The following is a 127,417-nucleotide window of genomic DNA, read 5'->3' as shown; positions in this document are numbered from 1 at the left end:
TTCTCATCTTGTTTCCTTGTGTCGGGTGACGACTGCAGACTGAGCCTTTCCTCTTCCCAGAATTCTGTTCTGGTCACTCCACCTATACTTCCTGCCTGGCTACTAGCCAATCAGCATTTTATTAAATCAATACAACTGATAAATCTTTAGAGGGTACAAGACCATTGTCCCACAACACAATATAGCTGGGTGGTGGTGGTGCATGCCTTTAATCCCAGCACACAGGAGGCAGAGGCAGCTGGATCTCTGTGAATTCGAGGCCAGCCTGATCTACGGATCAAATTTCAGGACAGTCAGGGCTACATAGAGAAACCCTATCTTGAAAAAACAAAAATGAAACAAAAAACAAAAGAATTCATTACAGGTCTGTGCAGGGAAGCAGTGTGGTCCTTCACACCAGTTATTTTACCATTCAGTTGACTGGCTCAAATTCTAGGATCCTTTGAGCTCATAAGGACCATAAGACCAGACCAGCCCAGTAAGACCTTACCAGCCCAGTAAGACATAATAAGCAAAAGGGGAGCAGGATGTGGTGCATCTCTGTGATTGCAATGCTCAGGAGGCAGAGACAGGAGTACCAGCTGGAATTCAGAGCCAGCCCAGAATATCACGTACACACATGGGAAGCAGGCCTGCATCTGTTGTGTTTGCTACACAGTGAGTGCGAGGCCATGTTAGGCCCTGCCTCAAAAGCAAAAACAAAACAAGCAAAAACTTAAGGCCTGGCGATATAACTAAGTAGGCAGAGTCCTTGTCTAGTATGCCCCAAACTCCTGTGTTTGATCCCCAGTGCTGGGCCTGTAAGCCAACACTTTAGAGGTGGATGCAGGCAGATCTGAAGTTCAAGGTAATCAGTCTGGGAGAGCCTGACTGAAGAACGAAAACCATCAGTTCTGGGAAACAGTGTGCCCTGTAATTATGTAGGCATAGGCCTGTGCCAGGCATACAGGTATAGCACAGCCTATAACCCAGCTACTCATTTGCCTGGGCAACGTGGCAGGCTCAAGGCCAGTCTGGACAGCTATTAACACCCCGTCTGAACAGTAAGAAAGGGCTGAGAGATTTAATGCGATGGTAGAGCACATGCCTTATGCAAACAAGGACCTGGATTCAGTCTCGAGTACTTTGCTATAGCAACATAAGAAGCTCATGGAACCATACAAAGCAATATTTTTGTCTTTTAAATTTTTTTTTGGATTTTTGAGACAGGGTTTATTTTATTGTTTTATTTATATAAAATTATTATTATTTGAGGGGCATTGAGACAGTTTCACTATGCACCTCGGCTGACTTGGAGCTCACCACGTAGACCAGTTTGGCCTTAAACTAACGGAGGCAGACTTTACCTCTGCCCCTGGAGTGCTGGAGTTAAAGGTGTGTGACACCATGCCCAGCCCGGTCCTTTAAATTTTTTACTAATTAATTAGACTGTATTTTATGTGTGTGGGTGTTGTACCATCCTACATGTCTGCGTCCCGTGCGTGCCTGGTGCTGTCGGAGGCCAGGAAAGGGCATTCTACTCCCTGGGACTAGAGTAACATACAGTTGTGATCTGCCACATGGGTGCTGGGACTAGAGTAACATACAGTTGTGATCTGCCACATGGGTGCTGGGACTAGAGTAACATACAGTTGTGATCTGATCTGCCACATGGGTGCTGGAACTAGAACCCTGGTCCTCTAAGCAAGTGCTCTTAAGCATTGAGCCGTATCTTCAGCCTCTCCAAAGTATTTTTTAAATGATTTACTTATTAAGTGTCTGCCTGAATATACGTCTGTGTGATGATGTTGGAACCTCTGGAACTGGAGTTATAGACAGTTGTGAGCTGTTATGTGGGGGCTGGGAATTGAACCCAGGTCCTCTGGAAGAGCAGCCAGTGCTCTAAACTACTGACCCATCCCCAAACTCCCTCCAAAGTATTTTTAGAAAACAAGGCAGTGGTGGCGCACACCTTTAATCCCAGCACTTGGGAGGCAGAGACAGGTGAATCTCTGAGTTCAAGGCCAGCCTGGTCTACAGAGCAAATTCTAGGACAGCCAGGGCTGCTAGAAAAACCCTGTCTTGAAAAACCAAAAAAGAAAAAAAGAAAACAAAAATCTGGGACAGTTAAAAATGGCTCAGTGGTTAAAACATTTGCCATGCAAACCTGATGACCTGAGTTTGATCCCTGGAACTCAAGAAAATGTGGGAGACTAACCCCACAAAGTTCTCCTCTTGCATTTGCATGCATGCTGTGGTTTATATGCCCATACACATCATATATCTATATATTTATATCTAGCTGTATCTATATTATATACATATATAGATGCAGACACAGTAATAATAAATAAGCAAAAATTTAAGGCAACATATGGTGGTGCTTGCCTTTAATCCCAGCACTTGGGAGGTAGACACAGGCAGATTTCCGAGTTCCATGCTAGCCTGGTCTACATAGCAAATTCCAGGCCAGCCAAGGGTACACAGTAAAACCCTGGAAAAAAAAATTAAATTCTGCAGCAAATTGTTTTTGTAAAGAACCCTAGAGTAAGGAAACTCACTTCTGAGTGTGAGCACAAAAGATATTCTCAGGCATGTGAGCATCGGAACGTTTACAACTGTGTGTGAAAAGTTAGGGCGGCTACTCCACAGCAGGGGGATCAGGGCAAGAGGACTGCCATGCCTGAGCAGCAGCAGTGCTGAGTGCAACCCTAAAATCATCAGATAGAAGACGTGTTTGAAATGGATGCTCAAAGACAGGCGTGGTGGCGCACACCTTGAATCCCAGCACTGGGAGGTGGAGACAGGTGGACGTCTGAGTTTGAGGCCAGTCTCATCTACCAAAGCAGGTTCCAGGAAGACCAGGGTTACACAGAGAAACCTTGTCTCAAAAAACTTAAGAGAAAGAAATGAATGCTTGAAACAGACAATTAAAATTCTGGCTTTTAATTTTTAGAATGAGACTTCATTGTATTAACGAAACAGAAAGTGCTATAAACGCCAACAACGTGAAATCAGTGGAGGAAAAGGTAGTGGGGGGGAGGGGCAAACAGGCACACTGGCTTTCTTATTTTCCCTGAGGGTAATCAATAGGGACCATCCACAGGTGATAAATCAGCAAACAGAGGCTTAAACAGCACGTTTAAAGCCATGCAGGGAACGCAAGACGAATTAAAAATAGTAATATATCTTACAGAATCAGAAGGTAGAAGGAAGATAGAGGCAAAGGGTCAAGTAAATTTGCTAAACCTGTCACATTTATAGCCAAGGAGTCAGCAGACATTCATCTGCTAAAGACATACCAAGTCCACCATCAGGAGAGGTGAGCGCAAAGAGGACACTTACCTTCGATTTGGACCCTTCGAGACGGAGCTGGCGCAGCAGCTTAACGGGAGAACTCTTGCCTAGCAGGTGCAGAGCACACGCACACACGCGTGCACGCACCCAAGTTTGTTTCTCTGGCTGGGTAGTTGGAGAAGACAATAATGAGAGTTTTACCATGTTACATACCTGTACATTCAGGCAGGCCTTTAACTTAAATCCTCCTGCCGTAGTCTCCCGCGTAACTGAGACTCCAGGCCTAGGAACTTTCTGATTATTAATGACAACTGTATTTGTGCCTCTTTTCCATCTGACCTCCTCTCCTGCTACTCTGTGGTCCTTGCTCAGGATGGTAAAGCCACGCCAGTCTCAACACCCCAAGCACATTTCTACCCCTTTGCTCCAGTGACTCAGCTCTGCCTGGGTGCCCACCCTTTTATATGTGGAGGAGGACCTTGCCCGCTTGTGTTACTGCACGCCTGTTATCCTCGAAAGTCAAAAGAAGGCGTCAGATCTGAAACTGAAGTTACTGAAAGTGAAGTTGTAAGTCACCATGTGGGCATGGGAACTGAACCTGGGTCCTCTGGACGAGCAGCAAGTGCTCTCAACGGCTGAGCCATTTCTCTAGACACTGGGTACTCAACTCGAAGACGGCAGACAAACTCGTCCATAGTGTCCAAGTGTCCCCTCCCATCCCATCTCTAAAGAGTAATCTGCACGGTCTACTTGGCTGGTTTGAGAGGCACATTTCTGGGTGCAATTGTGAGCATTTCCAGACAAGATTAATTGAAAGGGAAGACACACCCTAAATGTGGAGATCTGGACTGAACTAAGGGGAGGAAGGCCAGAGCTGGCAGTACCCCCCTCTTCTTTGTAGCCCATCATAACAAACTATGCTGCGCTAACATGATAGATGGAAACCATAAGCCAAGAAGAAACCTTTCCTTCCTCGGTTCATTCTTTCTTCCGTTTTAAAGTTTGTGTGTGGTGTAATGTGTGTATATGTAGTGCAGATATGTTGGATGTGTAGGTGGGTGGGTTCATGTGTGTACATGTAGAGGTCATCAAATAAAATCTTCTAACACTCCACCATATTACTTGGTGACAGGGTCTCTCACTAAACTGAAAGCTATTTTGGCTAGGCTGGCTGGCCAGAGATCTCTGGAGCTCTATGTCTGCCCTCTGGGGCTGGAGTGACAGACACTCACACCCATGCCTGGCTTTTTTTTTTTTTAAGTGGATGCTGGAAATTTGAACTCAGGTCCTCGTGATTGGATACACTCTTACCCACTGAGTCATTGTCACCCGCCCATGAGTTGAGGCATTTAGGTAACAAAATAGGAAAGTAGTTAATATGCCATCTTCCAGTGAAGGCTGCCTGGCCCCTCCTACTGCACCGCTGTGGCACTTCCCACCTGACACATTGCAAATACATCTGTTCACTAATTTCTGTATGCATCCTCTGTCTCCTCAAGAGCACATGCCTCTAGGCAGCAATCTCTGGGGTTCGCTGATGTGTTTGTTCTGAACCCTCGGATGACTGCCACGTGGCAAGTTCTCATTAGGTACTGGAGCAGTGGATGACACATAATATTCTAAGAGATAAAATGGCATAATAGCAACCTTTTAGCTTGTTGTCGGGATTACATGAAATAATAGACTTCAGATATCTGGCATAGTGGAACTGTCTCGCCTCATTTAGGAAATTTACTGCTGACTTTTGAAGGAAATATTTTCAGCTGAGACCTAAACAATGAAAAGAGCATGAGGTTGGGTGGGTGGAGAGGTGGGGAGGAGCTGGGGAAGGGGGGAGCGTGATCAGAATATATTGTGTGACAAAAATGTTTTTCAATTAAAATCAAATAAGAGTTATCCAGGTAGACAGTGGGGGAGAATGTTTGTAGAAAGGAGCTGAGAGGATGGTACGTACAGAACTCAAAGAACTGGTTTGGGGCTAGAATAGTTTGCCTCGTATAGACAAGGCCCCAGGTTCCATCTTCAGCATTGCAAACACAAACAAACAAAAAAACTGATTTTGTCATGATTGGGGAACAGGGAGAAGATTAGGCCACAGAGACCAGATCCTCCAAGCCTGGAAAACCAGAAAGTTAAGGCTGACCCTGAGGTGGGTCTGGTTAGTCAGATCTACCCAGCGTGAAGGACCAGTCTGGATGCTGTATTGAGAATGGGTTGGCTGGGGTCGGATGGAGAACAAGCAGACCATGGAGAAGGCTTGCAATAGTCCAGGCGGGAAAGGTTGGCTTAGAGTTGGACGTGGTGGCTCTTAGCTGTTATCCTGGTGCTCAGGAGGCAGAGGCAGGAGTAAGCATGAATGTGGAGCTAACCGGAGCTGTAGGGTGAGACTCTTATCTCAAGCTGGAGGACCTAGTGTATGGCTTGGGTCAGAAGCAGTGGGAATGGGAAAACATAGGTGTGAGAGGCCACATGGGCAGTGCGTGGTGGAATGAGGGGGTATAGGAAGGAGAGATGCCTGGTTAGAAAACTTAGTGTCGGGGTGCTAAACTCTGCACAGGGAGATCTTAAAGGAGCAGGCCTGAGAAGGTGGGGGGAAGGACTAGCTCTGTTGGGAGAGTGCTTGCCTAGAATCCCCCCAAACCAGAGACAGTTATCTTCCTAAAATCTCAGCACTTGGGAGGTGGAGGCAGAAGGGTCAGAACTATGAATTTGAGGTCAGTCTGGACTATGAGATCACGAGATCACTAAAAAAAAGAAAGGAAAAGAAAAATATCTCTGTGTGTTTGAGGCCAGACTGGTCTACAAGAGCTAGTTCCAGGATAGGCTTCCAAGCTACAGAGAAACCGTCTCAAAAAAGAAAAGAATGGGCTGGAGAGATGGCTCAGTGGTTAAGAGCACTGACTGCTCTTCCAGAGGACCTGAGTTTAATTCCCAGCAACCACATGGTGGCTCACCACCATCTATAATGAGATCTGGTGCCCTCTTCTGGCCTGAAGCCATACATGTAGGCAGAACACTATATATAATAAAGAAATAAAATCTTTAAAAAAGAAAAAAAAAATGATGGCTGGGCACACGGCCACCACACTCAGCTTGATACACACATCTTTAATTCCAGCACTCGGGAGGCAGGGGCAGGTAGATCTCAGAGTTTGAGGCCCACCTGATTTACAAAGTGAGTTCCAGCAGTCCAGTCAAAGCTATATAGTAAGATCCCCCTCTCAAAAACCAAACAAACAAAAAGAGCAGGGAGGAGCTGGTACTGTTGGGGATGGAGACTTTGGGGAGAGCCATCTCATGGCTTGGCCTGCCATGTGGTCTCTTAGGTGGAAGCCCTTAAAGAGTGAAGGATTCCGTGATCTTTGGGGAGCCCTGAGGTTCAGGTCTGGAAAGCACTTAGTGCTGAGATGGCCTGGGGCAGGTCTAAATGCTGGCATTTCTCAAGAGTAGGCCTGGTATTTACTCTCCCCTTGGCAGTGTTTCATGGTTCAATCTTTGATTTAGCAAGTAGTCATTCAAGTTTCATCTCATCAGCCATCATGGTGGGACGGCTGTCCTTCTCTGAATAAATACAAATAGGGCATTAAATTGGGTGTGTGGGAGGCCAAGGAGGGACCCATTTCAGGCCTAGGTCACTCACAGCCCCGAGACCAGACAGCTGCTAATCATGGAATAGGCCTCCGGCTTCCACCCTGCTGACCTAGGACAATGCACAGCAAGTCATCTCCCCGTGCCACCTACCTTGTCACACTGCACTTCTCAGAACATCATACTTTCTCTGACTTAGGCTTCTGAGCTGTGGCACAGGTCATTCCCTCCCCTAGACACCCACTTCCCACCTCTTACAACTAACCTCTACTCACCCCTAAAGCCACCAAACCCAGTTGTCACCTCCTCCAGGCCTTCCTGGGGGCCAGGTGCCACCTCAGGACACCCCCAGTAAGTCTGTGACAACTCTCTCCCAAGTGTGACTTAGGTATTTTTTTTTTTCCCTGTTTGGCTTCCCGGGTCTGAGATCAAGGCTGCAGGGCTCAGTGAATCTGCATTGCTAAATTCCCTGAGCCCCCCAGGGTCTTGCTGTTTGTGAGTCCCATACCCACATACAAGAATTACACTGTGTCTTACCAATCGATTTCCATATGGTCATTTTCTAAGTCCACAGGTTATCTCATCCTTAGAACATGGGAGTGAAGGACCCCAACTCGTTTTAGCCACAGTTATACCGTTTTGCAAAGGTTCACAAATAACAAGCTCAGGGCCTCCGGAAAGCTGAACAAATAACAAACTCAGGGCCTCCGGAATGCTGAGCAAAGATACCTGAGGTTAGAGCAAGGACAGCCTTATCTGGCTGCAGGACAGGGGATTTATGGACTGAGTAGGAACAAAGACTTCAAGGGATGAAGAGAGGATTGCGAGGCCTGAGTCACGTATAAAGCGGGACTCGTCAGGAGTCAGGGGCTGTGCAATCAGACATCTGGTCGCCAGCCAGGAAAGGGGGACAGGATAAGAGGAGCAGTAAACCGCTGAGTAGTCCCCTCATTGTTATTTAGGTTAAGAATTTACCACCCCGCATCTTGCTTCTGTAAACCTCGCTTTTTGCTCTCCTATAAAAACCCCTCACCCCCAACCTGCGGCGCGCAAGTCCTCCGAGAGACTTTGTCGCCCCAGGTACCTGCGTATCCAATAAACCTCTTGCTGTTTGCATCCGGCTGCGTGTTTTCGACTGATCTTTGGGCATGGGGTCTCTCCCGAAGGAAGACGCCCTCGGGAGTCTTTCAGGAGAAGATGAAGGTGGTATTGAGGGCCGGGCGTTACACCCTCCATTTGGCAGTTCACAGCACTGGGAGCTCTCAGCAGCTCAGGCCTAGAGGATTAGCCCTCAGTGGCTGTCTTCCAGTCACATAGTCATGGCAGAGGCCTCTGTCACAAGCACTCAGGTTGGCCACGTTGTCCTCTTAGAAAGGATTCTACAGAACCCGCCTAAGCCACCAAGTCAGACACCACACTCTTAGATCAGAAGGAGCTGAGGCAGAGGCCCGGTGTGTAAGAAATCGGATTATTCAAATTTATTACCATCAAGAAGTATGCAATGACGCTGTAGTTTTTCTCAACAAGTAGAAAACAGACTGTGTACAACGGTGAACTCTACAGCACTAGCATCCACAAGGTAGAAATGAATGTTTCTCCAACACCACCAACCCTGGATTGTTGATCTCGAATTAGCCTAGCTAGATCTGGGGACGTAGGCATCAAGTCCCTAGGCTAAAAAACAGCTATGCACCCTTCCCCGCCCCCATTACCTATCTAGATAGTGCTGCCCAGAGGAAGAGGCCCTCTCCCTGCCCCTCAGCAAGCTGAGATAAGACTGAGTATAGTACCATGGATACAAGTCCAGTAGTCTTGCCACATTGGTTTACGAGGGCAACTTGGGTTGAAGAAGAGCAAGTCTTGGGGGGATCTGAAGACAGCTGCAAACCAGGAGCAGAATCATCCGGCCCTGGTTGAGGACAGACGTGTGCTACCAGGCCCACTGGCCTAGACCTGAAGGGCCAGCCACACCCCCGCTTGGCCCTGAGGTGTGTGGGGCGTGGCATAAGCCCTCACCTGTGCCATTCATGTATTGAGGTGGCCAGAACCCACAGCCTACAAACACCTGCCACACTGCAATGCTGGGGATGATAGCGAGACGCTGTGGGCCCATGGCGAGCCCCAGGCACATTGAGTTGCCTCCCACTTCAGGATGTGAAGTAGAGGCCAGGGGATGAATCTTTTTTTCTTTTATTTTTTTTTTAAAAAAAATTTACTTTTGTGTTTTTTTTTTTTTTAAATTTTTGATTTTTTGAACCTTTGCAAACACGATGGTGAGGAGGAAGGCCTTGCCAGGCTCCCCCAGACGCGTCTGTGGTTGTGGGCTATGAATGTTAAATGCACACTGGGGATGTGTTTCCTATCGCCTCCCCGCCCACCACTGTCTGTAGGGCCTAAAAAAAGGCTCTCAAGGAAAAACAAAACCTAAAACAAAACAAAACAAAAAAAGAAAATGTGTTTCCCTGCATTTGACTGGAATAGGATCTCTGAAAGGCTGGAGAACAGCAGGCATGGTGCTGCCTCCTGGGCCACAGCTGCCGGGCTCAGGCAGGGCCCTCGCTCTGCACAAGGAAGGCATGTGCTGTCCTTCAGCGTAAGTTGTACCAAGAAAGGATCCAACATGAACTCAAAGAGGAAAACAAAATAGGCCCCAACTCCCACAGCAGCCCGATCTGCAGTGAAAGATTCGCAAAAGGAAAGTCGGAGGGAAGAGGCTAGGATCCCTCAGTCTACCCCGCCTAATGTATAAAACGTGGAGGCTTCGCCCCCTTTCCCACCCCATGAGAAGCATGAGAAATGCGGAGCTGAACAGAGAGCTTGAAGCGGGGCTCCACTTGGGCCTGGTGGACAAGGGCCCAGAGCCAGGCTGCCAGTCCGCCTACTCGCCCAGGTGTTCTGGGCTCTCTGACTGGTGTGGCAATGTTCCCGAAATGCTGTGATCCCAGTGGGCTGTGCTCTGCCAGCAACAGCATCCGTGCAGGAGGGCTGGACGATGGTCGGTATGGCTCAGAGGAGCTGGGTCTCCCCCCGGAGCCCCTCAGGGGAGCAGCGGAGGAGAGGGGAGCAGTAGTTACGTTGCATAGTGGTCAAAGCTGCCGAGGTATTCCAGGGCCGCGCGGTAGCACAACTGGTATTGGTCCTGAGAGGAAAAGGGGTTGGCTGATTAGTGTGGATGAGGGAAAGGCATTCATGCTGCAGTCAGTGGCCACAGAACTGGCCAAGAGCAGATGCTGGACTCCACAGACAGCTGCCCAAGTACTGTCCAGATGGAAGTGGGGGGGAAGGCCTCTGCAGGCCCATCTCCCCGCTTTCCCTTTCCCAGGCCTGTATTCCCCTCTGCTACTGCAACTGCATTTGTTTCTGCCCAGATTTAAGAATCTTACACAGACCACTGTGTTCAACCCTGACCCAGAAGAAGGCAGCATGACACCAGAGCTACTGAATGAACACAGTTCACTCTCCTCTCCCCCGCAAGTTAGGCAGGACAAGCAAGGCCATGTGGCTGTAGCATGAACAAACACGCGTGGGCCAGCTACAGGTGCAGCTGAGGGCTGGAGGGCTGATGGAGGGAGACACTTGGGTCCCCGCACACTGGCCTGCTTACCTCTGTCTGCACCATTGCAGGGCGCTGTGTGCGGAGGGTCTTCACGGTCTGGAACATGTCAACCACACCCTCATACCGCATGCGTTCCAGGGCAATGCTCAGAGTGATAAACACCCCGGTGCGGCCCACACCAGCACTGCTCAGAGAATGGCTGTGTCAGGAGTCCTGTCCCCTCCGGTGGGGGTTCCCAGGCCTTCAGAAGCACCCTCCACCCCAGCCCTACATGGGGACAGCCTCACCCCACCTGCAGTGCACTGTGATGGGCCCATCCTGCCCAAATTGCTCCTTTGTCTTGTGCACCTGCCCGATGAAGTCGATGAAACCTTCACCCGTTTTGGGCACTCCTTGCTCTGGCCAGTCTGTAAACTGGAACTGTCGGATTGTCCTTGACTGCCCATCCTGGGAGAGATGGTCAGGAGCCAGAGTTAAGGTTTGTACTTCAGGCATTAGGCCCTCTAGACACAGGGACGCACTCACAAGGACTCTAAGAGGTAGCACACACAGCTTGTATTCCTGCAGTTTGAGCTCAAGGGGCTTAGGGGCAGACCCAGACTCACACGAGGTCAGGTAGTGTTAGGGTCATGCTTGTGTGCATATACTTTGACCAACACTCACCCGGGCATCTGTGACCTTGAATTCCCGAAGGATATACTGGGGCATGTTGTATTCAGCCATCGGATCAACAACAAAGTATTGATAGCGAGCAGAGCGCTCTGCGGGCCAGTACTGGTGACACTTCTCCTGTGGAGAGAACACCGGGAACCCCCAGGGTTACGTGGGAAGGGAGTGCCACGTTCCAGAGGACTTTGGGACAGGATGGGTGTTGGTAAAAGAGCCCAAGGCTATGCTGATGGGAAGCTGGGGTACAGAGTAGAGCGTCACAAAAGGAGCATCCTTCCCAAGGGTGCCTGGTGTCCTCCCTGGAATGAGAGGGGCCCTGGGGGAGGGGGTGGGCTCACCCTGCCCATCTCCCGAAGCTTGGTCAGCATGACGATGATGGTGGAATTGTGCTCCCAGAGCATGCGCCAGAAGTCCTCGGTGCTCTCTGCCAGAGGCCCCTGCGTAGCTATGTAGGCCTTCTGCTGTCTGGATGACAGAAGACTTGACATGCTGGAGGTGCTGCTGCCCCCATCTATCCCGACACTGCCTAGATCCTGAGGAACCTGCTCACGGAGCAGCCTTCCTCTAGGAAGCCCTCGCTTCTGTACCCAGCTCACTCTGATTTTTTGGGCTAGCTCCTACTCCCCCAACTAGGAGCAGACCAAGGTACCAAAAGGCACCGTGGGGCAGGGAGAAGCATTCCGACCTGTAGCCATCTAGAAAGCTGGCATTGATGTAGTCCGAGCCTTCCACACCACGGATGGGTTGCAGACACACTCGGGTCAGCTCATAGGGCATGATATTCACCAGGCGGTTTTTGAACTTGTTGCAGGGCAGGTTGGCACTAATGAAGCGAGATGTGTGGGCCTTGGAGTTGGCCAGTAACTGTGAAGAGAAAGGGGTTTATCAGGCTCGGTTCTCTGCAATGAGGCCTTCCAAGACCCAGTCCCTCCCACGACCCAGTCCAGGACCCTGGAGTCCCACCTTGAATTCAAGCTCCATGGCGGTCACGCTCTCCCCGGGAGGCACTTGGCCTAGCTTCTGGATGTGGGCATAAAGGTTGCGAGCAGGCACCTCGGTGTGTCCGCACATGGCGGCCTCCAGCAGTGCCTCATGAATGAACACATACTGGTCCTCTGTCTGCACCATGTAGTTCCTTTGTGAGCGCATGCATGTCACGTGGCCATAGATGTCAACTGTCTTCTCATGCTTCATCCGCTCCAACATCGCATCGATGACAATAAAGCAGCCCGTGCGGCCCACACCAGCACTGAGGACAAGGGCACAGCTTGGGGCGGTGGTCTCTTTTTCCCACCCCACCCCTCTGCGCGGCTCTGTATGCTCTCACCTGCAGTGTACCACCATGGGTCCTGCATCCAGTGGGTTGCAGGCCTTGACCCGTCTCAGGAAGGCCAGGATGGGAGTCGGGTACTCAGGAACTCCATGGTCTGGCCAAGCCATGAACTGGAACTGACGCAGCTCACGCTTCTCACTGGAGCCACTCTGGGGAAAGTCAATAGAGGTGAGGATGCTTGGGGTCTCCTTGCTACAGACCCAGGGAAGGGGCCAGATCCACCACCCTTAGGTGATAATCTCAGTAACGGACGAGTGTTAGCGTGTTTGGCCATACCTTATGGAGTGCGAAGGTGCGCATGGTATATGTAGCCAACTCCACAGTGTCCACCAAGGTCACCTGAATGAGGCCATAGGTCTCAGTGCCGCGGACTGGCCAATACTGATCACACTTCACCTGGAGGGGGACGGGCAGGACAGGGAGCAGGGTACAGGCGACAGTGTTACAGGATGCCCAAAGGCTTAGGCAGAAGCAGAGTGAGAAGCCCAGTTCACCTGACTACAGAGAGCCCCAGCCTGAGCTCTCAGCTTCTTCTTCCTCACCAAACCACACCACATTGAGCCACCACCCTTCCCTCACTGGCTGAAGGACCATAATTGAAAATTATCTATTCAACACCAGAGAGCACCAGGCACATTTTCTGCCAAATTTACCCATAACGTTTATGCCCCATTTTCAAGCTCTGTAAATTTTATGTTCCAGTCAATGCTTCGCAGTGCAAAAGCAGACATCAGCAGCTCCTTCCACTAATTAACTTAGATGTGTGGATGCCCCAGGAACACTCGAGCATCTGGGGAACATGTGAACACCCCAGGAACAGACCAGAAACTGGGGAACACATTAGCATTCCAGAAAATGACAGTATTTGGTGAAACATACTAACACCTGGGGAACATGTTACATTAGATTGCAGCAGCTCCCCAGTACTTAGGGAATGAGAAAATACTCCAGGAAAACCATAGTCCTTGGGGAATCCCTTGAAAAACCTCAGAGAAGGTGGTATCCGGCACCACTGAGCCATTTCCCATCCACCCCCTCACCCGGGATTTCTCCTCTAGCCTGGTCATCATGACCACTGTGGCTGTTCGCTGTTCCCACACCATCCGCCAGAAATCGCCCATGGTCTCGGGCAGTGGGCCCTGTGTGGCGATGTAGGCATTCTGCTTTCGGTAACCATCGATGTAGTTGGCATTGATGTAATCACTCCCGGGAACACCTACAGATGGAAAGGGATTCGAGAGCATTAACCTGGGAGCCCCAGGCCAGGCCACCATGCCTCAGTGTGTTCTGGAGAGCAGAGCAGGAGGGGAAAGAGAGCAAGCTGCCCTGCGCTCACCATCGATGGACGTGAGGAGGACTCGAGAATGGTCATAGGCGATGACATTTGCATAGCGGTTCTTGGGCTTGTTCACCTCCGAGTTGGAATTCTCCCAAGTGAACTGCTGTCCAGGGTCAATGGACTGTCAGAAATAGAAGAAACAGACAGAGTGAGGGTCAAGTCAAAGGAGGCCTACCTATGGAACCCCCATTCAGGCCCCAGCCACAGAGCGGATACATCCCAAGTCCAGAAAGTGGCAAACTGAGGACTTGAACTTCTATACCGGATTCCTTTGTTGGGTAGAGTGGTTGAGGATGGGGTGGGGCGTGAAACAGGCCCCTGCACCCAACTAGTGAAAATGGCACAGACGGTGAAAGCCACCGCGATCACCTGGGGCACACTGGAAATTGTCCACGGTTCCAGATCAATGCAACACGTTGCCCAGCTCTGCCACGTCTCTGGCTTTTCCTATTTCACCTGTCCCCTTGCTCTGCCCTCCCTGCAGGCAGGACCGAGGCTCCTCCACAGCTCCTACCAAGCCCTTACTCTACAACCCTTCCTGGTTCACCCTCACTGTTCACAAAATGCTTTTTTCTTTTTTGTTTTTTTCAGACAGGGTTTTGTTTTTGTTTTTTTGTTTTTTTTTTTGTTTTGTTTTTTTTTTTGTAGCTTTGGAGCCTGTCCTGGAAGTAGCTCTTGTAGACCAAGCTGGCCTCGAACTCACAGAGATCTGCCTGACTCTGCCTCCTGAGTGCTGGGATTAAAGGCATGCGCCACCACCACCTGACTCCCCTTTTTTGGACAGGGTCTCATGTACACCTGGCTAGTCTAGAATTAGCTATATAGCTAAGGATGACTCTGAACTTCTCGTCTTCCTGCTTCCGTGTTCTGAGTATGGGGTATGCAGCATGTGTGCGGCCCCATTTATGTGGTGCCGGGGCTCAAAGCCAGGGCTATGCAAATGCTGGGCAAGCACTCTAACGCATTAGTTACATCCAAAGCCCATTCACAAGATTTCTTCCCCCCCCCCTCAAAATGCACGTGTGTACATGCACATGTCTGTGCACCTGTGTGGTGGACGGGAGGACAACCTTAGTGACACCCTCCACCTTCCTTGAGCTAAGACCTCTCTCAGTGGCCTACAGCTCACCAACTAGGCCAGGCAGGCTAGCCAGGAAGTACCACACAGGGATTACACATGCACATTTTACACGTTCATACCTGCCATGTTTACACGGGTTCTGGGGCGTGAATTCAGGACCTTGGTAAGTGCTTCCCAGACTGGGCCACTCCCACCAGCCTCCCTCCCGCCCCACTCACAGGATTTTAGGTTTAGATGCCAGTTCTGTCCACTACTCAGCAGCCTCCCCCGACATCTCCATGCACAAGTCTCACTTCAACCTCAGTTCTCTCAAGGGGCAACTCATCCGTTTCCCTTCAAAGTAGGCTCTGCCGTGAGACTCCCTTCTGGCGGACAGCAGCGTCACCCACTGACCCAGGAAGCCCGGTCAGCATCTGAAGTCCACCTCAGAAATTCTGCAAGGCCCCTCCCATGGCTCACCACACCCCCATCCTCCCTCTGCTGCCGCTCTTCTCAGCTAGACACGCAGCTCTGCCTGGCACCTCCACGCCTTCTCTCTTGCTCCACTCCAATTCACTCTGTCCTTCAGCAAGAACAGTCTTTCAAAAAACGCAGACCCGAGTATCAATTTCCTGCTTAAAAGCCCCCTCGTGCTCTTAACTGGCTCAGGGCACAAAGATGCTTACAGCTACATCTCTGGGGGAACTCAGGGCGTGTCCAGCACTGTTCGAAGCAGCCATGTGCATTTCCACATCTCTTTTCTCAAGGCAGGTTTGGTTATTATCCTTATTTTGCAGATGGATAGAACAGACACCCATAGCACAAAGTCTCCTCCATTTTGGCCTCAGCCTCATTATTCTCCAAGGAGACTGGTTCTTCACTTCTGCGAGCCCTCACCCCGGGACACACCCGCCGTCATGTGTATTGTCAGAACCACACGTTCAGCATTGATTACCTGTCGGCCTGTGTCTCTCAGTAACTATGTCCCAAGGCATTTGTCTCTATATGCCCAGCATCCAGCACAGGGGTGGGCACACAGTTAGAAGACAAATGACTAACAGAGAAGACAAATGACTAACAGACCGTGAAAGAGAGTTACAGGAGAGTCCAGGGCAGTCAGGGAAGGCTTCTAGGACAAAGACGGTCCTTTAGAGAAAGCTCAGATGAGAGGAACGGCAGCAGGTAGGAAGGTGACTGATGTGAGCAGGGGCCCTGGGACCCGAAATGGGCAGAGCTTTACTAGAAGGATGGGTAGGTGCGGGATAGGACAAGAATGAATACTGGTGAAAATCAAGGAAGGCCTTCTTGGCCAGAAGCCAAGCTGAATGCAGAATGCCTGGCTGACATGCTGTCACTGCAGTGCAGCTGCAGCAGGTCAGAGTCAGTGGGCACTCTACAGCGGAGACGTAGCTGCTATGACGAAAGAGACGCACTCATCCATCTGCCTGCCAGGCTCTAGTTTCTTCTTTGGAAACCTGACCTGTTGCCCTTGGGATCTACTTGGCCCATGGCCTTCAGAAGGGCAATTCCGGTACCCGGAGGTATGTCCCTGAGATATAACTCAGAGTAGACATCTGACTCAAAGAGCAAACTCCTGGGTCCGGCTGAACCAACCCATCCATCATCTCTCCATTCATCATCTTCTGAGACCTATGCCAAGTGCTGGAGAAAGAGTGACAGACACAGAAGAAAGACATCTCCACCATGCTTCACCAAGAGAGTGGGCATCTCCTCATCACTACCTTTTTCGTAAGGCTCTTGCCTAGATGCCTGGGGACACTTAGTTATCCCTGACAAAGAGCCGGGGGGTGGCAGGAAGCTCATTGACCCTGAAATCTAAGCTCCTAGCAAAGAGAAGTCATGGTCAGAGTGAGGCAAACACTTGGAGGGCTTCCTGACTTGCACCCAGAAGCTGTGCATTTCTGAGTGCACACACAATCACAGGCGGGTTGGCAGCTTAGCAGCGAGGCTGAAGAAAGACTTCCTATCCTTTACTGGCAATGGTCACCATGGGGAAGCTCAGTAAGACTCATCTGAGCCTGAGGTGTGGATGGTATGGTCAAGAGGGCAGGTCCAAGTGAGAATCTTGGCTCCACTACTTCTCAGCTGTTTTGACTGTGGGCATCTCACTCCCCTGTCAGTCCTGTTTCTTGTTGTGTAAGACAGCACAGGACCATTTCACCAGGCCAGGAGGGACCAAGTAAGAGGATGATGCCCAGTAACTGGTCAGTGCTGACCTATTCTTGTTAGAGACCAGATATTGTGGCCATTGTTACTAAGATCAGTGTCTATTTCTGCTGGTATGGAGACATTTGAGTGGGGACCTAGCAGAGCCTTCTAAAGCATTTCCAGAGGTGACCACCAGAGGGCTGTAGTGAGCCTGAGGGCTGGGCCTAGCACCTAAGGAGGCAAGAGTTCCCCAGCTGAACTTTGCTGTTGACCTCCCTGGCTATTCCAGGGAAGCCTACATTCTTCCTAGTCCTAGCTGGGACCCACAACAAGACAAAAACTGATAGGAAGACTGAGGCCACACAGGGGGAGGGGCGTTGTCTCACCTCATACTCCTGGGAGAACTTGAGCCCATCGTTGGCTTTGAGGCGCTCAATATTGTCCGCCAGGTCAGTGATGGGAATGGGCGGGTGGTCTCTCATACCTGGGAGAGGTGGAGCACACACACAGGTGGCATTAGTGAGAGTTCTGAACAGGGTGGCAGAGACAGCCCAAGGCATGTACTGTGAACACGTGTGGTCATGGAGTGAGTACTTGGCACTGGTGGCATGGAGAGACATCAGCACATGCGGCGACACGAATGGCAGAACACAGAGTGGCTGGAGAGGCCAGAGGGGAAGTGTGTGTACTGTGAGCACATGGAAGGAAGCATGTCCAGGTGATCTGGTGCTGCACAGGGACAACAGGGCCCGCTCTGCCTGGCAGGTCTCTCCCAAGACTGGGCTGAAAGCTCAGGGAAGTGGCAGCGATACACAGGGTGGGGCTGGGCTCTCACCGCACCTGTGACAGACCCCCCACCCCTCATCCATGCCAGTCATCCTGGGAGATTGGTGACCCTGTCATCCCAGGCACCAAGTGTGCGGACAGAACGGTCATGGAGTACAAAGACAATGGCAGAGTGACACAGAAGGGGGGAGCAGCAGGGACCAGGAGGGAGATGTGCAGCCAGAGAGAGGGACCAGACGTGGCAGGGACAGGGAAACAGGGTGGAGAGAAGGGGCTAGAGGAAACAAGGTGGGCAGGGAGGAGAGGGAGAGAAGTGAGATAGGGGAGAAGGGAGAAGAGGAAACAGAGGAAACGAGAAAGAACAGGGAGGAAGGGAGGGAGGAAAGGAGGGGAGGGGAGAGAGCGGAAGAGTGGAGACAGACACTGAAGCCAACGTGTCCCCAAACACGGGAACTTTGAAAACTAACTTGAGATATTCGGGCAACTGGGGGCACTGGAACCTGCAGAGAAAACAAACCAAGATCACAGTGGGGAGGGAGCAGAGCATAGTAACCCTTTGCTGGTCACCTGGTTCTGCAGTAAGACACTGCAGGGGCTGTAGGTGAAGGGCAAGAGGAAGGGACACAGATGGGGCAGTAAGAGGCCAGGAAATAGGGTAGGTCTCACTATAAGCGCCCTTGACTTCCAGTAACAGATGTCCCATCTCCAGGGGTGAGCGCTTCCAAACACCATAGGTCCAACCTGCGGGGCCTCCTGAGGCTCTATGACCAGATACTCAGCCCAACTCAGCCCCAAGCCCCTCAAAACCTGACCTTGGCAATTTTGAGCCGGCCTCCATTCTGGAAATGAAAGGCCCTCTTCACTCTCACATTCCTCTTCTCATGGACCCACGGCATTCTTCACACACCGACACCCGAATGGGCTCTGAACGCCATGGTTGCTGCTCTACAACCCATGGAAATACTTCTGCTGGGTCCTCAATATGGCACTACACTAGCAGTCAAGATGGCTTCTTCCTGCCTGGACTCTCTGCATACACTCTCTCCTACAACTACAGCATCCTGCATCCACGGGTTCCCTCTTCCCTTTCTGCTCACCCAGGGAGAGTGTCCATTCTGGGCTGTGACCACTGCATAATCCTGGGCACTGCTCACACTGGCGGCTCCAGTGCTGAGGTCAGCACAAAGGTCCAGACTCACACTTGGACATCCCCCTGTGGCAGCAGCCACACATCCATCTTTGCATCTCTGTGTGGGCTCAAGCTGAAACCCTTGTGCCTCAGCCCCCTTCAGCTTGAGCCTCTGTCCCCACTGTCACTCGCCTACTGCTTAAGTGTTCTGCTCCGATTTCTTCCTCATCAGCCCAGTCTCCACAGAACCAGTCGGAGGTTTTCTACAGCAGCCCTGCTGCTCCCCCGCTGAAGACCTTCAGCGACTCCCAGGTCCCTCAGGATGAAGTCTGAGCTGCTCAGTCCCAGTTACCTTGGTATACTACTCCAAGGCTTCAGAGATGCTCAGGTTTTAACTAGATGGACACACACTGCTTCCACTGAGAGCCCACTCCAGGAGCAGGCTCCTCCGCTCTCCAGCCACACCACTCTGGTAGTTGCGTTCCTCACTGATTCTGTCACCGGTTACAACAGCTTGTTAGTTCTAATGCTGTGAGGAAGCCCAGGCTACACGAAGAGGCTAGCTCATCAACGACTCACTTGAGCAACCCACCCAGGGGCTGGTAAACATTAACTACCAAGGGCAGGAAGTAAGTACTTTAGGTTTTCTGACACCCAGAATCTCTTCTACCTTCTATCTGTAAATTGACCTCTATAGTCTGGAAGTGGTGGTGCACAACTTTAATTCCAGCACTCAGGAGGTAGAGGCAAGTGGATCTTTGTGAGTTCAAGGCCAGCCTGGTCTACGGAGTGAGTTCTAGGACAGGCTCCAAAGCTATAGAGAAAAACCTTGTCTCAAAAAGAGACCTCTATAGTGCAGACATTCCCAGAAATGAACAGGGTAGTGGTGTTCTGGGAAAACTTTATTCACAAAAGCAGGTGGTGGACAGGTCTGGCTCCAGGCTATAATCTGCAAGCTCAACTTTAAATGATTCTATGTCCCAGCTTTCAAGTCTTCCGGCTGAGGGCCTGGACATTCTGGAATAGGCGCTGATCCTGCCGGGCCCTGTCTGAATTCCTGACTCATAAAAGCTGTGAGAGAGGATCCATAATTACTGCTGTCTTAAGCCTCTGAGTTTAGGGGTAATTTGATGTGTAGTGCTAACTAGCTCACACACACACACAAACCCTGTGTGTACACAGGCATCCCATGAGAATCTACTGCACAATAAATATAAGGATGGGGATGGACGAGACAGATCCTGGGGCTACAACTACAGAGACATCTTGACGGGAGGAGTGATATTCCAGGTGAATGGAACAGAGAGCCGCCGGGGTGAAGAGGCAGCACTCAGTCTGGAGCTGGGTCACCACAGCGAACCCCAAACAGCCTTTCATCTGCTTTCTGTTACAGCTTCTCACTTCTAACGTGTGTGTGTGTGTGTGTGTGTGTGTGTGTGTAAGGGTCGGTGTGAGCCCTTCATCTGCCATGCTTTCTGCTACAGCCTCTCACTCTTTTTTTCCCCTCCAGGACAGGGTTTCTCTGTGTATCTTTGGTTGTTCTGGAACTCACTTTGTAGACCAGGCTGGCCTCGAACTCACAGAGATTGGCCTGCCTCTGCCTCTTGAGTGCTGGGATTAAAGGATGCACCACCATGCCCAGCCCAGCTTCTCACTTCTAGCCTGTGTGTGTGAGCATGCATGTGTGTATGCCTGTGTAGGGCCAGAGAGCAGATAGAGACTGGCCACTTGGGCCAGAGATGTGGGTTCCAAAGGCTCCTTAGAATTCTTCAGAGACTGGAGACACAAGCGACCTTGGTTGTCAAGAAGTCTGCTCACCCTAGAGAGGCTGTCCACCCATTGAATACGGAAGCCTCAGTAATGTTAATCCAAAGGGAACAAATAATAAGAGAGAGAGAGAGAGAGAGAGAGAGAGAGAGAAGCAGCAAGAAATAAGCATGCACTAGGTCATTCTGTAGAGAGCCCTATGGCCTGCAGGACAGGGCTGGAGGGCAAGAGGCCAAGGGATCAGCCCTACCTGGGGTCTGGTAGTTGAGCCTTCGCATCTCCACAGGGTCAGAAGAGTGGGCCAACAGGGAGTCCTTCAGCCCAATTGACTGCTCATCCTTTGACGATGGGGAGTGTGTTCTCTTCCTAAAAAAGCAAGGGCGGGCTAGTGAAGACCTGGATCACAGGCAGTCCCCATGGCCACAGCTGTCTTCTTACCACCCCGCCTTATCCTGGGATCTCTGGGCATGAGCCAGGGGCAGAGCAGTCAATGAGAAAACACAGGGTGGGAAGGGATGGGGCAGGGAGACAGCAGGTGTGAGCAGAGAGCAGTGCAGCGAGGAAGGTCACAGAGGCTGGTGCTTCCTCTGGATGGGAGGCAGGTCACCACTGGCCAGCGGCCGCTGTCCTTAAGACTACCACAGCTGAGGCAGCAGAAGCCACCAGGAAAAAACATGCAACGACACATAAAATACACAAACGTTACAAGGTACTGAGTCCCAGCTGCCTGGCTCTCAGGCTATCATGGTGAATGCCCAGAGCAGCAGGGGAAGGGCAGGAAAGGCATTGCCCTAGCCAGACAGAGTCCTCTCTCACTGGCCTCAACTTGTCCATCTAAAATGACAGGGTCAGACAGACTACCCAGGGACTGGCTGCAGTCCCTGCATAGGAGTGTCTGGGGAGAACTTGAAACACGCCCACGCCTGCGTGCATCGGGACACCTTTCCCTGCTGCTCGGCAGAGCATAGAGAGACGGTCTCTTGTAGGAATTAGGTTGGAGAAATGGGAGCCTAGGGAGGTTTCTGGAGAGCTCTGTGGACTCAGGGAAGCAGTGAGGGCTGCAGCGTGCACATACCCCAGGGAGGAGCATCTTCTGTGGAAGCCACAGAGTTGGACTTACAGGAGCGTGACAGAGCCTGCCCCTCATGCCAGTGAGGACTCATCCCGACCCAGGGCACCTTACTGATTAAAGCTACAGGCTAAAGGGTACCAGTCAGAAGTTCACCCCTCCCTGCAGGCCCAAGATGTGCACAGAGATAGTAGAGGGGGAGGCGTGTAAGGAGAGAAGGAACAACGACTCCTACCTTTCTTGTTTACTAGGTCCCGAGAGACAGGCAAGGACAGAAGAAAGGAATGGTCATTGTTTCTGCTGAGCACTCAGCCCTCACATGACAAGGGGAACGTGGTACCCTGATGCGGTACCTGTATGACACCCTCAGGAAGGGAGTTCACCTCTATGTATGGGCATCAGAACCCAGGTGGGGACAGGGAGGATATGTGGGTGGGGAGAATACTCCTGAACGCCACCTACGAGCCTGTCCACTGTGGGAGGAAGGAGTGAACGTGTCAGGAAAGAGCATGGGATCCAGACAAGGGCAGGGTAACGACAGGGCACAGGAGGTAGGCACGTTCACGTGGTGACGTCACACACGGAACAGCACATGTTCAAGAACCAGTCATGTGCTGGTTGCTGGGGGCCCAGCATAAGCAGCTGCAGGCCCAGCACATATCCAGTGGGGCATTCTGGCGTAGATGAAGGGCTGTAGGAAGTTGGAGCCAGGAGCCAGAGAAGTTCCTAAAACACCAGAGACTAGACATGAGCGTGAAGGGTGAAGGGACAGCTGCCCGATGAGGAGGGACAGGGCAATGAGGGTGGGGCTGCTGCAAAGCAGGAGCCCAGGGGCCAAGGAACCACATTTGTTTACTGTAATGATGTCAAGGGCAATGTTAAAGATACAATTAACCAGGCATTTCAACTGTCAGGCTCAAAGGTTAGGCTTAAAAAAAAGTTTTTGTGGCTTTGTGCATGTGAAAGCAGGCACTCCACATTGAGCTATAGCTCCAGACCTTTAAAAAAACACACAAAATTTTTGTTTTTTGAGGTAAGATCTAGCTAAGTTACCCAGATTAGCCCTGAATCCTTCTACCTCAGTCCCCAGTGTAGCTGGGATCCCAGGTCTAAACCACAGGTCCAGTTCACCCAAAGGCTTACATTAGCCAGCCAGGCAGTGGTGGCACATGCCTTCAATGCCTTGAGAGAGAGGCAGGTGGATCTCTGTGAGTTTGCAGCCAGTCTAATCTATACATTGAGTTCTAGGGAAGCCATGACTACTTTTGAAATAGTCAAGCCAAATACCTGGGAGCAGCGTGGGAGCTGGGAGGACAGCAGACCTCCAGGGACAGGTGCTACAGCTACCTAAGAGTGTGTTAAGAGACAGCTATGGGTATAATCGCTCTTTAATGAACAGCTGCTATGTAAATACTCATGGGGACCTCTGTGGACCTAAGCAGGAGAGGTGGCCAGGGAACCACCTAGGAATTAGAGGAAGGAAAGTGCTCACGGTAGGAGACCAGGAACCAGTGGCTACTGAAAGGAGACAGACATGTACACATGCACAGAAACAGATGGACAAACATGCCTAGGGACATACACGGTTCACCTCGGCCCTTCCTTATAAAGGTGGGCTGCTCAGAAGAGCACACACACAGAACCACTGTTTCTGTCGCTCCTGGCTTGTTATGGCACCCAGGGGCCATGAGGAGAAGGCCGACTTAATACTACACCAGAGTACCGGAGAGGCAAGCAGCAGGCGCTGTCCCCTGGAGCCAGGCCCAGCACTCACCTCTTGAACAGGAGGATAGCGATGACAATGAGTATGATGAGAATGACCGCCAGGACAGGGCCTGTCACCCACAGCATCTCGGGCTCCTCCTGCTGCTGGGCTGGCGTCACCTGGACTACAATCTCATCCGAGTAAGGGCTGGAGGCGTAGCGCTTCTGCGGTCCAGTGAAGCAACAGCACAGACTGTGAGCACAGCACGAACCCCCGCCCCCTCACCCAGCACACCCAGAAAGGACACTGAGATCAGGAGACATTGGGCTGACCCAGGCTCTAAACCTGTAAGACTGACTTGGAGCAGGCCAGCGGGACTGTGCTACTGAAGCCAAGTTAGGTCTGGTCTTCTAGGTCCTGAGGCCGCGTATCATGGAATACTAGGTTAGATACTAGTCCTCAGGGTTGTCCTAGTCCTAGGGTGTTGGCGTCTCAGGGAGAATGCAGACCTGGAGTCTCCTAAGGTCTGAGACTGGCCTGGGGTCTTAGGGTTCTGAGAGTCATGCCAGCTCAGGCCAACCTGATCCATCGGTTCCTTGAGGGACGCGAGCACAAAGCACTGGTAACTCAGGTCCGGAGACAGGGGCCGGTTGTAGAAGCCCCGGTAGCTCTTCTTGTCCCCCAGGGTGAAGGTGTCGGGGAGCTCATCCACTTGAGCTGCTACGTATGGCTTTAGCCGCTCTGCTTGGCGCCGGCGCCTCCGCTGTTCCTCCCCACCCTGCTCGATGGCTTCTAGAAGCTGGTAGAGCAGAGCACAGAGTCACACAAGGCTGAGGAGCAGCATGCTGACCCTGGGGCCACAACCTGGGATACAGAGGTTCCCTCTTCCTAAGGGACCCTTGCGGGTACTGCTACTCCTGGTAGCCTATGAGGAAGGGCCTCATGAATAACCTCATCTTAACCAGAGATGCAGCTTCCACATGGGCTGCTGTGGTTCACGGGCTCAGGACGCTCTTAGAGCTACAGAAGTGCCTCCACTGATTCCTATACCACGGGATCCTTACCAAACACCTCTGGGGAAGCCTCTGTAAGCCCTCCTGGAGTTCTCAAAAAAAACTCCCCTCAGAGTCCCTCTCCCTAGAGAGGGAGTGGCTGACAGCCACTGCCAACCCATGGGGCTGCCCTCAGTGCTGACTCTTCCCTAGGCACCTCATCCAGCTCCAGCTCCTCTGGGGTGTTCCATCTCGGTGCCAGCAAGTTCCCGCCCACACGGTCAATGGGCACAACCACAATGTAGAACCACCTGTGGGAACAGAACAACAATCAGAACCTTCGTCGCCAGCAGCTATGATCCTGCTCCACACCAGCCTCTGGCCTCTTCTGCGCACCTGACAAGTGAGGGGTCCTGGACTTGAGGCATGGAGAGGGAGAAGCGGCCATCCTCTATGAAGGCAGAGGCAGGCAGCGGCTTGTGTGGCAGGAGGTCTGGAGCGGTGCGGATGGACACCAGGTGCTGCAGGCCCCCAGCACTACTGCCACGGTTCATCAGCACAAAGGAGTATTCTGTGTTGGGCTGCAAGTCTGCAATCAGCTTCCTCATCGAGTGCCCATCCACCTCCACACTCTGCCCATTGTACAGAATCTGTGGGGGAAGAGAAGGAGCAGCTAGTGCCTCTGGGTGATGACCCCACCACAGGTCTATAGGGCACAGTGACTACATAAGGATCCTATGGCAGTGCGGAACAGATGGGGGTGTCCTAGCCTAGGTCAGCAGTGGTCCTTACCCACCTTGAAGGGTACAGCTGACTTATAAGAGTCGGGGACCTCCCAACTGAGCAGCACAGATGTCTTCATTGCAGCCGCCACACGGAAATTCTTGGCAAACACTGTGGAGGCATGAGGAGGGAGTCAGCCCTGTGGTTAGTGGGGTTGGGTGAACGGGCCAGAGATTGTGACAACAGCTAGAGCACAGCGGAGTAGGGGAGCCCGGGGAGAGAGCAGGAGACTAAGGGTGACAACCAAGTACCCCGAGTCAGCTTCACAGCACACGGTCCAACACCTAACCCCGGTTCTTCCACAGTGAACACCGGACTGGCTCGGGGGTGCCACAGCACTTGTGGCCAGATCTCCAGGGGAGCATGGGTGAAAGCCTGAGCTCGGACACCAGATCAGAGCAGCCGGGGATCAGTGGGCTGTGGTCATGAGAAGCATGTGGCCACACAGCAGAGCACGGTCTGGCTGTCAGTAGGTTAGGCCCCAAAAGATTAGTGTTACAAACCAAAGTACAGTGAGCTGCACAGCCTAGAATGGTGACACAGCGCAAAGAGGTCAGAGGCTCAAGGTCACAAGAGACTGGAAGGTCACGCAGCATAGGTCAGTAGGTCAAGGGCAGCAGAGGTCAGGGTCACACACCCAAGAATGTGGTGCCTGTTCATTAGAGGTTAGCAATCATGAGAGACTGAAGTGTCACACAGCAGAAGCTGGTGGATCAGTGGCGAGAGGTCAGTGGGTCAAGAACAGCAAAGGTCCCTAGGAGCAGTCACGCTTGGGCGGGCATTGTCATGACCGCAGCACACACCTTGCTCCATGGGCATCGTCCGGGACTGGATGCTGGGGCTGAGCGGGCCGGCGCCTTTGCTGGTATGTGCACGGACCTTGATGTCATAGGTGGTGTCCGGTTTGAGGCCAAACAGTGTAAGGTGTATATCGTCAGTAACATTCTGCAGTTCATGCTGGCTGTTGATGTCACGGTAGACCACAGTATAGTTGGTGATGCGTCCATTCCTCTCTGCCAGCACAGGTGGGTCCCAGGCCAGTTCCGTAGTCGATGTGGTCAGCCCTGTCACTCGAAGGTTTTGAGGAAAGCCACTGGGCACATCCTCCGGGGTTGTGATCTCTTTCTCAAACTCTTCACCTGGGCCAGCCCGGTTCTTGGCAGCAAGCCGGAAGATGTAGGTAGCCCCTTTGTGCAGACCGGTGACTGTAAAATGCTGGTCATCCTTGCCAAAGTCTATGGTGTTGGGCCGTGCCTCGTCAGCCCGACGGTATTGTAGACGGTAGCCCAGCAGCTCTCCGGGCAGCTCCTTGGGCGGGTGCCACTGCAGTAGCGCGGTGTGCATGGCCGTGGTGCTGACCATCATGGTGGGCCGGCCTGGGACTGAACAGCACGCACTGGGCTCTGGTGCCGCCCTCCCTCTGCTGCCCACCCAGCTTTGTCCCTGACCCCCAACTCACCTGCCCCTGCTGTAGTAACCACTTTGGGCTTGCTTCGGGCACCATCCCCCTTGGTGGTGTAGGCAGCAACAGTAATGGAGTAGGTGGTCTCTGGGGTGAGGCCACTGATGGTGGTTTCCTGAAAGAGAAGGGGGAAGGGCAGGTCCCATCACACCCTGTGAGAAGAGGCTAGACTATCAGTCCCCTGAAGACTGTAGCCAAGGGTGCCCCCAGGTACACAGGACCAAGGCCTTGGGAGGTGGAACTGTGTATAAATCCTTTCTCCACTGGAGGCGGGACAGCCAGGTAGGATGTGGACTAGGAGCATGCTACCCACCCCAGACGCCCCATGCCTGGGGCAGACAGCTCATTCTTCCTTTCAGAGAAGAACAAAGGGCCACACTGTTTCTTTCACTCCATTGTGCTGTGAGTGACACCTCATGAGGTCCCCACACACACACCAGGACAGAGCCTTGCACGCACCCAGCACCTTGCACGCCTCTTGGCACGCACATGCACACTACAGACTATAGTCCCTCCTGAAGTAGCAGATGCAAGGCCACTTACAGACACTAATACAAACACAAAAAGAAAGAGAGAGAGAGAGACAGAGACAGAGACAGAGAGAGGGAGAGCGCACACTCGCAGGGTACAAGAGAGGGCCAAGGCACAACACTGTAAGGTAGAAGGCTCCCATCTAATTCAGTGACTGTGCTATCCAATCCCCCGAGAGCACTTAAGAGTTGGAGAAAGGCAGAATAGAAAACTCCCCATACCCGGGAACACATTCCCGATTCCACTGATGCCCAAGAAGTCAGCCACTCCATTTCCTTCTGCCTTGGCGGATCCTACCCACACCCCATCCAGCAAAGGCATCATTTCCGGACATGGGGAGAAACACCACTGAAGACCAAGCCACACCACAAAGAAGAGTAGGAAGAAGGGAGGGAGGGTACCACCGTGGAGTAGGAATAGGGCTGTCAGCACCAGCCCTGGTAGCCCTCCAGCTCTAAGCCTCAGGTGGAGCCAACTGCAGATGCCAACAAACCTTTGCAGGGCCCTGACTGCCCAAGCTGGAGGGTCTTCCAGGGCTTGGGCTCCCCGGCATTTCTCCCAGCCTGGGCCTGAGCAGGTGATTTTTCACTTCAGGGATCAATAAGGCTTAATGATCAGGATTGGATTTAACTCCATCCCTGTCTGGCCAGAGCAGGGGCCAGGTCCTGGTCGATTGTGAACATTGGCCTCAAATTGCTGCTCGACAGGCGAGGCGTACGGATTAGAGGAAACGCCAATCACTGCTCAGCCTGGTGCTCACGTCTACATGCCAATTTTCTCTGGATGTGGCTGGTGCCCTGTGGATCTTGGCGACACAGGCTGGGAGAGGGGGAGTGTCCCGTGAGCCCAGCCTGACCCAGTCTTGCCCGTGCTTGCACACCTCTTACTTACATAGTCCTCGGACTCCTCTGGTCTCCACTGACCCACGGGAGAGGGAAAGAAAGGGAGACAAGATGGTGAAGGATTTTGACTTGGAGGAGACCTGGTCCATGGAGGACTGATAGACAGTTCTAAAGTGCCCACTGAGATGACAGCCCAGGACCGCTCCCCAGTCAGACACAAGTCCCTGCATCACTGAGCACCATCTGAGTGTACCAGGCCTAACAAGGGCAGGGTGACACGGACGATGTCAGATAAGGAGAGAGGCTTGACAGCTCAGACGGAAGGAAGACACTAAAGGGTGACTCCATCCCCTGTTGTGCCCAGACTCCTATCTATGCCCATCTTGCTATGGCTGTCCAGGCTTATTTATTTCCCCCACTCTCAATATCTCAGCTGAAACAATAAATTAGAGTCAGATCATAGTGCTAGAATTATGGATAGAGTGAGCTAAGAGTCAGGATTGCCAGCAAGATTATAAGGGCTGCTGGGTAGCCAGCTCAGAGCCAGTCACAGGGAGACCTCACACCCCTCAATCCCATTCGACAGGTGCCTGGGGTCAAAGTAGGAAGACTAGTTTCATGGTAGTGGTAAATTCTAGCATCAGTGTGCTAGGTATTTCTAGGCGAGTATGTAAACGGACTGACCACCCTCAGGTAGCTGGCCTGGCCTCTGTCCACCGGCCTGAGCACCTGCTATGCTGGCAACTGGCAAACTCTGTCACAAAGTCTTTAGGCAAAATATGGGAAAGGCTATAAAGATTCCCCTAAAGATCGTGTTTACTTTGCAGAATGGGCTGGGACTAACTAGATTTTGGTTTCCTTACTTGAGACAGACCTGGGCTTTCCAAGTCAGGCCTTGGTGTGGAGTTAACACATGTAGCTTCTCCTATGGCAGGCAGTGAGAAGGGAAAAGACAGGGGTGGGACAGAATGGAGAGGGGTGGGTAGGACAAGGAAGAGGCTGGAGGAGGGCGGGAGGGGAAGGAAAGAAACGGGGGGGGGGGCACAAGAAGGGACAAAAGGAAGTGGAGAGGGGCAAGCCTCATATAGCGGGAGCACAGGAGAGGCAGGCTGGGCTGTACACTGTAAGTGGGGATACCCATCACATCTTTCCTTCTGATCCTATGGAGCCCTGGGCTGCACAGATGGCTCTATTAGGTGGAGAAAGGCAGGCTAGGATGTCCTTGACAAGAGTCAAACAGGAGACAGCTAGGCCCTGGGGCCAGGCTGGATAAGTGCTCCATCTGGTCTCCCACTGGCCTAAAGCAGGGAGACCCAGTCTCGGGGGGCATAAGGCTGTAAGGGTAGGTCTTGTCTTCCAGGACGTCCCTGGAGTCTGGTTGGGTATATTATACATAAAGGACACAAATATGAGGGAAATGTCCCTGGTTTTATTGCCCAACCCCCTTCAAAGTGCCAGGGACCAGCACACAAAAGCATATGACTTTCCTGGAACCCCAGAGGCTGCAGCTGTGGTGCCAGACTCCTAGGATGGGAGGGGCCAGAGCAAGTCATTCTCTGGATGTTTCTGGGAGGGCGTGTCTGCTGAGACTCTGTGAGGAGCCCTCAACCTGCCCCAGGAATGCAGGCTGGTGAACACACCCACTGCCCCCACCCCTGGGTCCCTCAGGATAGGCAGGTTAGGAGAAGAAAGAAGTCACCCTTTAGGCAAAGAAGAATTTTGGCTCTGAGGGTGGAACCCAGCCAAAGGCATGAAGGCTGTTTGTCTTTGAGGGAACCCACTCCTCAGCACAGCCTACAGAATCTGGGGTTCACACTGGGTAGAAAGGGAATCTAAGTTCTTCCTGATGGGACTTAGTGCTGGCGCAAGACTCCTCAGGACCTGGCTCTGGATAGGGTGAGCCAGAGGGCAAACATGGCAGGCTTTCTGATTCTTGATTAGTCCTTGCCTAGGGTAGAGAGACTTGGCCTCCCAGCCAAGACCCGCCATCCTCTTGCTGGCTCATTTTGGTCATGCAGATGTATAATCTTATAATGCTTCATGTTCCTAGATGGAACAGCAAGCCAGGGGTCAGAATACTCGAGGGACCTCACTGTAAGCTCTGGGGTGGAATCCCCCAGGAAGACAGAAGCTTCCAACAGGAAAGGGCTGGCTGGCAGGCTCAGGCTTCGAGATAAACATCAGGGGTCAATCACTCAGGTGATTATTTGCACAGCTTTGCCTCGGTCACTGGCTTGGGGCCAAAGAGGATAGAGAACTCAAGTCCCTGTCTGCCTCTGGCACAGGGATACTCAGAACATCACTGCTCGGACAACAGCACAGCTCAGATCTTCCTGCAAACCACAGGCTGGGGCAGAGCAGTGTGCAAGGAGCCTGGGTGCGTGGGGTCTTTGGAGATTGCCCTTTGAGCACTGGCTGCTAAAACCAGGGTGGAGGGGGTAGCAGGGCCTAGGCTGGCACAACTTGAGCAATCCTGACACAAAAAAGAAGTGTCCCTGGAATCTGGGCCTCACTTCCTAATCTCCGAACCCAAGGCAGTTCCAATACGACCATAAATTGCATAAACACCTCTGAGGGCAGGCAGGAGAAGGAACAAGTCTGGTCTCTGAGGAGTAAATGTGACACACTGGTCACTGCTCACCCAGCCACCCAGTACCATTAATGACATACCTGAGCCTCGGCCAGCATGACATCCTGGATGATGGGTTGGCCTCGGGGTTCACCATTCTCCAGCCGCACATAGGTGACCTGGTAGCCGCGAATCTGTCCGTGCTGCTTGTTGGGGACAGGCAGCTTCCAGGAGACATGCACAGCAGTGGAGTTCAGAGGCTCAACCTCCACCTTCCGTGGTGGCCCGCTGGGCACTGGAGGCCAGGTAGAGAGGGAAGTCAGACACGGGGAACTGAGCCTTGCTCAGGGTATATATAGTTAACTTTAGGGCTGTGACTCTGCACCCACTCACTCCCCTGGGGAAGGCACCAATGTTTCTTTGGCTGGCGGATCTGATGAGCAACCCTTTGCCTAAACTGGATCATCCCCATCAGCCCCTCTGGCAGGGCTACTTATTAGTGGGGAAATTAGATGTGGACAACAGCCAGAGGTGAGGTACCGTGCCTTCAACTACCCAGGCTCCCACTATCTGTCAGAAATTTCGTCACTATTCAGTCAAAGTCCGCTGGCTCTACTGAGTCTTCTGCCCTCATCTTCCCAAGCCTGACTCTCATATTGGGTGGGGCTGCTTCTCCTGCCATAGCCCTTTAAGGTTTTTAAGGCTATCTTGGAGATGGCCCAGAAGCCAGGACCTAGACATGGCTACCCCACCAACTACATCTCCCCAGAGTTTAGACCATTAAGACTAAGTTTAGGAAATGAGTATGTCAGGTCCTGTGGAGGAAGGTCCTGGGGTGCTTGGCAGGCAGCCCCAGGCAGCGTGCCTCCCTTCCCACCCCTCCTCATGACAATGCTACCCAACATAGCCTACCGTCCTCGTCGGTGCGCACCAGCACCGGGCTGCTCTCAGGGCCGGGGCCCACATCCGTGTGTGCCCGCACCCATACCCGGTACTCCGTCCACTTCTCCAGGCCCAACAGGTCCCAGCTGGAATGCTCACGGCTGATGCCATCCACCACATGGCGCTTACGGTCCTCGCCGTCCACTGCCTCATAGGCCACGGAGTATTGGGTGATAATGCCGTTGCGGCTGTCAGCTGGCGGTGGAACCCAACTTACCCGGACCGTGGTGGAGCCCGTGCTCACACATGTCACCTTCTGGGGAGGGGCTGATGGGGCTGGGGAAGACAAATGGGAGGAAAGCAGGCAAATGGAGGGTGGGGAATCACAGGCACAGTGACCAAGTCACAAGGGACTAGAGACTCACAGTCATTCTCAGGCCTTCTAGGCACAATGCTGCTGAGACGGCCTGACTCCCTCTGAACTAGGTTCCTACTCTCAAACTCACAAGCACGCACGCATAGCATGTGCAGTCTTTCACACACATATGGAGTTCTAACAGCGTCTCTCCCATGCATGTGCCTGTCTCACACAAACACAACACCAAATATATATATATATACACACATACACCAGAGCTTGGAGAATATAATCCTCTCCTGGGGATAAGTGATTCAAAGACTGCTTTTGGTTTAAGATTACCTTAACCTGTGCCTGTGTGGTCAGGGTCTCTGAAGCGAGATCAGGGGCAGCTAGTGGCTCTGAGGTATGGATTCCTTAGGAGTCGGAAGGTAAGTGTGGGCTCCCTTTCTAGACCCCACTACCATTACAGGAGCTTCCTTTCACCTTAGACTTGCCACTCCCTGCCCAGGTAACTTCAACAGCCCTCCATTCACTGGGAACAAAGCACCAACTCTCCAGGGGTTTGGGATTCACTTTCCTTGCCCAGTTCCGCCTATGCGAGCATACTACTAGTGCTGTAATGGCCCCGTCTCCCAATCTGTAGTCCCAGGCCCCAGCATCCCCAGGGAACACCATCCTTACGACCCTGCAGCATCCCCAGGGAACACCATCCTTACGGCCCTGGAGATGCAGCTTTGGCGTGAGGTGCAGCAGCGTATCATTCTCATGGTATCCTAACTTCACTTCCTCGTCTTTCTGTGTGCGTGTAGTGTACGTATATGTGAACACATGGGTACGTGTACTCGCACACGCATATGTGAAAGCCACAGGATGATGTCAGGTAGCCTACTCTATCAGACACCACCTAATGCCCTTGAAACAAGGTCTCTCACTGAACCTGAAGCTAGACTGGCAGCAGCTGGAAAGGCCTAGAAATTCCTGTCTCAACCTGCCAACAGGGTTAGTGCTACAGGTGTGTATGTGGCCATGCCCAGCTTGTTGTATGGGTGCTGAGGATTTGATCCGGTCCTCCTGATTACGCAGCTCTGTAACCCGATGAGTCCCCAGGCCCTCATTTTCTCCACCATTGCTTGACCCATATTAGCTAATAAACAAGGCAGCACCGGCAAGTAGACAAGTTATATTTCCAGGGAGCCCCCACCCCGCCGAGCTACCTGCTGAGGTCTACTCTATCTTGCTCGCTCTGCCACTTTACAAATGACGCAGTCGATCCGCACAGTTCCCAGACCTCCAGCTCCCTCTGCCTATAGGCACATAAGCTCTCTGCCTGCCTTCCGACAGCAGCTACCAGCCCTGCCCTTCCTACACCCTCTCAAGAGTGGAGTCCAAGGCCAAGTTTTCCCCACCCACACTCTGCCCCTCTCTCCCTCCAGAGACTTTACCAGCTGACCCTCTCCTTCCCTGCTTCCTGCTTTGTCCTAACCCTCACAACAGCAGCTAGATGCACTTCAGGAGTTCCTGCCTTACAAGAAAACTCCATCCTCAAGGCCAAAGGCCCTCCAATTACCACAGGCCCCTACAACTAGCTTCTTGGCGACATCCAAGCATGCTGGCTTACTTCCTTATCTCCCACTGCCCCTCCAGCCACCACACATCTCCTCCAAGTCCACTTTCCCACTACATCATTCCCTTCGGCCACCCAGCGGCAGGCTCAGGTCACCTTCTGTGGACTTCCTCTTTGCCTTCCTCCCCATCCCTAGATTTCACTTCCAGTCTTCTCAGGTCTGCTTCCTCCAGCTTAGGCCATGCCATGCCGCACGCTTCTACACTTGACTGACCGACACAGTCCAGATCTGGGTGTCTGAAGCCAGGTGTACTGGTCACACCTGCTTCCATCCACTTCCTGTCCTGGGGCCAATGTGCTCTTTCAGAGCTTCCTATCAGAAACAAGATAAACCTCCATATCCCTACCCCACTGCTCCCCATTTTCAATCCCTCACCGACTCCTGGCCAGTCAGTGTCCTAGACAAGGAAGAAAACCATTATTAGCACTTGAGTCAACCCTCTGGACTCTACCTAGTCTGCTGACAAGGTTCCTAAGTGATCTCACAGGCCACCTGTCCATTTTCACAGAGCAGGCAGTGCTGTCCCTGCGCTTCAGCCCTGACTACTGCAGTTGAGAACAGTGGCCTGCAGAATCACTGCCTAGGACCACTACAGTCAGCTTCTACCTAGTTAGCGTCTATCCTTGCTTCTTTGATCTTCTCACCCATGGTGTTTCCTGTACTACCATGCCTCTACCCTCCCATCTTACTTAATACAAATATAATTAAAAGCTCATTTGGGTAATTACAGGCATACTGTTTGTCTCAGTCTACTGTAGGGGCCCCATGGATTGAGAGGGCGTGTCTTCTGGCCATGCTGCCAGACTGACAGCGTGTCGGGTCTGACCCCCATCAAGAACATAGCAGATGCCTCAAGAATGAACTTATGAATACAGAGTCAGGGACCTCTGCACACAGAGTTCCATAAGAACTTTACTGACACGGTCACGCTTATGGTTCTGCTGCACAATGTCACTCCACCGGTCACACCATGACCATCTTATCAAGCAGGCAACCTTGCAGATGGTGGCATACTGATCACAGATGGGCCATCTAGTATCACACCAAGTCACACGCACACTTCCACAATCCGTCATCTTCCTCTGGAGAGCTAGAGAGCTACGGGGTCAGACAGGCATAGTCATGGGGCCACACCCAAGACACACTGACACACTCAGGTGCTATAGGCCAGGTGTTCACACAGTCTCACAGTGGCTCTATATACAGCCATGTTGTCACCTAACACGTGTGGTCCCACAGGCAGATGTAGGGACGCACACATACTAACACAGTCACATTCTCATGGACCTGTCCCTGAGTGCAGAGGCCTCAGACAGATCACACAGCTCCCAAGGAAGTGTCGTGGTCGGGTATGAGGAAGGGGATGTGATGATGAGATGGAGGGCTACGTGGAGGGAAGTGAGGCCCCTAGGCAGGGCTGCACCATGGCAGGCCCACCACGTCGGTGGCGTGTATGATCTAGGTATGGGGGGGGAGGCAGAGGACAAAGATGAATCACAGACACAGAACTTACCTGTGTGGGGTACAGGGGTCACAAGGGTAAGAAAGGGTCAGAAGGCTGGGCAGGGAGCAGAGAAGGCGACCACTGCCTGGACAGAGACTAGCAGGACACTTACCTGTCCCTTTCTCGGGGTCCAGACTCAAGAGCCCAGACTGGAGTCCAATACTGGACTCAGCAGACCTGACCACCCACCTGCTCGAAGGGGAAGGGTGTATGTCTGTGACAGGTGTGTCCCAGCCCAGCTGTGACAGGTATGGCCTAGGGAGGCACTTACTAGACTGTGCTGTACGGGCCTCTATGGTGGGCGTGAAGACGCCCACCCCCAGATCTGAGCGGGCAGCCAGCTGAAAGTGGTACAGCGTGTCAGGCTTCAGGTCCTCGAGAGTGTAGGAGGAGGTGGGGTCGAAGGTCACCTTGTGCTGGAAGAGCAGAGAGCACTTACTGACTGCTCGGATCTCAGGATGAGGCCACTCAGAGGTTAGTCCCCACATGGGCTGCAAGCAGTTGGCAGAGGACCCACCATGGTCCTATGAGAGGACCCACCCACCCACCCCCACACAGTCACACAAGTTGAACAAGAAATGCATGGCCTGACTCATACCACAGCCACTTCAAAGATCACCAGGACCAGCAGAGATCTGTGGCCCTAGGGGAAAAGTCAGGCTAGGACCACAGCACCCGGGCCAAGAACTCAAAGGATCAAAGGCAGACCCTAGAAACTTTGCCTCTGGCTTGGGAGTGGTGCAGACTCCAAACCCACACAGGCTATAGGAGCCACAGTGCTGCAGGGAGAAACCCAGGAGCTGGAACCTGTCCAGGTGTGCCCAACGCAGACCAAGGGGAACCAGAGGATACGTTCCTTCCATCCTTCCTAACCTCGGGGCTCACCTGCTGGCCTTCATCCTCTGCTGCCCAGTACACCAGTTCATATTTGGTGATCCGCTCCTGCGGGGGCAGCAGCCATGAGAGCTGGATCCTGGTGTCCGACTCGGCTTCGGCCTGGAAGTCTGCAGGCTGTGCAGGCACTGCAATGCCCACCCCAGGCACTGTCAGCTTCACGACACCTCCAAGGGCCCAGTGAGAGCATGCCAACCTCTCACTCCCTTGTCCTGCATCCCCTGTGAGTACGGCACCCTCGCCCTCCCCAAGCTCCGAATTTCACAGTCCGAGGAAACAGGAATGACCTTCCCAAGCCTTTGCTGTCAGCTGCCTAGCCAGGACACAGACCCCTACCTACCTCCCTGTTGTGTCTTGACCTGGATGGTAGGGCTGGGCGGGCCATCGCCCACGGCAGTGAAGGCAAGGACGCGAAGGCTGTAGGTGATGCCAGGTAGCAGGCTGCCCACAGTGGTAAGGAGTCCCGCGTCAGTGTTGTGCTTGTGCCAGGCGCTCAGGGGGCGTCGGGAGTCTGGAGTGTAGTAGACACGGTATCCCCGTACCAGGCCATTGGGCTCTTCAGGTGGCTCCCACTGCACCAGCATGGTGCTGGCACTCAGCATTCGGGCCTGCACGCGGCGTGGAGGGCTGGAGGGTGCCTGCTCACCCGTCCGTGCACGCACCGCCTCACTGGGTGGTCCTCGTCCAATGCTGTTAACAGCCAACACACGGAAGGCATATTCTGAGAAAGGGCTGAGGCCACCAATGCTGTACCGGGTGGTGGCCACGCCATCCACTTCCTGGAAGGGACCCTCTGTGCCAGCCGCACGGTACTGGATGCCATAGTAGGATACAGGCTCTGCATTTCCAGAGTCCCATGTCAGGGTAACACTGGTGGCGGTTGTCTCTGTCACCACAAGATCAATCGGAGGCTTTGGCAGAGCTGAGGAGAAAGAAGTGTTGGAGGTCATGACTCTGAGAACAGATCCAAAACATCATCCAAATGCAGTGTACGGTCACCTATGTGGGTTGACACCCACAACCCACCTTGAAAAAAGGCTTGAAAAACTTATGGTGACTGTTAGGGGCAGCTACGTGAGACATGGCAGCCAGCTCTGTCGGTGGCCCCAGGAGCCTTGAGCCCTTTAATATGCAACACACTGCTTTTGGGACCCCACTGTATCATTACATAGCAAATGGGATCACCTAGCAGACTTGGTCCTATGAAGTCCCACACAGTTCACACACCTGGACTAGGAAGAGATCTGCTTGCTGCTACACCAAGTGTGTGTGTGTGTGTGTGTGTGTGTGTGTGTGTGTGTGTGTGTGTGTGTAGTATCTTCCAAGGAACTGACCTTAAGAGTTCAGGAAAAGCCACAGAGCTGTTAGCCCTAGTAGACCCCATGACGTGGCTCAAAGTGAAGGTGGCAAAATCATAGGCCACGATCGCCCCATGAAGAAAGATCACTATGTTGGTGTCAAAGTGGCTGGCGGTCATATCCCTGCCCTCTGGAATTTATATTCTGGGGAAATAATCAACAAATGTGTTGATGGTAACTGTGTACAAGGACAGCAGTAAAAAAACACAGTCTCTCCTCGGACAGGGTGAACAGGGAAAGTCTCATAGTGCTGAGGCCTGAAGGGAGGTGAGCCAATGGCTATTATAGTGGACAGGGAGCAGGAGAGGGGACTGGAAGAGTGTGGATCTGTGTGGCTAGTAGGTACTGAGGGTGGGAGGCCAGCTGGTGTTCCTGGGGACTACCAGAGCAACTGAACCCCTGAAAGCTACCTTTTGTTTTCTTATAAGGAAATAGCCTAAGGCTAGCAGTAGTTCTCAGTAGGGTGCTTAATTTAGCATGTGTGAGGTCCTGGGTTTCATCCCAAGTAGGATCAGGTTGAGTGATATGAACCTGGTTTACACACTGCTTTTTGCAGAATTAGGGATTTAATCCAGGGCATAATGCATAGTAAAGCTATGTCCCCAGCTCTTAGTTTGTATCTTGAAAAGATCACCCAAGTTGAGGGCATTAGTATATGTATACTTTTAATTCCAGCATTTGGGAGAAAGTTTTCCAAAGCAAGAGAATTGTTTCCAACCCTATCACCCATTCCCAGAAAAAAGGAAAAAAAAAATAACTATTCAAGTTGCAGAACGAAGGGTGGGTCTAAGTCAGGCAAGAACATAAGCAGAGAGATCATGGTAGAGCCTGTTACATAAATACTAAACATCCAGCTGGACACGGTGGGGCAAGGCAGAGGTCTGAGGATCAGCGGTCTACATAGTGAATTCCAGGACAGCCAGAGTGACATACTGACACACTGTCACAGACAGACAGATAGATAGGTAGATAAAAACTCTAGATTTGTGTTGGGCTGAAGAGATGGTTCAGCAGTTAAGAGCACTTGTTGCTTTTTGTTTGTTTTTCGGGACAGGGTCCTTCTGTGTAGCTTTGGAGCCTGTCCCAGAACTCGCTCTGTAGACCAGGCTGGCCTCAAACTCACAGAGATCCGCCTGCCTCTGCCTCCCAAGTGCTGGAATTAAAGGTGTGCCCCACCACTGCCTGGCTCACCTGTTGCTCTCGTAGAGGGCCAGGATTCAATTCCTAGGACCCACGTGTTAATTCACAACCATCCATAAACCCCACTTCCAGATGATCTGATGTTCTCTTCTGGCCTCCCAGCACACACATACACATATGTAGGCAAAACACTCACAATAAATTTTTAAGAATTATAAATATTAATGCTACGTGTGCCTGTCTCCAGAGGCGGGGGCAGAGAAAACCTCCCCCCACCTTGGCTATCAGTAGTACACCCGTCTCCCTGGGACGCTGCTCAACCCAAGGCTTTGCGGCTCAATAGTGGCTGCAGGCTGTGACTTCAGACCACCAAGGCTAAGCCTCTGCTTCATCATTTACATCAGCGTGACCCTGAGCAAAAGATGTATTTGAATTGCTCTCTTGTAAAACAGGAGTAACAGCAGCATCTGTCCTCCCTAAAAAGCAAAATCAACCTTTACTGGCACAATGCCTGGCAAGCGGGAATACCAGCTAGCTATTCCCAGTACCCATTTCCTTTCTAAGGACCTGCCCAGAGCTGGGCACCTTAAAAGAAGGCAATGCTCTCTCAGCCCTCCCGACTCAAATGCCACTAAAGCCCCCAGAGACAGAGGAGGACATCAGCTGGCTGAGTCATCCAGTACACTTACCTTTTACTGTGACCTGGGCCGTGGCCTCTATCATGCCTAATGAGGAGATGGCCACACAGGTATAGTTGGCAGACCGCATGACATTGCTTAGCTCCAGAACGTTGCGGCCAACTGGCATCTCGTCCTCTTTGGTAAGTTCTTCGGCACCCATCATCCACTTCACATACGGCATGGGTGCACCCACTGCCACACAAGTCAGATTCACGCTGCCACCCGGCATCACCTCCTGGCTGCTGGGAGGGATGGAGAAACGAGGAGCCACACGACGCACTGCGGGAGGAGGGAGAGAGGCACTCACAGGCTGGGCAGGGCACAAGGGTGGACAGAAGGGCAGGGGCCCCTCATCAAGGAAGCCTCTCTGGTCAGAGCCAGGCCCATGCTCAGAGATAGGAGGACTGGCTCACCACTTCCCACCTCACTTTGGGACTAGAAGTGGTCCCTGTACTCAGGAACCATGTGGAATACCTCTTGCAACCAAGTTTCCATCTTGCGGCCTGGGACACTCGGCCAAGGTCACACAGGACTTAGTGCAAGCGTCAGGCCTGGTTAGAGCCACAGTCTGGGTGGTCCTCCAGTGACTACCCTTGCTTTCTCCTGCCTCCCCCACTCCAGTGTCTCCAGAGTGACCAGATGGGGAACCAATGAAAGAAATCCAGGTCCTCAGAGTATGGCTGGGGCAGGTAAAGGATCAGTCCTCTGGAGTCAAGGTCTCCACCTCCAGGCCACAGTGCCAGGAGAGAAGAGGAAATGGCACAATCACCTGCTGGGCCTTGGCTGTGCTTAAGGTCAGCCTGGGACCCACAATGTGGATTGCCTCTTAGGAGGGCTAGCACAGGCACAAGGGGTGGGGCGGGCCGGGGACGTGGTCCGCGGGCAGGATGGGCATGAGGATGGCAGTAACATGATGAGGGCGCCGAACAGACGGCTTTCTGCGCCAGTGAGCGAGGGTCTCAAGGAGGTGGGTGGCTGTGCCTGGCCACGACCTCCAGCCTTGGACTCCCCTGGCCAGAAGCTGCCCTGAGTTTCTCAGTCCAGGGTACAGCCTGGAACCAACCCCTCAAGTAGCAAGCTTGGCACAGACATTCAGAGCATGCAGAGGGGTAAGGTGGACAAGACCTAGCCACACAGAGGCATGCTTGGCATGCAGACAGGCCATGCAGCTGCTGGCAGAGGCTCCTATGGCTCCTATACGGTCTCCCTTACACAGAGGGTCAGAGAGGGCAGGCGGCAAGCCTAAGTGACCGAAGGGCACGCTACGAGACCACTGGTCTCTGGGGACTCTTGCCGGGGAGCCCAGACATGCAGAGGACCCGTGGTACCACATACGAAGCATCTCACACAGCCCCAGATGACAGAAGCAGAGCTAGAAGCACTGGAAAAGACCACCAGGTCCAACCTCACCTCCCCTCACAGCGGTCAAACGGAAGCTCAGAGCTGAGACTTTTAGCAGGAGTCACCAGGTTGTATGATGGCTCTGTCTAAGACAGCTTTCAAAACCAGTTTCCCTCCAAACACGCAGGTAACCCCACTACTAACGCCTAACTACCAGCACTCCTTCTGGGCTCGCCCGAGCAGCTCTACGCTGGCCCCTCATCCCGTGGCCCTCGACCTCTCCACGTCCGCGCTTCCTACAGACAACGGGCATTCCCCTGATCAACAAATTCCCACGTGGCTCCTCACGGCAGCCTCTAAGACCTTGCACAGAACCCGCTTCCACACCTTCTCAGGCTGTTTCACTAAGCTCCTCAGGTGGAATCACAACACTGGCAGCCCCAGGTGAGTCACAGTGAATGGCTCGCAGGCCGGGCCTGTTCTCCAGACTCACGTCAGATATGCATCAGGAGTATATTATAGCCGCACAGAGTTCTGCCTTTGTCCAGAAGCAGCGCCTCCACTCCTTCCTTTCCTCCTCACCTTTTCTGTCAAGAGTGCTAGAGACTGAACGCAGGGGCTCGTACATGCTAGGCTTTGTACTCTACCACTGAGCAACACTTCCCATCCCATCTTCGTTTTCTCTACGGGAGCCATGCCCCTCTTTCCATTCTTGGCACACGGAGTGTGTGATCCAGACCTGACTAACGAGAAACAACCTTTGGACTAGAAACAACCTTTGAATGTTTACACAACTGGTGGGAGCAGAAACACAGTCTACAGGGGCAGCTGAGCTCAGGCTGGAACCTTTCCCAGCGCATGGGAGGGCCTGCCCCAGTACAAAGATAAGAACGGTGGAGCGACGTAAGAAATGACAAACAATGGCCTGATCATACCCTTTAAAGACCTGGCCTCAGCCCTGCCCGACATCCAACCTACTTCTACACGTCCAAGTTCTGTAACCTAAGGGACTCTTTGTTTCGATTAGATTTGGTCGTAAGTGGGGTTCTATCCTCACTCTCCTCAAAAAAAAAAAAATTTTATTTATTTATTTTTGAGACAGGGTTTCTCTGTGTAGCCCTGGCTGTCCTGGAACTTGCCTTGTAGACCAGGTTGGTCTTGGACTCAGAAATCCATCTGCCTCTGCCTGAGTGCTGTAACTAAGGGCACGTGCCAGCACTGCCTGACAAAATTTTTTCTATTTACTTAGATTTATTTTATTATTTTGTGTATGTGAATGTTTTGCACCACATCCGTGCCTGATGCCCAAGGAGGTGGTGAGCTTCCATGTGGATACTGGGACTCGAGTCTAGGCCCTCTGCAAAAGCAAGTGCTCTAAGCCACTGAGCCAACTCTCCGGCCCTAAACATTTATATTTTATTATTAAAATATTATTATAATAATATTATTATCATATATATTATTATAATGAACCCATTATACTTATGGGTTCAGTCCCTAGCACAGTACTGCATAATTATTTGTGTACCACATGTGATGTGTGCTGGAGCCCATGGAGGCCAGAACAGAGTGTTGGAGCCTCTAGAACGGGAGTTACAGATGGTTGCAAGCTGCCTTGTGCCTGCTGGGAACTGAACCAGGTCCTCTTCAAGAGCAAATGCCACGTCTCCAGTTCCCTTTATCATGGGTCTTAATGCCAGGAGGCCACATGGCTGATGACAAGGTATCACAGACACAGCAGTCCTTACGGCAAGGAACAGGTGTGTCCAGGGGCATGGCTGACAAGTGTCCCATGGCCAGACTCCCCTCGAAGATCTTTCGACTGACACAAGGTGACGCATGGACAGGTCTGGCCAGCATGGGGCACGGGCACTCTCTGGGCTTCAGAGCAGTGCAATAGGTGGGCAGTACAAGGTGAGGACTAGGTATCCTGGGCTGGGTGTAAGCCAGGTCCAGGCCTGCGGAGGAATGGAGTCCAGAAGACAAGAGTTACTGTAAGTGCACGGGCCTCCCTCCTGCCCTCCAGACCAGCAGCCATCTCCTCTCCACTGAAGGCCATGGACTCAGGTACAGGAGAAGCCATTTTTTTTTTTTTTTGATACAGGGTTTTCTATAGCCCTGGCTGTCCTGAAGCTCACTATATAGACCAGGCTGGCTTTGAATTTGAAAAGATCCACCTGCCTCTGCCTTCTGAGCACTGAGATTAAAGGCACGTACCACCACAACCAGCGGAAAGTCACGTGAGCACTGTTCTGTACAGAGGGTTCCATCCAACGCCCTCATATCTCAACTGCAGGTGGGGGAATCAATGCTGACACAGGAAATGGATGTCTGCCTTTACACGGGCACTAAAGTTAGGCCTCTGTGGTTAAAGTTCACATCTTTGAAAGCCATGCTTCCCCCCACGAGGCTATGGGAAGAGTTTTAGGGCTGGGGAAGGCTGGCGTAAGCTGGGGCTCTAGATGGCATACAGGTGGGACTTTTGACATTTATGCCAGGGGAAAGAAAGGTCAAGGTTGGAGTCTGGCTCTAGTTAATGGTAGAACTCTGAGGTAAGAAGGGGTCACTGGTGTTGGAATCAGGAGGTTCTGCTGCAAGGAAGGAGGTCTTTGGTCAATAAACCTCAGGCTTACACCTAAACATGCCCAAACTTTCCCACAGATTGTCCCTGGTGGACAGTGTGTTCAGACCCAGCAGTCAGGCAGTGCCCTGGCCAGTCCTCTGAAAGCCTCCAACTCTAGCCACTGTCAGGAAACTGAGGCCCTGTGGGAACTGGTACTAAGGATGGTTTTTGTTTCCCTCCAAGATGCAGATGGCAGGGAGAGAACTCTAGGGGCTACAGAGGAGTATGAGGTCAGGGTTACCCCCGTATTAGGAAAGGGACTCACTCAACTCCAGGTCCCAGGTGTACCACTGAGAAACTCACTCACACATAAGGGCACCAGGTCCCAGGCATGGGCGGAGTCCTGGAGGCCAGTCCCCTAGCACACAGGCGGGTCAGCACATCTGCAGGGAACAGGGTGTAACGGGTCGGGGGCAAGAGAGTGTCTGGAATGCTAATGGGGCCCTGTGTTCTGACCCCTGTGCCAGCAGCTGGGAGTGGCTAATGCCACTCAGCACAGCATCTCCACCATCCTCCCCCTGATGCCAGAAGCACAAGGCCTCCAAGGGGAGCAGGACTCACCCTGGACTTGGTCTATTGACAGAAGCAACAGCAGGGAAGGAAAAACTGGAGCTGGGAAAAATGCTCTTAGGGTCTACTCTCAGGCTGCAACAATGCCGGTCTATTACCGTTCTCCGTGCATCTTTAGTGCTGACATTTTATAGACAATTTCCAAAACAGGGCCCTGCCATTTCTGGATTATATTTCAGCTGTAACTTTTAAGTCTAATTATTTGCGCTGACAACCCCCTATAATAGGGCGGTGCGGCGCCCAGAGGCATCAGCATTCAGTGGAGTGACAGCCTAATCGCAGGGGGAGGCAGCCCCGCAATCTGCATTCACTTGCGGAAATTTCTCTGATGAAAATAACACAACATTAAGGAGGGGATAAGGGGCAGGATCCACTGTATCAAGATAAAATAACTCTTTAATAAATAACCTTGTGGCTGCCGCAGAGCAGTAATTAAATGCTGGCACACCCGGCACACAGTTTTAAGTAAAGCTGGAAAAATGTAAGATGCAATTATCAGCACCAAACAAATTACCAGCCCGGCAAATCCCCCCGGAATATTTAGAAACTCGTTTCTTCTTCCCGTTAAATATTTGTGTATGTGCTTATTTTTGGTGGGACCACAGGGTGGGTGGAGCGAGGGACAAAGGATGCAGAGGGAAGGTGAAGGGGTGTGTGCGGAGTGGCTGCGGACTAGGATGTCTGCTGATGACTGTTTTCTGAACACCCTGGCAGATCCGCCTGGTCAGCGAAATGGTGTAACCGAAATGCCCCAGAGCTCAGGAGTGCATATGGATGGAGGCTTATGCTGACATCTGAGCTGGGGCTGCAGCCCTCCACCTGACCGGCTCCCTTGTCCTCCTGGAGTAAACTCAAAACCACAGATCAAGATGCAGAGGGCACTTGGTAGCTTGGGTCTGTCATGTTTCTTCCTTGGACACTCAATGTTCAGAGGACAGGAGAGCTACTCTGACTCTTTAGAGCACGGGATATGTAAAGGACCACTAGCCCCTTGCTGGTCCAGGATTGGGGAGCAGAGGCCTGACTTCAAGGGGACTGCTTGGAAGGGGATCTGAGCAGTTTCTAGAAGCCCTGCCCAACTTTCAGTTGAGCTGACTGCTACTCAAGGCCCTATCAAACTCCAGTTGATGATTCAGCCACTCCAGGAATAAGCAACCTGGACGGCAATGTTCAGTGGCATTGCCCAGCATGGGGCTGAGGACTGTTAGCTGGCTAGCAAGCCACATACTCTATACAGAGGAACAGAGGCTGGCTGAGATGCTCAGGCAGAGAGGTCTGGGCAGGTGGGATGACCTTGGTTTGGACCTGGCAGGAGACAGAAAAGATGCAGCGATGGGACACTTGCACCGTGTGCCAAGGTGATGCCACTTGCCTTGTATCACAACTGTCACTGTCACTGAGAGGTACACCAAGGCTGGTCTCAAGTCTGCTTCATGAAACACTGGTAAGGCTCAGGGGCCTCAAGGACAGGGCAGACACTGCAGGACTGTGTCGCATACTGCAAGATCTCAAGGGACAACTCACTCTAAACTAGCTTCTTCCTATTATCTCCTGCAGTTCTGGCTTCTCTTAGGCAAACATGGCTTACATAAGGGTGGGGAAACGGTAGAAGTTTCTCCAACCCTCTGAACATGTCAAGCACATCAGCCCTTACAGTCCGTCTGATCCACAGCTCTCCACAATCACTTTTGAACTCTACCAGGAACAGACAGCTAGCCTGGCCTGGGTGCAACGGTGGGGTGCAGTTTTGTGCCATGCACCATGCATGCGTGGCCACTCTAGCAGTGAAGCCTGGCTAAGGAGACATGCAGACACACAGTACATCAGGGACTCAAGCAGCAGGGGCATGCAGGGCGGAAGGCCTGCCCACCCATTCCTGGTCCTGCCTGCCAGCCAGCCCAAACAGTGATGAGCAGAGGCCAACTGGCGGGCAGGCACGGCTGGAGCGAGCCTGAGGGAGCTGACCAAGCCCACTGGTCCCAACTGATGGGCACAGTCGGTGGGCCAACTGTAGATGGATAAGAAGTGAAAAAGACCAACCTTCTCGCTGATCTGAGAGATGAGAGTTTGGGTTGATGGCAGAGTGCGATGAGGATGAGGAGGGAATAAAAAAAGACAAGGAGAAACACAGAGAGAGTAAAAACAGGCCAACCTTCATCTGCCCACACAGCACAGAGACAAGACAAGACTCCTGTGCCCCTCGCACACACACGTGCACACAGGTGCACACGGACCACGCCGCTCACAAAAGACTCAGGACTCATGGAGGGACACAGTGGACAGGGCTAGGGCCCACCAGCGGGTGCCAGGGACAATGAGGGCAGAACTGGTAGGGGTAGAAGTGGGGCATGGGCCAGTCCCACACCTCACACACCCTCACAGCTCAGACAGACCTGGTAAACTGGGCTCTGAGGTCAGGGCCCACCCAGCTCACAAACCCACCAAGGCACACAAGCCACTACAGCCCCACCACCGTGAGGAAGCCCCATGCTGCATAACACCAGTGTGAGGAGCACGTCTGGATGCCTGTGGGAAGAAAGGCTGGGCGGTAACACCCTCACTTCAGACAGCAGGGGCTCAGGTGCCAGGTCCCTGAAAAGAATGGGGAGGATGGTAGTCCCGAGACGTGTAAGCCAGGCTTTGCCAAGGGCGGGGTTCTGCCTTGGCCCAGGAAGCTGTATGCCTGAAAGCTGCAGGGGAGACACGCCGTGGATGGAAGGAGAAAATGAGTCACTCAGGGAGGGAGTCAGATGGTGATGGAGAAAGAGGCTGGTCCACCCAGCGTGCCTGGGCCTGCTAGACTGTGGGTGGAACTGCAGGCAACTGTGAACCAAGTCAGATGTAAACGCACGATGTGTGTCCCCCAGCGCTGTCCCAACAGAAACCCAGACAGCTGACTCGTCTGTGCTTTCTGTGCACCCGCTGCACTGCGTGCTGGGAGCTTTGTACGTACTGCCCCAGTGGTGGGATTAGACGTAGGGCCTCAGAGAGGCAGTGAGACCCTGACAGTTTGGGGAACAGAGGGAGAATGTGGGAAGGTTAAGTCTGAGAAGGCAAGTCAATAAATAGACACAGCAAAACAAAGCTAGAGATGGAGACAGAAGCCCTGACGAGGCAGCAGTACCAAGAAAAGGGTCTCTACAATGGCAAACCGCCTCTGGGTGCCTGTGTCTGGAGAGCTGGGGTTATTTAGGCTGCTTTGGGATGCTTTTAAAATACCCTACTGTGCAAAGAACAGTCCTCAACAGAGATGTGTGTGTACCGTCTAAAATGTCAACAGGACTAAAGAAACCCCTGAGCTCTAATCCACACAGTCCTGAATCAGGAGGCTCAGACCCTGAGAGAGTGGAGACTGCCATCTCTGGGTGGTAACAGGAGCCACTATGGAAGGAAGTCTTGAAGGCACTATGTTGGGAGACAGCAGATAGGGACGGGCTCGTCCACGCCTCTCCACCCACAGGCAGAATTCCAAATACAGAGCTGGTGGCTAGCATGACACAGGCTCTCCCAGAACACTTCTTGGGGCAGATGAGACTTTGCAAGGCATAAAAAGAAAAGTGGAAACACTATGGGGCAAGGGACAAAGAGCAAGGCTTTTCTTTCTTTCCTTTTTTGGGGTTTGAGACAGAGTTTCTCGGTGTAGCCACCTCCTCTGCCTTCCAACTACTGGGATTAAAAGTGTACACCACCACTGCCCAGCTAAATACTTTTATTTTTTTGTGTGTGTATGACTGTTTTGGCTGCGTGTATATCTGTTTGCCACATGTGTGCCTGGGGCCTGTGGACGTTAGAAGAGGGCATCAGATCCCCTGGAACTTAAGTTGAATATAGTTGTGAGCCACCTTGTGGGTGCTGGGAATTGAACTTTAGTCCTCTGCAAGAGCAACCACTGAGCCATCTCTCCAGCCCCAGGGCTTTTCTTATGTACATAAGTCCTGGACCCAAAGGGCCAGCATAGATTTAGAAAGGTTTTAGAGATGAGGGGGGAAATGGGACAGAAGCGAGGCTGGCTGTAATAAATTTTCTAGACAGGAAGGGCTGAGGGTAAAGGAACCCCTGCCTTCCAAATCTCCTTCAAGTGGAGTTTATCCCAGGAGAAGGGAAAAGGCAGGATCCAGCTAGGGTCATGACCAAGTTAATCTTGTGTGGACAGTGGGGCCTGTCGAGGTAGGGGTGCTTCACGGAGTTAAGATCTCCTGCTCAATGCCCTAGTGGCCACCACCTGTCACTAGGGCCACAGCCAACCTGACAGCGCTAGTTTAATGGGTGTGGTGCCTAGCTAAGATGCCCCGTATTATCTGAGTGGCCTTCTTCTGCTTTGGTACTGCCTATGACCGCTCTACTCCAGGAAAAGGCCGTAAGTCATGCTTAAACACCGGACTTGGGATTTACAAAGGCTGTGCCTGATTCTCCCCTCTCTGGTATAGCCCTGTGCAGCAGGGGCTGCCTCAGTGAAGTCAGGAACTTCACACGCTGTGGCTGAACAGGGAGGAAGCTGGCCATTGTGAAGAGTCACTTCAGCTGCTAACCTCCCAGATGGAATTTGCTGGATTCCTGCGCCTTTGTTAGCTACTTAGCCAGTATCAGCCTGGGGTGAAGGCCATGCTCCTTACATGACTCCTTTTAGACCAGGCATCTGGGTGCCTGGTCTCAGTCCTGATGGTATTCCTAAATTCAGGCAGTCGGTCATCTCGACTGAACTGGTTTACAGGACACTGCAAGGGCAGCGATGGGGCTTTCCCAACCCCCATGAAGGAACACGATTAGCCCAAGACAGACAGCTCCTCTGCCTGCACTGGACTGCTCACCTGACAGCTCAACACCTGTGGTCTCTCCAGAACCAACTTGTGCCCTGGGGCACAGCAGCCCTCAGTAAGTAGCTGGCAGCTTGCTTCTCTCTGCCTTGAGTAAGCAAGTCTACCAAACTGCTCTGAGAGGGAAATGGGCCACTGCTAGAGGAAGGGCAGCCCACCCTCAAAAAGATAAGGAACCTTCCATGGGATAGAATTACGGCTGCATGGGGCAGCATGGAGGCTGTAGGGAATCGGGGTCTTCCCAGTGACCCACAAAGAGGGGCAACGTAACTTTTAATGACATCCATTTGTGCGGGAGGGCCAGGTGAAGGGGCAGTGTGGGTGGAGGGCTTCCAGGGCCTCTCCTGAGCACCATGCTTTATAGACTACCCCATGTGTTCTCAGAGAGGGCCAACATTGTCGACTTTGACCCCTTGGGCTATGAACAGAGGCTGGGCACACCAAAACAGCCCCCAGACCCTTCGCTGTAGACCCAACTGTAAATCGTACACAGTACGTTTATCTCCAACTAGGAATGACCACGGCAATATACCCATAGCTGCTCACAGCTACCTCAGCCTTACCCCCAACAAGAGGGCTGGGGCTTGTGATAGAACACAGAAGGCTCCTCCAAGAAGGCCAATCTGATCCATTACTGAGGCCTGCGGGATCCAAATTTCAGAACCAGAGCCTACCCTGCTGGAGTAGGCAGGAAAAAGTCAGGTCAGGCAAGCATATGCATGTGTAAATGCTCCACACACACACACACACACACACACACACACACACACACACACACCAATGTCTGCTTAGAAGGCTACACACACACACACACACACACACATACACACACACCAATGTCTGCTTAGAAGGCTACACACACGCATACACACACACCAATGTCTGCTTAGAAGGCTACACACACACACACACACACACACACACCAATGTCTGCTTAGAAGGATACACACACACACACACACACACACACACACACCAATGTCTGCTTAGAAGGCTACACACACGCATACACACACACCAATGTCTGCTTAGAAGGCTACACACACACACACACACACACACACACACCAATGTCTGCTTAGAAGGATACACACACACACACACACACACACACACACACACACACACACACGCATACACACACACCAATGTCTGCTTAGAAGGCTCCAGACTCCCATAGGGCTCCAGGCCCAGGCAGCAAGGACCTAGAAGAGATACAAATGCTCCCAAGGGTAGGGGTGGGGGTGGGGTGAGTGTCTGCTTTCCCAAAGGCCTGAAGGGAAAGAAGGCAGGTAGTGGCAGCTGTGAGCAGCCTGCCCAGCGGGAGCTACAGAGGTGGTGGCGTGAGCACTGCTGCAGAAAGAGGTGGGAAGGAAAGGCGAGGCTTGCGGAGTCCCTCCAGTGTCTGCACCGAGGTCTCCAAGCAGCAGTGCCTGGCAGGTGAAGTTTGGCTCCAGGGTGACAGAGCCAGGTGTGGCCAATTTCTTACCTCTCACATACAGGTTCGCGGGGGCCGAGTAGCGTGTGCCTGCCGAGTTGGTTGCCACACACTCGTACTTGCCTTGGTCAGACTCCTCGCTGCTCTCGATCTGCAAGGCACCTGTGGGGACACAAGATGAACGGTCAGTCACCATCCATTGTTGTGTGTGACCTAGAACACGGAGGCCCTGACAACATGTGTAGCCACAGCCTAGGGCCTGTGTGGCTTCCAGGAAACTCTGGTAAGCCAGGTCCCTCTAAGCAAGAATCAAGAACTTGTACTTTGAAGCAAGATGTCCTTACTATGGATCAGTTCCTGCTCCACCCAGGAGCTATCCAGAGTGCCCATCACTGTCCCAAGAGTCCCTAAGGCCTGTTTATCAATAATCATGCCTATCAATTCTCTTGTCCCAAAGCCTACAGAGCCACAGGCCGAGAAATTCCTAAACAAGCAACGTCCTTGCCTGTGAGAGCCTGAAACACTATCACCTACTTGGAAGGGGCTTGCCTTGGGGCTTGGTGCCCAGCAGCCTCTGCCCCACACTCCCACCATCTCCTCCCACTCTACCCCCACCCTGTGAGCCCCACCCATTCCGGCTACTTCCCTCAGTTTGGTGCTGCTAAAGTGCTTCGACCCACCAAGGCTTCTGCATAATTCAGGAGGCTAATGGAGGCTGGAGCTCCCACTCGGGCCGGCGCCCTAAGGGGCTGCTCTGGCCGCAGACGGACAGACAGGAGCCAAGACTGGGAGTGTGGGTAGCTGAAAAGACCCTCTGAGAGGATGGATGAAACTTACGCTTGGGACCTGTCCTGTCAGGTCAAGTGAGTGAACCCCCAAGGTGAAGGATCACGTGCATTTATCCCCCTCCCCCCAGCAATAAACACTTGAAAACTGCTAGTGAAAGCATACTGGGTAAGCTATCTATGACACAGAAACTCACAGGGCAAAGCACCATGCCCCTCCCTGGAACAATCTGACAGACAATTACACCCACACAGGACAGTCCAACGGACAGCTAATAACCCCCACAGGACACAGTCTGACAGAAAAGCCCCTCCTGCATGAACAGCTGAACAGCTCTGAAGGACTCCTTCCTCCACCCCGACTGACAATCACGCCCACACAGGACAGACAGAACCTGAAGGGCCCCACCTAAAACTGGCCAGGAACCTCAGAGAGAATTTCAAACTGTATTCGCACAGCCCAGGCCTAGGGAGAGACACTATGGATCCAAGCTACAGCTCCTTCAAAGCCTCCACTTTGTTTTTCTGCCATCACCACCAGGGCAGGAGGAGGGGCTGTGAACTACAGAAGGCTGCGGGCTGTAGGTAGAGCAGGAGGGGATGCCACCAACACACAAGGGCAAAGGGCTGGCCTCTCTCCATGGCCTTGCCCTCGGCTTCCCCACAGAAGAGTGTATCAGAGCACAAGCCCAACACCCAGCAACTGCAAGACCAGCGCCGACTGCAGCCCGCGTGTCATGTTCATGGTGCGAATGGACACTGCCATGGCAAACGTTCACTGAGTAGGGGAGGCTCAGGGCCCTAGGTAGTGGGGGTTGTCCAAGGTCAGCTCAGCAGAGGTTTGAAGGAGACAGGTAACTGGTGCCACAGCTGAGGGCAGGAAATAGTGCCTGGTTTGGGGTTACAGATGATGGAAGGAAGAAACCCCCCTGTGACCAGAGCCTAAGTCTGGTCAGGAGGCCTCTGCTGGCTAGTTATTTTCATCAACTTGACGTCAGCTAGGCACGTGCGAAGAGGGAACCTCAATTGAGAAAAAGCCCCCATTAGATTGGACCGTAGACAAGCCTGTGGGATAGTTTCTTGATTAACAATTGATGTAGGAGAGGGCCTGGCTCACTGTGGGTGGTGCCAGAGCCGGGCAGGTAGTCCTGAATTGTATAAAAAAAAAGCAAGCTGAGCAAGCCATGGAGAGCAAGTCGGCTTTCCTCCACTGTTTCCGCGCCTGCTTGAGTTCCGGCCCTAATTTCCGTCAATGACAGACTATAATCGGGACATGTTGATCAACTAAGCCCTTTCTTCCCCAAGTGGCCTTGGGTCGTGGTGTTTATCACAACAACAGAAAGCTAACTAGGACAAGACCCAAGACTCTGAATCTATTTGTACACAGACATCTCCAAATCTGATACGAACACTCAGACCCAGTAGTAGGGAAAGCAGGTCGTTGTGCTAAGGTGATGAGCAGGGAGATCCAGAGAGGGAGGGGAACTGAGTTCTATCATCAGGGCAACAAGTTACATCCCTCGGGAGGCAACTAGCCCCAACTCAACTTCTGTCCCGAGCACTCTTCGCCTTACCCGAGGGTCTAGATGTACCCACAAACATTGACAAATGTGGGAAGAAAACGATGGAATAAAAAAGAGAAACCACCATTCTGTGTGTGATAAACCGTCTACAATCCTGCTCTCCTGTGCGTCTCAGTCTGAGGGTAGCAAGTCTTTGCTCTAATCCTAAGAGGAGGAGACGGACTTGAGGGATGGTTGAGTCAGACTTGAACCCTGATCTTTAGGAGTCCAGAGTCTATGCTTTCTCCCCAGCAGGTTGCAGTGCCCTGTTCTGTGAAGGCAACTTGGAGGAAGCTGACAGGTCAGGTGACCTAGTTATGCATGGGTCTCTGTATTTCCCCGCTGCCATCCAAAATCTAAATAAAATACCTAAAATAATCTAAAATCTCTAGTCCTTGCTGTTGAAGAGATATGGGGGAGGGGTTCTCATTTGACCACAGGACCAAGCTATTAGAAGGAAAGTCAAGTAGTAATTGAGGACTTTAAGGGAAAACTTCTCAGGAAAAGGGCCGGACTTGGTCATGCTCCTAACCTTACAGGAAGTGTCTCCATCTACACCAGCCTTAGGGACAGGCTAGGCTTTACTATGGGAACCAAATGGATCCCTTCTACAGGGTTGGCCTAGAAGAAGTGGGGCGCAGGGCTGGGCATCCTGGGTGGTCTCAGCGGGTATCTCCACAATGCAGACTTGTAATGGATGAGGTCACAGGAGGGAATGACTGAGAGTGGAGGTGTGTGGGGCTGGTGGTACTGTGGGGCTGGAGATGAAGAGACTGGAGAGGTCGGGATGGGTATGGGGAGGTGACGGACTGGACGGGATGGAGTGGAGGTGACCAACGGCGACAGTAGTGGTGTGGCGTGGTGCGGTGTGGCATGGCGAGATGCACGGACAGCATTCTTACCTCTGATTGGTGAACCACCTGGTGAGGTAATTTGAATGCAAATAAGATCAGAGAGAAACATTAGTACAAAAGGAAAGCCACAAAAGCCAAATCAGATAAAATAAAACACTAGAAAGGGGCCTTAACCATACGGAAAACTTGAGGCATCTGTTTAGGTGACTCAGGTGTTGTGTGAGCAAGCACCAGGCTGGGCCAAGCTGAGTGGGGGTGGAGCATGTCCCCTGGGTCAATGGCACTGCTCTGAGGAAGTGGAGGGCAGAAGCAGGTGTTGATAGGAGGCAGGAAGGCAGGACTGGGCTCCTGTGACCCTTGCTGGCTGGGTGGATGGAGGGGAAGGGGAAGAAAAGAGGTAGCACCCACCCTAAAGATCACTCAAATCCCATGGGTTAAGAGTCTGAGGACAGCACTCACCACAACAAAACCAGGGCATTTAAGCAGGCAGGGTTAAGGGGAGAGCTCACATAGGTTACCATGGACCAGGGCTCCCCAAACACAGACTAGCCCTGGCATCCAGCAGTGGAGGTGTGGGATTCAGTCAGCTCACAACCCAGTGGCTGACAGCCCATAAAACCCACCTGACTCTATTAAGGACAGAGTGATCAGAGCTCCCCAGCCTATCTGGTGAGAGGCAAAGGGCCAGTACCCACCCCTTGAGTGCCTGGTGCCTCAGAGCCCTGGGATCAGCAGCCAAGAGGGACAGGCACTTGCCTTCCAAAGCCAGGGCTATTATGAGGCCTGAGCAGGTTTGCCTTCCAACACGTGTCTCTCCCGAGACTCTCACTTCAACCACTGGAGCCAGGAACCTGAAGATAGACCCAGATCCAAGTCTATCCACCCTCTGGCTTCTTTGGCAGGGGTGAGTTGGAAGTGTTCAGGGCCACAGATCAGGTCCTGTCTCAATGAACTTGGCAACAGCCCCCCGGAAAAATACCCATCTCTGTGCACAAATGAGGCAACACAGACCTGGAGACATTAAGAGGCTTAGATGTGCGGCAGCAGGATCTGGCCCGCCTAACTCAGGGCCTTCCTTCTGGACATCCTGCAGACATGGAGACTGGAAGGAAAGTCGGTGGTTGGGACAGGAGTGGATGTGACCGCCCGGCTAAGCGAGAGCCATCACACTAGTTCTCCACTGTAGTCCAGAGGGGGAGAGGGGTACGCAGACCCCTGAGAACCTTTAGGGGCCCACGGGTCCACTAGATTAAAACCTATAATCAGTTTCTAGAAATCTAAGACTGGGGGGTGGGGGGTGGAGTATGCCTGCAATCTCTGCACTTGGAAGGCTGAGGCAGGATGACTGTGGCAAGTTTCAGAACAGGTTGGAATATATAGTATCATCATGCCAGACAGAGCCATACGGTAAAGACCTTGCTTCAAAAACAGGGAAAGAGCTACTGGCCTTATTTAGCCATTTTCTTTCATGAATATAGAGTGGCATTTCCTGAGGGCACAGCCACATTTAAGCTCTACATTAACAATGAGGATTTTCTCCCTAATTTTTTTTGTTTTAGAATATAATTATCTTTTTTTAAATTTTAGAATGTTATTTAACACTTAATAGTTTTTAAGTTATTTGAAAATAATTAGTAAATATTTAAAATTAATCCATCTTAAATATCTAGTACAGTAAACATCAATAGGTATATTCTAGAAAAACAAAGCCACCTTAAGGTCCTCTGAGTTAAAGTCAGCAATACTAAGACCAGAAAGCTGACCACTGATTGCCCTCCTGTTGTCTAAGTCAGAGCTAGGGCAGGGGTTATAGTATATACAGCCAAGCGCCTGTGGCTTCTGCTTTCTATACCTAACCTACTGACTTCTCAGAACTGTACCCTGCCTGCAAACAGAGATTCTGCCCTTTCCATTTCACTAGACGGGTATATGGGACTGAAGGGGCCCCAAGAGGCAGCCTCCCTAGGAGATTCATGCCAGTGAGCCCAGAAATTGTATTCACACACTGACTGTACCCTCCTGGAAGACCCGGCCACACGCACATCGGAGTGTAGTAGATGGGCACTTCTAGTCAGAGCATCTTACCAAAGGCCTCCTCCTGCCTCCTCCTCCATCTCCACTTGACACCACTGGGTGGTGAGCGTGTAGGAGGCTCGGCTGGCTCTGTGGGTTAGTGAGGGTGTTCTCTACAGTGGCATTCTCAGGCAATATGGAAGCCCAGCAAAGCCCTGCTCAGGCCTGGCAGAGCTTATGGGCGAACAGCCTCGGACCCCATGGGGAGGTGAGGCTGTCGGGGCTATGGTTCCGTCACAGCCACAGTGGGTCACTCTTTCTGTACTTGTCCTTCTTGGGCCTGCCTCGGGTCTCACGCTCAGGTGGCCCATGAGGCTACTGTGGCAGCATATCACATTGCTGCAGCAGGAAAAGAGCCCTTCGCGGAGAGCTCACACCTCAGCTGTGCACACTGCCAGCCCTCGGTCCAAGTCAGAGATGCTGGAGACACTGTGGGACTGCCAGAGAGGCTGAGGTCTGGAGCCATGGGACATGGCTACTTCTCAGGCTCCAGGTTTAGTACACGCTGTTAGAAGGCACTGAGCACCGGTTACCTCCCAGGAGGGTCCTCAGACCCTCGTCTCCGCAGGTGACCCTGTGACCTGCGGAAAGCGGCTATGATAATTGTGCCCGGATCTACTTGAGAAAGGTTACAAGACAGTGGTAACCAAGGGTAGGAAAGCACCCTATGAACTGTTGGTGCCATGGAAACCACAAGGGGCCTGGTAAATACGGAGTGCACAGGGGACAACCCACTCTATAAAGGGATGTCTCCACATGGCTCCACCCCAAGCACTGGACACACAAGAACCGCCCCCCAACACGCACACACCTAGGACCCTTAAGTCAGTTTCCTGGTGGTAGGAAAGGTCAAAGGAGCAGCTTGCTATCCTCTGCAGTGATAGGTCCCAAAGGTCAATAAAATAATCCTGCAGTGAGGACTTAGGAAGGACTGAGGATGGTGGGAGGGGCACCTTGCCAAGCAAACCAGTCTCAGCCCCACCACATCCCGCCTAGGTAAGCAGGACTGGAGACAAACACTGGTAACTGTGGCTCCTGTGGGAATAGCCAGAAGCTGGGTACAGGCTCCCTGCAAGTGGGGAAGTGGCGGGAAGCAGGACAGAGACCGTACCATAAACCCAGCAGCAAACCGCCACTGTTTGCTTAAGGCAGCTACTCTGTAAGCTGAGAAAAACTGGCGATGAAATTAATTTAGCTGAGGTCAGAGAACTAATTAGGGTGGATCTAGATAGGATAGGAAGAGATAAAGCTGGCCATGTGGGCAGGGTGCCTTGACCGAGAGCACGTATCTGACCACGGGGGCAGGGTCAAGGGTTCTAAGCCCAGGGTCCAGCGTAGCATGGCTTTCATAGTCTAGGAGGAAGATGAATAGACAATACCACAGGCTGCGAGAGGACTGAGTTTCTAGAGAGAGCCCGGAGGCAGGGAGAACAGTGGGATCCCTGATTAAGACAGAGGCAGCGGAAAGAGAAAAGGGGACCAATTTGAGAGCCACGTGGTGATACATGGAGAGGATGTGATTCCTCACTGATGGATTGTTGGGTCTTTCAGGCTGCCACTAATGGAGAAAGGGTCAGTGGGAGCAGGGCATGGCTGTTTATAAAGAAGGTCATTGTCCGTTCAAGATGGGGGGACATCCGGAAGGCACTGAATGTGGGCCTTGGAGTTCACACAGGATGTCTGGGATGCATTGACCAGTAGGGGTACAAACAAGGAGGTAGTGACTGAAGCACCAGGAGCAATGGGTTCACCTGCCAGGGAACAGACTGTGTCGGTAAGGATGAGACTGGCAGGTCTCTCATCTGGAGGAACCAGCACTTCATGCAAGGCTAACAGGGCAGCTAGAGGCAAGTCAAAGGTGGTAAAGCCAAAGGGAAGGCAGGAGGGCTTGCTCAAGAAGGAGGAAGGGCTGTTGGCCACTGAGGACAAAGAGGAAGAGGCCTGAGCAGCATTCGGTGGAGTGATGGGCAGGGGAGGGGTGGCATGGGGTCTGGCACACAGTAAGCACTACATAAATACTTGATGAACAAATGCTGGAGACACCGGGCCTTCCCAGAACTGCTGCCTGACACAGACAGTCAATGCCATTGCGGAGAGGAGTCAAGCCTGTAGGGAGGACCGTCTGGCAGCATGGGGAACCTGCCTGGGGCACCCATGAGCAAATGCAGGGGAGATAGCCATGCCGGCCGCTGTGCTGTGCTGGGCAGCAGCCACAAACGCTGCCGGACCATTTCCTGCCTTGATTATGGCTGTTTTAATTAACTGCACTACAGCTGCCTCCATCTTGTTGAGTTTTAATTAAATTAAATGAGCTAACACTTCGTGGGCTGTCTCAGGCGACCGTGGCTGGGGCCGGAACCCTGCCCTGCTGGGTGGCTCATCACTCCCTTTTCTCCCTGGCACCAAGACGGTGTGGGCCTGATGGAAGATGATGGGGAGGGGCTGAGAATGGTAGGCACCCCTGAAGCCAGCAGAGCCCCAAAGAGGCAGTCACATCCTTCATGATGTTGAATCACAGCTGATGGACAGCAGGAGCTCAAACCAAAGCTGGGCTTACCAACAGTGGCCTACCTTCTCGCAACCAGCAGGACTTCTGGAGCCGAGTCTGAAGGTCTATCCTGAGCTGCTAGCGGATGCAGAATGCAGCCCAGCTGACTCTGATCCTCCTTTCCCACCCACTCCATATCCACAAAATCAGAATCAATTTTCTTGGCGGGAGCCTCACAGGCAGATTCATCAATGGGGCGACACCTCCCTCCTTGTGTGAGCCACAAGGTCACAGTGGCTTCCTTGTTCCCAGGGCTCCAAGGTGGCTCAACTGAGACATCCATAGGAGACAGGTGGCTCTGATGGCCAAAGGACAGAGGCAAACCCCCCCCCCCAGTTTCAGGCTCTTAAGGTTCATTTGATGCCTGATGAATCAAGCATCACTGGCTCCTTCCCCAGAAAACCTTGCTGCCTAAAGAAACACAGACGTAGGCTGGGCTATGGGAAAAAATAGAAGATGAAAATCCAGGGGCGCCCTCCTCAGGCCTGTCATGATTGGAGGAGCAAAACCGGCCCTGGCATCTAACAATCCCAGAAGGATCAGGACACCACTTGCCACTGCATCCTCTTCCCAAGGCAAGATCTGGTCCATGACATTGGGGACACTACTCAGTCTGCCTTGGAACATTCACTCCCCAGCCCCATGAATTCCCCAAGATACTCATAGCTCCTAAACTCTGCCCTCAGCTCACCTGAGCGTAGCTGCTTGATGCGGCCGTTGCTTAAAGTAGGGTCCACAGGAAGGAAGTCTTTGAACCAGGAGATCTCAGGGTCTGGGTTCCCACCAGCTGCACACAGCATGGTGGCTGTACGAGCCTTCTCCACCACCTTCAGCTGAGGTCCCATGTCGATGGTTGGGAACCCAGCCGGCAGCTGGTCCTCTGCAGACAAAGGGTGACATGTGCATTAGGTCTGGCCCTGTTGCTCCTGAAGGCCTCCCTGTAGCTGTTCCTGACTTTCAGGTTAGTTGGGACCCACAATACCCTTCTCTTTTCCACCCCTGACTTCTAAGCATGAGCCCTACCCCAAAAGTGGAGTCAAGAGACCTAAGTCCTTTTGGCAAGGCAGGGGCTGCAGGAGGGCCCGCACCACCACATCCCTGCTGGGGAGTTTCCAAGTCTGGGAAGCACAGACTGAAGACGTCAGCACTTATCTCTCTAGGTCCTGGGAAGAACAGAGATCAATGCTCTGCTGGCTGCAGCACAGAGTGCTATATGGACACTGGGTGGGGGTGGCGGGGGCGGCAGGGGCGGCAGGGGCGATACAGCTCCCAAAGCACCAATAGCGACAACCCCACTAGAGGCTCTGAGCTCGTCCAGCCTCCACTTCCTTGTCAGCACATGTGATATTCCTGCTTGGCCTGCATCCCTTCAGCTCGACCGTGTGGCAGAGCCCCAGGTCACTGACCCTAGGCACCCGCCCTCTTGATGACCTAACTCTAGAGTCTTGCCTCTGACCATTCTCTGCTGCAGCCTTGACCCTTGCCCTTCTTTCTCACTCAAACCTGACCCTGACAACCATGACCGGGCCCTAAGGACCATGTCTGAGTATGTGCTGGCTAAGAGGACCAAAACAAAAGCAACAAATAAAAAACGGAAACAAACAAAAAGCCCTGGTTTTTCCTCTCCACTTTTCCCGGAGCTGGTGACTCCCAGAGGAAACCACTTGCACGAGGCCCATACCCACCTCACACAGGTTCCTAAAGCAGCCCTCATGGACTGAGGAAAAGTTACCCAATCTCCATCTCTCAGAAGCATCAAGAACTTGGAAGCCAGGCGCTGGACCAGTGTAGACCACCTTTAGGGCCTGTATGTACTCTTTACTCTCTGTTCCCATCTGTCTACTGGGGTCAGGGATCCACTACGTAAAGATGCTTAAAAGACTTCATCAGGGCACTGGGGGGTACCTGATACAGAACCTGCACCCAGAACCACCCATACAGAACAGGTGGTTCAAGTACTGAAACTATAGCCTGGGGCCCCTTTCATTCTAGACTGGTAAGAAGTCCCTCCCACTGGAACAAAACCATCAAGTGCTCTCTAGAACTCAGCAATCCCTCTCCTCTACCAGGCTTGGTTCTAGGCATTCCCAATGATGGCTCTGGGAATGTCTGCCCTTTGTCTACCTTTTATTAAAAAAAAAAAAAAAAGTGGGCCTTGTGGTGAGGAAAAGGAGTACAACTCTGCACTTCCCTCTCGCATGCCCAGCACAGGGTTACTATGTGAGAACACTTGTTGAGGCCAGGCTCCCAGGCTAGGAAAACTCAGCCTCAAAAGGGAGAAAAGTAAAGAAAAGGTAAACACCAGCTTTCCCCGCCCACTCTGGAGACCTAAGTGGGGCAATTAGGGGCACAGACATGAGAGGAAGCTGGAGGAACCACAGCAGGCAGAACCACAGCAGGCAGAGGAACCTCATTAAAGTTGCAACTTCTAGCCAGATGGTGGTGGCGCATGGGAGACAGAGGCAGGCAGATCTCTCAAGGCCAGCCTGGTCTACAAAGTGAGTTCCAGGATAGCCAGGATTGTTACACAGAGAAACCCTGTCCCGAAAAAACAAAACAAAACAACAACAACAAAAAACATTGCAACTTCTAGGGACATCCTAGAAGGGTGTCTGGCTGGGGCACAGGAGAACTCCCAATATGGCCCCTGACTTCCCTGGAACTGGCTATACATGCCCTTGCTCACAGTCCTATAAGTTCTGGATGTAAACACTGGGTCTCCTTGGCTATAACTACGATCCCACAATGCCCAGACTCTCCACTCTGATTCTTGAAAAGGATTATATTAAACATAGGCAAGAGAACAGAGAGAGCTGTGTGTGTGTGTGTGTGTGTGTGTGTGTGTGTGTGTGTGTGCATGCGCGCGCGCAGCTTCTTTGGCCTGCTATCAGTTGGAAGATTGCAAGCAAGACTGATAGCAAGACCTGAGGCCTAGGGTACCCTCCCCACCCCTTCCAACAGTTGGAGATGCTCAAGACTGCTAGAGCTAATCACTGACCAGGGCACCAAACTTGTTCTTCCCAGAGTTTATGCCTACCTGTTTGTGTGAATGGGGTGCAGGGTGAGGGGTGACTAGGTCCTGACAGAGCCATAGCCCGGGAGTTACCTAGCCCCTGTCGCCTACCTGCCAGGAGGTAAGGATCAAGGATGAACACACTACAAATGCTTGCAGCCTCACGTCCCAGGAATCTACTCTGAATTCTTGACACAGGGAAGGTCTTTGGGACCTATGCCAAATTAAGGACAATTAATTTTCCTCCCTCAATTATCACGCCCTCAAATGGCTCGTCCTTGGCTCAGATCATCCCTCAGGCACCACTGCCAAAGCCTAAAATCAGTGAGTGTAAAGAGCTGCTACTGAATAGCAGGACCCAAACGCCAGTCCCGTGTGCCAACTAGGCTCCCAGGCGGTAATGGAAAGGCTGCTCTCCCCCACCCCCGCCCGGGAGTGTGTGTGCGTCTCTCAGGAGAACTCCAGCCCCTCAGGACTGACCAGATGCTATTTCATCCTCCTCTTCCAACTGGGAGCCTTAAGCATATTCACACCAGTTAAGGACAATAGATATTTTCCAGATGCCTGTTGAGCGCCTGGCTCCATGCGGGCCAGCACGACTGGCACACTTGCCACCGTCACCCCCCAGTGCCACCAGAGCTGTGTCTAGAGGAGTGTGAACCGCTCAGGTTAATGACCAAGGCAAATTTCTCAAGAGGATGTCACTGTCACTTCCAACCCATCAACAACTGAGAAAACTGAGGCCTCTGGACACCAGGGATAAAAGGTTCCAAGCATGAAGCATTCACTCTGTTGCAGGTACTCTCTAAAAGCTTTACAAAATGACAATCTTTACCAAAACCCTATGAGGCATATGAGCAAATGGGGACTTGGCTGAAATCTAGAAACCCGCCCAAGGTCACTCAGTTAAACTGGAGGTGGGGCTTGGAGGAAAGCGCTGGTAAGACCCCAGTGCTTTAGACACAAGCAAGAAAAGGTGGGCTGGGCAGGAAGGGGGAAGGGAGGGGCGTCCCTGGGGGGAACCACGCCCTTTCAATTTCTACACCTTCAACTGACTTCCGGCTCCACTGCAGACCCCCCCCCCTTCCCATGCACACACGCCCCTGCGTTTTCAGGTGCTACGAAGAGAAGTCCACTGCTCCCCACATGTGGACACCCCTGCATGCACCCACGTTCCAAAGGCAGGATGCACGGGTCACGCTATAGACCCTCCAAACGTGTCCTGCCAGTACAGGGGCTGCTGGCGCGGGAGGGCCCCTCCCCCCTCTGGGCCACCCGGTAACCATGGCGACGGTGGAGAGGCGGGTGCCACGGTGGAAGGGCTGCGCGCGCCGCTTGTGTCCGAGCGGGCGCGCGCCTCCGTGTCCAAGTCCTACTGGGCGCCGCCCTTCCCGCCCCCGCCTGGGCGGAGCAGCCGCGCCTCCACCCTGGACCCTGCTCCTGGGGGGGCCGACGCTCCCCCCCTTAGGCATTCCAGCTCCACCGACGCAGCGCACCCAGCTCTCGGGGTCAGCACAGTGCAATAGGCTGTAAGTTGCCTCTGCATATACAGTCCGCAGTGTCAGCCAGACCCTCCACTGCACCTAGAGTCCCCAAAGCAGAAAGAGAAGTCCACTGAGGCTTCTGAGGACTTTGAAAAGGTACCAACCCGGTAGCTTAAGCCTGGACAGCCTCCACACATAAGTAGCACGAGCAATCGAAAGTCTGCCCCACCCGAACAGATCTGTGCACTTACAGTGAGCATTCAAGTATTCATGAATGGCTCCTGCACCCAACTGCGCTATCCTTTAAATACTGTACTTGGGAGACCTAAATCCTTCCCTGGAGAGGTCCTGGTTGTCTCAGAGATGAGAGGGCATGTGGGAGGGCGTGTCTAAGGATGGGGGAGCAGGGAGCGGGCTTTAGGTCCCTCAGCAGAAGAACTAATCAGTGTGACTCCACCTCTCACCTGCTATCTTGGTGACTTCCTGGAGGAAGAAGGATCAAGAATGTGCACAGAAGGCAGAAAGCTTCCCCTGCACGCTGCCTGAGTAAAGACTGTAAGGAGGATGGAGGAACAATAAACAGGAAGGTGAGTCTGCAGGTATGTACTGGAGTTCTGAGAGATGAGGACAGGGGAGGGGTGGGTGGGGAAGTTTAGACCCACAAGCTTCAATGACTGGGGGAGGAGGGAGGCTGCTGAAGGCCCCTAGAGAGCACACACAGGTCTCTTTGTCCAGCTCAGCCTGGGATGCCTGGGGCGGAATCTGGGCCAGAGGCAGGGGGCTGCACCAGGGAAGCTAACAGATGGAGATGCTTTAGAGGGGAGGGGGTGAAGGTAGGGGCAAGCACCAGCACCGTCTGTCAGTGAGACCTCTTCACCCGTGTTTACCCAGCTTCATGGCATCTCTGAATACAGGCACATATGCGCATGCACATACCCAGGCTCCCTGGGGTGGTACCGTCTGTGCGGCTGACCCCTCCTCTATGCGCGGGCATATCACCCTGTCCCTGAACACGCAGACACCTTAAAAACATGCACAGCCAGGGACCTAGAGAACTACATGGAAAAAGAGACAGGTGCAAAAATAGAAGCCTCCATGTGCATGCGGAGGGGCATCCGCAGTGACAAGCACCTGTGGAAACAGACTCCCGCAAGCAGATCCAGAGGCGGTATGCGCAGAGATATGGAACACAAATGTGAAGAGATGCACCATCAGAGAGACACATATGCTAAGACGCATGCACCTGGGGACACAGGCAAAGACCAAAACCAAGCAGGAACCTCTGTGGGTGGCCAGACCCCACCCAGCCATTCAGGCACTCCGAGGAAGCCCAAGGCCACCTCAGTCCTGTCCCCCCCCCCAAACCTGTAAGCTCTCGTTCTCAGGGCCTAGCTGCACCCCACCCCCAAGTTCCCAGGCAGTGAGGGGGGCCTGAGGTGCCTCAAGGCCCATCTCCCTTCGCAGCTTTCAGTCTCGACTTTCAGCTGTTTTTCCAAGAGAAAACTCCCACCTCTTCTAGCACTCAGATTTCATCAAACTTGGCATCTTAAAAGCCTGTTTTGTTTTTGAGTCTGAGCTGTTTGGGGCCTGTCAGCAGCCAGGCCTCCTTCTCTCAGTAATCCCCCCCCCCCTCCCGGGCTTCCCTGGCACTCCACAGCGTCCTACTCAACCTGGCAGGTGAGGCCTCCCTACCATGCATACTCAGTAAACCCAGGGGCCATTGCCTGGTCCCCACATTTTAGTTCCTGGCTCTGGCTATGTGGGTACTCCCGCTCCTGGTATTCCTCTACCCCAGTTCTGCTCCATGAATATTCTTTTCAACCGTTTACCTCTCTAGGTTCAAGCCTTGCTCCCAGTCACTTGGGACCACTGACAACCTCCCACTCCTTCTTCAGCCCCCTGCAGCCCTGCTGCCACCCCTGCCACTTCCCGAGGGCGTTAGCCAAGGTCAGTGGCAACTCCAGAGCTAAATCCAAAGGACACTCACTGCCCAATGCTTATCTCACTTGGCTTCTCCTTCACACTCCTCCATCAACTTCCACTGCCTCCCTTATTCCTGGCTCCCCTCTTATCTCCCAGGAAGCTCCACCCAACAGCTAAAGTCAGTTCCTGGAGATTCTTCTGTCTTGGCTTCTTGGCTTTATGATTCCATCTCCAGCTGCCCCTCAAGGGGGCCAGGCAAGGCCATACCAGGCCTTCTCGACATCTTTCCCTGGATGCCTGCATACAACTGACTTGGCAATTTTCAACTCAGCCTCTCAAAACTGGGCCTACTCTTAGAAAGTGATCCCACCTCTACTCAGGTCTGGAACCAGGAACCCAGAGCTACCTGGGCTCTCAGAGCGAGGCAGCTGAGAATGCCACCTAGCATGCTCTTGATCTCTCTCCCTTTCTCCTCTGCTCACGACAAGGTTCAGGGTAAAGCTCGCTCTAGCCTAGACCGACCACATCTTCCCCCCACTGCTGGGACACACTTCCACCCGACTGTGCACCAACAAGGACTTCTATGAAACATGAATCGGATGACGCCATTGCCCTTAAGCCTTTCCTTCCCTGGGCAGCCAGGGTGAGGACACCTTATCAAGGATGGAGAATAATACATCCAAGGGCATCTAAAACCTCCAACTTTGAGAGCTTAGATTTCTAGAGTTGCTGGTTAAGCCCATGGTCACAAAGACACAAAACACAAAGAACAAAACAGGCCTGAGAGCCACCTGTGACCACAGGGATTGAGAACTAGCTTAGGCATAGGGGAAGTGTTCTATGTACACCACTAACAGAGATAACCCCATATCACAGGAGGATCCATTAAAAAAGAAGTTCACTGGGGTCCTTGAAGACTACCAGAACTGGAAAGACGAGAGGATTCCAGGGACCAAGAAAGCCAGGGCCTGACCTTCCAGCTCGTACTCTGCCCCAGAGTGCCTTCCTACCATCTCAAAATGGGGCCCAAAGTTTAGCTATAGCATGGTCCTGAAATCTATGTGGTCACAGGGAATGGAGGTTAGGTCCCAAAGATTGCTGGGCCAGTGGCGGGCAGTGCCATTGCTGCCAGGAAAGAACAAGGCTATCTGGGGTTCCAGATTTGGGACTTTCTATGGTACCTCTTTACCCAAATCTTTCTACCATAAGTGAAGGGAACAGAAAGGTTTAGGGCAGCAAAAGATGGCTCCCTAGGAAAACATATTCTCATCTGGCCCAGGCAGGACACCAAGGGGCGGGTCATAGTTTGCTAATCACACTCTGTGTGTGTGTGTGTGTGTGTGTGTGTGTGTGTCTTAAGCTATTCATCACCCCATAGCCTCAGAGTCTACCACGGTGAGAACAAGTACATAAGCCAAGATCCAGTGTTACACTGAAACACCCCTGACCATGGCCTTGCCAGGTGAGCAATGTTAGACACTCTAGCTGGATCCCTGGACCAAGTGGTATAGGCGACACAGCCCTGCCTACTTAGCAGACACAGGAGCCAGAGGGAAGCAGGTAGAAGGCCAAGAGGGCTAGGTGGGAAGTGGGGAAAAAAGGAGAGGTCCTAAAGCCTCCGAAAGCCAAGTTTAGTCGGGACTCATCCAGTGTGCCTTCTTCTTGGCTTGGTTATAGGAACTGCCGAGGTGCCACTGTGGCAGATGCCAATAATACTTTAGATCACCATGCTGCCCAGCATCCATCACTGCCCGACAGATCTAAGCAGAGATTCGGTGGCATCCAGAGACAACACATCTGAATATGACACCCCTGACTTCCCACCAGCACCAGACTGACCCTACTCACACCCAGCTCAGGCCGTGAACTCTCTTGCTATTCACAAAGCTAAGGTATAATACCACCTGCTGTAAACCTTGTGTCACACACACACACACACACACACACACACTGCCTGCCATATGTATTCCACAATCCAGATACTGCCTGCTGTGCACATGTGCGTGTGTACACATCCTGATGCACACATAACCCATAAAGTACACACCACCTGCTTACACATGCCTCCCCCACTGCCTGAGGCACACACATGCACAGATCCCACTACACAACTCCTTTGATAAGAGGTGCACCCCTCATACAAAGTGTTGTGTATATACAACACCTCACACACATGCTCACACCACTGTAAGCCCACCAGCTGCTTTGTCCATGAAAAGACAAACACTAAGTCCCTGAGCCTGGCCCCCAGGACAAGTCAGAAACAGTCTAATCAGCTCACAGGCTGATGATTCCCAGGAAGATGATTCCCCATCTTCCTTTGGGCATTCTGTGTCCCTTCCAGAACCTATCCAGTTACTAAGGCTCCACCTACACCTTTGGTTGTTCAGCCTCCCCCTAGGGTGTTCCCCAACCATGGTTCTGCCTGGCCTGGACTCTGCAACCCCTTGGGGAGTCTATGACCTCCAAACTGAGCTCAACATCCTTACTATCCCCCCCACACCTTTGAAGGGAAAGCCCAGAATCAAGGCCTGACTCCCCTCCCCCACCCCTCGTGAGGGAAAATGTCAGATTCCCTGTCTCAGTGGCGGCAGCGGGCGGGTTGGAGGGGGAATGATTCAGCCACCGCCTCAAGAGTGCGGAGCGAGAAGAGCTTTTCCTGCCATTACCCGGCGAGGGAGAGGCTGGCGCGCTAATGGCTTCAATTACCACTCAGACAGGAACGCTGGGCGGCAGGCCCTGGTACTCGTCACAGCCTAGGACAGGACAGGCCCACCCCAGGCACCTTGTGTTGGACACCCCACCTTATAGACAGGACACTGGCACATGGACTGACCATCCCAGGACAGTGGGCTAAGGGCTCACACAGTCACCAGTAGCGGGGCAGTCATGAGGGATCTGGCCTGGCAGTGTCCCCAGAGGCTGCAATGGGATGAGGCAAGGGCTGAGGGCTCCCAAAGGAAGTATGATGGTGGGGTTCCCTTTTTAACATACATTGACCCTGTACCTGGACCAGGCTCCCGAGGCTTCTCCAGCCACTCTTAAAGCACCTATCTTGATGCACAGGCTGACACCCTTGTGTGTCTGGAGGTGCACACGTTGTGTGAGACACGGGTAAAGGGTTCAAGCATTATTTCCCAGCCCCCGAACCAAGTTTGTGTCCTCACTACTAAGCCTCTGTGGTGGTCTCACAGAATGGCCCTGGTTCTTCCCTGGTGCCACCCCAGCACTCCAAAAAAAGCCATCTTTTCACCTATTTTCTACATGCACCCCAGCTTTCCTGGAACCCTAGGAAGGAGGAATGTGGAGGAAACTGGACAGGGTTAGTCTAGGATGCCTCGCTGAGGTCCCAGCCCCTGACATTCCTTTCTGCCAAGCCTCAAGCTGGTCAAGGTTACAAAGACCCATAGGTCAGCATTTTGTCTTGCTGGTGCTGTGTTTCAGGAGCAGGAGGGGCTCATGAGACCCACAATTCCAAATGTTCTATTACAGTAGAGACTTCTCCCACACTCCAGACACCTTCCAGTCCCAAGACTGGGGATAAAAGTACGTGTCTAGTACTGGGTTCCACCCCCACCACCACCTAAAAGCGAATAACCCCTAATCCATGAAAAGAAACTCTTGACCAGGAAGGCCGTTCCTAATGGCAACCCTCTGCAAGTGGGAGCCCTCTTCCCCAGGCCTTAAGAGATCCTTTAAAGCATGAAGTTGCCAGGGCAGTGGGGATGTCTGGGAGGAGTTAGCTTTCCATTCTCACAAGGAGAGACTGCTCCCCAGCCGGAGAGCCCCAGAAGATGCCACAGGGGTCGCGGTTCCAGTCTCCCAGACCTCCACCCAGATACCAGGCTGGGCACATGGCTCTCTGCAGGGGCAGATGCCAACAGGTTCAAGTTTGGGACAGAAATACTTTTTCCTGGGTCATAAAATTGGAGAAATGGAGGTCAGAAATGTCAGGAAGGAACCTCAGAACCAATGATTTCATCCCAGCGCAGGCTGTCTGGGCTCTCGCTCCCCAGATGGAACGGACAGTGGGGCTAACACAACCCAGATGACACCAAGTGGCAGCAAGCAGCTCAAGTGTCTACGCTTTAGAATGTAGAACTTCCAGGTCCACTCACACTGAAATCCTGGGACACACTTTACAATGTAATTAAAGCGCCATACTAGCTTGGACAGTGGGTACTGCGTCCTGGCTCCAAGACGGAACAAACGAGGCTCAGAGGCACAGTTACCAGTCCAGGGTCCCTGTCTTAACCAGTGTCATCTATGGCCCATCTACAGGGGAGGGTCTAACACAGCTCTGTTAGAACCCACTGACACACACAAGACACACAGATGCAAGAATTACTGAATGGATGTGTGTGTGAACGGATAAAGTCAAAGCGTAAAAATGGCCAATGTGAAAAGATGTTCAACTGCTCTTGTAATCAAAGAAATGCAAATTAAATTGAGATGCCATTTTTTTGCCTATTAACTTGGCAAAGATTTTTTTAATGGTAATTTCCACTGCTGGTGAAGATGTGCAGGGAAGAGGCCCTCTTATGTGCTCTCTGCTAATATAAACTGATATAATCTTCTAGAAATATCAAAAGCTTAAAAATGCATGTGCCCTTTGACTTTAGCAATTCCTCCATGAACCTAGAATACAGAATGATCGCCTAAGCGACATTATCTTTAAGGACATGTATGGCACCCTGCTTACAAAGGCTGAAAGCTGGGAACATATACACCCAACAAAAAGGGAACAGCTAAATAAATTAGGGTGCTTCCATGTGACAGCTTACCCACAGCCATTAAAAATAATGATGCAGAAGAATATTTAATGGCAAGGAAAATGTTCATGGTATGTTTTTTGAAGCAATGGCTGGGGAGATGACTCAGTAAAGCACCTCTTGAGCAAGCACGAAGACTTGAGTTCAGTTTCCTTGCACCCGAGTAAGAGGCTAGGCATGGCGGTTGAGTGCCTGGAACCCCAGGGCTAGGAAAGGCAGGCAGAGATAGGTGGATTCCTAGAGTGCCTCAGGCAGCCCAATAGGTGAGTAGGTTCAGCGAGTGAGTTTGTCTGAAAAGTCGAGTTTGTCCTCTAACATGGGAAAAATCAAAACAAAATCCAAAGTCATGGAACAAATATATGGACATACATACACAAATCATACACACAGAAAATGGGCTACCAAGAAATAGCCAATAGCAGTAGAGGTCGGATGGTAAGAGATCATTACCTCTCCCTATTCTCTATCCTACATGCAGTTTTTTAGCAGTGAACAGAAATTGGTATTGCATTTAAAAAAGAAAGCAACAACCAATGCGGTATTTTGAAGATGCACATTCAGATTCGTGCAGTCATTGTGGTTAAGGTTTAATCATGTCACTTCCCACCCTATTTGTGGTTTTCTATGTCTTAAGGAAGGCTTCGTGTCTCAGCCCAATCCTCCAGGCCCACTGAATAACTCTCCTCCTCCGTGCTCTCCAGCTCTCCAACCGCCACTCGAAAAGCCTCCAATCGACCACTCAGAGTTCTGGAAGCTCTTTCCCCGTACACCCTGGGTCCTAGCAAAGGCCCAGAAGCCAAGGGTCCCCACTCCTCACAGAATTTACTGGACACTGAATGAGGGTGGCACATGTCAAGTGAGATCCTGGGCTTCGTGGCAGTTCAGGGAAAGTGTGAGAGTGAATGAATGAGCGAGCCCCCAGAGGAGAAAAAGACATAAATATTCGCACACAGAGTCCAGCTCCTTGATCTGGGCACCAGGAAGACGCCGACACCAACTGCCAGGCTTCACTGCCACAGCCACAGAGCCCCAGGACTGCACAGCTGCAGCACCTCACCTCTGCTGACCCAGCTCAGCAGAGCCTAAGGTCAGCCAGCACACAGCTGGCTTCAGCGCAGGCTGGCGATCCAGTCCTGGTCAGCACTGACTCTCACCCACCCCAGGATGGCCATCCTCAGCCCACCTGGGCACCGCGCCGTGGCGCTCTCAGCACGTACCTTCAAGCACCGAGAGCTTGGCACTTGTGTTGATCTCGCCTACACTGTTCGTGGCCGTGCACTCATAGATGGCTTCGTCCCGCTGCACCCGTAATGGCTGGATCCGCAGCACTGACCCCGCTCCATCGTCAAACTCAATTACCTGTTACAGGACAGATGTGGTCATACCTGTTAGACATGTGGGGATCTACTGGAGACGCTTTTCCTCACATCCCCAGAAGGCCCTTGAGGGAGGAGATTAGGAGGAACAAGAGAATGACCACACAGAGAGCAGGCCAACCCTAAAGCCTACCCAGTCCTCCCAGCAGGCCAAGGACAAACCTCAAAGCGCTGGGAGCTGACTTTCTTCCCCTTCTTCATCCATGTGATTCGAGGCTTGGGTTCCCCTGTGGCTTGGCACACGAAGGAGGCTACCCCTCCCGACAGCCCAATCTGGTCCTCAGGGACCTTAACAAAGACAGGTTTGCCTGGAAGAGAGAGAGGCACTAAATCATGGTGGCATGGTCACATCAGGCATGATCTAACGCTGCAGGTAGCAGTCCTTGGGGGCAAGGGGCAAGAAAGACTAATGAAAACAGTAATAATACCTATCTTTTATATAGTGCTTAATAAGAGCCAGACCCTGTTCAAAGAGCTGAACCCTCAACTCTTTGAAGCTGAGGAGGTGGGTGCTATAATTACTGTTTACAGAGAAAATCGAGGTGTAGGGAGGTCAAGGTATTTGTCCACTGTGACACAGCTGGCAGAGAACAGACTCTGCGGGGGGGGGGGTGTCTTGCCTCCATGTGTCTCCTGCTTCTGACTGAGATTCCAAGCTCCAGGAAAAACAAAAAACAAAAAATGTTCTGGAGAACTTCTTTCTGGGAGGAGCCCCAGACTCTCCTAAAGACTTCCCACCTACCCAAAGCCTTAGGCAGACCCCAGGACTCCTTCTTCCCCCTCACCCCACATTCCACCAGCCCCAAAGGCCTGGACATTCCAGCTCCTGAGAGGCTCTGGATGGCTTCCCAGAGGGATGCTTTCCTATAACTGCCCCTCCCACCCCTGCCCCCACTGGCTTGGCAACTGCCTTCCCACAGCATGGGTAGCTCCTGAGTTCCTACTCCAGAGGAGGAAAGGAGCTCAGACAAGGCCCTGCCACACCCTGGTTGACATGCCAGGGCTGACCCACAGCCTCTTATCCCTTCAAGTCCCACCACCCAGGGTCAAAAGCCCCGAGAACTGGGCTCATTGAGACGTAGCAATGCCTCGTTAATCCTGACAGGGGATCCATTTCCTATTAATCAAGCCAATGAACAGCTCCAGGAAAGCTAGCGCCTTGGGAACGAGCCCTTCAGACTACCTGCTCGGTGCCCAGGAGCTCAGGCCCCCTGTGGAGCCCTGGCAGAAAAGCACCCACTCTGCACCAGGTACTTTATCTCACTTCCTCATAGGCTGAGAGACCAAGTCATGTGGTCTCAGTCACACAGCCAGTGAGTACTAACCAAGACACCCGACACAGAGTTCCCAGGAGACTACTGGGGGCCTTGTGAAGAGTGGTGGCAGAGTCTGTCACTGCTGCCTGTACTAGTCTGACAGGACTCTCCCTCTCCACTAAGGTCACCTCTCATCTCCCACCCTACGGTAGCTCCCAGCCCATCTGCACTACCACCAACTTAGAGTGCCATTTTCCCTCCATGGGACAACTTGCTGACTGAACAAGCTGATGTCCCTGCCTGTGCCACCCCATCCCACCTCCTCTTTTCTCTATTCAGAAGCCAGAGAACAGCCTCCTCCTGATCAAACCTCCTCAAAGGCCTCCCACTGCTCTTTCCCCCTCCCCCCCAAAAAAGCCAAAGCAAACTCCTATCACAGTAGACACAGCCCTGCCAGGTCTGACCCAACCAGGCTCCTGGCTTTAGAGCCCAGAATAAGCAATGCTCCCCGCAGCCTCAGGGCCTTTGCATAAGCTGCATCTTCTCCTAAGAACCTCTTAGACTACCCCTTTACCCACTAAACTCTTACCTAAGTCACCTTTAAACATCATCTCCTCAGACACCCATCCCATACCCCTACCCACCTGCCCCATTAGCTTAGTCCATGGTTTTAAGCTCTCTGCCTCCCACAGTGTGCTCTGTTTCAGCATGCATGTGAGGTTACAACTTTCCACCTCTTTGATATTTAATAGCTGCTTCCCAAACAGACCCTAACCCTGGACACGGCAGATCCCACGTCTGTCCTGTCTCCTGCTCTGTCCCACTGTCTGATCCAGTTCCTGACACCCAGGGGTGCAAAACGGAGAAAAAAAAATGGACAGAGGAAGGAATGCAGGGGTGGGAAGGTGGGGTAGAGACTGGGGCCTCCCGCATACACTTTCCCTCCAGGCAAGAGAGAAACCCAGGGAAGAAGTGCCCCTCCAGGTCCTGCCTCAACGTGTCTACAGTGAAACCAGACGAGAACCTGAAGAACCAGAAAGACTAGGAGTGTGCTGGGGTGGGGTGGGGAGAGGAGGAGCCTCCCGAGCCAAACAAAGAGCAGAGAGGCTGGGCAGGTGAGCCAGGTAGATCATGAGCAGCCAGGAGGAACAGGCCTGGAAGCTGTGTGGAGCTGGACTGTGCTCAAGGCCTGGGGCCATCAGGGAGGTGGAACTACTCCTCTCCCTAGGGAGGCTGGACAAGCACCAGGGTGCTGCCCAGGATCAGACAGGCAGTGCTGCTTCAATCCTATGCTACCCAGGGTTGGGGCCCCCTCTACGGCCAGGCCTTGCCTTGTTTCATACCAAGGGGACCCACCCTCACAGAGCTCCAGAGACACTTGCCGCCCCTTATTCCAGAGTCCTAGGTAGTCTCAGGTCTTCCTGTTCCTCAGGAGACGTTCTGGGAACACAGTCAAACCTTGTCTCTACACTGTCTCCCCAAATTTGCTCCTGCTGGCCTCTCTAAATTCAGCTTTTTCCCTTTTCTTTTTTCTTTATTTTTTTTTAATTTTTTATTTTTTGGTTTTTGAGACAGGGTTTCTCTGGAACCTTAGAGTCTGTCCTGGAACTCACTCTGTAGACCAGGCTGGCCTCAAACTCACAGAGATCCACCTGCCTCTGCCTTCCAAGTGCTGGGATTAAAAAGCATGCACCACCGCTGCCCGGCAAGCTTCTTCCTTTTTCAACAAGTATCTTGTATTAACTTGCCAGGTCAGGCACTACACAGACAATTTAGCTTGGGCCCTGGTGCACTTACCCACCATCCAGGCCTGCCTCTGAGTGCGCCTTGCACTCCTCATCAGCCCCTCTTCCAGAGAGTGGAAGCCTGGCCTACCTCACACTGTCAGCTGGGGTGACAGGCAGGCAGGCAAAACCTATGACCACTCTGCCCTGGGCCTGATCAACTAGTGTTGAGTCAAAACAGAACATTTCTTTTGTTTTACAAAAAAAACCCAAAAACCTGCAAATTTTATTTGTGCGTGTGTGTGAATGCATGTGCACCACGGTGAGCATGGTGCACACTGGGGAGTCACTTCTCTCCTCCATCACACGGACTCCAGAGACTCAAATGAACTCTGGCCCGGTGCTGAGGGCCTTTACTCGCTGAGCCATTGTGCTAGTCTGTGATGAGAACTTCTGAGTCCAGAAAACAGGGTACCTCTGAACATGCTAGGGCGAGCTTTGTGTCATAGTCATGTCCTGTGTCACCCAGCCCCGTGGGCGGTTACTCACAGTGGGATATCCTGGGACAGTCTTTACGTGTCAACACCTGACTCTGTAGATGAGAGAAAGTGACCAAAGGAAGGGATTGGCTCGGACTAGGGGAGCACACCCCCTAGAGAGGCCACAGGCATGCAACTCCAGGGACAGCTAAACTGGGCCACCTCCAAGGCTCCTCCACAGGGAGACTGATTGCTATTTTGTGCCTCCCCTGAGGGGCGCATGTACACAGGCTCATAAACAGCACTGCACACGGAAGGAAGGAGAAGCACACACACAGCGAAGGGCCGCGAGGGCAGGGGAGTTGTCGGGGAGGTGATTTCCCAGGCCCTGAGTGGCCAGAGAGCTGGGGACTCATTAATGAGCTCTTGTGACTGCTCCTGGCAACCTTCCCAAGCCCAGTCCACTCAAAGGCAATCCTAGTTCCAGGAGGCACTCCAACAGGGGGAGCACTTAATAGGTGCCAGGTGCCTTGCCCACGTGACCTCAGTTAACCTTTACAGGTAGGAGTGATTACTCCTGTTGTGCAATAGGAAAACAGGCTTAGAGAAAGCACTTGTGCCGGAAGCTCCAGAGGGCAGGGTCTAGACAGGCCACCCGTAAGCACAAGCGGGAGGGCCCTGCCATGTTCCAACGTCAGGGGCTCTTGGAGGAGGGGAAACGCGTAGTCTTCAGGGTCCAGCTCACCTGTACCTGTATCTGCTGCACACCACCCATCCCTCGAACTACCAGGCACCCGTGAACTCCTGTGGCTTGCAAATAACGTGGCCATGACCAGGACCCCACTTGCACTGGATCTTGGGGTCCTGCGGCTGTCCCGTGCTATCTATCTGAAGGTCTCACTCTGGCTTTCTCCTAAGCTCAGAAGCCCAGGGACTCTTTCTCCCTGCCAGTCTCACTTCTTCGCTGGGCAATACTCTATGTTAGCAAATGCCCACTCAACGTTAAGGGGCCCTCTATTCCAGGAACCCTCCCAAGATATTCAGGCTACTGCCTGTGCCAGTGCTGCCCCAACCCACTCCTGCTCTTCTGTGAAGCTCAGACTTGTGCCCAGCTCGGTGGGTTCTGTCCTGTGACAGGTCTGAGTGGATTCTTTCTATCTAAGCACCTAACACACACGAGACCAGCAGAAACCTCTGCCTGAGGGCTGGACCAAGACCACCTCTATCCCCATATCCATATTCACCCCCCCCTCCCGGCCCCAGCATCATGAAGACACAAAACCCTGGACTGGGGAGACACTGGGTGAGGTTCCAGAAGTGGGCATCCATGTAAACAGGCATACCTTCGTACCCAGATTTCCACTGGAGCTGACTAGGCATTGACGCTAGGCCTCCAGGCTAACTCTTGGCAGCTGCTTCTCTACCCTGCTTCTCTCCACTGCCCTCTGAGGCCAGGGCCCCCATTCATTTGTCTGGTTAAGAGGCCTACAGAAACACATTTGTCCGCTCTGCGCTTCACTGCTCTGGTCGTCAATTCTCTGGGGGCAGCCGCCCTGCCTTCTGCAGCAGCCCTGTCCCTGTCTGGCTGCTTGGCCCTAGCGAGAAGTTTTGGAAGTTCAATCCAAGCCTGGCCATGGTGGGGAGAGATTCAAAAGTGAGTGTCACCTAACGGCAGGCTGGGAGAGCAGACTCTGACCCCTGACTGCAGCCCTTGGCCTGGCACAGTGCTCCAGCCACAGCACCTGGAGGTCCACCCTTGGCCGAGGCTTCTTCACCTGCTTCCCACCTTCAAGCACATGCTTGGTCTCTGTGATTGAATTACTAAGGAACCAGCAGGTAGGTTCCTGGAAATCCACCCCTAAGGCAGCTCCACCTCACTCCTCCCGAGTCCCACAGAGGTCAGGCCTGTTCTAACCCTTTTTACTTATTCCCCACCCCCTCCAGACCCTGAACTGAAATGTCTCAACTCCCAAGACTCCCAGCCTGCCGGGGCAGACAGACCTAGGGCAAAATGCCACACAGCACGCTGTGAGGAGTGCAGAGGACCAGAGCATGACCCACTCTGCTCTAGGAAGAGTGTCAGCTGAGTCAGATCTGATCAGGGAAGAGTCGAGAAAATGCCTCGCCCCCACTCCTTTGTTTCTGGAGACAGAGTGTCAAGTAGCCCAGGCTTGTCTTCAGTTTACCGGGTAGCCAAGATAATCTAGAACTCCTAATCCTCCTGCCTCCACCCCTCAAGTACTAGGATTACAGACCTGTGTCACCACGCCTGACAGTGAACGAGTGTTTCAAGCAGAGGAAATAGGAAGAATGAAGAAAGCCTGGACACAGAGCTGTGTGTGCTGAGAGGACAGAGCATGGCAGGTTACGGGTGGAGAGGCAGTGAAGGGTAAGTTAGCAGACAGCAAGATACTAGCCCTGACCCCAAAGGCACTGGGAAAAGGAAGGGCTGGAGGGGAGTTTAAACTGAGTATCTTAATGCAACCTGAGTCTCCCTGTGGACTACAGGATGGGGTAGAAGGAAGGGATTGGAGGCAGGGAACCAGCAGAAGGCTGAGCATGCTAAAGCCCAGGCAGAAGCTAAAGGAGGCTTGGCAGAAGGCGCTAGGGAGAGCAAAGTGGATGCATTCCAAAGACACTCAGAAGGTGGAGGCCACAGAACTTGGAGATGGATTACATGTACGATAAAAGGGAGGGAGTTGGGAGGAGGCCCAGGTTCCTGACTTGGTGACCAGGTGGGTGGTAATGCCAGTTGGAGAGAGAAAACTGGAGGCAGACAGGAGGGTGGGGCCGAGGGGTGCAGGCTGGGGCGTGCTGGGTCAGAGGCAGGAAGAAGGCAGCTATTCTCTCAGGCCACACTTTCTCAACTCAGTGCCATGTCCTCCCCAGCCGTCTGGGGCCGAGACTGTCTGAGGACGGCGGGAAGAGTGACAACAGTCCTTCAATGTCCAAGGGCCACTGATGACCCCAGGCCGACGCTCACTTTCTCGCCAACCTAGCGTGTGACTCCTGCCTGACCCTGTAGCTCCATGTTCTTGCCTTCAGCCCCAGCCAGGCCTGAGGATCACCCCCATTCCCTTTTCTAAAGTTCTCCACCTAACTTCTCCTCTAGGCCCCCAGCCCTGTACCACCTTGGCTACTCTCCAGTGAATGGGAACTCTCCCTCCCATTCTACCCTACCCAGGGCCCAGCCTCTGAGGACAAAGGGAGGGGTGCACCAGGGCCACCCCTTCTATGACTGGCTCCTGAATTATTAATGAGCCATTAAGAGAGAGAGCTTTGGTGGGATGAGGCTCTTGTCTAGAGACCTGGAGGAGATAGAGGGATCCCTATGGCCTGCTGCCTTGGGGCCTGACCCCTCAGGTTGGCCCTGGACTGCCTCTGGGTTCAGGACAGGCTGGGAATAGCCCCTTCCCCCCAAGGGACCTCAGCTAAAACCTTGCCCCTCCCCCCAGCCTGCAGATTGGCTAAGCCTGTCCTGTGCTCCGCCTCCCACCAGTAACCAAGCAGTGGTAACCATGGTGACAGGGCGGGCTATGGCCAGTCTTATAGTGCCAGGCAGGGGGAAGGGCAGCAGCAGGGAAGAGACCAAAGTTCAGAGTTGGACTTGGGTAGGGGACAAATTGTCCCCCAACACACAAACACTTATTTTCCTTTCCCACCTCCGTCTCCTTCCTGCAAGCCCAGTAGCTATCTTCCCCATTTTCCAGGGACTGCAGGCCTGGCTCAGGGAAGGGTGCCCTTTGCCTTGAAGGTCCCTAGGAAAAGGGAAGGATCCGGGTAACTCAGCTCTGAGCCCTCCCTGGACCTGGAGACACATCTGGTGTGCTATTCATGATTCCTTCTACATGGGGCCTTCTACAGAGATCTGCAATGTGGACAGAGCACAAGTCTACACAATTCACACAATCCAAGACCCAGCTCTCCAATTCCATAAAACACTTAGATATTCACAGTTCTGCAGAGGAGATACCCAAGTGCTCCACAGATGTTCAGAGGCAACAGAAGGAGCAGGTACCCCTTAGAAGGGGGCTTTCCCGATGGGGGTCTCTAGGACAGAAGGACTAGAGGGGTAGCTATCTGGTCATCCTGTTGCTCTGTCCTAGGACCTAGTCTGTATTCCACTCTAGAGACCTGCTAGAGGGTATGCCGCTTTTCACCCCGGCCTGTCTGTATGATGAGGAGTCAGACTTACTGTCGCCATGAGCACCTGCCATCAAACCAAGCATGACGAGTGCAGGCACAAGGGTCACCATCATCCTCCCTGGGGCTGGCTCTGAGGCCTTCCAGGGCTCTAACTCCACAGCCAGCCACAGCCCAAGACAATCCACCTGTAAGGGAGAGAAGGGCAGAAGGGCATTAGCTGGTATCTACTCGTGTCCCTCCTACCCAGGCTGCCTCTTGGCCCCACCCATTCATCCTCACCACCCATTCAGAGCTGACGGCAACAGTCCCAGCCTGGACTGTGCAACTGCTACCCAAATTCCTTCCCTGGTGCTGAGGGGCAACCCACCCTATGGAAAGAGTACAGAGGCTGTCAGGGTACTCTCTAACCCCCAGAAAAAGGAACATATAGCTAGTCAGAAACTAGCACAGGGTTGGTCCATTCCAGATACTGAGTTCCCAACTCACACCATTAAGGGGATGGGCACAGGGAAATGAAGTCAAAGATGGGGACCCGAAGACCGAGATGGGAACTGTAAGCAGCCAGGCAGATTTACACCGTCCCTGGGGCATCCTGATGCCCTTCCTCGGGAAGCAAGGGGCTGAGCCCAACACACACAGCACAGGCAGCACAGGCCCCAGAACACAGACTCAGCAGCAGTTGGTTCCACGTTGTCAAAGGCTCGCAGCCAAAGCCACAACCCGTCAGGGCTCGCCAGGACTGCTCTCTACAAGTTACAGTTGCCCTGCCTGGCCACCCTCAACCTACCCAATTCCCATGGCACTTTCCTACCCCAAAGACAAACTATAGGGAGGCCTTAGTGACTGAGAATTGGAATGCTAGACTCTAAGATTCAACATCCACGCTTCCTCCCTCTTCCCTTGTTCCAGGTATCCAAAGCAGAAGGGGGATGACTGTGTTTGGGGCTAGCTGAAGCCATCAAGACCCTGCCTGCTCTCCTGGCTACAGGCCTTTGTCACTCTGTAGCCAGCTGTTGAAGTCATTCAGTGGCCACACTGTCTACTGCAGACATCTCAGCCCTAGGGGTGAGCTTCTAAAGGTCCCTTTTCCATGTTCCTTGCCTGGGGACTTCAGGTAACAGGCAGCAGTGTTCACAGTGCCACATATAAGACCCTGGCACATGGCCAGGCCTTCACCCATGCTCTGAAAATGCAACAGGGTATAATGGGGGAGGGACAGTGGACACACTCTGGGGCCCCACAGTGCTAAGAGAATTTTCACGTTGAGAGGACAGATGAGCTGAAGGGATGGAGCACATACCTGGTTCTGCTCCTTCCTGGAACTTTAACCCTTATCTGAACTTAGGACAAAGATTATGAGGCGAATGAGCGGCAGGTGAGCAGAGGTGGAGAAAGCAGGTGGCACTGTGAAGTGAGGCAGGGGCTAGAGACACAGGGAAGGGGACAGGTTCCCTGTCAATCAGAAGCGAGACCGAAGCAGCAAAAGCAATAAAGCTAAAAGGACATGGTGTGGTGTCCAGCACTACTTATTCCAGGCTGTGGTTCTGCTGAGTGATCTCAGAGCTGAGGAGGTGCAGTTCACAAAGGCCCATGTCAGGATGGGGGTCCTATCCGGACCTGTTCATCACAGCACCATGGTTATCTTAGTATGGCTATCAAGACAACAGGTGGTGAACTGCCTGACCAGGTTACCACGGGGACATGGTTCTCAGACAGGACTCTAGCTCTGGTACAGATACACAGGGTACAGTTCAGAGGTGTGTCACCCCACAGGTCAGGCATCGTGGGTGAGACATCACAAAGTCAGAGAGTTTAACATCCGTGCTCCACCATTCCAGGCACATTCTCCCCACCCCCCAATGCAGACACCATACGGACATAATCTTCAGTACAAGTGTCATGGGGGCACATCTCCCAGGTATGGACACAGAGGGATGAAACAGGATAGATGTTACAAGGTACAAAAATGCACAGCACAGTCATCGTGGGACAGAACTCCCCAGTACAATTACAGAGCCTTAATCCCTGTAGCTGTGGTATAGCAATCACAGCATGGTAACTCCCAGGTGCAGACATGGAAACAGCGTCTGGTCCAGACATCACGTGGGTGTACACAGAGGATACAGACATTTGTGGGCAAAGCTGCCTGATAAGGGCATTACAGGAATGTAACTCCCCAGCACACTGCCATAGAGATGTAACTCTGTCATTGACAGGGGGGAGGGGTGTCAATATTAAATAAAGGGGAACAAAGCTCCACTCAATAAAGCCACCATAGTGTCTCATTCCCAGAACAGGTAAGTGAAATTCTGGCCTCTGAACCTAATCATCCCCAGTGTAGCAAAGGCCAGTGGATCTTACTTGGGGACCAAGACTCCCATCTATGTAAGTAGAATGTTCAAAGTCTTTGTTCAGATCCACAGAGTAGGAAGAACTCAGAAGCATTGAAAATAGGGGTCTGGAGAGAGGGCTGAGTTCAGGGCACTGGCTGCCAGAGGACCTACATTGGATTCCCAGCACCCATATGGCAGCTCACGACTGTCTGTAACTTCAGATCCAGGGGATCCAATGCCTTCCTCTGGCCTCTGTGGGCACCAGACACACATACACACACACACACACACACACACACACACACACACACACACACACACACATAGTTTACAGACATACGAGCAGGCAAAACACTCATACACAGAAAGATGCTAAAATTATTTCTTTTTTAAGTTGAAAATATAGGCATTCCCTCCCAAGAGAGCTGCTCCAGTGATCCCTAGACACAGGGACACAGGCAACTGGAAACACCAGGAGACCCCAGGGGACATACATAAACATGGGCGCAATCTCAGGGAACCGCTCTGGCAACCAGTCTTCCAAACCTGGCCTCTCCCTCTCAGCAGCTCCTGGTGTGAGCAAGTTGCTCCCACCCCTGGACTCTGGGCACGGCGCCTGCCCCTGCTGTCTGGTAGTCAGGTTGCTCCCAGCTCCAGGGCCTCCTCCCTCATTAGAAGTCCCAGGCCTGGGCTTGAGTCTAGATGTTGCTTCTGCCCACACCCTGGTCTTCAGGTCCCCTGCAGATCAAGTTTACCTTGCTGGACGGCCATGGACCTTGTGCACCCACCCAATACAGCAGCTCTTAGAACAGATACACACTCCACCAGCACGGATGGGTGAGTCTGAGCCTTGTTCAGTTCAGATAAAACCAGGCCCAAACAGTTGGGGAGTCAAGCTCATCTCCGAATTACACTGCAGGCCATCGGTTCTACCAAGATGACACACTTGGGCAGGAAAACAATTACGTGGCATATGATATTATAGGATATAATTGAGTGTAATTTTTCTACATTCAGAATGGCTTTGATATATCTTTTTTCTTCGCTACCCACTGAAAAGCTGCCAACTGCCCTTTCTTAGGAAGAAATGTCCTTTATTCTCAAATTTTGTCCTTGGTGCTAAAATGTCCTTTCTTGTATGAAGTGATGGGGACAGCAGATAGAAGTTTTTTGTTTTTTTTTTTATAATGTCCTTACTTGGCAAAATAAAGAACTGCTAACCCCCTGTCTGGTCCTAAGCACTTTTGGAAGCTGAACTGTGTGTGAAACCAAAGAGCCTGGGAATCGCTGCTCTGAGGAGAAAGGGATCAGCAGGCACAACATCAAGCCACAGGACTCATGTATGTGTGTCATGGAAAATGTGTGTCATTTCCATGAGGTCTACCCGAACCATCCCTGCCAGGGCCAAAGAGGGCCCCCAAGAGACCATGTGACGCCAGGGCCGAGGGGTTCCCGGATGGAAAACAGCTGGGAACATTCTCAAGACCCCCTCATGAATATGCAAACACAGATTGATTTGTTTCCCGTGGGCATGAGTTATTATTCACAAATATTAATTAGACTCCAAATACCACCTGTTCCTCTAGCCTTCCCCACTGCTCCTCTTCAGGCCAGGACCCTGGCTCCCAGGAGACTGAAGACCAAATATGGACAAGGGCAGAAGAAGGGGCATCCAGGGTTCCAGGGTGTGCTCTGCCAAGACTTAAGCAACAAGATGCATGCTGGGCAGGGAGAGCCAAGAGCTGTTCATCTTCTAACCTGTGGTGGCAGCTCGGTCAGCTGCCACTGGGCCCTTTTGTCATGTCCTGGACAGTTTACCGCGTGATATTGCAGCAGTGGCCGCGGAGGCAGAAACAGGCCTTGTCACACTTAGGAAGGGAAAACCAACATGTTTCCAACTTTCACCAAACCAACCACCGGATTATGATAGGAATAAATCACAGTCTCAGCCTCGACCCCGGCCCAGCAGAAATGGCTGGCAGGAAGGAGCCCAAGACTGCCCTACCTCTAGCCAGGCGGCCAGAGTCTCTGTGAACAGCCAGGAACAACACTCCCTCCCACTCGAGTATTGGGGATCCTTTAGCTACGCTGAGGTTCCATTTATAGCTCTCAGTGTTTGACTCTCTGAGGAGTCAAAGGGGGAACCAGGGGTGTCAAAATTAAAGGGGGTGGCAGCCAGGGACCTAACAGGGGCCTAGATAAGAAACAAAAACAAAACAAAAATCAAAAAGAGCCAACTTCGGTTCCTTCTCTGGCCACAACTCTAAGTCTTTAGGCCTTTCCCCAGGGGGTATGAGGAGGGGCCCCTCAGATTAATGTTCACGAACTTTGTTGCCTTGGGTCCTCTAGACCCACTATCGTCTCTACTGTAAAAGATGCCTTTCTCTTGTTCCAGATACTCTGCTCCAGTACCGGGTTAAAGTGATCCACTGATGTAAATCTTTCCCCAAGATTCTCCCTAGGTTTCCAGGTTGTACAGTTTGGTGAAATCACAGGTGATACAAACTAGTGGTTCTCAATCCAGGGTGATCCTGCCCTGCCACAGGACATGAGGTAATGTCTGGAGACATGTTTGATTGTTAGGACTGGGGATGGAGGCGTTACTAGCTCTAATGGGAAGAAACCTGCGATACTGTGAGACATCTTACAACATCAGGCCAGCCCCATGCAAAAAGGATCACCCTGTCCACAAAGTTTACAGTACCAAGACTAAGAAACCCTGGCACAGGTGGCAAGCTATGCAGCCTACAGCCTGACCTAGCCCCAGCCCCAGAACCCAAACCCCCCTGTAATCGTTCACAACTTCAGCCAAAGGCTGTCTCTGATACTTCTATCAGTACCTTCTTGGTCTTCAGAATCTCAGAGCATCTCCCCACCCCCAGATTAGTTCAGCCTCCAGAAACGGGGGGCCCTGTACACACCCCATCTCCACCCTCTAGATGTGTCATTTGCACATGCTCTCGCCAAAGGGCTCCTATTTTAGGGACTCTTCTGGCAAGACTGGGTTTTTAGGCGGCTCAAATTCTCACCTGAGTAAGGACAGGAGGACACATAGTATCCTTATCCTGACCTTCCTGGCCTGAGTCTTCCCCTATGCCCCTCTGCATAAGTCCATCTCACCCAGTGTTTGACTACTCACAGCACCCCCAGCTCACCCAGTGTGACTACTCACAGCACCCCCATCTCACCTAGTGTGACTACTCACAGCACCCCCATCTCAGTGTTTGACTACTCACAGCACCCCCATCTCACCTAGTTTTGACTACTCACAGCACCCCCAGCTCACCCAGGGTGACTACTCACAGCACCCCCATCTCACCTAGTGTTTGACTACTCACAGCACCCCCATCTCACCCAGTGTGACTACTCACAGCACCCCATCTCACCCAGTGTGACTACTCACAGCACCCCCATCTCACCCAGTGTGACTACTCACAGCACCCCCATCTCACCTAGTGTTTGACTACTCACAGCACCCCCATCTCACCCAGTATGACTACTCACAGCACCCCATCTCACCCAGTGTGACTACTCACAGCACCCCCATCTCACCCAGTGTGACTACTCACAGCACCCCCATCTCACCTAGTGTTTGACTACTCACAGCACCCCCAGCTCACCCAGGGTGACTACTCACAGCACCCCCAGCTCACCCAGTGTGACTACTCACAGCACCCCCATCTCACCTAGTGTTTGACTACTCACAGCACCCCCATCTCACCTAGTGTTTGACTACTCACAGCACCCCCATCTCACCTAGTGTTTGACTACTCACAGCACCCCCATCTCACCCAGTGTGACTACTCACAGCACCCCATCTCACCCAGTGTGACTACTCACAGCACCCCCATCTCACCCAGTGTGACTACTCACAGCACCCCATCTCACCCAGTGTGACTACTCACAGCACCCCCATCTCACCCAGTGTGACTACTCACAGCACCCCCATCTCACCCAGTGTGACTACTCACAGCACCCCCATCTCACCTAGTGTGACTACTCATAGCACCCCCATCTCACCTAGTGTTTGACTACTCATAGCATCCCCATTCCTCTCCATCTAGGCCAGACCCATTTCTCTTTTTTAAGTTTTTATTTATTTGATTGTATGTGTGGTTATGTGAAGGTCAGAGGACAACTCTGTGGAGTCAATTCTCTGCTTCCACTTTTACCACTGGGTTCTGGGAATCGAACACAGGCTGTCAGGAAGCAAGCACTGGCTCCAGATCAATCTTTGCCATGGCCTCTTTGTTTAACCATCTATCTAGAACTGTTCGGTGATCAGGGTGATGGCTGTGAAGCATGGGTCCTACCTTCAAGAAGCTTACAGGTAGGCCCACCAAGCTCAGGGACAACCTGTCACCCAGGTCAGCAAAGCCCTGAAGGCCTGTTCCTCATTTCAAACATCCAACTTGTCAGAAGTTTGAATTTCCCCCTCTTCCACTCCAACGACCTCTCACCCACTCCATGAGCTTCCTGCCTTTGATCCTTTCCAATCCATCCTGTACACAAGCCAATGGTGTCTTCAGCTCACAAAAGTACAAATCTAGGGGCTAGAAGACAGGGCTCAGCAGTTAAGAATGCTTACTACTCTTGCTGGGGACCCAGGTTCAGTTCCCAAAAACAACATGGGGGCTCAGAACAATCTGTATGTGTTCCAACCCCCTCTTCTGCCTCCACAAGCGCCAGGCACACACATGGTATATATACATACATGTAGGCAAACACTCATATGTATAACATAGAAATAAATAATTCTATTTTTAAATGAAAGCCTACTCATGCTCATCGTGTGTGCTGTCTGCCATTCTAGCTCACAGGAGGCACTAGTCAGTGTCCGTGACTGACGGGACAACTGGATGAATGAAGGGATGCTGTCCACTTGAGCTTCTGAATCACCCTTAGGAGGAAGTCCACAGCCTTCAGTCTCTTATCCCAGCCCACACGTAGGCACCTAACTCCCTCTCTGGCCTTGCTCTCTACGACCCCAGCCCACTGCCCTGAGGACCCCGCTCCTTCTACATACTCTTCAGGGGACAGGTGTCTTTTTTCCCTACAGACACATGGCGAATGGAGAAGCAGACAGACCCTGGTGCCATTCAAAAGTCAATGTCATGCCTACCGCAGCTGATAAGTTGCCTCTCAGTCCCCACCCACCTCCGTCCTCAACGTCAGCCAGACATCTTCGCTCCCTTGTGTCCCACATTCAGTCCTACACGACGGTCTGTCTACTCCATCTCCTTAAATAACACTTCAATCCCTTCTCTTCCTCGTATCACTGCTTTCCTGGTCCAGGCCTCTACCATCGCTCAACCACGTGTATGTTGGATATCCCCTCCACGACTTAAAGTCTCACGTCAAAATCCAAACCATTTAGCCTGGCCCACAGGGCCCCCGACCCCCATCCCCACAACCATGCACCTGGCCACATGTTGGAGCACACTCACCGGGTCTTTGCTCGCTTATACCAGTCACTCTTGCTGGGCAATCAGCACCGAGGGCAGGGCACCAGGGCCTCCGCTCCTTCCTGGACAGAGAGGAAAGAAAAGATAAAAAAAAAAAAAAAATCAAGAATTTTATCAAAGCAAAATTGACACAAACAGACTTTCAAAACTCACTGTTTACGCAGGGAAACAAAAAACAGGTTACGGATCTGCCAGTGTAAAGTAGTCATCTGCTTGCTGCACTGCGCTTGCTTGATGCTCCCCAAGCACCTACTATGTGCCTGCCTATCTGTCTACTTCCCTATGCCCATGAGCAACACAGGTCAGGTCCCCATGGCCACAGAATCTGGATCTGGATTCCACAGCAACCTTGAACTAGAGCACTCACCCACCCAAACACTGGAACCCCACCTGCCAGGTTCTCCCTCACTAGCCAGCCGCAGGACATTCTCTTCAGATCTTCAAGTGTGCCCTCCTTTCTCCTGTGTCCCGGCCCTGCCCGTGATGCGTGTTACCGCCGAAAATGGGCTACCTATATGCCTCTGACTGGTAACCACTCAGATTTCAGATCCAACAGTGCTTCTCAAGTAAGTTTACCATGACACTGCCAACTACATGCCAACTACTACTGGACTTTGCCTCAAATCAATGATCACAAACGTATTTATTTACTTACATGACTCTGAGCCACTAAAATAATCTAAGTAAACATACAGGGCACACCTGCCTGGCTCGACCCACTGTCCCTCGTGCCTAGCAGGAACCCAGCACACAGTAGGTGCTTAGTCCACACATGGTGAGAACATGAGTTCCCAGGAAACAGCCCAGCCAGGGCACTCCCCAGCGCATACCCAGCCTTCAAAGAAACTTCAGAAGCAGTATTTATTTTTGACTTTCTGCTTCTCTATAATTTTTTTTAAATGAAGGTGTGCCCCTGGATGCCTCCTCCGCTGGCACACACAGCATCAGAGCCCTGCCCCTTCCTTCTAAAACCATTACAGAGCTCTCACCAGCATATGCATGGTCCTAGGTGAGGGGGCAGGGTTTAGTCACACCCACATCACCTCATCACTAGCTCAGCTACTCAGCTGGTGCCCACTTGAAGCATGCTGCAGCCCACTTCGCGCTCCTTCTGGGCCTCACCCCACACTTGTGGCAGCGTTCATCCCACCGTCCTGCCACCGTGGCTCATCCCCGAGCAGGAAACTGTAGGGGGGCTGGGAACATCCTCACTGACCCAGGCCCAATGCTCACTACCATCCACAGAGTAACCTCCACACCCGGGAATCATTCTCACTTTAATTGGTTTACGGTTTACTCAATGTGTATGTATGTATGTGCATCAACTATATGTAAGTATGGTGCTCAAATGACTCCCGGAACTGGAGTTAATAGATGGTTGTGAGCCACCATGTGGGCGCTAGGAATCAAACCCAGGACAACCAAACCCAATGAATGCTCTTAACTGCCCAGCTACCTTTCTAACCCTTTGTCCTTAGACTAGTCACCTTTGGAAAAAGCCACTGATTCACCCAAGGCCTCATCAGACCCACCCACCCCCGGCCAGATCAGAACCGAAGGCCCTGGGCCTCAGGATGCCAGCCAGTATGGGCTCCTACCCACTGCATTTCTCCACAACATTCCCAGTGGCCGCTGCTTCTGCAGCAGGCTGCCAAGCGGGTCTGGCCAGAGAAACCGGCTTCCGTGTTGCAAACTCAAAGGCCCGTTTGTCTAGAGTTGCCCGCCCGGTCTCACGATGCTTGACATGGGGCTGTTAGCTCCACCACCGTTGCTCAGGAACCCAGGCAGAGGGGTAGTGTTCAAAGCAATGGTGTCACACCCAAGACCATGCCAGCAGCACTGGGGTTCCTGCAGATGACTGGGACACCCTAGCTAAAGTAGAAGTCATATCTGAAGAAAGGCCCAACATGGCCATGAAGTAGGTCTCAGAAACACAGGATTCCGAGGCTGCCAAGAACCCCCCCACCCCCTGCCACACACACAAGAACACAGAACAGTCCAAGGTAATATTCTAGAACAGTACTCTGGATCAAAGAGCCCCAACACAGACTGTCAAGTCACCTTCAGATCCAGCAGCAGCAGCCCCCAGAACCACTCCAGACCCACAGGGGACAAAACAACAGTCAGGCTGGCCAGCTACCCGGAAAATAAACTGGCATTGATGTCTGGAAGGTAGACTTGGCAGTTGCTCAGTCAGGGCCTAACTGGATCGGATTTCAGGGAGAATTCACACTGGGTACAACCCCCACAGAGGTCTCAGACCAGGCTTAGGTAACAGCCATGACCAAGATCACGTAGAAGGCTCTTGCACCAACCTGGCTGGCTGGCCCCAGTAGGGCTCTGCGTCACCTGCCAAGCTGAAGCCCAGCCCACCAGTGGGACCAGGAAGAGCAAGCAGAAACCCGGGGCACAGGCAGAGATTGAAGCAACCTCCAGGCAGCCCTGGGGCTGCACCACAAAAAGTCTCCAGAAGCGGCAGATTATACACAGCCAAGGAAAGAACGTTGGAGTTCTCAGACCCAGAGGCCCAGGGCACCGAGACTTGGTGCATCTGGACCTTGGAGGCAAAAGCAGAACAAAGAATCCTGGGAGGAAGTGGGGTATTAAACCACAGAGGCAGCCCCTTCTCAGAATCCCCTTCTGTTCACCTCAAGAGCTCTCTTCTCCAGGGCCCTACCTCAGCCTTCTTACACCTGCCCGTACCCTGAAGGTCAAATACACGGGGGCAACACACAGCTCCATCAGTGAAGATGAGGCTGGGGGACAAGGTAGCTGGCCTCGCCTGGTTGAGCATCCCATCGATAAGGGCCCTCAGCTCAGAGCAGCAGCTACGGCAGGCAGGTGCCTCTGCCTGGACACTGTGTGTTCCCAAAGGCAGCTCTGTGACTCGGGGATTCTGACAGAGGAGCGCATTTTCACCACTTTTATTGATGACGTGAAAACAACAGCTACCACTGAGAGACGATACAAGATGTGAGGCCCTGTCCTGAGCACTTCATGTTTGGCTTTGATCCCCCCAAAACCCTATGAAGTGTGCGTTTTTTATCACACTTGTTTGAGAAATGGGGTTCAGAGATGGTTAGCAAATTGTTCAAGGTCAACTCAAACTCCAGTTCATCCTCAAAGTCAGCTCTTGGCTACTGTGGATAGCTGTCTTCCCTGAGAGAGCATGGCTGCTAGCTCCCACGTAATTCCTGGTATCCTCTGGCTTAAGACTCTTCATACTAAAGCCGGGCGGTGGTGGCGCACACCTTTAATCCCAGCACTCGGGAAGCAGGGGGGCTGCTTCGTGAGTTCGATGCCAGCCTGGTCTACAAGAGCTAGCTCCAGGACAGGCTCTAAAACTACAGGAAAAAAAAAAAAAAAGATTATCTTCAAACTAAACCCCTCCACCAAAACCCTAAAACAGACAACACATGGGGCCTCAGCTCAACATTTACCTGGCCTGGCCTTTCCTCCCCAGGTCCCTGGTTCAGGACTCCAGTGAAGTCCTTCCTCTTCCTCACTCCACATCCCACGAACCACCCTGTCCTGTCCAAGGTGCTTTCTCGGTGGCCATGTGCCCCTCCTCTCCAAGCCACCTTTCTCCCACCTGACTTCCTGTAGCAGCATCCTCATTAGGAATCCTGTCTCCACCCAGAATTTTCCATAGCCCTGAACCATCTTCTAGTGAAGAAACCTGTAGGATGACCCACAGCCTCCACCCAAACGTTAAGGCACGGGTGTCTCTCCCAGATACCTCACAGAACATCTGTGACTCTGGGAGCTGCTGTGGCTTTCTCTGAACACGCCACAAGTGATAATATATCTCAACCTTTACTCAGACTGTTTAAATTTTTTAATTAACTAGTTAATTTTGCAGTGCTGGGAACCAAGTCCAGGCCTCAAGCGTGCCAGACAAGGGCTCTCCCGCTGCGTTATTTCCAGGACTGCTCATATTGTTTCAGTTTTCTCCTTCCTCTGCAGCATCCTTTCTTTTTGAACTGGCGAACTCCTACTGACCTATCTAAGCCCACTTCAGAGAGCCCGTTCAGAGTCCCCCTGTGAATCGTCTCACCCTGGACCTGCAGCCCTCGGACTCCTCCAATCTTCTAACCTCAGCTTGGAGCGGCAGTTGCTCTATGTGGCTAAGGCTCCCACCTCAGCAGCTGCAAAGAGATGAGCTTCCTCTTCTGGACAGCTGTTCATCCCACAGGAAGCCAGACTGCCAAGCCAAAAGTGCCTAGCCCTGTGCCTGGCACACCGTCAGCAATCGATAGCAGGTTACTGAATCCCTTTTGCATTCCCACAAAGCCACTGCCATTGCGGTCTTGCAGAGCCAGCCACATGGTTCTCTCGGCCTCTCACGGCAGCACAGCAGCCCTGGGGCCCACCCATCCTTGACTACCAGCCCCTCTCTCCAGGGAACTAAAGTTGAGACCCCCTCCCCCAAGAGACCTCCTTGCTGTAGAAGTTAAGGTCTGGGGACTATCTCCCCGACAGAGGACCTCAGACTGACTCCCCCCAGTACAGGTGGCCGGGAGGGAGTGCAGAAAAAGCAGGAAACAACAGGGACACTATCTTGCTACATGTCCAAACAGTTCACAAGGAAGCGTTTTCAGCCAGTCTATCCTTGCTGCAGCCCACCCCACCTCTTGGGAAGCTGCTTCTCCAGCACCCAGAACTATGGAAAAGAACCCCTTCCATAGCCCTAAACATTTGAGACTGGATTGGGGGGGGGGGGGGTTTCAGCAGCTGGAGGAGGAAGAGAAGGAAGAATTCTATTAAGACTGTCCTCACTGAAGGAAGGGAAGAAGAACACTGTAACTCAAGGAAAACAAAACCACAAAGAAACTGAACTGGAACGGAAGGGAAGTATGTGCACAAGAAGGCCCGAGGAGGAGAGTGCAGGTGCACAGGTGTGCTCTGAGTGTGCAAGCACAGCAAGTTTCTGCACCGGGGCTCCTTGCAGGGGGGAGAGGGGGAGTGAGCTGAGAATGAGAATGAAGGTGGGAAGGTGGGGCCTATGGGGTGTGTGGCCTGAGCCCTGGCTGAGAATGAAGGGTTGTTCTTGAGGAGTCGTTGAAGCCCTAGGCAGATTCATACAATCGGTAAAAACAGGGATTTTCACACTCCCTGAAGCAAGAGTTAATAAGAAGCCACACAGACTCGCTCAGATTTCCTGTCAGACCTCTCCTCTGGATCCTATCAGATTCCTGGGGCCTCCCAAAGGATCCCACACGGGGCATTGCATCCAGGAACTGCCATCCCACCACAGAACACTGCCCTGGATTCTCAGGCCAGAGCCAGCACCAGGTCACTCAGGATGCCACTCTTGTCCCTTCAGAAGCGTAAGTGGAGACTTCCTCAACAACCCTTGGTCACCCAGCATCCACAACCCCTGCCTGGCTGCTCTTAGGGTGGTCCTCCCTCCCATTCCACAGCTTGGGACAGGTAGGGCTCCCACCCCGCCGGCTCCAACTCAGGGGCCCTGCAGAGGGAGGGGGTGAAATGGGGAGAAGGGCTAGCCCCTCCCCCTCACGGGGTAGAAGAACCAGAGGGGCCGCATTCCAGAGAAGTGGGGGAGGGGGCCTGACAGAGGGGATACAGAGACACCAAGCAGAGAGACACCCAAGGAAGGAGCTAAGAGACATGGAGGCACAGAGACCCAGTGAGAAGGAACACGGAGACCCGGAGAGTGAACACGGAGACCTGGGGCGAGAGGACAGGGAGACCCGGGCAGAAGAAGTCAATACTCGGGGAGAGGACACGGAGACTGGGAGGGAAGAGTGACCCACAGCTGGACACGCTGGGACCGCAGGGAATGAGATCTGGAGGCAGTGGGCGACACAGGCAGACAGAGACACCTAGGGAAACTGAGAAAGGCGCCGAGACGAAGACGCGGGCGCAGAGACTGGGGACCGGGCACGCCCGGACGGGACGGGACCGGGCGGGACGTCGGGAGGCGACTGAGTGAACTTTCGGAGCCGGTCCGAGCGCACCCGTCCTCCCGGGACGAGTGGCTCCAGGGCCTCGGGGGCACTGCTCGGGGTGGGGGTTGGGATCGCCCGCCCGGTCCCTCCCCAGCCCGCGCGCTACACACCGAAACCAGGGAAAGAGGGGGGGCTCCCAACTCGCTCCCCGCGCATCCCGGGGCCGCACGTGCGCCCGGTCGCCCGCGAGACCCGGCGTCGGCTGCGGCTCTTCCGCCGACGGGGAGGGGGCGCCGTGGGACGGGGAGGCGGCCTGGACCCGCCCGGGGCCGGCGGGGGAGGCTGGAGGCCGCCCCCGGAGCGCGACCGCGGCGGGAGGGAGACCGGGCACCCACCGGCGCGGGGAAACTTTGCACGGGGGGCGCGGGCTGCGGCTCAGGTGCGGCGGGGGTTCGGCCGCGATCGCGGGCGCGGCAGGTGGGGGCGCGGCCCAGCCTCCCGGCGCCCCCGGGCCCGCCCCCGGCTCCGCTCCACGGACGCGGGGGCAGGGCGGGGACGGAGCGGAAGGGCCGCGCACCGAGGGGCCCGAAGGGGGCTCGGGGGGTCACTCACCGCCTCTCCGGGGGCCGTCGGTCTGCATGTCCCCCCTCGAGCTGCTGAGGCCGCCTCTTCCAGTCCGCCGCTACCGCGGTCGCCCGCTCCCGCCACCGCCACAGCCGCCAGAGCCCGAGCCGAAGCCGGAGCTGGAGCCGGAGCCGCCGCCTCTGCCGCCGCCGCCGCCACCGCTCCCGCCGCTCCCGCGCCAGCTCCAGCCGCGCGCGCCCGCCCGCCCGCGCCCGCGTCCCTGCCCCTGCCGTGCGCGTCCCCGGCGCCGCCCCTCCCCTCGTGCACTCTCGCTTGTAGAGGAGTGAAGCTGTAGGCCCAAAGAGGCTGCAACCCAACCCCAAGTCTAAACCGACTGCAACGCCAAGATTGAGCTTAAACCTCAGTAAAAAAGCGTGGATAGACCCAAACTCCGACACCAAGTCCAGACCCTCCCAAATCTTCACATGAACCTAATACTTCTTGGGGATCCCCTACCTCCAATACAGATATAAATCTGATACTCAGCCCAGAACAACCTTTGAACCAAAGGTTGAGTCCAGACCCCTAAATTTGCCTAACAACCAGAGCAAGTAGTAATTTTTGTCTGCAACCATATAGTGTATTGACTCCAATTAGAGATTCTAACCCTAAATGGCTATATTCCTTCTATCTGGTCATGGCTTGATATTGACAGAGGCCCGAACCCTTGGTCTAAATGGACTCCCCCAAGTAAACCTACTAAACTCAAAGGTAGATGTCTTACATCCTCACACCCACCGTACCCCAATGCTTTCCTGAGTCTGAGTCCCTAAATAAAATGTCGCTGGTTTATTTTCATTCCAGGTCTGTACATTTTCTGAGATTCTCATTTTTTGGGAAAACATTTATTTATTTATTTATTTATTTAGTGTGTGTGTGTGTGTGTGTGTGTGTGTGTGCGCGCGCGCGCGCGCTCGCATGCTCAGCATAAGCGCAGTTGCTGGCAGAGGCCTGAGAGGGCTTCAGATCGCTTGGAACCACAGTTATAGGAGGATATGAGCAACCCAATGTGGATGCTGGGAACCAGACCCAAGTCCTCTGCTCCATTAAGTGCTCTTAACTGCGGAGCCATATCTCCAACCCTGGAACTGTTGATTTCAATAGCAAACTTGGGATTAGGCCACCAGAATAGGAAAAGAAGCAAACAAACAGAAAACACCCTAACACAGATGCTGTCATCAATACCCCTTCCCCACCTTTGTGATCATTAGTACAATAGCCTGATCCAATTCTACTAATTGTGCAATTCAAGATAAGATTGGCTTTGTAGAAACGCAAGTCTTTATCTCTACACTGTTCTTCCACTGCTCTGACCTGACCTCGGCCCCACCACGCAGAGGCTGACCAACACCCTGATTTCTATACTAATTCCAATAGGTATAATTTGATGACTGGTCTCAAGAGCTAGGTCTAGCATAAACCTCGGCACTGAATTTCAGACTCCTTGTCTACCTACAGCCGTCCCAGACCAAACCTACCCAATCTCACCTGAATTTCACATCACCATGTCAAAGTCAAATGCGTGTCTCTGTATCCAGCATATGCTGGGGACTGCTCTGCACTAAACCAATAACCTACCTGAAGATTTATATTTCCCATGGTCCTATGGGGACTCGGCAATTTCCAAACAAGAGCCAGCCTTGGCACCAGAGCCTTCAGGCTCCTCAATGCCCAGGCTCTACTACTATCGTTTAGCAAGTTATCCAAGGCCACACCAGCCCTTTTGTGTGCCCAATCCCACCCCGGGAGGTTTCTCCATTAAGGGAAGATGAAAGGCTCTCCTCTACCAGAGTCAGGTAAGAACCTTTGTGGGGATTCCCTGATTCTTCTATGTGTTTAGAATCAAATGAGAAACAAAAACAAGATTTGGGGACTATTGAGGCTTCTAGAGTCTGCTATCTCAGCAGTTACCTGCTAGGTTTAGGGATCTGAGTTGAGGGATCAAGTTCAGGGTAACACCTAATTCCCAGCCTGCTTTTGTCTTGGACCTGTATTCACAAGCAGTGCGAGTGCGCCCCCTGGTGTATGATAAGGCAATAGGCCTGGCTCCCGTGAATCTGGGCAATTTGGCCCAGATGACAAATAGATCAAAAATGAACACTCCTCAGGCAGTGGTTTTTCACCCACGGGTAATTTTGTTGTGCTGTGGGAGAGCTGTTGCAGTTTTTATGCATCTTTAAATATATTTTGTCTGTTTTTCAGAACTTTGACTGTTTAGTTCCCCAACTTAAAAACGTGTAATTTTCGGCCTGCTTTTGCTGACTTGTGGAAACAGCTCTTTCCCTTGGCTTTCCTGGCTCCCACTGTCCTTCATGGCTCTGGTTCTCCAACCACTTTGCTGTATCTCTTCATTTCCAGGGCGCTGAATTAGGCCTCTCCTCCTGCCTCCTTCCAGCCCTTGGACCTCTTGTGAGCTCCAGACCCTTATGCCAAGAGCCTTCTCCACAGCAGATCTTAATTGTCCCCCAGATAAATAGAACCCCCATCTCTCCCATCTCAGGTCTGTCCCCATTCACCTTAGGCAAGGACCTCAGTCACTGGTCCAGAAATACAATACAATTCTTCCTTCCTAATTGGTCATCAGTTCTGTAAACTGTGTGTATGTCTGTGTGTGTGTGTGTGTGTGTGTGTGTGAGAGAGAGAGAGAGAGAGAGACAGACAGACAGACAGACAGACAGAGACAGAGGGGATGGAGAAGGATTGACTGATTGGTTATGACTTTGACATTAGCCCACACAAAACCAAACTTGACCTGAACTCTCTTACACGTCATTGTGTGTTCATCCCCGCATCCCCAGACTTGCTGTTCCGGGAGTGAATTGTCCTACGTGCTAAGGACCCTGGCTTTCTCCAGGAAGTCACACCTAAGCCTTGGGCTGGGTTAGTTATCTCCACAGTCTCCCTCTGTCCGTGTTTCGTGTTTCCCTCGGCTGAGGCTGTAGATTCCGCAAGGGCGGGCTGGAGGAGCCTGCCTCATCCCCTGCCCTGTTCCAGAGGCCAGCGAGGGGACCGACACTCAGCAGGTGCCTGGTATACAATATTTGAAAAGTGAAGATACTTCCCCCCCCCCTTTCTGTTTACAAGGAGCTACCAGATGTGGAAGAGCAGGTGGAGGAAGAGTTCCCTCTCCAGGGCTCAGACCTCCACACCTCAGTCTTCCTGGACCCGGCATCTGCGGGAAGAGGGGCTCCTGTCTTGTGTCTTTTCAGCTTACCACCTAGAGTGCCGGTGTGAGGCCTGTCTGGTGGCCCTGCACGTCTGCCCGGCTTAGTGAGTGTGACACTCACAAGGTCGCAGTGCAGAAGCTCTGCCCTCCCCTACCCCATGGCTAAAGATGGCAGACCCACTCACTGCTAAGCCAGCTAGGTTTATGCTATCAGTCACTCAGATACATTCTGGGGCCACCGCAGGTATTGCAAAACCTCAAACTATTGCTCTCTATCCTATTTCTCATCCATCTGTTGCTCCCCAATTGGTATGGTATATATGAAGGCAGGGCAGAAGATTTCTGGAACCCCCATGTTCTGACCTCAGCATGTATAGGACCTGGATACACTTCCAGGAATAAAATCAGAGACTCGGGTCCTGAGGCTACATGATGAGAGAGAGAGAGAGAAAGAGAGAGAGAGAGAGAGAGAGAGAGAGAGAGAGAGAATAAAAAAATCTCAAGTGGCCAGACCTAGATAGCTTATAAAGAAAGGAAGCCAGGACTCACACCAGATGCCAAACTCTGAGCACAGGGTCCATGTGGACCTGCCCTGCTGCCCTGCTCCTAGACCTGGAGGGGAGGCATGTCCTTGTGCTCATATTGAAGGCCGCGCGAGGTCTCGTGGTAGCTCTGTGTCTGTTGTGTTCCAGCCCCAGGGTGCAGGGTGGGGGAGCACCAGATGTCAGTTCCCACTCCCTAGTCACCCTTTGTCCAGAGCCTGGGCCCCCTGGATGGTCCTCAAATTCATGACGTCAGTACATCTCTTAGTTGGTTGAAATCAAATTATATTCAGCCTGAGTACCCCCCCCCCGCCAGATCAGCAGGAGTTTCTGTTGTCTCTCACAGCTGTCTTACCTTCTCCTTGCCAAAAGTTCAAGAATTCCGGGGGGAGGGTGCAGCCCCAGAGTTGATGAATCTGTGCTCCTGAGCCATGCAGGAAGAGATTTAAAATATATATATAAACAGTAACCCCATCGTAATGGGGTATCCACTATTCACCCTCACACACTATTCACCCCTCCCTCTCAATCTCCAAGGCCTCACTTACCCAACACCATACCCTGTTCATTCCAGGCTCTTCAAGGCAGCTCCTCCTATAGAGCCTTCACAGGGCTGCAGCCTTGGCATTTTGGGTCACCCACAGGCGCTTTCCTGGGGCTGGGGGTAGACAACCCTGTTTACCTACCTCCTGCATCTGTACTGCCAGCTCCCCCCGGATCACAGTGTTGCTGCCCTCTCTCAGATGTCAGAAAGAGCTCAGAGGGCAGACCTACCAGATTGCCAGCTTCCTTTCCCAGGTACTGACGGGAGAGAAAGGCTGGGGCCCCAGAACACAAAGCCTGGCTAATGTCTTTCTTCCTTGCCAGTGAGTCACTGTGGTGGGGGCACGATCCAGGAGCTAATTTCTCAATGGAACAAGCTGCTGCTGACCTCACCCTAGCAGGATTCCCTAGTGTCCTTATCACCAAGTGAAGCCACCCACAACTGCTCCTTCCTGTTCATCCCTACGATTTCAAGGGGGCTTTGTTCTCCCCTTTCCCCATCCACTGCATCCTCCTTGCTATACCCTGTTCCCTGTGATGCTCAAGCCTCTCCAGCCCTGAAGGAAACTTCCCTCCCTTGAGTTCACACCCCCTCCAGGGTGGGGGAGACTTGGGCACTTCTCTGCTCCCCTTCCCAGTCAATTCCTTCATCCTTCATCTCTTGCTTGCTTCTGGGCCCACTGCAGTTCAGGTTTGGGACTCCACTAATTTCCTCTTCTCAACCACTCTGCGTGTGTATAATGTGTGTATGTTACAGGTATGGAGGGGAATGCAGGGGAGCGTGGAAATTAGGGGAGCGTCTGCCCTTGCCTTCCAGGCGGTGTCCCTTGTTGTCCACCACTCTGTGTGCCAGACTAGCTGCCTTATAAGCTTTCGGGGATTCTCCTGTCTCTACTTCTCGTCTTACCACTGCTGCATCTGGCATTATATGGGTTCCCCAGTTCCTATAATAACTGCCTGGAATTTGCAAAGTCCAGGGGCTGTGCCTCCATGTTCATTCAGCCTGGTCGACTTCCCAGCAGCCTTGGCGGCTTCCTGCTGCCACGTTGAGTCACTTCCATGTCCATTAGATAGACCAATTCTTAGACCTAGTCATCACAATGTTCATCTCTTATAAGTCATGTGAAAATCTCCCCGCCCCCCCGCCTTCATTTTTTTCGGGGTTTGATGCTGTCCCCAAACTCTCTACATAGCCAGTACCACCATGACCAGTCTGGGCCGTTCTAGGGCTCAGACTCAAAACTTCATCCACCCTAAGCAAGCACTCCACCAACTGAGCTACATGCCCGCTCCAAGACCCCCTTCCTGCGCAGTACACACTGGGCCCTGTCCTCATCCCCTGCTGCCCCTTGCCATCCCCTCAAACTGTCCTGCTGGTGACCCCTGCATCTCCTGATGCATCCTCTCTTCCCTTCCTCCATTCTCCTCCATGTCCAATTTAGGCTCCAAAGCCTAACTCTTAATGACACTCTTGTCAATCATCCAAGCTCCTCTGCCTCTCCACCTTTTCATCTTCGTCTGCCTGGCAAAAACCCAGCTCTGAATGAGCCCTCCTGCCTTCTCCTATCTGTGCTAAAGCAACCAAGTGGCACTGATTTCGCTTTGTTTTTGAAGGAATGAATTAGCGAATTAAGTGCCAGCAACAGAGGGAGAGGGAGAGAGACAGAGAGACAGAGACGGAGAGAAACAGAGGGAGAGAACCTAGCTTCTTGGGAGGCTGGAAGAGCCGAAGTGTGCGCAAGGGGCCACACCCTATGGCTATGGCAAGTAGTTCTTGCTGACCAGCTGCTCCATGAGACAGTGAGCATCGCCCTGGGAGTTCTGATCTTTAGGGATCCTGGTCTTTTTGTGGGAGGTGGAGTGGAATCTAGGGAAGATCGGGCCGTGCGAGTGAAGGGGTTCAGAAGCCAGGAGGGGCCTCTTGAAACTACACAGGTACATTATGCTGGATGCCCCCAAGCTCTCCGAGGCTCTCCTTCTGCTGCCATCAGCACCCAGAGACTCAGTGAGGACAGACCAGACTACTGAAGGGGAGCCTGACATTCAAGAAATGCTGACCTGGGTCTGAATGACTCCGCAGAGCAATTCCTTCCTTTCCCCCAAGCCTTACTTTCCCCTTCTGTGAAAGGGGATAAAACTGCAGAACTGGAAACAGGACACGGAATCGTGTTTGTAAAGCACTTAATCAGAGACAGCCTAGGTTCTAGAGCGTAGAAGCGATTTGATGGGTTTAGAATTAGCATAATCAAGCTTCTAATAGCATCGGTTTGGAGAAGCATTTACAAGCCCATTTCACCCCGTCTCATATACTGGCTAACCAACTACTCTCCCCCGAAAGCCCGGTTTTCACCCCCCACCAACCTCCTTTGGCACATCCCCTTGCCTGGCTGACTGCTTTTCCTTCCCTTATCTCTTAACCTCTCAGGCCCCTTCAGACAAGCTTCCCTCCAGTTCCTGCCTAACCAAGGAAGCAGCAACCGTCCCAGGGGAGGCTGCGAGTCCACAATCACAGAGCAGAGGCCGGCCAGGCAGGGCCTTCTCACTCTCCACACCACGCCACTCCCCGATCATTATTTCTGCAGCCTCACGGAAGAGCCCTGCTCGCTTCGGGCTTGTGCCATCTGGCTCTCCCGATTCCTTCATTCAACCAAGATTTATTGAGTCTCTCTCTCTCTCTCTCTCTCTCTCTCTCTCTCTCTCTCTCTCTCTTCCTACTGCCTTTCTCCCTCCCCCTTCCTATCTCCTTTCAGAAAGGATTCAGGTAAAGACCTGCAATCCCAGCCGTCAGGAACGAAGCAAGACAATCATGAGTTTGAAGCCAACCTGGCTACATGATGAGACTCCGTCTCCGGCAAATGAGCAAAGGAACTGAGTGGAAAGGCAGGCTCGGGAGATGGTCTTGGGGAGAATAAAGGTGATGTGGTGAGGGGCAGGGAGCTGCTAGGGTTCAGGGAAGAAGGCAGTATTTCCTGGAGATGGGGCAACTTCACGTTCCAGGGGCTGACCAACATCAAGAGAGGGGATCCCTGCCCAAAAGGTGTTTGGAATATATTTGTTATAAATTACACTTCAAAATTTCATGTAGGCGCCGCTGAGATGGTTCGTAAGGTAAAAGCGACTCTGGTGATCTCAGTGTGAGAGAACTGGCCCCTGAAAGAAAGGTGTCCTGAAAGGTGTCCTCTGACCTCCGTGTGTGTGAAGTAGCACACATACACACCACACACCCATATAAACACACAAAGAAATAAAAGCTCATATAGTGTACTTATCCCTGAAGTAGGAGATTTTCATCTAACTTAAACAGGGAAGCAGAAGCCTTCCTTTGAGATCTTTATCAGTTGATTTTTATATAAAACGGTAGCAATGTAGAATGTGGGTGATACCTTTGCTGCCTCCCTCATAAATTGTGAACATTCCAAGCCAATGCGCACCACCTAGAACAGTGGTTCTCAACCTGTGGGTTGCAACCGACAGAACACACATATTTCAGATGGTCTTAGGAACTAAGACACCATTTGTTAGCAAAATTAGAATTATGGACTGGCAATAAAAATAAATTCATGGGCCGGGCGGTGGTGGCGCACGCCTTTAATCCCAGCACGCGGGAGGCAGAGGCAGGCGGATCTCTGTGTGTTCGAGGCCAGCCTGGTCTACAAGAGTTAGTTCCAGGACAGGCACCAAAAACTACAGAGAAACCCTGTCTCAAAAAAATCAAAATAAATAAATAAATACATAAATAAATAAATAAATAAATTCATGGTTGGGGGTTCCTAAGACTACTGGAAATACGTGTTTTTTGATGGTTTGAGACTCACTGGTTGAGAACCGCACACAGAAGGAAGGCTAGGCATCTCATCAGGCATGCTACCGAACATGGGAACTTTTTATTTAAAACTAGACAGCCATGTCTTCTTGATAGTGTTCTCATCACGAAGACGATCCAGTCTAACGTTCGTTTCTATTCCATCAGGTTCTGGCTCGAGCTCTGCAGGAGGAGTCACCCTTGTTGTCGGTCAGCACCTGGAACGTGAATCTGTCCCATCTCCAGAAAACACTATTCCCGTCCCTGAGCCCCAGCTCCCTACCCCCTCACCTCCTTTATCCCCCAAGACCACCTCCTGATCATGGTCTATCGTGTGACTCACTTCAAAGAAGAGCCGTGCGTCTTTTCTTCTGTTAATCAATTGACTGATTTTGGAAAGGGTCTCACGTAACTCAGGCTAGCCTTGTGAACTCCTGAACTCTTGACCTTCCCACCTCCACCTTGAGCGTGCAGAAATGACAGGCACGCACTACCGCACCAGGTTCACGTGATCCTGAGGATTGAACCTGGGGCTTCCTGCAGGCTACGCAAGAGCTTTACCAACTGAGCCACGCCCCAGACCTGAATAAAGTGACTTAAAAGATAACTCACAATCTAGACAGAATATGACATTGAGGTAAGAACTAGAATATCTCAAAGACCAGGAAGAAAAGACTCTCATGGCTATGGTGACACACACGTGTAATGCCAGCACTTGGGAGCTAAGACAGGAGAATCGCCACAAGTTGGAGGCCAGCCTGGACAGTATAACAAAACTCTGTTTTAACCCATGAGAGGGACTGGAGGAGAAGCTATCTCTACTCTCTTGTCTTCTTTTTATTTTAAAGACTTTTAAAAATTAAATTTACTTATTTACTTAAATGGGCAGAGGTATGAGCCTAGGTGTGCTTGTGGAAGCCAGAGGGTGACTTATGGGGGTGGCATCTGGCCTAGAGGTGCCTCACTTTCCACCGCACAGACGCTCCTCCTACGTCGTGGGGTCTAGGGATCGAACGTTAGGTCATCAGGGTTGGCGGGAAAGCACCTTTACCTGCTGATCCATATTACCCTTCTTCCACTCTCTCCTCTACAGTCCTTCAATCCTCCCCACCCCCGCAACACAAGAGTTTTTCATTTTCAGAAAACTCTTCCCTAGCTCATGTAGCTCAGACTTGTAATCTTAGCACTTGAGAGCCCGAGGCAGGAGGATTGCCACGATTTTGAAGCCATCATGGGCTATAGTGGAAATTCTAAGCCAGGGTTTCTATAGAGCAAGACCTTGTTTCAAACAACAGCGGAACAGAAAAATTCCTTCCTCCCTTGTCAAGGTGAGCACTACCTCCCTGGGGCCCTTCCGTTTTCCCAGTCAGCTCTCACGGTCACGTTCCATCCGCAGGATGCGTTCAGAGATGGGCAATGCTGGGATTGGAACCACTTCTTAAAGGTGTTTGTAGTAGGGGACGGGCGCCGGTGCCGTTCCACCTCCTAAGCTTTGAGTGGGCGCGGAGCTCACCATACAGGGCTTTCTTTTCGATGCTTGTTATTCTTACTGAGCCTGCTAAATAAAATACTTTCATACTCGCAGCTCAAAGTCAGACATTGCTTCTTCAGCCTAGTACATTCTAAAGCTACAGTGAGAAGGGAAATAATTCCTTAACTGCCTCCTAATTAGCAGTGTGTCTTCCCTGCTCCCTGAGAATCAGTAAATCCGATTATTGTGGCAAGGGTAGATGTCTGTTCCTTTCTTGATCCCCTTTGGGGTTTGTTTGAATAAGAATATGGTTGTCGTCCCTTTAATGGTTTTGCAATGATGTTCACAAGAGAGGCCTTGATGGTTTGATTTTAGGAAGCCTCAATTACATTTTTGCCAAAGGCTAATATCAATTTGGGAATGATATATTTTCCCAGTTAAATAAAATTAAAGATAAGTGTATGGAAGACACAGGGAAAAAAAAAAGAATACAAGGACAGTAATCAGGAGCGTGTGGGACTAAGCAAGCTCGCAAATCAATGGGACAGAATCCAGAGTCTAGGAAGAAACCCTTATATTTATGGCCAATTGATTTTTTACAAAGGTGCCAAGGCGATTTGGTGTGGAAAGGACGGTCTTTTTTAACAAATGGCTTTCAGAGAACTGGATACTCACATGCAAAATGTGAATTTAGAATTGCACCAAAATAACCCCAGCGAATCTGACAGCAGCACAAGAACAGAAACCACAGAATCCTAAGGAAACACAGGATCAAGTTTTCAGGACTTTGATTCGGCAAAGAGCTCCTAGGTCTGATGACAAAGGCACAATAAGAAAAGAAAAATAGACTTTAAAAAGTCTAAAGACTTTTTTAAATTAAAAAAAAAACTGAAGCGAAACACCATCCGCTGGGTGTGTGTAGTGGCTCACTCTTTAGTCTCAGCACTAGGGAGGCAGAGGCAGGCAGATCTCTATGAGTTGAGGTCAACCTGGTCTACAGAGTAAATTCCAGGCCAGTCAGAGCCACACAGTGATACCTTGTCTAAAAGAAAAAAAAAAGATGATTAACATCATTACTAGTCATTAGGCAAATGCAAAGCAAAGGGATTGGGGTCTTTTGCTCAATAGAATGGTTGCCTTGTACACACAAGCTCTGGATGTAACCTCCGGCACAGTAAAAGAGAAGGGGGATGTGAATCAAAACCACAGTGAGATATCACTTTTCGCCTACAAGGATGGGTCTGATCAATAAGACAGGCAATAGCAAGCATTGATGAGAGCGCGGAGACACTAGAACCTTCCTCATACGTGTAGTTTATGGGAGCGGAAAGTGCTACAGCACCTTGAATAGGAACTTGTCAGATTTTTAATACAATTTTACCATGTGACCCTGCAGTGTCCCTTACAGGTATTCGCTCCAGAGAAATCAAAGCGTATGCCTATAGCAGGACTGATATGTTGAAGCTCACAGCAGAGGCAGCCGTAATGGCACAAAGTTGAAGCAACCCAAATGTTTATGATTCGGTGAATTGCTGAATAAAATGTAGCACATCCATAGCACACCGAACTTTTCAGCAATAAAAGGAACAGGCGATGGGCAAATGATGACTACGGAGGAACCTGAGGAACACACTCAGTGGGAGAAATGGGATGTAAACAAACATGTTATGGGCTTGGGATTTATGCATAGTTCAGTACGCAGAGGCTAGCAGGCGACAGACCCTGTGTTTCACTCCTCAAGGAAAGAAAAAGATACTTAATCAAGAGAGGTGTCTGTGAGACGGCTCAGCAGGTGAAGGCACTTGCTGCCAACCCTGCCAATCTGATTTGACCCCTGGGCCCAACATGACGGAATGAGAGAACTGAAGCCTGCAAGTTGTCCTCGGCCTGTGTTGTGAGCCATCTGAATGTGTTGTGGCACACTCGTGTGCACACACACACACACGAACACAATAAATGAAGAAATGTTTTAATTTCTGTTTGCTTATTTGTCTGTTTGTTCTTGAGACAGGGTCTCATTATGAAGCGCTGGCCATCCTGGTCACTGGACCAGGGTGGCCTTGAACTCACAGAGATCCTCCTGCCTCTGTCTCCTGAGAGCTGGGATTAAAGGTCTGCACTGCTATGCCTGGCTAAGAAATGTAGAAGATTTCATAAAGGGAAATGCATATCATGTGATTTTGTTTCTGTGGAAATTTCCAGAAGTCATTTTACAGACAGAATGTGGACCGTGGTCGACCGTGGGGATCGACGGCAACTGATTGGAAACGTTTTCAGGGTGATGTAAGTGATTTTAAGCTAAATTGTGCTGACTATTGAGCAACTTTATAAATTTACCAAAAATCATTGAACTATAGACTTAAAAAATAAAACAAGCCAAGTGTGGTGGTGCATACTTGCAATCCTAGCACTTGGGAAGCAGTGGTATGAGGGTTAACACAAATTCAAGGCTAGCCTAGGCTACGTGGTGAGTCTCAGGTCAGCCTGGGCTACACAGCAAGAGTTTGTCTCAAAACAAATACAGGATCTAGGAAGATGGCTCAGGGATTTTGAGCACTTCCTTCTTTTCCAGAGGTCCTGGGTTCGATTCCCACCATCTATGTCAGGTGGCTCACAACCAACCTCTTGCAAGTCTATCTCTAGGAGATCCAACACATCTGCGGGTACCCACACACAAGGCATATACTCATACAGACATATATACACACACATATATGTATATATATACACATATGTGTATATATATATGCATATATATATGTCCTAAATACTAAACAGAAAGATGAAAGTAGGAAAGAGAAATTGACTGAGTATGACAACATGTAGCCAAGGTTACATGGGGCCTAGAGATGTCCTAAAACATATTTAGCATGTGCAAAGGGCCAGGGTTCAATCCCCAGCACTGCATAAAAACCATCCCCACGAAGGTATAAATGGGAAGGTGCATCGTGCGTATGGCTGAACTTTCTGTAGCCAATGGAGAAAGGGGAACTTGATTGATTATGAGATCTATCGTGGCAGGCAATGGTGATGCACACCTTTAATCCCAGCATTTAGGAGGCAGAGGCAGGCAGATCTCTGTGAGCTCGGGGCCAGCCTGGTCTACAAAGTGAGTTTCCAGACAGCCAGAGCTGTTACACTGACCTGTCTCAAAAAGGGGCTTGCCCCCCACAAAGAGAGGTCTGTTGTGATGTCTAATATTAAAATAACCTCCACCTACTCAGCAGCTCCTTGTCAGAGGCGGAACTAAGCCACAGGTGAGCCACCACTCCAAACACTATCTTATGTGGCCATTTAAATAGAAAGTAATTGCAATTCAATAAAATTCAAAATAATTTGGGGGTAAGGAGAGGGGTCAGCAGGTGAAAGTCCTTGCCTTACAGGCATAAGGACCTGAGTTCAAGCCCAGGAACCGCCATAAAACCCTGACACAGGGGTACACATCTGTAACCCCGGCTGTAGGACTAGCAGAAATTGGTGGGCTAATCTGGAGTACGCTCCTATCACTGCACTGAGCACCAAGAGATCAGAGAAACAAATACAGGCTCGAGTCTGGAAAATCAGCAAAGGAGTAACCCTGTCCCATTCTTAGCAATAACTCTTAAATAGACCTCTGCACGTCACACGCTGAGAACAGAGAGAAGGATTTGGGAAGAAGAGGGATCTAAGTTTTAGTTGCTTTTCTTTTTCTTTCTTTTTTAATGGGGCAGCAATTGATGCAGGATATATTCCAGCTTTTTCCAGCTTTTGCATGTGGAGTGTCAGGACAAGCTGAGGCTCACCAGGACACACTCCAGGAACAATATTTGGTTAGTTTCGCTGTTTAGCTAATGACTGGGCTTTTGTTGAGCAAAGTGCCCTTTGGCTGGCTTCTCTTCTGCTGAGTGGTATATTCTGGCTGGCAGGATGCTGATATACAAAACAGAGGGGCAGAGCCAGCCTGGCAGGGGAAGCTGGGAGCTGGTAGAGGGAGGGAGGTGGAGGAGGGGATGGATAGGAACTGAAAACGTATGACCACTGCCTCTGGGGACGGTAGTACTGAGGGAGCATGGATTTTATCTTAAAAATTGAATTACGCTTATTTATTTAGCGTGTGTTGAGGATAGAGAACAATTGTCAAGAGCTGTCTCTCTTCTTTTACCATGTGGGGCCTGGAGATCTTTTGGCCACAAGTGACTTTTCCTGTGACTCATCTCGCCAGCCCTGGGAACACAGGTTTTGAGTAGGATTCTCAGGGGATCCTCCTGTGTATAGAGAGTGTAAGAACAGACAAGTTGGGCTTGTATTAGGAGAATTTTATGGTGTGTAGAGACTGGTTTCAAGTCTGACTTAGGACAGTAGGAACAATATTCAAAGAAATATAGACTAGTATGAGTTAAAGGCTGGACCTTGGGATTGGAGAGGTGTTTCAGTCGGTAAAGTGCTTGCCCTGCAAGCATGGAGACTTGAGTTCAATTCCTCAGGACCCATGTAAAAGACAAACAAACAAACAAACAAAAAAACTAGGCAGGTGGTACCTGGGAGAAGGGCACAGGGAGACCTGTGGGGGCTCACTGGACTTCCAGACTAACTCATTCAGTGAGCTCAAGGCTTAGTAGGAGACCCCGTCTCAAGAAATAATTCAGAAAGACTGCTGTGTGGTGGTGGCGCGCGCCTTTAATCCCAGTACTCAGGAGGCAGAAGTAGGTAGATCTCTGTGTTTGAGGTCAACTGGTCTACACAGTGATTTTTGGGCCAGCCAGGGCTATATTGCGAGACCCTATCTCAAAATAAACAAACAGAGCAAATTAAACCTCCAACAAAACACCCCCCCCCCGCACACACACACAAAAAAAACCCAATACAAAGCAACAAAGGGTCATGAGACCATTGGACTCCTGATCAGATACAAACTCGGAGAGCTCTTGACCAGAGGGGATGGACGGGAAGTCTAGGCAATGTGTCCTTAATGATAGTGTTCTAGAATGTTGTTGTCCCTCCTGCTCTAGAGTGAAACCAGGTGGAACTGAGCTGTAGCTCAGAGCCTGTGCCACGGGAGACAACACCCCAAACCAGAGAGCTGGACTGGGGCTGGAAAAAGGCTTTTTGTTTTTGACTTTGAGCATGTAGGCATTCCGGGTCCACTGGGAGATGTTAGGGAATGGCGTTTAACACCAAAGTGCTGCTCCAACAGCTGAGGACACTGTCACACCAATTACAATGAACCCTCAAGTCAAAAGTCAACAACAACATCATACGTTTTCCCCTGCTTTAGATGTGATTTTTCTTCCGTCTCTGGTTAGTGTCAGTAGTATGGTTTCTTTATAGCACACTTTCACGTTTCGAGTGGAATTCTCTAGACGTTTTGAACATGGCTGCCGTCAGCTGTGACCAGATTCCAGCACATCAGTGAATCTAGCCAACGAGCTCCCTCATGAGGTCTGAGATGTGTTGAGAAACATACTGAGGGGTAAAGAACATCGGCAGGAGAAGCCACACAAGGTAGCAACTGTGCTAAGGTTTACCCCTGCCTCCGCAGCTACTCAGAATGGATGAGAAAGGGTGATCCAGCCCATCAGCTGCAACCTTCAGGGAGGAAGTCAGTGATGGCAGCTGGGTAGACACAGCTGAGATGACCCAATCAAAAATGTCCCCACGAGAGGATGTGCCTTAGCCTGTTCGGGATGGTAGCCACAGGGGAATTTGCTGGTCTGTGACAGGGCTACACTCGTTGTATGCGGTTCAGATTGCTGGTGGCTTCAAGGATATAACTTTCTGCTTTTTATTTTCTTAGGAAAGGATTAGGACTTTTCTATGTTTGAAGAAACAACCAAGCCACTTGAAATCCACTAAGTCAGGGATCTGGAGTTGGGGTTAAACTCTGACTGACGAGAATGACGGCAGGGCAACCATGGGGCCTCTCTGAGCTTCTGGAAGGTAGGCTCCGGCAAGGGAAGGACTCTCTATCACCTATCCCGTATAGTCCCATACTAACTAGGGGACCACAGGAGCATCCTGGAACCCTAGAAACAGTGCCAGTGCTAAGCTAGAGGCAGTGATAAGGCTCTCTGGGGGCAGCTGCACCAGAGAGGGTGCAGTGTTCAGAACACTGGGCAACTATGCTCCCCTGCCCCTCTCCTTGGGAGGCATATTAGCCAGAATTCTGTCCATGACTCCCGGAATTGATAGAGCAATGTGTTGTTTTTATAAAATAGAAGAAACATCTTACATTCTGCTTTGTGTTTTAAACTTTGTTTTGTTTTGTTTGAGACAGAATTTCTTTGTGTAGCCCTGACTGTCCTGGAACTTGCTCTGTAGACAATGCTGGCCTCAATCTCACAGAGATCCGCCTGCCTCTGAGTGCTGGGATTAAAGGTGTGTGCCACCACTGCCTGGCAGTGTGCTTTAAAATTTTTAATTACATTTATTTATTTATTTTCTTTGGGGGCGCAGGAGGTGCACACGCCAAGACACAGGTGCGGAGGTCAGAAGGGAACTTCCAGGCATTGATTTTCTTCTTGTACCATGTGAGCCCCTGGGACTGAATTCAGGTTGTCAGACTTGACAGAAAGCACCTTGACCTGCTGAGTCGTCTCTCAGGACCTACGCTGTATTTTTAATAGGGCTCTGCTATAATCAATATTTGTTTTCTTGCATAGCTTTTCTTTTTCTTTTTCTTTTTCTTTTTCTTTTTTTAATGATCATTTCTGAGGCATCCCAGGCTGGCCTCAAACTTATAACATAGTCTGAAGATAATCTTGAACTTCTGGTATTTTTGCCTCCAGTTCCCATGTGTGTGGCTTATACCACCACACACAGCTTATGTGGTGCCAGGATTGAACCCAGGGCATTGGGTATGCTAGGCAAGAACTCTAACTACTGAGTTGTGTTTATACAAAGAGAAAGAAGAAACCTTACGAATGTTCTTCCTAACACCAGGAACTTTGCTTTTGTACTGCTTTAAATAAGAACACTGATATGACGCTCAGTAGGTTAAATATTACGAGGTTGATTGTAAGTTCAATTTCCTATACCAAACTTACGGTGTGTAAATACAATTTTCTACAATCAACAAGCATCGTAGTCTTAAGGTTAAGGGTTATAAAACAATAAAATATTGTAATTAGAGTAGAACATCACAGGAGAGCTTCTTGCATACAAACTACTCAATATTAGGATGTCAAGATCTAAGAAGGAATGTAGCTGGAAATAAGATCTTAACTCCATATGGTTAATATTCTCTCTCTCTCCTTTCAAATTACTCCTAATCTTTGCTACAGAAAAATAATTATATTCAGTACAATGTTTTACATTCTTTCCAAAGCCCCTCATGCCAATAACTTCTCAAGATTTCTTACCTATTGCTATTGAAACATGTGATTTCTGCTAGTCTTAAACCAAGGCAAAATGGTAGATTGGCAGATTATTTTTTAATAATAATAATATTTTAGGAAATGTCCTGAAAGTTGGGCTATTTCACAGTGGCTGGGCCCGCAAGCTGAGGACCACTTAGGACCCTCCTCTGTCTTCCCCGCTGCTCTGCTCATCCTCTAGGTCATCTCGTTCATTGGCTTCCTTCTCTCTATTCTAAAAACTTTTTTTTTTTTTTTGAGAAATGCTTTATGTAACCCAGGCTAATCTTGAATTCCTTGTGTAGCTGATGATGGCCTTGAATGCCAGGAGTATTACAGATGTGTCTCACCACACCCGACTTTCTCATTCTCCTTATTGCAAAATTAGTACTTCACGTGGACAGAGAGAGGCCACTAGGAACTTCAGCGCGCATGCTCTTGACAGTTCTGATGGGACTGCGAGGGAGAGACTCTTAGAGAAGGTTCTGATTGGCCCTCTCAGTCACATGCTAATTCCTCAGTAACCACAATGATTAGAGAAAAGAAATAGATTGGTCTACAGGCTGGCATCATATACTTTTGGGGCCCAGAGGAAGAACTGAGTGGGGAATCTGTATGGAATTAAAACCGTATGGGATAGCTAGGCGGTGGTGGCGCACACCTTTAATCCCAATACTTGGGAGGCAGAGACAGGAGGGTCTCTGTGAGTTTGAGGCCAGCCTGGGCTACAACAGCTCCAAACAGGACAGGCTCCAAAGCTACAGAGAAAACCTGTTTCGATAAACTAACTAACTAACTAACTAAAAACCCGTACGGATAAAGGAGGACCATCTCATTAATAGAAAGGAGGCGGACAGATGATGGATAACCTTGATTTAGGACAAATAGGTGAAAACTGATATTTTATTAGTTTGATGGGCACAATGCTATTGTGGCATTTGCTCACTGAAGTCCACATAGCGGTGAAGTTTCCCCACCCCTCCTCTTCTTGCAGGGCTGGGGTGGGGAAAACCTGTGCATCCTAGGCTAATGTTCTGCCCCTGAACTATGTCCAGAGATAGTCAGGGTTTTAAGTTCTAATGTGTCAGAGCAGGACTACACTGAGCTGTGTGGAGCACCTGTCCAGTTATTCCAGGTCATGCTTCTCAGCTTCCAGGGTTGAACTGGGTACCAGAAGCTGTGTAGATTATAGGCTCCTGGGCCTGTAATTCTAGCATTGTTATTATGTGTTCTAAAGCTGCAGTTGCCGTGTTCCAAAGGTTATATCCTCATGTCACTGAGGTCATCTCTAATGAGGCAGTGTAGGTTATTAGGTGTAGGAAAAGACTCTGGAAAAAAATGTTAGGTTGACAGCAAGCACCCCCCTCAGAAGCTGTACTTATACCTGAATTGTGTTACTCAAATCTACGTCACTGTCCCAGGTGAGGAGTTACCCAAGAGCCTCAGTAGGAAGGTGTAGAGCTGTGGTTGATGGTGTAAGGGAAGTAGGGTAGCATCCAGAAAGCCCTTCTCTGGGGATGATGGAGAGTGCCCTAGTTACTGGGTACCGCGCAGGATGCTGTGCGCGCCATGAACGGACAGTGGAAGCAGTTGGTACTGTTTCAAAAGGCTGCCCCGAACGAAGCACAGAGGTCCACGCCTGATGAGTTCAGGCCTTGGGGAGGGAACAGATGCTGGGGCTAATTAGGGCATGGTTCCTCTGGTCCAAGATGGCAGAGAATATCCAAATAAGACTCGACACCTGCGCCCAGTGTGTGACGTGGGGAGCGTTGCTCACTCACCAGCCTATCGGACATGACTCAGAATGGATGCGCTTAGGAAGCGGAGCCCTTGATTGTCCTTGAAAGCCAGACGGAAGGGGCTGGGATGCTTTCTCCTGTGCCCGGGGAATCCATGGTGGTCAAGAAGCATCCTTTGTGGTGGATTCTTTTCAGACTTCCTGTTTTTAGACCTTCTCCCAGGAACACTGTGAGGTTTTTGAAGTTCATTTTACCATCAGAATTTTTCCTGGCAAGGTGAAGATCTCTTCCCAGAGGGGTTGCCCTGACCCAGAGGAGTTAACAGCACTTGATTAAATATTCTCAGAGTGCCATATCCAGATTAGAACAAGGGAAGGGGTGGCACACAGATGCCCTCGTTCATGCTGCTGGGAGCGCTCTGTCTATCTTGATAGTCAGGCTGGAGCCTTGTCCACTTATTGATCTTGTCTGGCCTTGACAACAAGGGGCCACACAGGGACAGTCTCACTCGGTGTGCTTGCGGCTGGTCACCATGGAGGCTCAGGGTGACGCTGCACGGAAAACAAGCTCAGAGCCTGTTGAGAGGACATCTGTTGTTTTGGTCCACTCAGAAGTCATTTATCTCCCAACGGGGGGAACCATGGTTTAGGAGGGTGGGAGGGGACCTGATGAGAGCCTTCAGGCAAGGATGAAGGTAGATGCTTGATGATACTGTTTGAATTCTGGGTAGACTAATTTTTTCCATCAAGAGCCTTCTGTTAATATTCTCAGCCCAGTGGGCTAGGGGGTTTGTGTGGTGACCACGCAGGTTCGTGGCGGTAGACAATATGTAGACAGGTAGACACTATTTGCAGCGTGTATAGACCACATACAAGCAAGTAAGCACGGCTGCACTCCAGTGAAAGTACTTCCAAGGCAGTTGGCGGGTGAGATTTGGCTCAGAGGCCAGCTTAGCCAAGGTTTTCCCTACAGTGTCAGGCCTTCTAGGATGGGGCGAGGTGTCTGCATTAGGGCTCATAGACAGTGTGTTTTCTCTTTAGTTAAGCAACTGGCTCCAGCTAAGTCTGAAGTTAACGTCCTTGTTACTTGTCACTTCAGAGGCCAATATATCCACCCCTGCCTTTTTTTCCAGAAAGAGTTTTTCTGTGGAGTGCTGACTGGCTGTAGAACAGGCTAGCCCCGAACTCAGAGATCTGCCAGCCTCTGCCTCCCAAGTGCTGGGATTAAAGGCATGCACCACCACCACCCAGCACCAATAAATCCGCTCTGTAACTTACTATGCACCAATGTTCTTTTCAATACTACCAAGAGGTTCCATGAAATTCATCCAGCTGCAGAGCCAGGGTCTCAGGCTGGACACTGGGTTTCAAGGTAGAACTGGTGGCCTCAGCTAGGCAGAAAGTAGCCTGGCCGTAAGAACATGTCAGGGCCAGTGAGATGGCTCCGTGGGTAAAGGCACTTGCTGTACAAACCTGATGACCTGAGTTTGACCCCTGGAGCCCTTGTAAAGATGGAACCTCCAGAAAGTTGTCCTCTGACCCAAACACAAGTGCCTTGGCAGGTGCACACCCACCCTCACCATAATAATAATTAATAAAATAAATATAAATTGAAAGTTCACGGGGCTGAGGAGATGGCTCAGTGGTTAAGAGCACTGGCTGCTCTTCCAGAGGTCCTGAGTTCAATTCCCAGCAACCACATGGTGGCTCACAACCATCTACAATAAGATCTGGTGCCCTCCTGGCGTGCGGGCATACATGGAGGCAGAATGTTGTATACATAATAATTAAATAAATCTTAAAAAAAACTAAAAAAAAAAGAAAGTTCACATTTTAATAAATGAGAGAAAGAAAACCTCATATCTAACAGGGGACCTGCCAGGATCTCTTGGCTGTTCTGCAGCTGAAAGCCAGAGCTGTTAAGGCGTTGCCTCAAAGCAAACCCAAGGGATGTCCCCAGGGAGCAGATTCCACAGTCAGACAGGAAAAGCTCCAGTGACATCAAACAGAGGTCAACCTTCTCTTTGGTTGAGGAATAAATAGCCAATGGATGATGAGGAGGAGAAGAAGAAGATGAAGGCAACAGGTGATCCTCTGGAAAGGGGTCCGCTTTGACCCAGTATGCAGCCATGGAGATACAGGGAGCTCTTTCCTCAACACTTCAACTAGAGGCAGAAAGAGATAAGGGCTGGAGATGTGGCTCATCCAGTAGAGTGGTTACTTAGCAAACAGGAAGCTCGGTGGTCCAAGGTTCATATCCAGGACCCCACAACCAGAGTACTGTGGCACATGTATGGAATCTCAGGGTTCAGAAGCAGGAGGGCCAGAAGTTAAAGGTCATCCCCAGATACAGAGAGTTCCTGTCTGAAAAGAGGAGGAGGAGGAAGAAGAGGAGGAGACAGAGGATGAGGAGACCTTTGAGAGAGGGGGAAGGGGTGAGTTCTCTACCCTGAGGTGGGAGTTGGAGAGTCTTACTGAAGCAGAGGGGCAGATTTTTACCTCAGTGGGAGCACAGGGTAATCCACTGGTCATTCCATTGATGGGCTGTGGGGTGGCCGGTTTTGCCCTGGGAATTCACGCATATGAACGTGGGAGCCCATCAAGGCCAGAGAGTTCATCAGATCCCCAGGAGCTGGAGTTACAGGAAACTGTGAGTCACTGGACGCGGCTGCTAGGAACTGAACTCAAGTTCTCTGCAAGATCAGTATCAGCTCGTAGCCTCTGAGCCCTGACAATATTTGTGAAGGATCAAATCTCCTCCTGAAGAGGAGAGGAGTGGGAAACAGATATGTACCTGCGCTGGTTGGGTCCCAGTTTCTCCTGAAGGTAGAACGGATGCCAGCAAACAGAAAGAGTTCCGAGGGGGCGGGGAGGTGACTTAAGTGGTGGCTAGAGTGTGCCAGGGAAGTGCCAGGGAAGCATGGCGGCCTCAGAGTGAGTTTGCATTAAGAGAGTGTATAGAGAGATTATAGCCGGTGCTGTCAGTGCTTCACCCAACTCAAGGGCTTTCACCTCCAACAGCTCTCCCTCCTTTGCCAGACAGTGAGCCAACCTCTCGGGACCCGCTGCAAGGCAATACACAGAGTGGAAGTGCCTGGAAAGCTATGTGGGCAGGGGCAGAAGCAAAGGAACTTGAGCCATAAATACTAGAACTCTCCTGCTTCCTGCCAAGGCAGTCCTCATGTGCAAAGCTCCGGTAGCACAGAGCCACAGTTACCCTCTGGGTGACAGCACTCTAGACTCCTATTCTTGATTCCTATCCCGGTTTCCTCCTGATTCTTCTTAGAAACAGTTAGCTCTTCCTCCCCACATTCCTTTGCCTTTTCTTCCAAGGTGAGGTAAGACAGAATCTTTTTTTTTTTTTTTTAACAGGATTTCTCTGTAGCTTTGGAGCCTGTCCTGGAACTAGCTTTTGTGGACCGGGCTGGCCTCAAACTCACAAAGATCCACCTGCCTCTGCCTCCTGAGTGCTGGAATTAAAGGCCTGTGCCACCAATGCCCAGCTAGATAGGGTCTTATATAGCCTAGGATGACTTGGAAGTAAGTTACTATGTAGCTGAGATCTTAAACTCCTCATCCTCCTGCCCCACCTCCTCACTACTAGAATTACAGGTATGCCTTGCACCACCATGCCTGGCTTCTGCCCCCCTCCCCCGCTTTGTGTGTGTGTGTATGTGTGTGTGTGTGTGTGTGTGTGTGTGTGTGTGTGTGTGTGTGGAGACAGGGTTTTTCTGTAGCTTTGAGCCTGTTCTGGAACTAGCTCTTGTAGATCAGGCTGGCCTTGAAATAACAGAAATCTGCCTGCCTCTGCCTCGCGAGTGCTGGGATTAAAGGTGTGTACCACCATCGACCGGCCTAGGAACTCTTCTTAAACCTCAGGCTAGTAAATCCTCCATGAGGGGTTTGCTTCTGGGAAAATTAAACCAAGTGGAACTCCCAGTTGTTAGTGCTACAAGCTCTGATCCCTGAACGGGGGGAAAAGGAGGCAAGGTACCTTGTACAGATGCCGAGTAAGAAGCCCTTGAGGGGTGACGTGGGTGTGTTCTTCTGTGTGTGAGAATCTGAAAAGGCTGAGCCAGTCCATGCAGGCGCAATTTAGGCAGATTTTCAGCACGGTGTTAGACTTCACAGAAACTGAAGCATTACTTAGAGGAGTTCTTGGTGAAGGAACCTGCATCAGTCTGGGCTTGCATCAGAGTGGACAGATGTGCACAGCAGGGGGCAATGCAGGTCCAGTTCATGCAGACAGGCTGTGGTGTTTGAGAGAGAGTGGCCTCAGGGGCTCATATGTTTGAGTACTTGGTCCCCAGTTGGTGGAAGAGTTTGGGAAAGATTAGGAGGTGTGGCCTTGTTGGAGGAGGTGTGTCATTGGTGGACGAGCTTTGAGGTTTCAAAAGACTAGCAACATTTCCCCCCACCTCTCTTCTAGCCCCCACTCTGCCTCCTACCTGTGAACCACTCTCAGCAATTCCAACTGCTATGCCTTTGCTCCACCATCATAAACTCTAACCCTTTGTAGCTATAAGGCCCAAATTAAATGCTCTATTTTTTAAGTTGCCTTGGTCATAGTGTTTTATCACAGCAATAGAAAAGTAACCAAAACACAGGCCCTATTCTGAAGGCACCTCAGCCAGGCCCTGGACTTGTCTAGAGACCACCTCTGAGTCGTCTGAGGTAGCAAGTTTGTTCTCTTGGAATTTGTGGTTTTCAGGTATCCTATCAGTCCCAGTAAGGGTCAAATGGTCTTGGGGAGACGGGAGAGGAAACTATCTTAGTGGCACTTACTGTCACACCTCATGACATGGGTTTGATTTGTGATACAGGGTAGTAGGAGAAACCTGACTGTGTAAAACACAGTGTCATGGCAAATAAATAAGTGGACTAATAGAAAGCCTTGGGACACCCAGAATAGCCTAGGACTTTATGACATGACACTCTTCACTGTCCCCCAAATTTGTGTGGGGGTGAGGGCAGCAAAAGTCATCTTGTGGCAGACAGACATGGAAAAAGAACTCAGCAAACAAAAAAATAATACAAAAGCAAAAAGTCCACACACAAAACAAAAACAAAAAAAAAAACAAAACAAACAAAAAAAGAAAACCAAAAACCCTCGGGGACTGAAACAGTTGGAGAAGCCACCTCTTCCAAACTGGAGCTTGCTGGCTCTGTTCCCAGGGAGTCCGGGACTGGAGGTTTGCCTACAGCAGTCACATATGCTCTGGAACCTCACCACTGAGAGTCCCCTTCAGTTCAGGCTGGGGAAGACAAGGGCATCCTTAGGTGAAGCTGCTGAGATGCAGGCAAAGGCGAGGAGGGATGAGAGGAGCTCACTGAGGGGCTGGGCTCATGCCAGAGGAGCCTCGAGGGCAAAGCAAATAACATCCCAACTCCTCTTCGTTGCCCAAGGACTTCTAAGCCAGAGAGGTTGGGGAGATGATTCAAGGTCTAGGAGAAGCCAGGGGACCTTGTGAGCGGCCCTCTGTCAGGGTAATGTTGATTGAATTTTACAGGACGGAAGGAGAGAGCAAGGGGGGAAAGGCTAGAGCCAGGGAAAGAGGAATAAGCAGCAACTGTGGGCAGAAGACCTCGGGGAAGGAGCTTGTGGGAATTATTAAGACACCCCTGTTCTCTAGCAGAACCTTCATCAAAATCTGAATCTTCCATGACTGCCATTAGAGCTCTTCGGCTTTGGCATGCAGCAGTATTTGAGGACTGGCCTCCAGGCTGTCAGAAGCAGGGCAGGCCCAGCTTGGTATAGCTTCCTTCTTCCCCCGACCGGCAGCATGGTAAGCTGGTGAAATTCAGAGGAAGTTCAAGTGTGGACGAGAGGGAGGCCCCTGTGCTTGGAATCCAAATGTCCAGGCCTGTGCCCCCTCTTTGTTTTCCAGGACAAACTTGACTCTAAGAGAAGGTGGGGAGCATTTGGTGTGCAAGCACAGTCTGGACTCGGAGATAGCAACCAGCTCCCATTCAGCAATGATGGACATTCTTCCTGACAGCAGGGTCCTGCGGAGAGCCTGGCTGAAACGAGGCCCACCCTGTCCAGGAGATGATTTGGGGTCACACAGACCTGAGAAAATAACACCTATTGATTCTAGACCAATGAAGTGTGAGTCATTTATAGGTAGAAGGGCGTCAGGAAAAAAAAAAAGAGAAAAAAAAGAAAAACAAAAGAAAAAAAAAGAAATATGAAGCCCTCAGTGAGGCTTGGACAGAAGTAGTGGCTGATGATATTACAGTCATTGCTGAGGGGGGAAGGCATCACCCTAAGCCTGTGGGAGCCTCTCACTGCCAGGAGCCTCCATTTCCAGGGCTGTTGCACTACTTAGCAGCTATGATATGCTAAGTGTGACTGATATCTGTGAGGAGCCAGGTACATAAAGCTGGATTTTCCCTGCTTTTAGGACCCCAGGCTGAGGCTGGCAAGCCCGGCAAAAGGCAGGTCATATACCTTTACTATGGGTCTAATATTATTACTATTACTTTAATATTACTGTTGTCTATGAGAGGGAGAGAGAGAGAGTGGGTACACATGTGCCACGGTGTGCGTGTGGCAATCAGAGGACAGCTTTTGGGAGCCGATTCTCTCCCTTTAGTGTGAGTTCCCTGAACTGAACTCAGACTTGCCCAGCAAGGGCTTTTACCAGCTGAGCCGTCATGTGAACAATGTGTGCATAATGTGTGCGTGCTGTGCATGCGTGTGCGCATATTCATTGTGTGACTGAGGGTGTGCGCTTGTCACAGCACACATGTGGAAGTCAGAGGACAGTCTCACGTGCCTGTCCTTGCCTTCCATCCTGTTGGAAGTCCTTTGTTGGTGGCCATTGTGTCCACCAGTCTGGCAGGATTCCCGAGATGCTCCTGGCTTTACCTCCTGTCTCCCCACAGGAGCACTTTGATTGCAGACAGACACTCCCGGTTCTGGCTTTCTGTGGGCTGTGGAGATTCTAGCTCAGGCCCTCATGCTTGCTTGGTAAGTACATTACCCACCGAGTCATTCTCCAGCCCTAATGATGCATTATTAAGGAAAGTGAGATACTTCTCTCTCTCTCTCTCTCTCTCTCTCTCTCTCTCTCTCTCTCTCTTAATATTTGGAATCAAACCTGAGGACTCACAAATGCCAGGCAAATGCTATTCCACTGAGCTAACAGTCTCCACCCTTCCTAATTTGCTCATTTGTTTATTCACCTGTCTGTTGAGATAGGTTATCATACTAACTCCCCTTGAAGCCGAGAGTGGTCCTGGTCAACCTCTCTCTACCTCCTGGGTGCCAGATGGCATCACAGACAGGAGACGCCTTTGTTTCTTTATAACATAAATAGGATCTCCCTTCTCATCTTTTGAAGACTTTAAGTCTAGGTTTAGGTTGCCCAGATTGACCTTGAACTTACGATCCTCTTGCCTCAGAACTCCTGAGTGCCTGGGGTGACAAGCGTGTGCCATGGGGTCCAGCAATCAATGACAACAGCAACAACAAATTCCTGCTTGCTGCCGACATCTGCCAGACTCCTACGCTCAGTGTTCTCAACTCCATCACACCCGATACACATTTACAACAAATGTTTCACAACATCCCCTCTGCTATCTTGAAATAAATGCATAAATAATGCTGCTTACTGTATATAATCTTATAACTAATACAATCATATACACACACACGTATTTATGGTTTTAAATGTTTTACTTGTTCAAATGTCAGAATACCCATAGAGGCTCCAGTTCCTGATTGCAGACAGTGTGACCAGTGACCTCATATACTTGCTACCATGCCTTCCCCATCATAATAAACTGTATCTGTACCTTAAAATTTTTTTAAAGATTTACTTATTTTATTTTATGAGTGTTTTGCCTGCACGTATATATGTGCCTTGTATGTGTGCCTACAGAGGGTTGTGAGCCAGCATGTGCTTGCTGGAACCCAAACCCAGGTCCTCTGCAAGTATTCTTAAGCAACCACTGAGTCATTTTTCTAGTCGTCCTGTGGTTTTTTTTTATTTTAATTTTTATTTATTTATTAAAAATGTCCACCTCCTCCCCTCCTCCCATTTCCCTCCCACGCCCCCCACTCCCTAGTCTGTTTTTTTTTTGTTGTTGTTCTGTTGTTTTGGTTTTTTGTTTTGTTTTTTTAAGATAGGGTTTCTCTGTGTAACAGTCCTGGTTGTCCTAGAACTCGCCTCAAACTCACTGAGATCCACCTGCCTCTGCCTCCCGAGTGCTGGGATTAAAGGTGTGCGCCACCACTGCCCAGCTGCCCTGGTATTAAACCATAAACCAAAAGAGAATCATCCATAACAAATCCCAAAAGTCCCAACAGTAAGATAAAGGAGAAATAAATGGAAAATGGCATCCGAAATAAACATGTACATTCATATGTTAATGCTCAGAGTCTGAGACATCGTGAATGAGTCCCGTGTGTCTGTGACTGTAAAATCACTGAAGCTGAGCTGCTGCATGTACTGAGATGCCATGAGCCACTGGTGTGGGCTTGAGGGCTTCACTGTCAATCTCTCTACAAAACGGTGTGAAACTATTAGGGCCATTTTAAGTGAAAGGCCACGCTTTCATCGCTCAGCACTGTATCCAGGCGGGCACGGAAGGAGTCAGGAGGTAGGTGTGGGGAATGATAAGCCTGGGTTCAAAGTCTTCAAAAGGTGAGAAGCTGTGTGTAGACAGTCCTCCGCGTGCTTAGAAAATCTGTGTTGACTTTTTGTGTTGCCTTGATGATTGAGGGATGGCGTTGACAGCTCATGGTCAGGAGTCAGAGATGCTGGGGGTCCAGCTGTTCCGTGCAGTGAATAATTGTCCTACATCCTGCCTGGCTTTGGAATATTCCACTGAACACGCTGGCAAGTGAATAAACAGGTTTCTCACGATCCTAACTCTGTGTTATCCAATGGCATGCCATCAGAACAATGTGACCCTGGAACTACAGCCTCTAAAAGGAGGTGGCGTGTGGTGGCGCTTGAAAAACAGAGTCAGGAGGATCAGGAGCTTGAGGCCAGCCTGGATTGCATAGCAAGTCACATAGAGAGACCCTGTCTCAAAGAAAGAAGGAAGAGAAGGAGGAGGAGACAGCAAGGGACGTCAAGGGCACCACATGTGCAAAAGTAGCTCTAGCTTGTGCCACACAAGAGATTGAGGGTGTTGCTCATTGGCAGAGCACTCTCCTAAGGCCCTGGGTTTCAGATATACAGCCAGGGAACCAGGGATGTACACGCTAACCCTCTGGACAAAATGATTGCTTCTCAACCTCGAATCGGACAGAGGGTGGAGGAAGTTCTGCTCTTGGGATGACAGGAGGGAAATGGTGAGCTGCTGTGAGGCTCTTCTCCATCATTACTGCACGGCAGAGCTCTCCCAAATACACAAGAGCCACTTGAGACTACTGCCCTCAAAGCATTGTATACAGCAAGGGCAAAGTGTCCCGACTCCTCCATCACGGTCCTCAGTACAAAGACAATCCTTCTAGAAAATCAGCGACTCAGAACAAGACAAAGGGACAGGCTGACGGAGACAGACATACAAAGCCACCAGCGGTAGGACGTGAAGAATGGAAGAAACCCTTCACACAATGTTTGTCCTTATAGTAACATCTCCGCCTCGCCTCCCGTTGGCAACACCTGCTTCCCTTTAGGGAACTATGCTGGAACGAAGGACATTGCAGTGCCCTCCCTAGCAGACTGTCCCAGGCCCTTATGGAGAGGCAGACCCAAGCCTTGACCAATCAGAATATCCCATCTCTGGGCTAAGTGGTAGGGACAGGAGACCTGAGAGGGACAGGTCCTCGGTTGTCTGGGCTTTGAGTACAGATGCCGAGAGAGAAAGGAGTGCTTTTTCTCCTGGTGTTGCTAAGCGGAGACTATGCACATTTGGAACTGTCAGTACCTATCTCCCGTGGCAACATGGAGGAAATCCATCTAGAGCTGGAAAGAATAAGCTCAACACTCGGAGGGGAGCAGCGGTAACTCTGTCAGCATCGGGTAAGACTCTGGATCCAGCTGTGCAGGATGCTATGCTTGCCCACAGGCTACCCAGCCAGCCAGCGCATAAATCCACTCCACTTTCATTTATTTATTTATTTACTAACTTATGGCTGGAGCTTGTGTGAGATGGATTGCAATTTGGGGGAAAAAAAGTCTTGGCTTCTACAAAGAGCCTTAATTCACCCATCAAGCATCTATCAAATGTGCCCAGTCTACCAGGCATTGACTGACGAGTGGACAGGTGGTGTGGCTCAGCGGCAGAACACTTGACTATTTTGCACGAGGTTTTGAGTTCCGTAAGTAGCATTGTAAAAGAGGGAGTGGGGAGAAATAAACAAACGGATTTGGTCCTTCCTGTCGCAGAGGGAATTGGAGTGAAAATAATCTCACTATCAATTAGACTAATCATTCTAAGTGCTATGAAGGCCTTTCTGTAAAATTAAACTTCCAGGAGGGCAGAAACCTTCGTTGCTTTTGTTGACAGATCCTCAATATCCAGAGCAGGGCCTGGCACTTAGTAATCCCTCAATAAATACTCGTTGTGAACAGTGAATGGAAGATAAACGTTTCGGGGTGGGGCTGGAGAGATGGCTCCGATGTTTAGAACATGTGTTGGTCTCTAGTGGAGGACCTAAGTGAAGCTCCTCGCCACTGACAGCAGGTAGCTGCAGCTCCAGGAGCATCTGATGTCTCTAACCTCTGCATGCACCTGCACTTATGAGCATCTATCCCCACCCCACCCCATACACATAACTAAAAAGAAATATTTTTGTTGGTTGGTTTTTGAGACAGGGTCTCACTCTGCAGTCGTGGGTGGCCTGGATCTTGCTGTGTAGACAAGGCATATGTCTGATGTCCTTCAGAATAGCGTGTTGGATCCCAAGTGGTTGTGAGTCACCATGGGGGTGCTGGCAACCAAACCCAGGTCCTCTGCAAGACCAACAACTACCCTTAACCACTGAACCAACTCTCCAGCCCCTAAAAATAGATCTTACAAGTTAAAAAATAAAGCTACCAGGCATGGTGGCACATGTCTTTAATCCCAGAGCTCAGGAGGCAGACAGACGGATCTCTATGAGTTTGACCTGGTCTACAGTCTGCCTGGTCTACAGAGCTACTTTCAGGACAGCCAGGACTACATAGAGAAACTCTGTTTCAAACAAGCAAATAAGAATGCACACACACACACACACACACACACACACACACACACACGCTAGAACATCAGGGAGGGCTTCCTGGAGGAAGCGACAGTTAAACTGAGGTCTGAAGAATCCAGAGGAGTTGCCCAGGCCTCAGAAAGCAGTGAGGGGTGGCCAGTGAGGCTGGATCATCATGAACCAGGGGGAGTAAAGTGGTAGATGAAGCTGGAAGAAGTAGGGACATTCTGAGGCTTCGGTGGCACACTAAGGAGCCTGGACCACTGCAGAGCCACGAGAGGGGCCACCACATCAGCATGACACGAGCTGGCCCTAAAGAGTCACACACAGAAGTGGCAGACACAAGGAAGGGGGCTGAACGAGGACACAAGAACAGTTGGAAGACTGCTTTGCTGACCTTGGTGATGGAAGATGCAGAGAAAGGCAGTGGTTAAAAGACGCAGACCAGAGGCGGTGGTGGCGCACACCTTTAATCTCAGAACTCGGAAGGCAGAGGTAGGCAGATCTCTGTGAGTTCAAGGCCAGCCTGGTCTATAAGAGCTAAGAGCTAGTTCCAGGACAGCTAGGGTTGTTACACAGAGAAATCCTGTCTCAAAAAACCAAACCAAATCAAACCAAACCAAACCAAACCAAACCAAAAAAAAAAAAAAAAAAAACCAAAAAAACAAAACAAAACAAAAAAAACCAAAAAACAAACAAAAAAAATAAAAAAACTCCCAAAAACAAAAAAGGAAAAAGATATTTGTCGTCATTAATCAAATAAATGGAGATAATGAGATAAATGTTTGCTTTGTGATGTGAATGAAGGGAAAACTTTATCTGGCTTTGCCTTGACATTTTATTTTACTTATTTGTTTGGGGTTTTTCAAGACAGGGTTTCTCTGTGTAGCCTTGACTGTCCTGGAGCTCACTCTGTAGACCAGGCTGGCCTTGAACTCCCAGAGGTCCACCTGCCTCTGCCTCCTGAGTGCTGGGATTAAAGGTGTGAGCCACCAAGCCCAGCTGCCTTGATGGTTCTGAGCATCGAGAGTGAAGGAGCAATGATTACCGTTCTGAGAGTCCTGAGTGAGAAAGACGTCAACAGAAGAATCCTTGCCCAACAAGTTGCCACTCATGTGGGAAAACAACGGAAACATGTTCCATATTTACAGAACAGGTGTAGAAAATGAACCACCCATGAGTTTCCCCTAAGCAAACAGCTTGAAGAGATGAATTAAAATTAAGAGGTTGGAATAGGAACATTACAATAGAAAAGACTGGTGGCAGAGACCAACGAAATACACTGTAAGAATTGAATCAAAAAAAAAATCTATGCTTTGGAAAATATATCTATGATTGAAATGTAAGTTGGATTTATAAACCCACAGACATTTAAAAAGACTGAAATGCATGAGGAGAGGAGGAGAGGGCGAGCCGGGCAAAGGTACGTGAAAAGTCTTCAGACAGCTGAAAGACATAAGCAAGGGAACTGGCAGCTGCTGACCGTTCCTAATTTCCATCACCAGAGAAACAGAGGTTTAGGAGAAATAAGGTTTAAGTTTAGGTTTGGTAAATACAAAAGTCAATCAGTAGCAAAATTAAAAGCAGTATTATTACCTTTTAAATCATGAGTAGTAACAAAAGGAAACAGAACATTATACACGGCAAACGGCAGAAAATAAAGGATCTCTTTGCGATAGACATGCAATGTGAAAATTTTTTTTCCCAAAAATGGAGTGCTAAACTCTCCAGTGATTCCAACTGAATAAGGGAAATGAGGTGTACGGAGTGGGGTTCAGATGTGATTAATATGCTGTGGCATTGTTTGTCAGGTGGCTATAAATTGACTTGACTCTTGACATTGACAGACAAAATAGCTTTCAATATTTAACAAAATGTATATGGCTAGCCATCAAAAGCCTAGGACTGAAATACAGAACCACAGAAGAACCAAAAAAAAAAAACGGTGTGGGGGGGGAGGCTAGAAGTGTAGGTCAGACGTGGAGCACGTGCCACAGCTCTGAGATACGACCGCAGACTAGGAAGAGCAGCGGGGAGGAGGAAAGAGAAATATTATCAGGGAGCAAGAGGAAAGGTGGTAGAAGAAGCCAGAAAGCTCCTCGCCCACTTGGTTAGCATTAACTGCCAATTTCATACCGCCTTCAATCACCAGAACAAGAGGTGTCCATCAAGTAATGGTCTATCAGGTTGGCCTATGGGCATGTCTGTGAGGCATTGTCTTGATTATTGATTGATGTCGGAGGACCCAGCCCACTGTGGGTGAGTGGAGATGCTGCTCCCTGGGCAAGTGGTCCTGAGTCGTACAAGAAGGCAAAATAAACAGAAGGAAAGTTCTAGAGAGTTTCTGCTCCAGGTTGTTGCATGAGCTCTGGTCTTGACTTCTTCCTTCAGCGCTGGGCCACAACCTGGAAGTATAAGATGATAACAAACGCTTTCCTCCCAAGGTTGCTTTGGTCACGGTGTTCGCCGCAGCCACAGACGAGAAGAGCGGTGGTCACGGTGTTCGCCGCAGCCACAGTCGAGAAGCTAGAAGAGCGGTCACTAGAAATATGTTGCAAGGCAGTAGGAGTGAGTCCAAACACATCAGTAATCACAATAAAACATTATTTGCAAACGATATGTTAGCTCTCCTAAGAAAGAGAGACAAGCAGCTGTAAAACCATTAAAATCATGACAACCGTCAGAAAGGGTACCAGGAATGAGACCAACTTCCTAAAATCAATAGCTTTTCTATTTGTCTGCAGTAATCAGTTTATAACTCCATCAAAATACTTCGGCACTAAACAACATGTGTGAGATAAGGACATGACAAACTGCCCAACAGAGAAATAAGCAAGGGCTATGAATTGTCAGTTCACAGGGGAAGAAAAACAGCCAATAAACATAAAAACGTGTTCAACCTTGCTTGTAATCAGGGGTATGGAAATGGAAATGATATTAATATCAACAGAGAAAAGTGATTCTTAATATTTAGTGACGGTGATGGAGTGAGGAAGCGGACATTCTCAAGGGAATAAAATTCTGGAAAGCATTTTTGGAAGGCAATTTGGAGATGTTTTACATTTAAATGTGTATATTTTTTGACCCAACCATTCCGCTTTCAAGAATCTATTGTACAGATACATCTTGTACCCATGCCAAGGTATTCACTGCAGAATTATTTATAATAATAAAAAAGGTGGGAAACAAATATCCCAAAGTGGACGAACAATCAATTAAATTACAGCGCATCCATATGTAGAACGCGGAGGAAGTGCCGCTGTCCTCTGCTTGGGCGTGCTTAATATTTCCCCTTGAAGCAGCCCTCCTGCACTCGGGAAGGGCAAGGCCGCTGGTATCCATTATTTATGGCAGTAGTTGTTAGGTAGGCGTCCCCTGTCCTAAGAGAAGGGTGAAAAGGAAGCTTTGTGGCTTCATAAAAGCAAAGACTCCTACATATGTCTTTGACAACGAGGCTTAGTCTTTGAGCCGAAGGTGAACCGTTTTGCGCAGAAGCCCAAGGCCTGCTGGGAGGAAAGGAATGGCAATCTCAGCCCTACTTCCTTGGTCACTGAAGTTCGGGGACTCTTGGTCCAGATGGAGAGTTGCTGGCGGGAAACACACCGCGGCTTCCAGTGAGTAGAGTGCGGGTGTGGGGGTGTGAGGGGTGTGGGTTTCGGGGAAAACTGCGTCTTCTCTCAGGCAGTACTGTGTTTGGGGAACAACAGTGGACTCAAGTTCCACTAAGAAAGAAACAGGCTGGGGGCTGGAGAGATGGCTCAGAGGTTCAGAATGTGTATTGCTCTTCCAAAGGACTTGGGCTGGATTTCCAGCACCCATGTCAGGCAGCTCCTAACTGCCTGTAATTAAGTTCCAGGGGATTCAACACCTCTGGCTTCCATAGGCATCCACTCACCCAGACACACATACACATGATTAAAAATAAAACCTTAAGAAAGAAAGAAAAAAAGAAAGAGGCCTGGGGCAGGAGAGACGGCTCAGTGGTTAAGAACACTTACTGCTCTTTCTGAGGACCCAGTTGGTTCTCAGCACCGCAGGATGGCTCACAACGGCTTATAACTCTGGCTCTGGGGTACCCGAAGACCTGCTAGAGTATCAGGCATGCATGTGGTGCATATCTATATATCTATATATCTATATATTTATATAGATATATAGGCAAAACACTCATACACATAAAAGTAAATGAAGTCTCTATGCAGTATTTTGGTGGTCAGCTAATCCTTGGCAAAGACAAGAATTTCTAGGATCTAATTAATTGAGGGAATTTCTGACCGAACATTAGCTGACCATAGAAATAACTGAAGAGCGACATCATGATTATGGATATAGATTTTCGACAGTTAGTTCAGAGAAACCACTAAATAACCGACTGATAAACAACAGTAACTCTGACAGCAGCAGGAGGGAAGGAATCTTAATTTCTAGGTTACCACAACCACATTATAGTACAAAAAAGCCCATTTTTTTCACCCCATAATTATAAGAAATAAGAAAGTATTTATCAACATAAAGGAATAAATAGAAATTGTCTCCAAGGAAGCCCAAATGATGGGTTTCCCAGGCAAAGACCTTAAATTGTTGATTTAAAGTATTATCCAAAGGAAGCCACGTCTGAAAACTAAAGGAAAGTGTGAAACATTGCATTGGCTTCTGTAGAACATCAATAAAGGAGCAGACAGTTTTGTAAAGCCCCACTAAATTCTCAAGCTGAAAAATGTAACAATCAGAATAAAAATTCACTAGAGGCCCGAAATGAGAAACTTGGCAGAAGAAGTACCTAGCGATGCTGAAGACAGTTTCAAACTCAAACAGAAAAACAATTAGATGGAAAATCAGTAAGGAAATAGTTTACACAACACTATAAACAAACTTGACCTCACAGATGTCTATAGAGCACTCCACCCAACACAACACATTTTTTCCAAGTGTCCATAGACCTCAGGCTAGACCATATGACGGCCCATAAAACACATCTTAGTAAGTTTGCAGTGACTGAGCTCCTGCCGTGGATGTTCTCTGACCACAGTGAGATGGAGCCAGAAGTCATTAACAGAAGGGATGTGGGTATTCACACACACATGGAGCATGAAGGACACGCTCAGAGCTAACCGAGGGACCACAGAGGAACTCAAGGGGAAGCTGTAAATTGTTTTATGGGAAATGAAAAACAACAGCAATGACAGCAACAAATCTGGACAGTTTAGGGGTTAGAAGGAAAACAGTCTTGCCCAGAGACGGTTCTGTGGCTAAGAGCCCTGGCTGCTCTGCAGAGGACCCATACATAAAATAAAAACAAATAAACTTTTAAAACACAGGCATTTTGTATCAAGGAAGGAAAACAATCTCCATGGGAAAGTTTGTAGCTTTCCCCCTTTTTTTCTTCTCTTTTAATTTTTTGTTTGTTTGTTTTTGCTTTTCAAGACAGGGTTTCTCCGTGTAACACCTCTGACTGTCCTGGAACTTGCTCTGTAGACCAGGCTGGTCTCAAACTCAC

At 51.2% G+C, this 127,417-nt stretch overlaps 1 protein-coding gene and 1 long non-coding RNA gene across 10 annotated transcripts; one reads left to right on the top strand and one right to left on the bottom strand.

Annotated features, from left to right (window-relative positions):
* Positions 1-8,318: 8,318 nt before the first annotated feature.
* On the bottom strand, positions 8,319-92,343 carry Ptprf (protein tyrosine phosphatase receptor type F). Of its 9 annotated transcripts, none has more exons than XM_085698789.2 (35): positions 92,173-92,343; positions 85,631-85,710; positions 77,900-78,035; positions 70,408-70,553; positions 70,087-70,228; positions 58,369-58,557; positions 49,907-50,017; positions 39,079-39,348; positions 36,232-36,813; positions 35,883-36,019; positions 35,269-35,413; positions 31,538-31,843; positions 30,727-30,920; positions 28,106-28,132; positions 26,681-26,798; positions 26,025-26,603; positions 25,235-25,332; positions 24,835-25,088; positions 24,656-24,749; positions 24,027-24,245; positions 23,516-23,670; positions 20,923-21,038; positions 18,244-18,276; positions 17,377-17,474; positions 13,759-13,882; positions 13,463-13,638; positions 12,699-12,818; positions 12,417-12,571; positions 12,053-12,338; positions 11,775-11,953; positions 11,428-11,554; positions 11,084-11,209; positions 10,713-10,867; positions 10,469-10,604; positions 8,319-10,003 (listed from the first exon to the last, which is right to left on the bottom strand). In XM_085698789.2, the coding sequence occupies exons 3-35, from the start codon at positions 77,961-77,963 to the stop codon at positions 9,935-9,937; spliced, it is 5,730 nt and encodes a 1,909-aa protein (XP_085554915.2). In that variant the 5' UTR covers positions 77,964-78,035; positions 85,631-85,710; positions 92,173-92,343; the 3' UTR covers positions 8,319-9,934. The 9 variants fall into 9 exon arrangements, with proteins under 9 accessions (XP_085554915.2, XP_087760803.1, XP_085554918.2 ...); XM_087904677.1 differs by lacking the exon at positions 92,173-92,343 and adding an exon at positions 86,039-86,057; XM_085698792.2 differs by lacking the exon at positions 18,244-18,276 and having other exon boundaries at positions 92,173-92,342.
* On the top strand, positions 90,668-101,821 carry LOC125410790 (uncharacterized). The gene is made up of 3 exons (XR_007235189.3): positions 90,668-90,978; positions 99,186-99,349; positions 100,406-101,821. It is a non-coding gene; the product is annotated as an uncharacterized LOC125410790 (long non-coding RNA).
* The last annotated feature ends 25,596 nt before the right edge of the window (positions 101,822-127,417 follow it).

This window comes from Myodes glareolus, chromosome 3 (assembly GCF_982192425.1).
Source record: "Myodes glareolus chromosome 3, mMyoGla1.1, whole genome shotgun sequence".
NCBI classification, from domain to species: domain Eukaryota; kingdom Metazoa; phylum Chordata; class Mammalia; order Rodentia; family Cricetidae; genus Myodes; species Myodes glareolus.
Note: the sequence above shows the minus strand (reverse complement) of the source record. Positions and strands in the feature narration are given on the sequence as shown.

What these genes read in the sequence shown, in the direction of transcription:
- Ptprf (XM_085698789.2), bottom strand. Translation starts at nt 77,963, where the DNA reads ATGATGGTGACCCTTGTGCCTGCACTCGTCATGCTTGGTTTGATGGCA. An exon ending in CAGGACCCCTCACTTGTCAG is followed by an intron (nt 24,750 to 24,834) that starts GTGCGCAGAAGA and finishes CTGTTCCCACAG; the next exon opens with GTGGTTCTACATTGTGGTTG. An exon ending in AGGAGCTGGAGCTGGATGAG is followed by an intron (nt 24,246 to 24,655) that starts GTGCCTAGGGAA and finishes CTGCTCTACCAG; the next exon opens with CTTCTAGAAGCCATCGAGCA.